The sequence below is a fragment of the Seriola dumerili genome, unplaced genomic scaffold (genome assembly GCF_002260705.1).
Source record: "Seriola dumerili isolate Sdu_G_001 unplaced genomic scaffold, Sdu_1.0 BDQW01000035.1, whole genome shotgun sequence".
NCBI lineage: Eukaryota > Metazoa > Chordata > Actinopteri > Carangiformes > Carangidae > Seriola > Seriola dumerili.
This window is the reverse complement of record NW_019174290.1, coordinates 5,206,694-5,334,609: the sequence shown is the minus strand read 5'-3', so window position 1 is coordinate 5,334,609 and position 127,916 is coordinate 5,206,694. Positions and strand designations below refer to the sequence as shown.

General features: G+C 40.7%; 2 protein-coding genes across 2 annotated transcripts; one reads left to right on the top strand and one right to left on the bottom strand.

Moving 5' to 3' along the window:
• Positions 1–6,491: 6,491 nt before the first annotated feature.
• Positions 6,492–71,354, bottom strand: znf827 (zinc finger protein 827). The gene is made up of 14 exons (XM_022738331.1): positions 71,092–71,354; positions 50,067–51,344; positions 47,773–47,945; positions 46,978–47,473; positions 38,847–39,125; positions 28,897–29,139; positions 25,913–25,967; positions 25,620–25,720; positions 20,396–20,533; positions 18,908–19,079; positions 17,849–18,015; positions 14,625–14,834; positions 13,472–13,649; positions 6,492–10,705 (listed from the first exon to the last, which is right to left on the bottom strand). The coding sequence occupies exons 1-14, from the start codon at positions 71,132–71,134 to the stop codon at positions 9,679–9,681; spliced, it is 4,560 nt and encodes a 1,519-aa protein (XP_022594052.1). The 5' UTR covers positions 71,135–71,354; the 3' UTR covers positions 6,492–9,678.
• A 13,826-nt stretch (positions 71,355–85,180) lies between these two features.
• On the top strand, positions 85,181–88,372 carry lsm6 (LSM6 homolog, U6 small nuclear RNA and mRNA degradation associated). Its single transcript, XM_022738280.1, has 4 exons — positions 85,181–85,223; positions 85,666–85,771; positions 85,849–85,962; positions 88,151–88,372. The coding sequence occupies exons 1-4, from the start codon at positions 85,188–85,190 to the stop codon at positions 88,183–88,185; spliced, it is 291 nt and encodes a 96-aa protein (XP_022594001.1). The 5' UTR covers positions 85,181–85,187; the 3' UTR covers positions 88,186–88,372.
• The last annotated feature ends 39,544 nt before the right edge of the window (positions 88,373–127,916 follow it).

Here is a 127,916-nt window from a genome sequence, read left to right as displayed (position 1 = left end):
CTGGGACAAGACATCAGTATAGTAAGCGCATAAAAAAGTCAGTAGCTATTACGTAACGGCATTAAATCAAAAGTCGATAAAATCGTCCATAGTATAGTAGGCATTAAAAAGCTCAATTTAAAAACGTCATAAGTATAGTAATGCCATAAAAAGTCATAAAAAACGTCCATAGTATAGTAAGCATAAAATTCATAGGTATAGCCTAAGGCCATCATATTAAGTCATTACAATATCTACCATAGTATAGTAAACGGTCACTATAACTGAAGGCGATAACTACTTAGTTCAATCGGGTATAAAAAACGTCATAAAAAAGCGTACATATAGTATTAGTAAGGGAATAAAAAGTCTAAACAATGACATTAACTTAATAGTAAGGCATAAAATACGTCATAGTATTGCCATGACGTAACGGCACATAACGAATGGTAGCATAAAACTAAACGTCACTAGTACACCAGAGAGGCCATAAAGATAGTGCTCCAAATAATTCCTGTCAGGTTCATATTAAAGCATAAAAAAGTCATAGTATTAGTAAGGTATTTAAAAAGTCTTAACAAACCTTACATAGTATAATAAGCATAAAAAAGTCGGCAAAGTATAGTTCTGCTTACAACTAGCATCAGAGATCAAGATCCGTATCGTTCCATCTTCTGCAGAAAACCACATTAGTCTATTAGCAACAGTTTCCTATCGAAAATAGTCTCCCATGTAGCAACATATAGTAAAGCGGTCGACATAAAAAGTATAAAGAACATTCATAGTAGAGCTCAATCGGTAATAAAAGTCTTAAAAACGACATAGTATAGTAAGCATAAAAAATCATAGTAGTATTAACAGCAGGTAAAAAGCCATATAAACCGCCAAACGATATAATAAGGCACATTAAAAATTCTTAACAAAACAAAGTCACTAAGTCATAGTAACCATAAAAAAGTCCCATAGGTATAGTAAGGCAAAAAGTCAATAAAAACGTCCATAGCTTTATAGTAACGCAATAAAAAGCTAACAATGACATAAATCATAGTAAGGCATAAAACAAGTCATAGATATACGTCAAGCATAAAATGTGATTAAAAAAGGCATTAAACAAGTCATAGTATAGTTCTAACTGGCATAAATTGTCAATAAAAACATCATCTGCGATACAGTAAGGCATAAGAAAGTCTGATAAACACACATAGAATCCGTTATGAGTAACGCATTAAAACGACAACGTCTTAACAACACGTCCCACTGAGCTTTATAGCTAAGGCATTTAAACTCTAGTCATAAAACTTAGTTGATAGTATAGTCAAGCCATAAAAAGTCAATACAAGCGTCCCCATTACGCAGTATCAGTAAGCATTAAGAATAGTCACAAAAACGTCATATTAGCTATTATCACGGCCAATAAAAAGTCAGTGTACTCAGTCAAGGATAAAAAGTCACTTAAACAAACGCGACCAAAGTATAATAAAGGCATAAACAAAGGTGCAATCAGATATAGTTAAGGCATAAAAAGCTCTTAAAAACGACATAGTATAGTAAGGCATAACAAAGTCAAAGTACGTAGGTTAATCAGTTAGTAAGGCATAAAAAGCTCTTATAAAATACTATGCAGCATAAAGCATAGTCATAGTAACTAGTAAGGCATAAAACAGCCTTAAAGTACCATAAGTAAGCTAAGGCACTAACGAGAAGTCAAAAAATGACATAGTATAGTAATGGCATAAAACAAGTCATAGTCATAGTAACGGCCATTACAAAAAGGTCACCCGTAGAGGCATAAAAGCCATAGACACCCAACGTCAGTATAGGAAAGGCAAAAAGTCATGTATCTGTATAGTACAGGCATAAACATTCTGTAAAAACACATAGACCATACAAAGCAAAGTATAGTAAGGCCATAAAAGCAAAGATGACATGAGGTATAGTAAAAGTTCGACATAAACGCAGATAGTCATAAAGTCATCAGAAGGTCATAATATGGAGTAGCATAAAAGTCATTAAATGACATAGTATAGTAAGCGCATAAAATATAAAACATTAGTTAGTCTGAAGTTAGTATAGAGGCCATTAAAAAAGTCATAAAATCGTTCATAGTCTAATACGTAGAGGGCATTAAAGTCAATAAAAACGTCATACGTTATAGTAAGGCAATAAAACGTAAATATAAAACGTCATTAGTATACGTAAACCGACCGCCATAAAATAAGTCATAAGCTTACATATTGTAAGTGCGCATAAAAAGTTATCAAAATGTCATTATGTTATACGGTAAGGCATAAAAAGTCTTAAAACCCACGACATAGTATAGCTACAGCTATCATTAGGAAAAAGTCCATGGTTTATACGTAAAGGGCATAAAGTAAGTCAATAAACAACGTCATAGTATCAGTAAGGCATGAGAAAGGTCTTTAAAAAAAGACATAGTTATAGTAAGCGCATAAAAAAGTCCATAGTACTAGTGCTAAGCGCATAAAAGTTCATTAAAAATTCGACAATTCAGTGCGATAACTAAGCGCATAGAAAGTCATTAGAAACTGATATCAGTCATACGTAAGGGCATAAAAGTTCATTCTAAAAAGAATAGGCTATAGTAACCATAATAATACAGACATTCTATAGTAAGGCATAAAAAGTCAATAAAAAATCGCATATATACGTAAGGCATAAGAAAAGTCACATAACGTCATAGTATTAGTAAGGCATAAAAAGTCTAATTCATAGTATAAGTAAACGCATAAAAAGTCTTAAAAACCGACAATAGTATAGTAAGCGCATAAAAAAGTCAAAAACGGTTATTATATGTAAAGGCATTAAAAGTCTAATACAAAGTAATGTAGCATTAGAAGTATAAAGACATAGTATATGTCAGAAAAAAGTCATAGTATAAGTAAGGAAAAGTCATAAAAAGTCATTATAAGAAAGCATAAAAAGCTTAACGCATAGTATATAGTAAGGCATAAAAAGTCATAAAAGTCTAGTAGTAGGCATAAAAAGTCATTAAAAATGATCATATATAGTAAGGCATTAAAAAAGTCATCGTGACTAGCTAAGGCACTTAAAACGTCTGACAAACCATGCACATAAGGTATTAGTAAGGATAACAAAGTCATATAAAAACGTCATAGTATAGTAAGGCATAAAAAGTCTTAAAAACGACATAGTATAGTAAGGCATAAAAAGTCATAGTATAGTAAGGCATAAAAAGTCATAAAAACGTCATAGTATAGTAAGGCATGAAAAGTCATAGTATAGTAAGGCTTAAAAAGTCATAAAAATGACATAGTATAGTAAGGCTTAAAAAGTCATAGTATAGTAAAGCATAAAAAGTTTTAAAAACAAAAGTCATAAAATCGTCATAGTATAGTAAGGCATATAAAGTCATACTATAGTAAGGTATAAAAAGTCATAAAAACGTCATAGTATAGTAAGGAATAAAAAGTCTAAACAATGACATAATATAGTAAGGCATAAAAAGTCATAGTATAGTAAGGCATAAAATGTCATAAAAACGTCATAGTAAAGTAAGGCATAAAAAGTCTCAAAAATGTCAGTATATTAAAGCATAAAAAGTCATAGTATAGTAAGGTATAAAAAGTCTTAAAAATTACATAGTATAATAAGGCATAAAAAGTCAGTATAGTAAAGCATAAAAAGTCATAAAAACCACATAGTATAGCAAGGCATAAAAAGTCATAGTATAGTAAGGCATAAAAAGTCATAAAAACATCATAGTAGAGCAAGGTATAAAAAGTCTTAAAAACGACATAGTATAGTAAGGCATAAAAAAATCATAGTATAGTAAAGCATAAAAAGTCATAAAAACGCCAAAGTATAATAAGGCATAAAAAGTCTTAAAAACAACATAGCATAGTAAGGCATAAAAAGTCATAGTATAGTAAGGCATAAAATGTCATAAAAACGTCATAGTATAGTAAGGAATAAAAAGTCTAAACAATGACATAATATAGTAAGGCATAAAAAGTCATAGTATAGTAAGGCATAAAATGTGATAAAGGCATAAAAAGTCATAGTATAGTAAGGCATAAAAAGTCATAAAAACATCATCTTATAGTAAGGCATAAAAAGTCTTATAAACAACATAGTATAGTAAGGCATAAAAAGTCTTACAAACGTCATAGTATAGTAAGGCATAAAATGTCATAAAAAAGTGATAGTATAGTCAGGCATAAAAAGTCATAAAAGCGTCATAGTATAGTAAGGCATAAAAAGTCACAAAAACGTCATAGTATATCACGGCATAAAAAGTCAGTATAGTAAGGTATAAAAAGTCTTAAAAACGACAAAGTATAGTAAGGCATAAAAAGTCATAGTATAGTAAGATATAAAAAGTCATAAAAACGTCATAGTATAGTAAGGAATAAAAAGTCATAGTATAGTAAGGCATAAAAAGTCATAAAAACATCATAGTATAGTAAGGCATAAAAACTCATAAAAACTTCATATTATAGTAAGGTATAAAAAGTCATAAAAATGACAGTATAAGGTATAAAAAGTCATAAAAACGTCATAGTATAGAAGGGCATAAAAAGTTATAGTATAGTAAGGCATAAAAAGTCATAAATACGTCATAGTATAGAAGGGCATAAAAAGTGATATTATAGTAAGGCATAAAAAGTCATAGTATAGTAAGGCATAAAATGTCATAAAAACGTCATAGTATAGTAAGGTATAAAAAGTCATAGTATAGTAAGTCAGTAAAACGCCATTGTATAGCAAGGCACAAAAACTTCATAGTATAGTTAGTCAGTAAAACTTCATTGTATAACAAGGCATAAAAAGTCATCAAAATGTCTACGTATAGAAAGGCATAAAGAGTCATAAAAACGTTATAGTATGGTGTAGCATAAAAATTCATCAAAATGTCATAGTATAGTAAGGAATAAAAAGTCACAAAATCACCATAGTATAGTATGGCATAAAAAATTTCATAAAAACATCATAGTATAGTTGGGAATAAGAACCATCATTGTATAAATTGTCATAAAAATGTATCAGTATAGTAAGGCATAAAAAGTAATATAAAAATGTCCTAATATAGTAAGAAATAAAAAATTTAATGTAAACGTTATAGTATATTACGGCGTAAAAAATGTCATAACAATGTCATAATATAGTAAGGCATAAAAACCACCATAGTATAATAAGGCAGAAAAACATCATAGCATAGTAAGGCTTAAAAAACTTAACCAAAACATAATAGCATAGTAAGACATAAAAAATGTCATAAAAATGTAATAGTATAGTAAAGTACAAAATATGTCATAACGATGTCATAGTATTGTAAGACATAAAAAATGTCATAAAAACATCACAATATAGTTAGACATAAAAACGTTGTCATAGTACAGCACGACATATAAAATGTAACTAAAACGTCATAGGATAGTAAGTCATAAAAAATGTCACAAAAACATCAGTATAGTAGGGAATTAAAACCGTCATAGTATAGAATGTCATAAAAACGTCATAGTGCAGTAATGTGCAAAAAATGTCAGAAAAGCTTCATAGTATAGTAAGGCATAAAAAGGTCTTAAAATGTCATAGTGTAGCAAGGCATAAAAAGTCACAGTTAAGTAAGGCACAAAAAGTCAGTATAGCAAGGCATAAAAAAAATTATCAACTGTACATCCATATCCACATTGATACATATATGTTTATTTATGTAAATGTGAAGAATACTGAGCAAACAGTAGTGGCTTATGAAGACTGTGAGATGTGGTTGAAAGCTCAGAAAAATACAAGTAAACTGGACCTTGAGATATGCTGATATCATCACAATTTGACAAATTGTGATCAAGGAGTTACATCAAACTAAAACCTTCTTGTGTGAAACAAAAATATAACTGATGTCACAGTTTTCCGTAATGGACTGAATGTTTTGCTAAACTTGTCTTCTCAAGGTCAAGAATGAAGTTGCTATACTAAATCTTCTATTATCTTTTAGTTAGGGTTGCTAATTATTATCATCTTAACTGATCAATTGCTATGTCTTTGAAATGTCCAAAAACAGTTAGAAATGCCTGCAGGTTTGTCTGATGACATCTTTTTGACAGCCGAAGTTGACATCTTGAAATCTTGTTCACATCTTGTTTTGTCAGGCCCATAGTCCAAAACCCAAAAGATATTATTAAGATATAAGATATAAAATAATATCATTTGCACTTTCTAATTGTAGAGAAGCAATAAATGTTCATATGTGAGAGGCTGGAACAGTTGCCATTTTGCTTCATTAAACAGCTGTTACAATTAATGATTATCAAAACTAATGATAATTAATTTAGTCAGTGTATAACAATTAATCAACTAATTGTTTCATATTAGGTTTTTGTTAATCTTAAATATCTGAGACATTGAGCATCCTGGTTGATACGGCCAACTGAGAAAATAAATGAAACTGAGGCTTAAAGTGATGCTGAATGATGCTGTTTAAAGTAATTGAAAAACAGAGAAAAGACAGACAAGTGACATAATATCTGATGTAAGCTTTACTTTCAAATCCTGTTACATTTAGATCTGGCAAGTTGAACATAAAATAATGCCAAACAAAGGAAACAAATACAAAACCAAAAAAGTACAAATGATCTATTTACCAGTTATCGTCACAACCCTGTACAGCCTTAACAATGGAGTAATAAAAAAAAGCTTTGTACAGCACATACCAATCTTTACCGAGTGCCAAAAGATAAGATAGTTGAGCCTTTTCTAATCATAAAATACAGCCAAACTTAAAGCTAACTGATTGTAGGACAGTGCAGGGTGATGCTAACTAAACGCAACCAAGGGAGTTAGTTTTAAACACAATTAAGTGCTAAAGAACTAGAGCGAGGGCAATGTCATGCATACTCTGAAGTGCTGAAAAGGTAGTCAAGCTTTAAAAAAAGTCACTGTGCTGCTTACAATTGGGGGAAATAAACAGAATAAGTGCTTAAGAATACTGTTTTTCAAAAGGATAGAGCCCTGTTGCCTTTTTAAATGTTACACTCAAACTAAGGGGACATAAAGAAGTGCAGCCATTCATGATTATGTTGTATTAAAAGGCAGACATTTTAAAAAGGTGTCAAGAGGAGACACATTCTTTTTTTTATCTTTTCATCTTTTTTCTTTTGGACCCTGACAATTAGTTTGACTTATTCTCAGAAGTCTCAGGTGGTTTCCTTCCACCAAGTGGCACTAGAGTATAAAAGATAACATAGACAGTACAAGGAGAGTGTGTGTCTGTGTGTGTCTGTGTGTGTGTTAGAGGGATGCTCCTTTCACTCCAGAGACAGCATGCCAGACATTGACAGAGCAAAAAGGAACAAACAAACAGCAGTGTAAAAGGTGGGGGACAATTGAGGCATTGCTCCAGAGCAGGATGTGACGGATTCAATCCTAACATCACATCCTGCTGCGAGTTACATTTTGGTCTTGACAATTCATGTTCTCTGTCCAATCAACATTTTTTTTGATAAGATTTAAGTAGAAAAATAAAAAAGCAACAATGATTCATTAAAATAAAATGCATGAGTAAAACAGACAAAAGGAAACGATAAAGAAAATTAAAAAAAAACAATCCCTTTACAAATAAGGGATATTGGCTTGAAGACCACTTAGGAACACAAGCACTATTAATAACGGGTAAAGCTTTTTCAAAATAAAATGCTTGTACTATGCTGCCCCATCTCGCAAAACATACTTCTTTTTGAGCATTTTACGGATAAATACATATTCTCATAATCAAAAAGTGCAGCACTGTGCAAAATTGGCTATCACAATTTAGCCTGGGACCTTTAGTTCCCAGGGAGAGCTTAACCTCTACTGTCTAATTCATGCAATTTGTATTTACTTTCTCCAATTTCACAGAGGCAGACCCTTTTGCACCACTAGAAATGCCTACACGTGAAACTGAGGGATGTTGATTGAGTAATTTCCAGCAACTATTGTCTACTTCACATTATAGTGACATGGTGGATCTAAGTTTGCACTTTAAAACAAAAAGGAAAACGAAAGGTTTAAGTGCTTTTGGCTTGAAGTGTAACTACATTAAGTGCAATTTAAACTCAAAAGGTTGACAGGGGGGAGGGTAGGGTAAAAAGCAGTACCATGTCAGCCGGCCTAACAGAAGCCAGTGCCATTGAACACAATGCTGTACAAGTGAATGGCTTTGCTTCATCATTGCACCTACAGGAGCTTTTTCTCTCAATGGGTGCTCTATGAATGTTAGTAGAAAATGTTTTATTATGATGTAAAAGGCTCAGTAAAAAAAGTAAAAATAAAAAAAACAAAAAAAAACAAAACAAAAATGAAACAAAAGAAAAAGACACAGAAGGCCACCAAACACACTAACTTTCCTGCCTTTACCAGCACAGAAGACGTCCCTATTCACACTTCTGTATCGCTTCTTTTTCATGTACATAAACAAAAATACATTCATTCAAGTCATTTTGGAACAGTTTTTTTCTTTTTTTTTTGTACACAAAAATTACAAAAAGCTCCAAAAAGCACCATTGAATCGGCCTGTGGTGACCCTGGCTGTGGGTAGCTCGCTAACCCAGAGCTAGTCACCTCCACAAAACAGTTATCTCATATATCTCTTCTAAGTATAGGTGCGTGATACATAGTTCTGCATATGAAGCTGCGCCGATATCCACCTGGTCTCAGAAATAATGAATTAATATTTCAGTCTAGTCACGCGTTAGTTGTCTGTAGGATTTCACTGCTTATTTACCTGTGAGTGCAAATGCATTGGCAACATTTTACATTTATATTCAAATCAAATTGTTAGAAATAAATGTATGTTTCTTGTCATGGAAGGTCAGATTGAATATTTTTCAATTTACATATTTGAATATTTACATCATCACAGCTTATTTCCTGTATTATGAGCTTACAAAAAACAATCAAAATTAGTTAGTGACCCATTTAAATTACATTTATTCTGAGACAGAGGTGTCATCAGGCAGCAGCTATGCATAATATGGTTTCACCATTATACAAAAAAACCAACAAAAATCAAAAAGATGGGAGGGGGAAGGGCTACAAAACTATGTACAAGATTGATAAATAAGTAAGTGCGTGGTTTGAGGCGTTGCTTTGGAAACGTGCCTTTTTCAATGAAAAGCATGCCGTTTCATTGGTTCTGTCGCACCGCTAACACTTCAGGATATCTCGAATTTAGCTTCCTAATGACGTCAAAGCTAGTTGAAACACAGAAACAGGCATGCTATTTCGATGCATAATAGCAATAGACAAAAATGCACTAAAATATAGCACTTGCAAGTTTTGTTTCGTCTTTTTCAACTTTTTATCTCGTCAAATGACTAAAGAAAAATATCTATAAAACTGAGATACGTTAGTTTCCTCAGATAATGCAACTGGGTCCAGGTCATTCAGACGTTTAAAAACAGAAAATAAAAGGTAATAGAGAGTAGTAGTTGAAGTAGTAATAATTCAATTGATAGAACTGATAAGAAAAGCAGCTTTTTGATATAAATGCATTTTTAGCATGTACAGCCTTTTTCTCTTATAAATGTTTTTTTCTTTTCTTCAATATGTTTGTCTGGTCCAGCTTATTCTGCTGGTCTGATTGGAAAAGATGTTGCTCCCACTGCAGTGGTCAAGTGTCATTCACACCACTGTCCAAGGAGTGAGGGAAAGAGCGAGGAGAGGAGGAGGAGGTGGGCGAGGTCAAACAGTTTTGGCCCTCTCCATCAGTCCCAGGTAGGCCAGGAAGGAGTGTTTGTGGGAGGTGGGTGAGGGGGGAGAGCGGGAGGGGGAGGCCGAGTTGGAGGAGAAGAGGAGAGGAGATGTGGCGGGCCGCCATCTGGAGTGGAGGTGCGAGTGGAATGTGAAGCGGCTGTTGTGGGTGAACAGGGTGGTGAGGGGGATCAGGTGCGCCCGATCGCAGTTCCTGTACTGCTCGAACACGTGGCGGGAGGAGGGGAGGAAGAGGGAGGGGCTGCCGCTGCTCAGACCACCGGGGTTTCTGGTGGCGTCGTTGCCATTAGTGCTGACCAAGCAGTGCAGAGGGCCTTTGGGGTCCAGCTGGTGGGACTTGCCCAGCGTGAGTGACAGGGCAACAGACTGGAGCGCCTGGGACGCTGTTAGACTCATGAGAGGGCTGTTACTCCCACTCCCTCCACTGCTCCCTCCTCCTCCACTGAACAGGAACTTCTCCTGGCTCTTCTGCAGTGACGAGCCCCCTGGCGATGTTCCCTCGAGAGACAGCTCCTCCTCTCCTGCCTCCTCATCTTCCTCCTCTTCTTCCCCTCCTCCTCCTAAGCCTCCGTCCAGTCCCCCCACTCCTCCACTCTGGTGTTTCTTGAGGTGGCGGCTGAAGACAAAGGGGTGTGTGGTGGTGAAAGGGCACTCTTGGCAGCCAAAAGTCTGGCGCGGCGCATGCTTCAGCTTCTTGTGCAGGTTGAGGTTGTCCTTGCGCTTGCAGCTATAAGAGCAGCGGTCGCAGTGGAAGGGCCGCTCGCCCGTGTGCACACGCACATGCTCGATCAGCTTATTGGCCGTCTTGGACAAGTAGCCACACTGCTCACACTTGTAGTGGTTGCCCAGGCGGTGCCCGCGCATGTGGGCCTCCAATGAGGCCTGGTCGGGCCACAGTCCCTGGCAGATGCGGCAGCGGTACTCCATCTTACAGTGCGTCTTAAGGTGGCACTCCATGGCCGCTGGACGATTGGTGGAGTAGATGCAGAAAGGGCACCTGGGTAATGTAACAAAAAGGAAGCAGGGAGGGAGGACACAACACACAAAAAGCAAAGGACAGTTGTAGGCGAAGTGTACTTTCAAAAGCACCTAACACAACTTGAAATTTAATAACACAAAATGATGAAGAGGAGAAGGACAGATAAAGGAAAAGTGTGTGTCATGTACAGTTCTGTGTGCTCATGGTGGTATGTGTGGCAGTTTAATGATGGGAAAATTGAGGTGATCAGGTATGTGTGTGTGTGTGTGGGAGGGAGGGGGGTTGACAGGCTGGAGAAAAGATTGGAGCAGTAGGACATGAAGGGAAATGAAGGAATGGAGTGGCACTTACATTTAAATAGCACCTTTCATCTGCTCTGGGCCCCAAAGCGCTTCACAAACCCTGCAGAACAGAATCACCTCAGAAAAACCTCGAAATGGTCAAGGCCCTCTCTCCCTTTCTACACACTCCTACATATATAAAAAACACTTCACATTGCTCAAGTGTATACACGTGTACACACTGGACTGGGGAAAAAAAATCTTGGACTTGGGGTCAGAAAATGTCGGCAATTTGCCCTTAATGTCCGTTAACTTTTTCTACTCATGTTTGGCAAAATCCTGCCTGCTTTTGTTTGTAAATATAAATGTGGTTTACATAAATTAAGAGACTGTGTAAACCTTGAAAAATTGAAAATATAACCAACATGTGCAGATATAAACAGTACAGCAAAGAAGTTTAGTTAAAGCAGATTTAGTAAAGTTAAATATATTAAAAAAATACCAGAAGAGCTCAGTTCTTCCACCTCTTTTTCCTTCATTGAATGAAAAGAATCTAAAATAGAAACTACCTATTTCTTTCCCTATTGAATGGTGGCTTACATAAATCAATCTGGCTTTAAAAACATTCACACCAGACAGAAGAAACATTTAAAACTTTTACAAAAAAAATCTTTTACATTTATTCACTGAAACACTATAGCTAGCAGGAGGTCCTCAAGTTAATGACTAAAAGATGCTGTGTGGATATCTTTAAGGTATGGAGGGGGCTTATTGTGTGTTATTATCCACAGGATTTGTATAAAATAGTAGTCAGTGTAACTTTGTTGGCAACTGCCTGGTTTACATTCAGTGAAATGCTAGCATTTCCAGACATTTAACAATGTTGAGAACATCCTAACTCCACTGATGGCTGCACAGAAAAAAGATGTAGAACACAGATCTTTGTTTATGACAAGATGAGGCGATCGTCATAATGACACTCAATGGTTCTGCACATGCACAGACTGGAGTTATGAGAACAACTCAAAAACAAAAAAAAAATGGTTTGTGTTACTTGAAATGAACCATAACCCATGAAGACCAGATGTGACATATGCGTGTTTAACAAAATGTCCTACTTTTGTGATTTCTTTCTTAAAAGTTTAGGGAAATGTTTTCATGTGTAGAAGCTTTTTCATCCCTGTGCCACCCTGAAACTGTGCGTTTATACATTACTGTGACAAGACTAAAGCGTCATCAGTGTGTGTTGTGGATGTTGAGGTCAACAGATGGACTTTACGTTAGCTTGACAGGCCTGAAATGGGACATAAACGTGTCACAGTACAACAAAGGCTCCTGTGGGACTGGAGTATGGAGATGGAGAGGGAAGCATGTTAGGAGACTAAAGCTAAAAAAAAACAGTCAATATTTGAAAAAGGCTGCCTTGAGCTACAGCAGATAACTGTGTCCAATATGCAGATGCATGTGTATTTGTCCATATATTTGTATATGTAGGGGTCTGAAGTGGTTGGGATGCAAACTATAGTGTGAGCTTTTCATTAGGGTCATGATTTTGAAATAATGCATGCTGTGCATTATTTGTGTGAATGTGCAAGCTTGAAAGCGTGCGTTAGCTTTGTTGTACATACATTTGGACTGACTTGTCAGTTTCCAGTCTATGATGTTACAGATGTAGCTGATCTGACATTTGAGCTTATGGCGTGCATTTGCTTCTAAATGATTATTTTCTAGGAGTGTGCCAACAAATTTTATATAATACACATGGGTTTCTGGAATGCAGGTTTCATCAAAAAAAAAATTTCTTTGGCATGGCTGTTAGCTGTGGGCAGTGGAACAACAGACCCTTAGGGGAAGCCCATTTCCGTTCTACTCTTCCTTATGTTCAGAGCAGCCACTGCAGACCCACAGACCACTATCTAATAAGTTCTACTTGCCAAGAGAGACTGTCCAGAAAAACTACAGCTTGTATCATTTCATTTGCTGGCTGCAGATGAATGTTTAAGTGAGGTTAACTGATTCAGGACACCCAGTTATAATAATCTTCAAATAGACCATGTATCTGTGTATCCTTGTTATAAATGAAAGTTTAGGGGTGTCATCTGTATGACTGTTACAGTCAGCTCCTAATAAAAACGGACCAGAATAATGTCAGCCAGTTTTACGCATATGAAATTATGCATCTTTATGTCCCCTAAAGTTATTTTACATGCATTATTGAACGTATATAAAATAAGTTAAACTGTGCATGTAAGATAATAACTGAAACCATTGTGAGATCCCTGAAACTCATAAGTGGCTCAACATTAATATTAGTAGTTTTTACCATTATTGGACTGAAGCCAAATTCAAATCTTCTGTAACCAGCACACCTCTAGCATTGGTCTATGAATGTGTATAAACTGTATGTGTGTGTTTTTGTGTGCAGTGAGTTGAAAGGGTGAGGGGTGAGGGAGGGGAAGGACGGGCGGAGTTAGGAACCTCTGTCTGTACTTGCTTTCCTTACTTGAGCCCTCCGGAGGGGACGGTGTGGCACTTCTTGTGCTCCAGCAGCTGCTCAGGCGTCTTGAGGAACTTGTGGCAGACGTCACACTCAAACATTCGCGTGATGAGGTGGATCTGGAGGTGCCGCTCGTACATGCTACGCGTCTTGCACACAAAATTGCAGAAGACACACTCGAAGCCTGGAGAGAGAGGATGAGAGGGTTGGTTAAGAGTCTGTCTGTCTGTCTGTCTGTTTTTTTTTTTTTTTTATAAATATGGTGATTTTGTTTGGCAGTCTGGTTGTACTCTTAAGACTCAGCAAGACCGTTACACATTTGTAGTCTTCACGCGCAACCCTAGACAACCTCTATGACATTATCAGGGTTATTTCAGACTTCAGAAAACTCCTCCACAGCAACACAAGTCACTGTACAACTGTTTTAACAGCCTGAGAAGTACTCCGCATCACTAGTAAATGGACCTTCACGTGTAAAATTGGTGGAGCGCCCCTTTAAGTTGCTTAATGGAAGAAGAAAAATCATTCACTACAGCCTGGATTAGGCCACATATGTATACAATTAAGTGAATGAAGTCAGCATGTAATGTCGTCACTTCAGACTCTTTTGCAATGTTCTGCAACTCCTCTGGATTTATGGGTATATTTTTGAATGACAGGATTTGTAGTGAGTGATCCCTTGTGTCCTTACTTGACGCCCATCTTTGTTTTTTTCACCCTGTTCCAACAGCTTTCTGACCAAAGAGCACGTGTTTAGTCTTAGTGCAGCTCCAAAACACGAGGGGAATTATACTTTGGACAGGAGACCCTAAAAACTGAAAACTGTTTCTTATTATGAGGGATGGGACCCTACATGGACACACTGTGTTTAGTTTAGAAAACATTTTAGTTATTTCACATAAGAGAAGTCTGGTTTAACGCTGACGGGGCCAGTTAGGAAAAGTCGATTTTACTATATGTACAAAATTTGAATTGAAGGGGTTGTTCAATCACTTTTAATCAAATCTGATCTCAGTCTTGATGAAGCAGATTATGAGTGGAAAGTGTGAAACGTTACCTAAATGATATGAATATTTAATCTTGTAGAGAAATACTTGAAATTAGAATTTAAGTTTTAGAAGTATTTAAAATGATAAAGTGTAATTGGCTGGTTTCTTGCCTTTGTCAGACTTGTCCTCAGTTCCTGATCCTGAGTGGCTTCCGGAGCTGGACTGGCTGCCTGCGGAGGAGGGCGGGGCGAGCAGGCTCTTGAGTTCTTCGTTACTGTGGGTGAGGTCTCCACCCTCTGAGCTGTTGAGTGAATCGCTGAGGGCCGACAGGGATGAGGAGGTGCTCTTGGTCTCGCTGAGGGGACTTCTTGAGTTCAGACCTGGACACATGAGGACAGAAAATAAGAAATCTTTATCATTACAATTGAAAAACAATGTTGGGGAAAAACTATTAGCTCCAAATCTAAAGAAAAACCCTGGACAAAGATATTAAAAAAAAACAAAAAAAAAAACAAAAAAAAAAAACCTGCAGAAATCTGTCGCAAGATCCTCATCATTATGTGCATCACACACTGACATACACACAAACAGAATACAAGCAGGCAGCCTCGATAGTCCTGTGCTCTGACTGACGCCCGGCTGCCAGTCCAATCAAGATGCAGTGTGCTTTTATTGATCCCCTTCTCTAAGTCTGCAATTCACTGAGAAGAGAGAGGGAAATAGTAGGGGAGGGGGCGAGAGCGAGGGGTGAGGAGCGCAGGTCATGGCCGAAGGAGCTAAGATGGCGGGAGCATCTCAGGGCACAGCTCAACAAAGGGCATTCACTCAGGAGGGAGTGAAAGGAGGGAGAAAAGGCTGCACGGATCCTGAAATGGTTGACTTTTTAATACAGGCACACACTCACACACACGAGACTGAGACAAAACATACAGGAATGTACACATGCTGTGCACATAATATTTCATAGAAGAAATTATACAGTAATAGAAGACATGATTAACTGCCTTCAGTCATATCTAAATATACCAGGGTCATTCGCAGCACAGTCTTAGCTACAGTCTGAATATAGTATTGAACCATCTTGAGGAAGCTTTTATCTCCTGTGCTGCAGTATTTAACATCTACTTGCCTTCTCTTACAATATCCAAAAGGTTAATGCCACAGAAAGTAAGCAAAAGGAGAAAAAAAAAAAAAGGAAAAAAAAAAGACGCTGCTGTGAGCCAGTGGGCCTCGACCTTGAAATATACCTCAACTAAAAAACCTTCCAACTTCTCTTTTTCCAAAGAGCTTCATCTGTTACCGTACAGCAACATTCATGATTTAGGAACAAAAATAAAGAAACAGTCAGTCTTCCAGAGAATTCAGGGGCAGATATCAAGGAATACAGTCACATAATTCACCACCTTCCTCCCCCTGCTGAGAAGGGCACCCAACCAACCCTCTTCCCTGTGCAGAGTCCAGGCTTCACAGGGGGTCAGCTTGAACTATAACACCTGCTGAGTTCAGCCATCTCTTGCCTGGGCGTGTCCACACAGTTGACCAGATAACTAGGCTTTTACAGTGCTTTATCCACCCGACCCTCTGAAGTTTAGACACTTTAACAAACAGGGCTGGACCATGACAAATTATTTAAATCCCCACACATGGATGGTAAGATGTGTGTTTATAAAGTTTAAGCTGACAATGAGCCACACATTTGTGTGTTTGGTGGTGGTGGTGGCCATCTTGTGCGAGACTGAGATAAATGCCAAGCCTGGCTGAGAGACTTAAAAGATGGCCACAGTGGCATCGTAAACCCAGCTCGTCTCCAAAGGACCCAAGGCCTATTGATTTTTTTCCCCTCAGGCACGATAAGGGCCAACCTTCTCAGATAAACAAGGCCACTGTGGCCTCTGAAAGACCCCTCAGCTGTCTGGGCCGGACAATCCCACCCACCCACACATACACACAAGAAGCAAACACGCACAGACACATGCACATTGAGGAACAGTGGAAGAACAAAACGTCAGCAATAAACTGGACAAAGCTGTTTTAGACAAAAACACTCATATCGACCACCAGGGGTTCAGACCGGCAGCTTTAAAAGTCCAAAGGAGGGCGACTGGAGGAGGCTTGTTTGTGAAACCCAATTCTACTGCTTGTCTTTCCCTGTGTCCTCTGAACTGATCCTGAACTGTGTTTTTATGAAGTGTAAATTACTGTTACATTATGATGTTGTGACTTCAAACAGTCTTTGCTGATTCCCTTTCATATAATGTATTTGGAGAGTGACACATTTTTTGTTGTGTTGGTTTTGTACTCCAGAAGTACACTGGATTGAAACCAGGAAGTTACTTAACTAGCAATGATAAAGATACATTTTATTATACAAATCACTGATACCAGCCCGTCTAATGTGATTTTTCGCTGCCTTCTTAGCCGCTATAATAGTGAACTGAATATCTTTAGGTTTTTGTCTGTTGGTTAGAAAAAACAAGCAGAGCATATAATTTTTAAGCATAAATAACAAGGGTGGTGTGATGGGCATTTTTCACTATTTTCTTTCATTTTATAGACCAAAATGATTAATCAGTTAATATAGAAAACATTCAGTAGGTGATGAAATTAATCAATAGCTGCAGTTCTAAATGGATAAACAACAGGTTTTCGTCCTACTGTGCTGTTCGAAAGTTGAGCCGAATAGGTATAAAAGCTGCTGTGAAACTTAAAACCCTTAAAGCTGAAAGTCAGCTCTTTAACCTCAGCCATTGTTTAAATTTAAACCCTGTGAGTTTGAGTACAGAGCCAAAACAATAGAAAAAGTGTCACTGTACAAATACTGCACTGTATTTCTATTCTGAGCTGTGAACAAGAGCCACAATGTGTAAGCTACCACCCACTCTAACATGTGAGAGTAATTTTGAAAATAACTCACAATAAATCATTTTTCTAGGGGTTGAATCATGTACTTTTGCTACTATCCAGCAGTACATGTTTGGGAACCCTGCAAGAACAGCAGGAAGCAAGAACATTACACCAGAGCTGAAATTTAGCAGTTGATTAATCGATTAGTCAACTGACAGGAAAGTCTAAATCAGCAACTCTTTTGATAATTAATTATTCAATTAAGATATTTTAAAGTAAAAAAAGCCTCAGCATAGAATAAACAGCATATATTAGGTTGTGAAATGCTGGTTGGAAAAAAAACGACACCTTGGGCTTTAAGAAATTGTCACAAGCACTTTTCTAACATTTTATAGACAAAATTGATTACCTGAAAAAATAATATGCAGAATAATTGATAATGTTCATTTCAACCCTACATTCCACCGACACATATCAGAGAGGATTGATCGATCATTGATGCTGTCACTCAGAATCAGTGAGCCGCCAATAAATATGGAAGAATCTGTACCTGCATGTCCGGTACTAATGTGGTTCTTCATGTCATTCTCTTCCATGCAGACGTAGTCACAGACACTGCAGCAGAGTGAGAACATCCACTGCTCCTTGTCCACATGGAGCGACATGTGGCTGACAAACTGGGCGTTCAGCTCTGTCTGGAAACCACACACATGGCAGCTGGACAGACAACAGAGTGGAAAAGGAAGGAGGATGGTGAGAATGAGAGGGGGGGGGCACTCAGCTTTAGTGTCACATTATGTTTGCATTAATTGTTATATGGTATAAAGTGGATACATTTATTTTACTCTGATAAAGATTACTAAAAAAAGCCCATTAGTTCTGCAATGGGGAAATGGCGAGAATTAACTCTTACACATATAAGTATTAAAGTAATAGCATGACACTTTTGGGAAATACACTTATTCGCTTTCTTGCCAAGAGTTAGATGAGAAGATCAATACCACTCTAATGCCTGTACAGTAAATATGAAGCTACAGCCGGAAGACTGTTAGCTTGGTTTATCATAAAAAACTGGAGGCAGGGAGAAACAGCTAGGCTGGGTCAGTCTCAAATTCAAAATTCATCCATCAACACATCTAAAACTAAATAATGCGTCTTGTCATCACTGTGAGGAGATGTTATTTTTGGGAGGCAGATTTTTTTATATATATATTTGGACTGAGCCAGGCTAACTGTTTCCCTCACTTTCAATCATTATGCTAAGCTAAGCTAATTATCTCCTTACTGTGGCTTTAAATTTAAAGAAAAGATAAAGAGTGTGATATTGACTTTCACATCCAACTCTAGGCAAGAACACAAATAAGCACATTTCCCAAAATATCCAACTACTCCTTTAAGGCCAAATAACTGACTCACAAAAACAGAAAATAGAAAACTGACTAATAAAACACAGCAGTTCTGGGGAAATTAAATAAAAATATATATCAATATTCAATTGGACGTTAAGCAGCATCAAAAATGCTGTGATCAGGTTCAGTCCTGATCTGTGATCCTGGCTTGATAATCCCTAAACAGAGGCTGGTGTGGTGTTTTGGTCTGTTATTACTACCTGTAGTAGTAAGGGCAGTTCTTGCGCTCAGCAGAGTCGGCTGTAATAGCGCTGACGATCTGCTCAGCGTCCGTGTTGACCAGCTTGACAGAGTGGATGGTCAGGTGCTGATTGAGGTTAGCCCTGCACTTGGCTGCGTAAGGACACAGGTGACACTTGTACTTCCTCTCTTCTGCAACACAATACACACAGACATAAGACCCCGGGTTACTGTAAATTACCTCCAATGATATTTCATTAAGTTGTGCTCAGCCACTGAGCCTTTAGAGAAAGCTTAAACCTAATTACTTAATGCCTAACCCCACCTCACCTTCACCTGACCCAGCTGTAACTCTGATCCCGAGTAGAGGAAGAAATGTCTGATAAAATCAACTTTTCCGGGTACCATCTGGATGTCACAAGATGGTAATAATTTGAGACGTGTATGAACATAATTTCACCTCATTTTTGTGCAATAAAACATCAAATAAAAAAAATAAAAAAAATAAAATGCAAAAACACAATCTTCCCTTTTATCCCAAAACAAATCAACATAACAACACATCATCTCCCTCTAGCTCCCCCCTCAAACACACACACACACACACACACACACACACACACACACACACACACACACACACACACACACACACACACCATTTGCCCCAAGGACATGGAGCCAGGCAACCTTTATGTCGCCGGGGAAACCAAAAAGACCATCACACTGACATATGCCCCTGCTTCTGCTCTCTGTGGTGTGGCCAAGCTGTTCACAGCCAACACTCTCAGATGGTGTGTGTATGTGTGTGTGTGTTGTGTAGTGTGTGCATGCAAAACGCGAGACCATGTCCAATTGTGTGGGGGCATTTCATACACGAGTCTCCATTTGTGCAGTGAGTGATTTGGTCCACTATCCCAAGTAGGTTGTATTAATTTCTAATGCATCGTTAATTTGCTTTAAATAAAACTGTATTCATTCATTTTTTTTCTGAGAGAGGGATTATGGAAGACAGCGATGGGGTAGAATGGATCAATTTGGAGCAAAGAACGGGCAAGTTTAACAAAAATGCAGTGTAATCAGGAGAGTGAAGAGTTTACAGCTTCATCCTGAGGAAGTCTCCAATGTCTGTGAGTGTGAGAGAGAAAGTGAAAAAGGGAACCAATCGGAGCTGCATCAGAATTACTGGTGTGTGTGTGTGTGTGTGTGTGTGTGTGTGTGTGTGTGTGTGTTTGTAGATACTCCGTGAGGCATCCTTCTAGCTGGGTAATTAGACGGGCTGTTTTCCCAGTGAGACTAATCATGGTAGTAATCTCTTTAAAGGAAGGGTAATCTAGTCTAGTCAACCTTATTTACTTACTGTGAGCAGCAAAAACACATGCACATGTGCACAAACACAACCGCTAACATCTATACACTAACAAAGAAATGCAAATGTAGAAGCCAGTGTGCGCCAGTGGAGTGCACATACACTAACAATATGGTTGTGTATGTGTGTGTTTATTTACCTGTGTGTAGTGACAGATGTCTAGAAAGAGTCTGCTGTCTACCAAACACCTTGCCACAGACCGGACAGGGGAAGAGCTGTTCATTTAGTCTCCACTGGGCAATCCCGTTTCCTGGCTCCCCATCATCCTTTTCTGAGTCTGGAACACACACACACACACACACACACACACACACACACACACACACACACACAGGCACAGGAAACCATACTCATCATTTACTGCTGATACAGTCATCCACAAAAGCATCTGCAGATAAACCAAAGGCTGTGAAGTCAAGCTCCCATAAATCAAACAAAGTAACTTAAATTCAATATGTATTGATATCGAAACCGTAACACACTGCTGTGGTATGTGCTCATGTCCTGATGGACATTTTCTCTGAATTAACATGTAAATTTGGTCTTATTTATTTTATTTAAGGGGACGGAGGAGGCGAGTAAATGCAATAAAGGTCAGAACCAGACTGGGGAAAGTTGTGATCACATGTATGCGTCTTAAACACTAGGCCACAAGGATTCGCCCATTTCATCCATCTTTAATGAGATTTATCACCAGTAAAACAGCTTCAACAACACAATACAGGACATGTCTTGTCTTCTCCATTCATATCTCCTTAAACGAATAAAGGAATAATTCAACATACCCCCCACCAAACGACAAAGTGTTGTTTTTATACTTTGTATGTGTTACTTAGAGAATTTAAAGGTATTGGTAGGTCAATCCATTCTGTTATCTGGAGCATGAGTAGTTGGCACACATGCTATGCGTACAGTCTGCGTGATCACAAATTTTGGGTTGCACATGAATGTCCTTCACACAGACGTGTAAAGGATAAATTGGCCTTTAATGTCAACAACAAGCACTTGTCCCTCGCTCTAAAGCCTCCTTTCCTTCGCTGCCCCATAGGCTAAGAAATAAAAAGACTGAGTGTGAATGTTTTCGGACGCTGTGAGAGACTCTGAAGAATAGACGTTGCTGTTAAACCTCACGATATGAATATATCATAGAGCAATTCACAAGGAAAACATATGTAATACTATTTTCATTGTGCTGTACAACTTGTTAAGAAAGAGGGAAGATTTTTACTTGTTATCTAAACTGTTGCGAGAATATGCTACACAGACTGACCTTAGCCAAAACTTCTGTATATGCAAGGCATAAAAAAACACAGTAAAAAGACTGTAAGTCTGAGTTTTATTTTTAATCTTCATAAGTGTTGGAAAAACTCTGCTGCTGTTTTGGTTGTTTGCAGATGGATCATATAAGTTTGACAGTTCTGACTTTACAAAAGAGACAAGATGAAAAAAAGCAATGTAATCTACAGTTTATATTCAACAACAACTTATGGTAGCTTCATGCAATCACATTTTACCATTGAAAGGGCTTTTCTTTTTTAAAGTTGCCCTATAAAATACAGTGTAGCCGATTGACGAGGTATTAGTTGGGATTTGAATACCACAATGAGGAAAAGCAAAGGATGTTTTCTGGTATTTTAGGACAGGTTTTATGGCAAACGTTTAAGAAGGTGTTGTGAAAGGACATTTTACTGTTGTTGCTCTGACTCACAAACCCTTGAGCACTTTTTTCTGTATCTACTTCACATATTTGATCCTATCTTTGCCTTCTGCATGCAAACCAGTGAATTTATGTTGTGTAACTTAATTTCCTTTTAGTTGTGTCACACCATCCCTCACAGATATTTTCATAACTGTCAAAGCAAAACACACCTCATTCAGTGTGATTCAAGCACAAATTATGATTATTTTGAATTTGAATTTTGAATTTAAATTATTCTTTTAAATAAAGATGAGTGGCTACTATATAATAAAATATATAAAGTACCTTTTATTTATGCTCTGAAAGAGGGAGAGAAGAATAAGGGCACGATGCATGTGGATGAGCAATAGGTATCTTATTTTGTAATTTAGGTAAGGTATGTACCACAGCAGATCTATAATTAATCAAACACAAAATCAGATAGTTGTCTAAGAAATACTAAATTTGTTCTGAGGGGAATAACCCAGCTATCATAACTTGTAGTTCTGAAATAATATATTTTTAAGAACTCAACTCTCAGGAGATGCACCAAGTTCAAACTACATTTGAATTTGTAATGATTACACAATAATTTCAGAATGTTCTTTCTGAAAAATTTAGTTTCCAAGACACAAGAAATGGACGCAGAAATCTGCTGGTGCACATCAGTTTCACCTGAGGCTGAAACGAAAAGTCAGTTAATCAGTTGACAAACTAAAATATTTTGATTAATTAATCATTTAAATTGATTTTCAAGCAAAAATCCAACATTCATTGGTCATTTGGTTTACGTTCAGGTAGGACAAAACATGATGTCTCCTTGGCATCAAAATAGTGACCTGTTTTTTTTTCCCCTACTATTTGTAATGTTTTATGTACAATGCAACTAAACAATTAAAAATAAATCATCAGATTAATCAATACTGGAAATAAATGTTAGTTGCAGTTTTAACCGTCCTGTTGCCATCCTCATGTGAGTCCTGTCTGCTGTAGGTCTGTGACCCACCACTGTAACAAGGGTGAGTGAGGGCATGTGTGTGATGGTAAAGGCATGCAAGTTGAGCAGTGTAAAGCAGCACTTGCCTTTAAACTAAGTAAGTAATCAGTCGACCTGCAGGTCATGAACTCCCTGATCCTGTGCATCAGCTGGAATCTGCCTCTCACCATGACGGCAGTCTTGATATCTGACCATGACGGCTATTCACACTGTTTATCTCTAAACTTGTTGTCACTACACGGCTTATTCTGAGAATCCAAGACCTTCTTATGGGGCTTGTAGGTAAAGCTTAGCACATAAAAGCATTAACTGGTCCTGACTCACATAAGTGAGACTAGGGGATGGCCTGGTCACACAAGGTGAAGAGAAGCTGAGCAGCAGGGACTTGAGGCCATGACCCAGCAAACACACTTATTATTAGGCCAATTAGGGTGTGGTGTGGGCTTGGAAGTGGTTAATGGTTTAATTAGTGCTTTTAGATCTAGAGAGAAAGGGACACAAACAAGAAATGAAGGATTGTGCTACACCCCAGACTGGACGGGTTCTATGAATATAGGTAGATACATACTGTACATTACAATTTCTGCAGTAATCTAACAGTCTAGACAATCATATACAGAAGTCATTTGTCACTCATTACTAACAGGTCATTTTACACCCAGTCAATCATATCTACTGATATGTGAATTCCAAAATAAATGTAGCTAAACCTCATGATGCTAGGTCCAAAAAGTTTGAAGGCTGGGGTAGCTGGTTATGTGGGATGAACTGAAGTGCACCTTTACACTGAAAATCACTTCAATTGAAGGTCTGCTGCAACTAGAAATGCTTACCAATATTTGGAACATTGACGTGATTAAAAAGGGTGAAAAAAAGGACAGAGACACACTGAAGAAAAAGAACAGGTGTGGATGGACACATATGAAGGGGAGAAAAGAGTAAAACAGTACAACAGGAAAAGAGAAAGCAGCAGAGGCTGGATCTGAAGCTTAAACACACAAGGGAAAGGGGAGGTGGGCTGGGCGAATTAACTTTCAGGACACTCTTGACACCCAGAAGCCAATCAGATTTTCATTAACTGGCAGAGGGACAGGCAAAGCTGGCACAAGCTAATTAACCTCTGGATCTCTCACTGCCAAAGGAACATGGAGGAAGTTCTGGGATGGCACGGAAGAGGGGAGGAGAGGGAGGCAGGGGGATGCCCTGGGCAGAGGCCTTCAGGTTGGGGAAATGCGTGAGAGTGCAGAAAAGCCGGATGGAGCTCTAAATATGAAAGGAGAAGAGGGGGTTTACCAGAGAGGAGGGTGAGACCATGTAAAATAGGAGGTGGTTGGTTATGACTATGTACTCAGGTACAACGGCGTCTTTATGTGTAGTTAGATGCTGAGATGTTCACCAGGCTACAAAGCTTCTGTGTGAGCGTGTGAAAGTATGTGTTTTGTGTGTGAACAGCGGGGGTGTCTGTAAATGCATGCACACGTGTGTATGTGTATAATGAGCATCTCTGCATAATCAATTATTTCTCCGAGCTACAGTGAGATTAACAGACAACAGATACCTTTGAAGATACTTTGGTATGAATGATGCAGCGGCACCCACTGTTAGCAGTTAATTACTTCCTGGTCTTGGTCAGCTGCAGTTGACTTTTGTCTCTTTTTCTTTGGAATGGTGATACAACAGAAACAAATACACCGCGGCTTCTACTAATTGTCAGCTAATTTCATTATTGGTTCATCTATTTTCTCAATTAATCTTTCAGTCACTTATTTTACTCTTAAATCCTTTTATATTGTCCTGCGTTTCTTTTCTTAATGCCCTTATTGACTTATGTAACACACAACGTTTTTGTTAAACGATATTCAACGTGTTGTCATATACAGTACTGTGCAATGCAAACTTTAGATGTTTCAGTTCTGATCGAACCGAATTTATTCTGCAGAATGACAACAACCTCAAACGTACAGCCAGAGTCATAAAGAACTATCTTCAGAGACAAGAAGAACAAGGGAGTCCTGAAACAGATGGTCTGGCTCCCACAGAGCCCTGATCTCAACATCATGGAGTCAGACTGGGATTACAGGAAGAGACAGAAGACACTGAGACAGAAGAACTGTGGCAAGTTCTCCAAGATGAATTAGAACAACCTACCTGCCAAGTACCTTGAAAAACTGTGCAAGAGTACTGAAGAGAAGTGGTGCTGTTTTAAAAGCAAAGGTTGGTCACACCAAATATTGATTTGATTTGGGCTTTTTCTATTTACTGTGCTTTGTATGAAGTAAGTACCATTCATGGCTTCAATTTTGAAAGCATCTTCATTTTACTTTAAGTGCCTAAAACTTTTGCACGATGCCGTATGTGGAAGAAAAACAGCAGATATTCACATCTAAGAAGCTGGAAATGAAAAATTACCATAACACGTAATCAGTTAACAAAATAGTTTCTGTCGACCAGCTAATAGATTTATCAACTAACTGTTGCAGTTCTAAAAGACACGAGTAAAATAATGCCCATCCATCTCTTGCCTGTCTGCAACTTTACCTCTGCTACTACTCTGATCATGTTTCCCTAGTGTGTGTCTGTGTGTGTGTGTCTCTGTGTGTCTGTCTGTCTGTGTGTGTATGTGTGTGTGTGTGTGTGTCTCTGTGTGTATGTGTGTGTATGTGTGTGTGTATATTGCATGTGTCTTACCGTGGAATGCTGCCCTGGTAGAGGAGCTGGCCTCTGCGGGGGAAGAGCTCTTAGAGCGCGAGTTAAAGGGTGATTGTCTGAAGCACTCGTCCAGGAATGGACTGAAACACAGAGACATGATAAATAATACCAACACTTACATAGCCACTACATCAAACTGATGTAGTGCCTGATTTGAAGTTTACTTGGAAAGCATAGTTTAGTTATCGATCATGAATGTGACAATTAATACAAAAAAAGTATTATGTGAAATTGAGAAGAAAGACATTTCACAGCTACACACTCTGACTCACCTGTTTATTCCCACCATATTACTGTCCTTGTGGTTGTTGGCTTTGCTGACTTTTTCTGAAAAAAAAAAAAAGACGACACAAAACTATTTATCCATTGTATTATCTATTGAAACAACCCCAAAGACGATCTATTATTGCATGACTGAAATTGAATGATGACAACTCAACCATCTCCATGACAAGGAGAAGCCTTTGTTCGCTGCCAAAGACAGTAAGATGTGGTCGGGGGTGTCAGAAAAAGTTAGCAAGTTAAGATTTCTTCTGTCAAACTACTATTTCCAAGTTCAAGAATAAATTTTCATGCTCAATTTATAATAAGCCCAAAGTCTGCTGTTGACAACAGATATCTAGACGTGAGTAGCTGCCAATTTAAGTTCAGTGTCAGTTGTTAAGTCTCCTAAAACTTCCCTGCATATAGGCCATTGTCTGACACAAATACCGAGACTATGTATGCGCCTGGTTGCTGAATCCCTTTAAGTTAAATTTGGCTGGTAACACACAGGTTTGCCACGCCAGCAGGGGTGCACTGGCCATCTGGAGTAGTGGGAGTCTCTACAGTGGGTCTGCCGACCTGTGGGCTGAAAGTTAGCCCAACAACATTTTATGAACATTTTTAAAAAAAACAAAAAAAACAATGTGCATAGCTGGCCAGAACCAGACCTGCATTAGACTCCCCAGATGGCATGTGTGTGTTTTTGTGTGTGTGTACAGTCATGCTCTTGTATGTAAGTGGGGAAACAAATTACCAACACCTTTCAATATTATGGAATCCAATACAACAAGACCATTACTCTTACACTGACTCTGGTCTCTAAAACTGCTGCAGACTTGTATTAACATATGTGATAAAATGTCAACAAAAAGTGAAGATTTTAAGATTGAAAAGGGATTTATTGCATATTTTACTGGGGAGGATTATATTGCACAGGTGTACCCAGTAGACCAGCAGTCAGTGTAAAATACTACTTACAAAGTTTTTGAACGCACAGGAAAAGCTTGTTTAAGCTATGTATCACAATAAAATGTGTTCAAATATTTCATGATATATATTCGTGATGATTAAACTAACTTCTGCCTGGCCTCCTACTTTTGGAGTTATTCTTACCCATCAGCACCTGATTGTAACTGGCTGGGCTCATTATTGCTGCTATTCCCCACTTTTCTTTTTTCCAGACATTGCAACGTGCTGTTAAGATTAATTACATCAACGTGAACATACAATGTGATCGATCAATCACCTGCTGAGCTGAATCACACCAATCCTGATGCTTAAAAAGCCTAATAACATTTGATAAAAATGTAATAATTTCTCCCAGCATTAGTGGAATTCTTTCATTCAGGTAAGGCGGGGAGCCTCCACCAGAAAATGCTGCAGTAGATCCAGCACATACACATTAATACAAAAACATGAGTATATGGAGTCAAAAGCGTCAGTGATTGCTTGTGTTTTCCAAAAAGACTTGATGTCTTAGAGGTTCTCGCAGCTTTACACTATGGGCAGTGTTCACACCTGTCTTTCTGGCACCTGAGATCACACCTGTTTTAAGGTCACAACCACACCTCTGTATGCCAGAGATCCCCAGTAAAGCCGACTCGCATCAAAAACAGCATGCTTTTACATGCTAGCAATTTCTGGTTGTTCACAGAGTGGTTGAGTCTTTAACAAAAATAATAAAAAAAAGATTTTAAGAGGTTCCTAAGTGGTAAGTAAAGTGAGAACTGTAAAATCAACTACTACCACTACCTGGCCAACTAATGTTAGTACAGACCATTGGATTTCAGTATTCAGCCGTAAAGAGCACTATACAAAATGCCTGAGAATGGAGCCATGTGTGAGTTTCAAGGCGATGTAATGAAGTGAATTTCAAAGCTGCAACCATCTCAGTGTTCAGAGCGACCTTGCTACTGATGTGTCTCTGAGGTCCTACTGCTCTGGGTAATTCATATTGATTGCTCATTGTGTGACAGCAGCCCACTCCGTTCCAGTCCCCCTCACATTCAAACCCAGTTCTAAGCGGGCAGTTGTCGCTGTTGCCAGGCTAGCGATGCCCTGGCCTCCCTGGGTGGGCATACTGTGTATCCCCGCTGCCCTCTCTACCCTTCTTATCCTGTGCCCCCCTGTTACAACCCACCACCCCACTCCACTCCCCCCCCTCCACCCTAAACACCCCACTCCGTCACACTGCTCGCCAAGGACAGAGGTCTCTTTCCACGTTGCCATGGAGATGCCGCACGGGAGAAATGTAAAGGGAGGAGGGAGGGGAAGTGCAGGGGGAGAGCGTGTGCAGCCAAGTGTGCTTGAGCCGGCATGTCTGAAAACGAGTCAAGGGAGAGAGAGAGAGAGAGGGAGAGAGAATGAGAGAAAGGAGGAGAGGGAGGAGGGAAGAGGGGGGCATTTGTGCAGACACCACTCCCCAAGGGGCCTTGTGTGAGTGTGTAAGAGTGTGTGGGAAAGAAAGACTGTCAATGTGTGAATTTGTGAATATGTGCGAGAGCAAGAATAGAAAAAAAGAGATTTTACACGAGCTTGTTTCTCTATATGGCATTTAAGCGAAGCAATCAGAGGCTGGGTGGAGCTGGGGTCACAGCCCAGGACTGCAAGTCTGACCCCTCACACACTCATTCCTACACACACATCTGCGCATTTTCTCTGGGGGCCGATGGAAACACCTCAAAGCTCTGTCTTAATCTAGCAATACAAACAGCTGTCTGCTGCTTCAATGTCACTTTCATGGCCGTACAGGTAAAAAGCAGGATGTCATTACATGTCATATATCCTTGGCTTTACTACAGAGCCTCCAGAGGATGGAAATGGAAACATGTAGGTTTTATAGTTGAAAATCACAAACTGTCCAAGGTTTACAACGCGATGCTGCAGGGAAAAAGATGACATGTTGCTGTGCATGAATGTGTGTGTTGTGTACCTACTGTTGCTCAGAGAACAGCGTGTGCCTGACATTGATATGTGTCTTGTAGAGACATACCTGACAATTTGAACAGTAGTTCTGAGGCCATTTTGACCGATATGTCCTGGGAGAAGAGATCTTTCTGGGGGCGGGCCAACGTCTCGGGGAGGTTACTCATTGGCTCACTCTTCTCACTCGCCCCTAAAGTGCTGAAGGCCAGCAGGTGAGAGGCAGGTGGGGTGAGTTCTGCAGGGGGTGGGTCCACCTCCATGGGCTCTGCCTTTACTTTCACCTTCTGGTACTGGGCATCTTTGTTGTTCTCTGCGGAGGATGTTTGAACAAGAGGACAATCACTGATTAGACTCAAAGAGATTCAACTAATACACAATATCAAAGTAGAGATCTAGAGTTAGAATAGAGGTTCCTGTGAGTCGTACGTACACTGAGTACCCAGAAACAGGAACTTGTAGCTATATTGCAATGCATCAGTGCTGTGATAAATATCTTACTAAAAACATTCAGTTTTCGTTGACTACTACTACCACTTCAGTTTGTGTGGACGGTGCTTTATATTGCTGTTGTACTTGACTGTATTATACTGAACTGTTTTTCTACTGTGCATTTTCAAGTTTTACATTACACTTTACTTTCACCTGTACAGAGGAACAAAAAATGGTATAATTTAAGAATTTAAGAATTAACAAAAAGGTAGCACTGTGTATAGTACTGTATTGAATTGTATGACGGTGTAACTACAGTAGGTTTCTGTTTTTCTGGTCACTCAATATATATACATTAAAGGATAATCCCAAAACAAAATATAAATGTAATCTGTTTTGTTGCTGGAAGACTGGAAGCATGTTAATGTCATATTCTGAATAATAAGAATCTTTAGCGTGTAAACCTATGGCTGAGCTCATCTCGGCATCCCATGTAACCCTGACAGAGGATGGTTTGGACACAGATGACTGCGTTGTACCTGCGTCACAAATACAGGCTTAATTTGATGTGTTTTCCTGTCAAATTGCCTGCCAGATGTGCTAATCCTGTACAAGTCAAGTCAATTTTATTTCTATAGCCCAAATTCACAAATCACACATTTATCTCAGAGGGCTTTAAAATCTGTAAAGCATACAACACGCTCTATCCTTTGATCCTTGATCTGGATGAGGAAAAAACAACAGAGGGATTTCTCTTTCAGGGAGGACGGACATGAAAAAGATTGACTTAGACGATAAATTATCTTGTTCCTTCAATTGATGTATTCAGATAATTAATATATTCTATTGGTCTGGTTGAATAATCTAAGCAAAAAACAAAAAATTATCATACAAATGGACATAAATGAATTAAGCATCCAGTACACATGTTGTATGGAAGATGTTGTATGAATGGAATTAAATCTAAAATAGGGAAATCCAAAATGAGTGTTGCCTCTAAAGCTGAGCTGAGCCAGTTAACATCTAGCTGTGTAATTATTAGGGCAAGAGGGCACCGGGAGGTCACACTGTTGCTCGGGGAAGGCTCCAGCAGCTCGTGTAGTTCACTGAAGCAAACAAGACAGATGCTAACGAAAACACTTTAAATGTTAACTGAGCACACTTCAATCTATGTTTATGGTAAGAAGGTGTTTGATGTAACAGTGTTCGATTCCAGATAGTTTTTTTTTTTTTTTTTTTTTTTTTCAGCACATAAACAATGGTCTGAAAGGGTTGAAAACAGCCGTTGACTCACTTCTCATACAAGTTCAAAAGGTGAGGCCAAGTGAGCAGGCTAAAAATAGCTGAGAGGGAGATGGCATCTGTTAGGAATGTCCCGAGCTGATCTGCAGAATCAAACACTGACTCTCCTCTCTCTACGGATATTAAACAAAAGACTACAGGCCACCATGAAAAACACTGGAAAGTATTAAAAGGAAACTGTGATGCAGGCTTTATTTTCTTAATGTGGAGCTACTGAGCTGTCAGATATTGCTTCTCTAATGGTCTCTAATAACTAAATTTAGAAGATTAAAAGTAGCGCTACTTTAGGCTACAGTAAGTCCACACTGTGAAGCTCGGTAATGTAGAAAAAAAATCGGATTGGAGGAAAAAAAAAAAACCTTGGTTGGGACATCCTTTAGCATCTGTATATCCAAGGTAGCTGATCTTTGACTGGAGTGATGGCAGGAGGTAGTGTCTCAGTGTGGTGACAAGCAGGAGCAAGACAAAGCAGCACAGTTGATACAGTGCTGCTGACATGGCGACTCAGCACGATTATGGGATATATGAATTTGGCAGGGCATCAGGAGCAGTAGGAGGGGCAGGGGGAGGTTAGAGGAGCTGGAGGAACGGGGGGGGAGGGAGGGAGATATGAGACAGTAACCCTGCACTAACCCTGCCACCCCTCCCCTCACATTCTCCACTCCTCTGCTGAAGGAGGCCAGTGTGAAACACCAAGACTGAACTTACAGTACACTGTGCACACGTGTGAACATGCAAGGGTATCTACTTCAAGCTGAACAAGTGCGAGTGTACTATACTGTTTATGTGGATGCATTAAAGTGTAAACTCCCCCAAGCCTCCTCCCCTAGGTCCAGGTGTCTGGTTTATTGGTAGTAGCCAGCATGTGGGGGACACTGACAACCATCAGCCCCACTAATCCCTTAATCAGGTGGCCAGAGTTGGCCAAGAGTAACCTAGGGGAGGCTGATGGAGGGGCAGAGCAGAGGAGGAGAGGAGAGTGAGAGAGGAGGGCGGAGGGGTAGGGGGCACTGCGCTGTAAGGGTCAACTAAGGGACACGCGAGCTTCTATCACTGGATCACCACCCTATCGACAGAGGCTGAGTGGACTGCTGAGCTGCAAAAACACACAGTCACACGCAAAAACACACGCACGCAGTGCTGGGATAAACATGCTCACGTCCCAGAGAACCTTTACGGAGAGATCACATGACACAGAGAGAAAAAATTTAAATCGCAAACACAGTGACACCATATTGAAAGCATCGCATCACAGCGGGCCAAGTCTACCTGTCACAAAATAAAAAATGAAAATATGGCCTCACTCCCACACCGATAATAGCTATGGCTTTTTGGTCGAGGTCATGACCTAATGTTCTGAAGCCATAAAAAGCAGCCCTCAGTCTGTCTGAATCCAGCTTGTGTATGTGTGTGTGTGTGTGTGTGTATGTGTGTGTGTGTGTGTGTGTGTGTGTGTGTTGTATGAGAGAGTGAGTGCGTGTGTCATTTCCTCTGGTGCAGAAGCCTCCTCTACGATGCACCAGCTGCCATTAGGCCACAGAATCAGGTCTGGAGGAATGTGTGTCTATGTGTGTACAAGAGTGCCTGTGCCCTTTCCCAATAAATATCATAGCTTCTCTTTAGTGTCAGTGTTGTTCCAATTCCTTTTAATATTCCTTCAAAGTATGCCAGTAAAACTCAACAAATATAAATACAACATAAAAGTATTTTCAAGATTTATGACAAATAGAAGAGGTTAAACTGCAGGCTATTAAGTTTTGTTGTTTGTGTGTGTGTGTGTGTGTGTGTGTGTGTGTGTGTGTGTGTGTGTGTGTGTGTGTATGAATTTATATTACAGTTGTACCACTCAAAAATTAAAACGGGTATTTGGTGGTTTATATTGTGATTCTTTAAAAACGGACAGGAGTCGTGCACATGGGAGCACACATTTCTGTGATAATATTTGGGAAATATTAAATACCAGAGACAAACACTGACATTTTGAGTATTATTTCATTAAATACAATATAATGTAGTTTATTAAATTTTTAACAATGTGGCCTAGATTTAGTAGAATATTAATCTTGCAACAAAATGTACAAAGTCCTCAGCAGAGTTTAGACAAGGAGCAACCTAGTCCACTTTAACTAGCAGAAGTATTACTCATCTATCTAACATCATTTTCAGTTTCAACGTCCATATATCAAGAGGGCGCAGGGCCTCACAAAAATACTAGATTCCTTTGACACGTTTTGTTCTATTTAAATCCAAATTCCTATGAGCTTTCCTTATTTTCCCAAAGGTTTCAACAATGAATTGCTTAAAGCTTTTGTTAATTTAAGAGCAGGTGTAACAATTAAGTACATTTGACACGGCTTTGTTCTACTGGCTGTTGTATGTTTGTTAAATAAGTGGTGAACTTTCACTTTATTGCTTAAGCTTCATATCGGGGCTTACACACACAGTATGGGCATCAGCAATAATGACAAAGCGTTAGATCTGTCTGGATTAAGTAGGTTAAAGCCTTTGACCAAGCGTGACCCTTAACCAAGTGAACATGGAAGCTTCTTTGAGCTCCATAAGGTATGTTATGGCAAGTCGCAGTCTTTTACAGTATTAGTGTATATGTGCTGTATGGCAAGTTGCTCCAAATGCACTATACATACCTTGTTCCCTCTGACGCAGCACTACTCAAGTTTTGAGTCAGAATGAAAGTGACTGGGGTTCGTGTAATGTTCTGTTTTTAGTGATCAACTTTGACCTCAGGTGTCTACTTGAATCTGTGTGGACATGACAGCCCGTTTTGCTGAGAATATACAGTATGTAGGTACAGACCCAGCATAGATTTGTAACTACAGTACACTAGACAGAAAAAAAACACATACCAGTAGTGACTTAATGCATGCAAAGTCAATTTATTGCACCGCTTTGATGCATCGACAGCATAGGAACAAAAACTTGGACAGACAGGCAGTGAGGGAGAAAGACGGAGGGAGAGGCAAAGAGGAAGGGTAAAGAAAAGAAAAAAAATTGTCAAACAGTGCCAGAAAAAGAAGACCCGAGGGTAAGAGAGGAAAGAAGAAATGGGATGAGAGAGAAGAGCTGGGGGAGGACAGAAGGATGAGGAATGGCTAGAGCCTAAATGACAACCTCTCCACCTCTCCCCCTCCCGTTATCCTAGTCTACCCTTCTCCCAGCTCTGTTATTCCACATCTCTCTATCCCTGCCCCCATCCCTCTCTCTCTCAATCTCTCTATTCTCCTGCTCTCTAGTCGACCTGCTCAGACAGGGGTGAAGAGTTCAGGCGCTTCAAAGGCTGCAGTGTGGAGACTGCATGTCATGTGGGAGCCACAGCAGCCTTGCCTGCAGACTTCACAGACAGCTGCTGCTACAATTGATCCTCGACCAGTTAGTTCTCAGTAGTTCAGCCTTCCAACAGTTGCAAACTGCAGCTACATCTGACTCTAGAGCAGTGTGCTTGATAAACAGCCCATAAGGAGCCAGATACGGCCCTTATAAAGCAGCCCTAAACAAAAACATTTGGCACAAGCCAGAGCAGATCCAAGGCTACCAAAATTTTATCATATAAGGTCAAGACAAAAGACGGCAAGTGATTGTCTCAGTAATTCTGTCAATCATGTCTCACATTTACACAGGGCACCCAGGAAAAAAACATATATAGTAAGGTTCAAAAGGACTTGGCTCTCCATTTCTGTAGACAGAACTATAGGCAGTGATGAGGAGCCATTGAGACAGAATATGGAGGTAGGGAGGGTGGGAGTAAGAGAGGTCAGCGAGCGGCCACACTGAGGGGGCATGGTGAGGACACTGTCAGAGCAGTGTTGAGCTTAACATAAAGTAAGACTGTACAGTAATGCCAGTGTTGTGAATTAGAATGATGAACTGCCTGGACAGTATGCTGTGATAATCCATACTGAGTAAATAGTGAATACTTTTATGTGAGGGTAAAGATAAATTATGAGCATTACATACAGTTACTAACTAAATGGGGAAAGGCTATATTTATTATTGTCATCATTATAATTGCAGTTTGCTTAAAGTTTGGTTCATTCCTAAACCTGATTGATGTTACACTTCCCACATTTCTCAAACTACACAGATACTTGTCATTTTAATAGAGATTAAATCATTATCTTTGTCACATAACAGTTACTGTAAAATACAACAGGACCAATTTTCTTAACCTTCAACTGTGCATTACCGTTCATGGCGCAAAGGCAGGAGGGGTGTAAGCTCAGGCTGGTGTATGGCAAGGTGCTGGTGTTTTAGTGATAATTGGCTGTTTGAAATTGCGCTGAAAAAAGCTGAAAATTTTGTTTTCAATGCACCATCATTGCAATGGAAATGTGTGGTGGAAATATGCAGCAATTACACACAGTATAAATACTGAGTGAGGAAAATAAACACATTCTACAACAAGTAGAAGCTTTAAGATAAAACATAATGTAATTTAAGCAAGAATGTCAATGTCAATAAGGCTGTCTGCATCACTCATCCTAAACTGCTTTCTAACTTTAGAAAATCCTTGATTAAATCCTTACTGTGACCTGAAGGCAGAAGGCGGTGTACACTGTATAATCTACCTGTAGCTAGTAAGCTCAGAGCCATTATGAACTATGATTCACTGTGGTTAGCTTCAGGAAATCACAGCCAACCAGGCTGCCGCTGCTGCCGCTGCTTCTGCTGCTGTTGCTGCAAAAAAAAAAAAAATCCACAAAAACCCAGCTGCTGCATACTGTAGCTGTATGTTCCACCACTTCATCTGTTGCATTTTAATGAATGCATTTTAAGCAACATGGAGTGGTACAGCAGAATTACAACAATGAATGTTCGAGTTGAATTTAAAAGTGGTAAGTCAGAAGTTTTCTTTTAAGGGATAAAAAAAAATATAATCTCACAACTCTCTCTGGCGCATCATGCGAAGTGTGTAAGTGTCAGTTTATCTAGTTGACAATGACAATATCCACACTTCAGACCAACACTGTCATCAGCCTATAATCATATGAAATCATTAAAAAAAAACATGGGCTTCAACTATCACTAGAGTTGGTGAACCGAACCACCAGTTAATAATAAACCTATATTTGAATGGTAACCCTGCTCCAAAGGGAAGCCCATGTTGCTCTTTTTCTGTGTAGGTAGGTTGCTTTCTGTAATATCAACAAAAAGAACCTCATAAGCTAAAGATTGTTGCTGTTTCGAGGTCTTTTTGCTCCTTAGTGGTCAAAATAGTTTAATGCAACTTTTATTAGCTAGGTAACAAGCACTGTGGAGGGGAGAGGGCCTGTAAAAATGTCCTCAGAGATGGAAGGCCTGTTCCTAAGGAATGAGGAATGAGTTAAGCGAGTACAAAGTGTGATTTCACACCTATAGTGAGGGTGGCTGGATGGTGAGTGGGTGGCGCGGCTGTTACCCACACGATGCCAGTCTGCCAGGGCACCACCTAGGGCCCTGCACCTCCCCTCCCCTCTCCCTTCCTGTGACGCCATGTTCCCCTTGCCCTGCAACACCAGTGCCCATCTGCTAGGACACGTTAGCCGCTGGCGCCAGGGACTATTTAGCCTGGCATAATTAGCCCCCAGACACCAGCAGCCTGGTTTTAAACAGATGTGGGGGAGGTAGCGTTAGCAAGGCGACTCAACACGACCAACCAATGTTTGATAAGGAAGAGAAGAGAGAGGGGGAAGAAGAGAAGAAGAAGTGACCTAGTTAAAGGGATGATGCAACTCATGTTACAGCACAATGGGCAGTAATGATGACAACCCCACTTGCTCTGACTGTCCAATGCCATGGTCGAGGAGGGAAGAGCAGCAGAATTTAATTAGGTTGTGTCCATTTGCTGTACTGACAAGCAAGAATGAGGAAATAAGCAGTTTTTAACAGACTACGAGTGATGTTTTAACAAAGAAAATGCTTAGCCTGCACTCTCCAATGTGATTTCCCTATTAAAGTATCTGTACTAGTTATTGTATTCTGGGGCTGACCCTTACCAGGGGACAGAGAGAGGTTACAGTGTAGATGCCCTTGAACCTCATGGCTGTAATCACACGTGACTGTAACGGCATTGACCTTTCCCTGGCTCTCTTCTTTCCACCTCACCATCTTTTTCTCCTTCCCTTCCCCCCAGGGTCATTTGAGGGTCCAGACTCTTGTCAAGGCTGTCACTCTAGACAGCCCTCTCCATCTACCGCCCCCGCTGTTGCCATGGCAATGGACGGCACTGCGCTCCAAGGACTGTGTGAGGGGGCAGAGGGAGCCAGCGGACGGATGAACGCTGCAGCATCTTTCCCTAACCTAGGTCAACCTTGCAGAGCTAGTGTAAGTGATGGGAGGGGATAAATGCTGGCCATGCTGCTTGAGGACCAAATAAACTGGCAGGATAATGTCAGTGCAAGGATTGAAACGGCAAAAAAAGGTAGGAGACAGAGGGATAACAGTGATGAAACAAAGAACATAGGTGGAGGCAGTACGGTGGAAGAATTATATACTACCCACATCATTCTCTCAATTTCTCTATTTTACACACAAAGGCCGGCGTCTTGTATTTGTTTTTTTTTTGTGTTGTTTTAAAGAAGTAATCATGTCAGTTTTGTCTTCCTCAAATGCACACACACAAAAGCACATGCACACACACAGGGAAACGTGACCTGGGGGCAGGCAGTGGAGCAGCACACGTGTAGTACCACTGAGCTCCCAGCCAGCATGAGTCACTCTGAACACCAGTCGACCCGGAGAGAACAATGGCAACCGGTGTGTGAGGTGTCTGTAAAGCACGCACACACTGGCACTGGATGAAGAGCCACGGATAGAGCAACGCCCCACTGCGCCACCATCAGACTGCTATTTGTGCTTTGTGGTTTTTAATACAGTGGATGCATATTTGCACAAGTGTGTAACATTGTAAATTTTATGGCTGCACAGTTCCAGGGCACTAGTCATTGCAATGTTGATATCAGTGTGCATTTTTTTCCCCCAAAATAAAAGTAGTCCATGAGGTCAGCTAAGTTTTGGATGAACTAAAATTTGAAAAGTATTTGTTAATTCAGAATAATGTGTACAGCATGCATGCATTGCGGATAATTGAATATTTCTGTGCATATAACATAGCTAGAAAAGCCAGCTCTGTTGCTGCATACTGATACGTACTTCAACAAATTTCATTTTTGATAGCCTGAGAGATACACTCCAGCAGCCCACAGTGGACAAACACCTGTCCATAACACACTTGAACTAGACCTAGCATTCAATAGTGATTTCTGATGTAGGCTAAAATAAGCAGTGGCCTTAAACTTTATTTAGCAGTGACACAAACTGTTAGAAAAGAAATTGAAAAGCAACAGTTACCTTTTACATACCGCCAAGTACAGCATGCGTAATGTGCTACAAAATTAAGAACCAAGCAGGAATCCCTGTCTGCGGACTTGTTACCGACATTCTTGCTGAGTTCAAACCGCAAGCTGTAAAAGGCTAAATCATGCTGCACTGGTTGATGTCAGAGCGGTCCACACAGGTCCAGACATGGTCATGGAACAAAGGGCAAGTCAGGGACGAGTTTTAAGTTCAATAACGTAAGCAGATACTATACTTTATCTTCCAGTTGTCTGTCTTATTTTGTAGAGGAACTTTAACGACTACGAAAAGTAAAAAGGCCCTTTGCTCCACAAAAGTTGGAATAACCTGATGCAGAGAAGGGCAGAAAGAAAATAAAGGGTCGAGACAAGCGACCCGAGTATCATCACAGAAGATACATAGTCTTTGCAGCCACCATCTAGAGCAGAGGCTTCAGAAAAACAAAGTCTATTCCACCATATTTGCTTTTCCCCCAAAGGTACACTTTGTTCACCTCTGAGAAGCCCCCAATTTGAGCTTGGTTAGGTGTGCCATGGTAGAAAACAATAGAACCCTATTATGGCCGTCAGTGACATAACCTTTGGCCTACAGCTAACTTCCTGAGCTGGTCCTGGCTGATCTGAAACTCACAACCAGCCGGCCAACACCACAGTTATCAATAACAAAGGGCATGCATGTTGTTATGCTTTTTTTTTTGTTGTTGACATATTCAAATGTTTGCATACAGTTTTACACAAAGTCATTAAATATACTGTACGCATCTCATGCATACACAATTTCAAGACCACTTGAAATTATTGTTCTGCTTAGATTTATTAGAACTACAGAATTGTGTGGACTGTTGCATAGGTCAACCTGAGAACTACAAAGCTCATTTGCATTTCCCCCCTTATCGCAAACACATCACATAAATTCACAGCTAAGTACACACCCTACCTGAAAGCTTAATCAGCAACTCAGAGGCCACCTTCATGTTGATATCCTGGCTCAGCAGGCTGTTCTTAGCCATGGGACTTCCTTCCCTTGGTTTCAGTGGCCCCGGGCGCTCTGTGGCTGCCGCAGCCCCTTTTGGTCCGTCCTGGCAGAAAGTCACAGGGAAACTTGACTGGACCTGGCTCTGGGACTGGGAGGATGGTCTGGGGCTCAGCGCTTCCTCTACTTTGGGCTCTTCCTTCAAGTGGAATGGAGACTTGAGCGTCTCCCTCTGGTTGGCCGCTGCAGCATAGAAGACAGAGAAGACAGAAAGAATGAGAAGAAATGAAGAGGAGAAACTGGGGTGAGGGCAGGAGAAGGAAACAACTAATACTACTTGTGCCTAAATTTGAAAAAGGTGCATGTTGATCTGAAAGGTGTATGATAAGTTTAAGTATATGACAGGTTCTACAACTAACTATAATAACAATAAATAACAAATTTATTATGGTGCTAACTGAATAAAAAACAATAACACCTGAGGTTCAATGTAATACGCCATGAGGACATTTCACTTTCAAGCTTCATGTGAGTGAAGAGGACTGTGTGTGTGTGTGTGTGTATACACACACACACACACACACACACACACACACACAACGTATGATACATGAAAATTCAAATTAAACGGAACATGATCCATTTTCATAGTCTTATCGCTGCAACAGTTGCCACAGTTGCATGCTGTGGGCCAACATGGAGGGTACAACCTTATGGCCGCCCTTCTCTCTAAGTCTTTAGGGCATCTGCAACAATATTCCCAAGTCCTCTCCTTCTTCCTTTGTCCTTCATACTACTACTTTCCCCCCATCCCATTCATTCGTGTGCACTTTGTTCGTAGCACCATTCCACATTAAGTCTGGTCTTCCTAATTCCGTCTTGCCTATGACATCGTCTAAATCCTCTTCAGACATAAGGACATGAAATAATTCCTGTACTTGTGTGGAACGCGATTGCAATCAAATGAAGCCTTATCTGCCATCTCTGCAGTGTGTAGCCTAGGTTAGGGAGTGAACTGTCACATGGATCCCTCTGCACTACAGTCATCTTCAAGAGAAACTGGGCCACATCTAATCCGCCTTAGATGAATAATTAATAATTAGACATGGAGCAACTTCCGATAGCCGCCAAGAAAAGAACAGCGGGGCAAGCACGTCTCTTTGTGTCTCCCAGCACGTTCCACTACACTCTGTGCTAAAACGAAGGTTTACACAAGCTGTAAAATGAAATTTAAAATGGCTATAGAACACTGAGAGACACTGTGTGTTTATATATTTAAAGACGTGTGTGTGTGTGTGTGTGTGTGTGTGTGTGTGTGTGTGTGTGTGTGTGTGTCTCTGTGTGTGTGTGTGTGTGTGCGTTTGCATGTGTGTGTAAAAGAATGTAAAGTTTTTTGATATTCAGACCTATTGATGATGATCTCCTGCTGCAGGAGGAAGTGGGGAAGCAGGGTTTATTTGAGCAAACATAAAACTTGTAGGGAGTACATGTTAGACTGCCTTGTTTTTGTTTGTAAAGTAAGAATTAATTAGCCGATGTGGATGCAACAATATCTGTGACTGTTCTCACACGTGAGTCAGGAAGCAGAACCATATTGCTATTGCGAAATTTCACAGGAAGGCAATCACATATGATACTGATAACCAACTGTGGTTGCATTCAGTATTTTCTGTAATTGTCTGTGTTAATTGTAAAAATACCTGCACCTCAGAGTCATTTCTCCTTAAAGCAGAATAAATTTCTAATATCATGTCACTGTAAAAGTACTTGTCATGCAATCTGAAATAAAAAAATTCACTTGCTGACACCACAGGTGCCTTCAACTTCAGAAGAACTGTGTGGATATTACTAGTTCATCTTTATTTGTTTAAAGTAAAAAAAATTCAAAATAATAATTTTAAGTTTAATTTTTTTTTCAATCTGAAAGCTAACATAATTTGACTGTGGCAAGTGTGACATCACACACATCTCCTGACTCAACCCTTGACACTTCAAACACACTGTACACCCCAGCATGTACACTATCTGTCTCTCTCACAGACACACACACACACACACACACAGACACACACACACACACGCAGACACACACACACACACACACACACACACACACAGGGAATGGATATAAGAGAGGCTATCACTCTTGGCAGACTGCTGTCCAGTCTCCTCTGGCCCCAGCAGAGATCTGCTCCGCTCCTCACCCTACCGTCTCACCTAACATCTCTAACCGCCACAGGCCTGCCGCCCCCTGCTCGCATCATCAATCTGTGCCGGCTCCGGCCTCTCTGATTAATGATGATCTATGCCGGAGGGATAGAGGGCTCAGGGACAGGGGATACAGGGCAGGAAAAGGGAACAGGTGCTGGTGTTTTGACCACCCATGCAGTGCCACGATGCCACAGTGCCACACCATGGCAGGCCGGGGCTGTAGTTCAAGAGGGGGAGAAGGAAGAGGTTGAGCGGTGGGTGGGGGGGGTGGAGGGGGCCGGTGACCTTCAAGTTCAGGGGCAGTGGCGCAGGGTCGCACGCAGCACCAGCTGGAAATGTCACACCGTCAGATGTCAGCGGGCAGGCTAAGTATAACCTGGTCAGCACCTGGAAGGACGTCCTCTAATTAGAAGCGTGTTGGGCCATGTCGGATCAGACAGGGACAGCACACTTGGTCACTGTCTTACAAACACACATAAAAAATACACTATCGCCTTTACCTGCACAGACACATACTTATCCATATCTTAGGAAAACTCCTTACTTTGTGTTGCCACGTACAACAGTGCTCATGCTGCTTTCAAACCATACGCAAATGCTGGGATGCACATGAGCCACTGACAAATACAGACTCAACACAAACTTAGATTCTCAAATTCTTCTCCTCTGTGGCCTCATGAGAACAAAAACAACCCCAGGCCGTGCACTCACACACAAAGTCACACCACTCCAGTGACCTTTTGGATTGTCGCTATAAATAGAGTGTATTTCCACTCAGAATCTATGTTACAGAGCCCAATGAATTATTTAGTAGCCTAATCCAATGGGCAAGTTTTTTTATTTCTTCAAGCTGATGGCTCAATAACAAAAAGCCAGAGCAGCCTACAATGCTCAGCTTACACTTTTGCCTTTTGTCTGTCAGAGTTTCACAATCACAACAGCATCATGAGCATTCAGTCTCTGGCAGATCATCTTGTGAAGTGAACACACATCTGAGGACGAGATGGGCATCTCTGGGTGACTGGGCTTCTCTTCTGTGAGCTTCCTGGCTGTGTGAGTACATACCCAGGCCAATGTCAGCTCCCTGTGCATGATACTGTAAGGCTGCTTCTAGCTCAGGGTTGACGATGCTATCAGTTTGTCTCCATGTTATCACACCCCTCTGACACCTGCCACCAACACTACCTCCATAGCCGCTCTCTTCCCTGTTTCTCTCCCCTTTGCCACGCTTCTCTCTCGCGCCTCATCCGTCTCGCTGCCAGGCGCTTGTCCACTCCGCCTCACCTCTCGCTCCGTGGCCAGGGCTGCCGTCAAATAACTTCATTAGCTTTCCACCTCTGTCACGCTGGCCTGCTCCCCCTCTGACAATTGGCTGCTGTTTTCTCCCGGAGAAAAAAAGAAGCAAAGGCCTACGTGGGGCAGGTTGAGAACCCAACAATAGCTGACAGTGTGCTAGACATTGGACAGTGATACTGATGGCTGCAGTGGGGATGTATGGACCAGAGGTCACACACAAAAGGCCTGCCTCTGTCTGCTCATGCAGAGCTGGAAAGCAAGGGACATGCAGATTAAATCTAGATGTTCACAAAGAGGCAAAACTTAAGACAAGACATTTCAGTATCCAAAATATTAAGTGTCAACTAAGAGATGGTGCAACAAAATCCAAGTATTTCTACACTTGAATATACAAAAGATGCCCCTATTGTGTTTTCAAAAACAGAAATGACAAAATCTAGATTCTCAAAAAAAAAAAAAAAGAAAAAAAAAAAGCCTTAAAATACTTCAGGTTATCCATGTACAGTTTTGAAATTCTGCTTGTGCGTCATCTCACTGTAGCAAAGCACTGCATGCAAGATATTCTCCTAGGACAAAGATAAATAAGACAACTGCAGAAGCATCATGACAGATGCAACACCTCCCACAACCCCCTGCATGCCAATTATTCACACCCAGCCAGGGTCAAGCTCGTTGTGCCTGTGTCACCGCAGCGGGGGGCGGGGGGTGGTGTTTGGAGGGTGTGCAGTGCCCACTGTCATTATTAACTCAGGGTCCACTGGGCACAGGGTAGGGCTGTGCATTTCAAAGTGCCTCGGTGGCTTTCATCTCTGAATCAAAATGTGGATCACACTGGATAGCTAACGGTTGTGTCAGCGTGCAAGGATAAAAATCAAAGGGTATCAGTATAACACTCAATGGAAAGCAGGGCAGCCCAAAAAATGATATGCTTATTATGTCAGAGGTCAGGAAGAGTTCAGTGGCTTTTTATGCCTGGGGAACTCAATGCAACTCCCTCTTTACCTCTTTCTCCCTCTCCCTCCCTTACTGTCACTTTATCTGTCTCTTTTTTTTTTTTTATCTTTTTCTCTCTAGCTTTTTATACACCACCACCACCACCACCACCACCACCACTACCCCCCTCTCCCTCCTCCCTCCTCCCTCATAGGCCTTGTGGGATTGAATTGAGGCACTGAGACAGTAGTGTAAAAGCAGGAGGGATGAGCTGCTCGTGTACACACTCAATCTGGGTTGGCAGGGAGGTCAAAAGAAATAGAGTCTACAGGTCCCAGGAGGAACTTCCTCACCTCTCCCTCTCTGGCTGCTCCGTGGCATGGGTAACTCTCACTGAGATCTGAGCCCAGTTCTTCTCAGTTTCATAACCCTGTATCTTTAACTCCGCCCCCCAACAAAGGGAGAACTTTGTGATCAAAGAAGCAGCATTCATTAAAACCCATTATCATGCATTCAAGTTCAACATCCTCTCGTCCTGTCTTTTTATATCCTCCCTCATTCTCCTTGAATGATGCCCTGAGTAAGATGTCCGCCACTTGACACTGGACTGACATTGCGAGGAGCCATCTTGGCTCCTCTGGGAGTTGCCTGAGCTTGATTGTGCAGTCTGGGAGTGAAGTGCAACTGGCACCCAGGGGGCAACCATGTGGCGCCGGGGCGTGCGAGATCGAGGGGGAGTTAACTAAGCCGGCCCAGTCCCTGTGCATTCTGGCGGGGTCACAGGATGGCGCTGAGGGCGCTAATCATTTCAAATTATGAATTCCTTTTTAATTATGAATTATGCATAAATTTTTAATTAATCTAATGTTCCCAGGGTTTTTTCCTCCCATCCTCACTCAAGATCTCAATCTAATTACACAGCATTAAGTGGAAGAGTGGCAGGCGTAGCCTCGACCCCGGCGCTGAACCTCGGTCAACCTTTTTCCATCAATCTTGCCTTTGTCTCCCGGCTCATCCTTTGATATTTTGCAACACGGTGAAATGCATCTAAACACGGCCTGAGCCTGGTATACCTTGGAGCAGCATGTTTGTCAAGTTTGTTTGGTTAAAATGCTGTATCATTATGTTATAGAGCAATACACAGCAACTTCACCAGTGGAAAATACTGCTTCTTGAACAGGAACGGCCAGGTACACACCATCAGCTGCATCAACTGTTTCAGTAAAACAAATACCATTAAGGGTGGGGAAAGGAAGACTTCTCAGTGTATTAGACAAGGTCTTTCACCAGAGTACAGCAGCCCTGTGTTAACAGCACTTAATGCAGGGTTTCAGATCACCTCATTCCATTTGTGGATCGTGACATTTTCAGTCTATCCCCTCAACACATATACAGTGAAATCTTCCACCATTTTGTCAGTAATACTAACACAAAGAAAGACAGAATTGTTAGCAGGAGGAAGGTGCCTAGAGGTTATAGAAGTTCAGCTACCCTGTCAACTTACAAGATGTGTGTGAAGAAAATTAGTCCCACAACAACTATTGTTGAGATGCCAATCATTAAGTTCCCAACTACTTAAGTAGAGCTAATCAGAGGCCAACAGCAGAGGACTGCGGATTTTTTTTAAACTAAAAAGACCCTGGAAATACCCTTGATAAGTGATTATTTTATGGTAGAAAAATGTACCAATTGTGTATTTTGAAGCCTAGGAAGCAAATAAAATATAATTCAACAGAGCATTTATTCACAGGATTAGAGATGAACATAGTGTACATGCTCTGATTTAGGTCATGACTTTAGTGCTGCGCCACGGTACTTAAACTGATTTTTATGTGCACGTTCTACTCTGCTGCTACCAATCATGGTGGTGCACACAATTTCTGCTTGAGGTGCAATTTAACTGATGAATACCAAAAAAAAAATCTAGCCCCATTGACCATTAGTAAAGCAATGTTTAGAGGCACAAAGCCTTGGTTCTGAAAAGTAAAAAAAAAAAAAAACAGCTCAACATCAGAACCTTCGCAGTGTTTTTACTCCTTCATGGCAAGCTTAGAATCTGTTATTATTATGCCAAGAGTGTCTCCTCTTTTTGACTTATTCCAACACACACCTTAATTGTACACAGAAGTGACATGACACAAGGGTGACAATAACTGAGTCAGATGTGCTTGGCTTAACAGCATTAACAATTTGTACATGGACTGGTTCCTGATCATTGAGATGCGTCATCTTTTAAATATATATTTGCAAAATCAGATCTCACAGGGGACAGCTTTCCTGCGTCCATCCCAGTAATACATCAGCTGGGCAGGTTTTTCAGGGATGTTACAAGAATATTTCAAGCCTTTACTATCTGTAACTGTCTATTGTGAAAATACAGTGGACAGTCAGTGAAAATATTGTGTGTGTATGTGTGTGTGTGTGTGTGTGTGTGTGTGTGTGTGTGTGTGTGTGTGTGTGTGTGTGTGTGTCTACTGTACACAAAGGACAATCACAGTGCATATTTATACCTACATTTTCTACATATAAGGCAAAATCCCTGTGTCTGTGCAAAGTTTCACTGCTGTAATTAAGAGACACATCTATCTAAATATAATGTTATTGTTTTAAAGACTACTTACAGGAAAAATAAAATATAATGTATTTAGTCATATATACAGTATTTTGTCTCCTTCAAATCAGTGCCATAAGGATAAGTTTTGAATGCTTGGGGGTGTTGTCCTAACCATTTTAAAGGCATATGGTACTTCCAAGGCAAAGAGTGTGTCCATGGCCAACTATTCTATCGTGCTTGTGGAAAATACACTGAAACTAAGTTTGTGAATAAACCTCTGTGCAGGTGAAGACTTGCATCAATATGCACAGTAATAATTAAATGTTGAAGAGCAGCTCAAACACGCATCTTTGTCTGAATCTACCTAAGACCCATGCAGTGTGACCTGGCACATACTGTGTTGGATTCAATTCACTGTTTAAACAGTAACGTCAGTGTGACTTTACATTTTTTCTTTTGTTAATGCCCATTAAAAGTAAAAAAAAACAATGTATTTGCCACTATCAAGAGCTAAAGCCGTTTGTTCACTACAGTTTTGAACTAACTCCCAGACATTTTAGGCTCCCATTGTTTTAAAATCCATTAAAAACAGCTCACAGAGACAAACTGCAGCCTTGACCTGGAACGATAAACATAAAACTGTTTACACTTCTTACGAATGTTATTTCTGGTGACAGTGAAGAATCAAAACAAAACGTAAGGCAAAGGCGAGACAACGTCAGATCACCACGGATGCCTTCACATTCAAGTCTCAAAGAAGTGAAATACTTATGATAAAAGTGCAACTGCAATGACTGCAGAGTTACAAAGTCAAACTGAGAAAATGGTACAATAAACAAAACAATTGTGGATTACAGGAGTCAAGCTATTAGTCTGTGTGTGCAAGCTGTTTTATGTTTCTTAAAACCATATAACCGACTGCGGGTCACACAAAACGAACCATTTCCAGACGTCATCATGGGCATTTTTTTTGCTCTTTGCTGATATTCTATAGGCCAAAGGATTAACAGATTATTAAAAAATAAGAAGATTAATCAATGATGAAAATAACTGTTAGTTGGAACCATTTCATCTAATAGTTATTATAAAATGAATGCTAACCTGATAACTTCATAAGCAGATCAGTGGCCGTCTTGGTAGTGATGTCAGGGCTGAAGAGGGAGGCTGTGGTTGGACCACTCGGACTGGATCTGACCCCGACTCCAACCCCAACTCCAGGTAGGTCCAGGGAGTTGGCACTGCTGCTGGGACGTTCCCTGCAAATGCTAAAGGGGGAGAGCACAGACAGGTCTCTCTCCTGTGGCTCCTCCTTGATGTGGACATGATTGGAGGAAGCCTCGACCGGAGGGGACGTCTGCTGCTGAGTGTCTGAGTGCAGCGGGGACACCTCCGTCCCTCTCAGGTCCGCGGAGCCGCTGTCACCCATCAGGGAGCCCTCGCCCTCCGTGTCGGTGGTGAGCTCCTCTTTCACCTTGACGTCTGTGCGGGGGAAGTGCTGGTGGCAGCGCATGTGAAGCTTCAGGCTGAAGTGACGGGAAGAGGTGAAGGGGCAAAGTTCACACTGAAACGTCTCACCCCGGTCCTGGTGCTGATGTACCTGGAAAAGGAGGACAGGTTTAAGTGTCAAAGCACTTTTTCTCTCCAACACTACAGCACACAAGAAGAAAGACAGGATTCGTAGCTTTATTTCAGTTACATTTAACAGTGAGATTCTGCTACAAACAATCGTGTTTCATTATGGCATGTAGAAGATTAAAAGTTTAACTAAAGCATGCATATCCTTTGATGTTAACAATTATATTTCAAGAGCCATAATCAGCGCTGACTGAAGATGATGTGGGTGGGGATGACAAGGGTTGCAGGGTGACAAGAGAAAGAATATCCATATGATCTCACCTTCATGTGGGACTTGAGATTGTCTTTGCGAGCACAGCGGAAGGGACACAGGGGACACTGGTGGCTTTTTAAGCCTGTGTGGATGACCATGTGTCTCTTCCAGTAGCTCTTGCGTTTGATGACCAGTCCACACACAGGACACTGGAATGGTTTGCCGCCATCCTCAGGAGAGCCTTGAGGGGACCACAGGTCATTGTTACCGTTTACAGAGAACATTTAATACATTTCAGAATCTATTCATCAGTCTTATGGAGCGTGTAAAAATGTATTATGTTGCTGGAATATACCTCCATTACTGAAAGGAAATAAAAATCACTCTATCCAAATGCAGACTACAGTATTCACAGATCTGCAAGAGACAACTCCTGCACACCTAATGGTGAAACTATCAAGGGAAAAGCCAGCTGGAAGCAATGGAACAATGGAAGTAAAAACTCAAGCATGTTTTAGTATCTCGATTATTGTTGTTGGCTTCATATCCGGCATCCATTACTGTTTAATTGGTCTTATTAGAAAGAGGCATGATTGCATTACAAATTCTACAAGGGCCTGTCAGGATGGCTTCATAAGTATTCCAGCGCCGTTCCTTGAAAAACATCTGGTAATCAGTGTTTGGTGAAATTACTGTGCTCAGCCATTCATTGACCTGAGGTGTAAAACCTCGAGACTGCCTATTTGCAACAATAAACTGCCATCTGCGGCCCAACCTCTCTAAGCACAGCAGAGATCACAATGCAAAAACGACTTCTGCTTACACTAAGTTGAGGCATGTGAAGCAGAAACAAAGCAGGAGAGTGAAAATGTGTGTGAGTTTGGTACCTCTATCTTAGCACTTAACGTGTCTGTTTCCTCAGTAATCGCAACCATCTTTTGGAAAAAGGGAATAAGCTTTCCCTGTATATGCAAAGTGCAGAACATAACAGAGCAATACAATTTTATAGTGGAATTGGCAAGGGACAACAATAAAACACGACATGACAGTCAATAATCAAGGTCACATTTTTCAGTCTGGCGACCAAACAACTACCTGCATTTTTACAGCGCTGCTCGACCTTGACGGCTCACGGGTTAGAGCAGACCCCCTTTTTAGCATGCAGATCACAGAATATTACATCAACGGCCTCATCTGTCTGAAGTCAATTTGATCCAGCCATTTTAGATTTGGCGGGGTTGCGACACAATCCCTCAAAAGTGCCCATCCATCTCTCTGAAAACATTCTGTGCTCCCTAAAGACTACTTAGTTAGAGCCTGCACTTTGAAGCTTTCTCTCTCCCACTGCAAGAGTGAGATCTTTGTGTGCACCCTTGTTTGGGTTATATGTCTGCATCTGAGTACACACTTATACTGCATGACCATTTGTGAGTTACGGAGAGAGAGAGAGCATAAGAGGGAGAGAGAGAGTGTGCACGCATCTGTATCCAGTCAGTGGAAAGTATGATGTGTTTGGCCTTAAGTCTGCTGTGCTGATCAGTGCAGAGGGCTCTGGTTAGTGGGGGTTGAAGCCAGGAGGAGGCTGCCGAGATGGATATGGACTCCAGGGCTCCCCACTGTGCCGAGCACACACTGACGGCCCCCTTTTGGCAGCACGCACATCCGAGCACAAACGAGCTGGTCTGGGACGGCAGTGAGGTCTCAGTCGGAACCCCCCGTTGAGCCCACAGACCATTTCCCAGACTAGAAGGCCAGCCAGGGCTGTTTTCTCTCGGCTATGCTCTCTGCTCGGCTGACAGTTAAGCTGAGGCTACACTACTCACTACATCAGCGGCAGTGAGGTGAGAACAAAACCATTACAAAACTAGGGAAAACACAGAAGTTCAGCATTGTGCTTTCTGGTGGTATCCTGGTGACAAGTAAACCTGCTACCCTCCCACACTATTTGGAGTTGAGCTTCAATTGCAATATTAGTTTTAATTTATTAGTACTAACAGTTTTAATGTGCATTTAATGGCATCAGCTGAATGGGAAGATGTGTAATGATGGGGGAAATATTTATCTTGAACTTCAGGTAAATTTGTACAATTACTTCTTGAAAGCAAGGGCATAGTGAAAGAGGATGAAAACGTTCCATGAATGAAGTGCAGCTGAAATGATCTTGAACCTTCAGTTTAGCAAGCTTTTTTGGAGCCTGATTCTGTGTCACAAGGCAACAATGTACCTAACACAAGCTGAGCTCTACTCTTGTCCGTATTAGTGACCACTATACCATTATTTACATAAATATATATAATATTAGTGTGTGTATAGTGATTTCTATACAGACATTATTATCTCTTTTATTGTCTAATTTGATTACCTGATTGGCTGCTTGGTTTGCCTCTGCCCTTTGGAGTAGAGGGCAACAGCAACTCTAGGCTCTGGGTAGGTGTTGAGGGCGTGGGGGCCTTCTGGTTCTTGTCCAGCAGGGGCTTCACATCCTCTTGGAGGACCCCAGGAGTCGCCAAGGGGGAACCTTCCTTTTTCTCTGCCAGCAGGTTTCCTGCTGCCCTGGCTGCCACCTCTTTGAGCAAGGCAGCAGAGGAGGTCATTGACACAAGTGAGAGAAAGGAACTTGCTGAGGCTTGGTGGTCAGTAGCAGCACTTGCCGTTGACGAAGCTTGGCTCCGCTCACTGACCTTCTTGGAAAGTGCAGCGAGGGTGGAGCTAGCTGACTGTGGGCTAAACGGAGAGTTGAAGGCATCAAAGCGCACGACTTCGTCTCCTCGGCCTGCCCCTCCGAGGGCGGGCACTGCAGATGAGGCCGAGGTGGACGAGGAGGAAGAAGTTGTTGAGGAGGCGGCCACGGCATTCTTGTCTTGAAGCACAGCATTTGCTGCTGCTTTCAACTTCTGGATTGCAGAGTCCGGGGACAGGCTGGAGCCGCAGGGTGTGGAGCAGCTGGCCGGTGGCCACTTATCTGCAACACCTGCCCATACAAACCCACTGCCGTTGCTAGGGGTGACAGAGTTAAAGGGGTCATGGGGCTCTTGCTTAATGTTGGTGCATGAGGGTGCCAAGGAGGCTGGTGAGGCTGAGCCGCTGTTGTTGTTGTTATTAGCCAGTTTTCGGGCAAGAGCACTTAACTGGTGGGCATGGTGGGAAGACGGGGAGAGGGTCAAGGGTGGGGCTAGACCGATTGGAGGAGACTCCCCTCCAGCACCCCCCCTGGATGACCGACCCAGGAGCTCCCCAGTGTCAAGTTTCAGCGACCCAGCCTCTAGGAGGCGTCGTAGGTTACTGCTGAGGGGTTTTCCCAGGGCTCGAGATGCTGCCTCGCCATACAGTGATGATACCACAGAGGAGAGTGTGTCCTGGGCCGAGAATGCACCTCCATCCAGTCCAAGAAGTTCCAAAGAGGCACGATGGACAGGTGTGGGGCAACCCAGTGAGCTCTCACCTCCACAGGTATCGTGGTCCCCAGACCCACTGCTGACTCCAGGTCGTTCATCAGGCGAGGAGCCCCTGGGCAGGAGGAGCTCATCCTGGGTGTCTCCATAAGACGACGACTCTGATCGTGTGTCAGAAGCATTCCCAAACCAGGCCTCCTCCTCCACAGCACCGCCATCAGGCGCCCCTTCCTCATTGCTGTCCACATCTGGAAGCAGAGTGAAAACATACAAGTTACCTCAAGGGAACAGAAATAAATGCTGTGTAAGTACTGTAACAAAGATACCACCATGTTGCTCTCGTGGACAGTTAGACTAGGCATAATCTTTGAGCTAAAAACTTGACAAAGAGTTGTTAACATCAAACACTTATTACTAAGAGTTAAGTAGAGGGCATAGTCATAGCCTCTGGCTGACTGCAGACGGCTTTCAACACTGGAAATTAGTATTTACTATTCACTTTTATTATTTCCCATGTTTGCTTGTCTGATCTTTCAGAGCAATTAGTGATCTGTACCATGTGGAACCCTAACTGGGACTACAATTTTCAACATTCATAACACAATTACCTGCCCAAACCCAAATCAAATAGCCATTTAAAGTGCAAAAATACACTTCAGTGCTCAGCAAGGACACGACTAAAATGACTTCCACCACAAATTCAACCTCTTTCTTATATAATGGCAGCTTTCCACATGGCGCATCCAGGATGTTTGAGTAATTTAGATTTTTCTGTCCTTTTTTAACAATATTTTTCCCACCCTTGGTCTAAAAGAGTCTAGTAAAGGGGTTACCATGACAACAGGTCCTTCTGGGAGGCTAGACAGCAAAGATTAGGGTAATGGAGGTTACAGAACTAGATTAATATTCATGAGCCTGCAGATACCACCGGGGAGCCAATAAGGATAGGGTTAAGGTCACCAAGGGTCATTAATATACACTTCATGTATCAATATTCATAAGCAAAACATTACAGCTTGCCAGACAAGGGCGAACAAAGAAAAGTGAATATTCCTGATACATATTAACAAACCTCCATAAGAATATGTCAAAAGCACCAGGCCTGGGCAAAACAAAATGTCAAAACTGACTTTTTTCTTTTCTCCTCTTTGGGTTACTGTACACAGCCTCACAAAACATCTGATAAAAAGGAATTGGCTGAGATTTCGGAGAAAACTAGGCACTCGTACAGTGGCAAAAACATGAAGCTATGAAAGAATTATTTAAAATGTCTCACACACCAACATACGTCTTCACCCTCACGACCCTGACAGAGGCCTAGTGGGTCTGCTCCGTGTTTACAGGCAAAGGCAAAACGGTTGCCAGGCAACCCAGCCCAGCAACCTGTTGGGATCATTAGAGTTGGCTGACATCTGGCCAGCGCAGCTCACCGTGGTCCACAAAGGTGACCACAATCACAACACACTATGACCGCTACTCTTCTGCTGCAACAGATATCAAACAGGGCTTACACACTTCCCAATATCCTCTCATCTCTCAACACATACACACTTCCATCTAACGTATTACAGAAACACACTAACACTGACAGAAAATGCCAGGTGCTCAAAACCAATGCAACAGATTATGTCATAATATTGGCCCTAGGGCTTTCAAAACTAGCCCATGTATAATACACTTCACATAAACAAACAAGATTCAAGAGACTAATACACAGCATGCATGACCCTTCTCATTTTTAATACTTTTCTAAAGGTGAATGAAAACACCAAAATGTGAAGATTGTGAACCCAATTTCCCATGCTCCTTGAAGCCATTTTGCCACCTGAGTAGGGTTAACAGGAATGAAAGAGAGGGAGAGGGAGAAAGCGCCAATGAGTCATGCAGGGCAGGGCTTGACCCATTTCCATGTGACATGCGAAAAGCAGCAAGAACCACTAATGGCTATAATGTGGTTAGAGGGAAATCGCTAGATTGCTGACCCAAGGTCTCAGCTTTGAGGCTGAACTCTCATGCTTCCTAGGTTCAATCTTAAACCTCAGGGTTAGATGTAGCAGAATGCAACACTACACCATAAGGCTTCTGCCAGTGCTACATTGCACTGATGCACTCCACTACCATGGCTTTGTGTGTCACAGACGAACCACCCCTGTGGGCGGAATGACATTTCCCAAGGTCATGGTCTCCGGCCCGAGCTCTAAGGGGGCTTCATCTGAGCTCTGTCCTCACGACTGCTGCTGTATGCCTACCACACGCGTGGCGACAAACATATGCATGTGCATACATGTTTAAACTACAAACACACAGCCAAGAATATAATTAATGCTTAAGTCTTCCCCCACTGCAATTTTTTTCTGACACACATTCTACTGCTTTGCCTCCGGTACAGTGGCTGGCTCAGCGACAGTAACTATAACCCCCCCCAAGTGATGGAGGCACGAAGATCCAGGCCGAGGCGGCAAGCGTCTGCCACTGAAAGGGAACCATTTAGCGGTGTAATGGCGGGGATGACTTGCATGTTGAGACAAACAGCTGCGGGGTGCTCAGCAGTCTGGATCTGTTATCACTCACACACGAGTGATTCAGTGGTGCAGCGGCAGGGGATTTTCTCTCCGGGCCACAGAGATGTATAGCGCCACCACATTATAGACAAAGAGGGAGCCATAACAAGTTAAAGTGCAGGCTGAGGCTGCATAGAGAGAGGACCAAAAGACTGGCTAGAATAAACTGTCCTGAGCTTGACCAGAGATGTACACTGAGCAGCTAAAACTATTTTGATGTTGCACCTCTGCAACTTACAGTCTTTGGACATCTATTTGTTGGTGTAACCTGTCACAAAAAAAACAGACAGTGAGCTCACAGCCTGTAACTACAGCTGAAAACAGTTGGATATTTCAGGTAGTAGACTTGTTCATTGTTTCACCATGCAGTGCTGTCAACAATCTCCATTTGTGAACTTGGCAGGATTATTTTGGCCATGGTTTTTCTAGGTCAGCGAGGGGTACACGTGTGTGTGCGTGCATGCACATACAAGTACAGTACAGGAGTCAGCGAGACTTCACCTAACCTTGTCACACAGAATGATTGCTGGTAAAGGGAATAGTGCGAATTAGAGAAGGGAGAGAAGAGCAAGGGACTGGAGTAAAGGTAGGTCAGGAGGTCACCCACCACATGACTTGTGTGAGGCTGCTGACTAACATATTCCCTCTCTCTCTCTCTCACTGTCTCTCTCACACACACACACAGACACACACAGACACACACACACACACACACACACACACACACACACACACACACACAAAGCTACTCTGTGACTTAGCCAGGCATGAAAATTGGCCTCGCTGACCCCAGGCCTGAACAGGGTAGGGGGAGAGGAGACGGGAGGGTGAAGGAAAGAAGGGAGAGATAGAGGGATGGTTAAGGGAGGGGCTGATTTGGCTGGGCAGGAAAGAAGAGGAGGCCATTAGCCGATTAAGGCTGGACGGGGGTGCATCAATACTGTGCCGATGTCAAAAGGAGAGTCATGCCCATGAGCTAATATAGCAATGAGAGAGAGGGAGCGGGAGATAGAGAGAGAGGTAGTGCAGGTCAGGGAATCACTAAAATCGCAAAGATTACTGACCGCAAAGCCATAAAAAAAATGAGATAACATAAAAGACTGCCACAACATACCAAGACTAAAGCCATCACATTTACATCACCAAAATGATTAGCCTCACATCTTTCCTGCCATGACTAGGAGCGTGTGATGGTACTGTGTGTCCATGTGTGTGTGTTTCGGGCTGGGTTAAGGAGGCAGAGCAGGGGTGAGGACATAGGAAGGAAGGCAGTGAGTATAGATGTGGTGAAGAAGGAGCCGCGGCGGTAATTAAGTGTCCGGCTGGGCCCTGGCGGGGGTTGCCACGGCCGCGGGCTATGCTAATGAGCACGCCCGGCAGTCAGGGCTGCCTTATTAGTGCTTGCTGGACAATATGGTGGGAGAGACGCTCTACTGGCGGGCTCACGTCTCTGCAAATGACTAACAGTCCTCCCGAGGAGGAAGGTAATTCCGTTAATTGGGACACACTGGATCAGGATCGCTTCCCTTCCTTTTTCCATAATCTCTCATTTGCTTGATCTCTTTCACACCAGCGTGCTCTCTTTTCTTCTTGTACATGTTCCCCTTCATCCCATCCCCTCTTTCTCCCATCTCCATAACGAGGAGGACAAATATCAAAAATAAAGAAATAATTAAAACACAGATGCTCTAAATAAATCCAGCTGGATGTGTGGGAGCTAGCATACATATATCACACCCCCCTTCAAATGAATTTATGCACCATCAATCTGTTAAATGCTGCTGTTCTTTTGCAGTAGCAACATGATAATTGCTCCAAAGTTTATCCATCACAATCACGTTATTTCCCAAAGGAAGTTGATGAAACATGACAACCAACAAGGGAATGGATAAGACGTGATCACTGAGGCAAAGTGTCATACAATGGAGCACCTAACTTGTACCCTATGTTGGGCAGTAACACCACTTTCTTTTATATTAACCCAGTCATTTGAAGTGTTCATTAGATCAACGGTACTCTTAATAGGAGTACTTATCATATACAGACATATATGTAGTCAGTTATAAAGAGGCGATCAAGGCCTTTACTTTCAGTGACTTGAAAAACTGACACCTATTTTTCTTCCACGCAAGAGTAAGCTAAACCATTAAACATCTGTCTAGCGATTAATTATGTTGACACAATGTCAAGATCCAGGGGGGAAAAAAATCCTCCGCGTATTGATCAAGGTTCATGTTAGATATTCAAACATTATAGAAACTCAGAATCGACTCCTCCATTTCATCTTCAGCTCTCTCTGTTATCCTGTCCAACTGGAAGTCTGTGACAAAGACATAAAGAGCCCATCTTTTAGTTGGAATCTGAGGTGAGGTGATACTCTCAGTGAGGATCAAGGTTCAGGCAGCAGGGCTATATATAATGGCGGCTGAGTCGTATTGAAATGTAGTGCAAATTACCATCTGTGTATTTTCGGCCTTGGCCTCCGTGGTTTGTGGGTACTTTGGGCGGCATGCCAGAGGTGAAACAGGAAGGAGAAGTGTTCTTGGAAGAGAATGAGACGACTGAGAGCCCCAGACCTCTGAAATTCCTCATTGCAGATGAAGTGCACTTTACCCCCTGGTTTATTTTTCCCTTCCATTTTTAGCATCTCATGTTAAAAAAAAAAAAATCTTGCTCATAACCTCAGATGTGTCATCAAAGCTATGGACCTAAACTGCTGGAGGGAGAGAAGTGGTATGTCTATTGCATCTTTGCAGCATAAACTGACACATTACTGACTAAATGTTAGTCACTTTATTGTCCTACCCTGGAGTAATTCAACCTGGACTTGAAGTTAGTGTGCCACTGAACATGCTTCGGACAGACCGTGTCATGTTGTACATGTGTTATGGTAATGTTTGTATTAGTTACGTGTAATTTACTGTGCGCCTGTACTGTTTCACAGTATGTGACAGCTGAACATGGGTTTAACATATATTACTGTATTGAAAATGAGTGTAAAAGTTGGTGGAAATTGTCTGGGGGGGGGGCTTCTTCTCAGGAATGCGCTGAGGATGTCTGAACAGCAAGCATGTGGCATTTTTAGAGTAATACAGTTACAAAGGCATACAGAGCAGCAGAAACACATACTAAGTGAATACATGATAAACATTCATGCTTCATGCTAATTTACTGTCATAGGGTTAAAAAAAAGTTAGATTTATTTGTTGCCAAGTAGCACAGAATATGAATTTAGTTCAATTGCACTGACCTGTGATTAATTTTTAAATTTTGCCAAATTCCTGAACAGATAAAGTCAATTACCTATTCCATAGGCAACATCATGCTGCAAATGTGTGCATGTGTTGTGAGACCATTACAGCAACGGTTATCTGAGTAAGTAAACAACCAGAAATAAAAATACTATATTGTATATTGAAACTTTTTCATCTCACTTAAGAACATCATCTGTAGTTAAACCCATAGAGCATCTCACTAAATGTTTAGGATTATCATTGTAGCAGTAATTTGCAGCTCAGGCTTGAAATCAAACTGCATTACGTGGCTAATGACACTAATTGGTGAGTGAAAACAGGCCAACGCGCTCTGTCACTGTCCCAAAAACAGCATCAGAACGTTTGAAACATCCATTACACATGAGACTGTCAAATCCCATCTCAGTCTACCAGTCCCCAATTCAACTCAGTGGACAAAAGGGCAGGCACTTTCTAGTCATTGCACCATACTATCAGAGACTGTCAAGGTAATGTTTGTGTATTTAGTTCTAGTATTTCTTGAAAAGTCTACAAAGAAATGCCAGGCCCGCTGCAATGGTGCTTTCACGAGCCATCATACAGAAAGGATAACGTGACTTCCCTCATTAGAAATTAGGCTGTGAAGGTGTTGCTGTTGCTTGATGGTAGAGAACCACTGCCACCGATTCTCAACTTAGGGAAAACCATTCTCTCAAACAGTGTGTAGATCATACATATTAACATCAAAACTATGAAGGTGGGGTGACTATGGGGTGGTCAGAAGACACTGACATCCTGCCAGCCTGATCAAGTTTAAAAAAAAACTTCAATGTATATTCTGGTTCTTTGTAGAGAGGTTTGTAAAAATGTTTAATTTCTATTCTATGTTTCATTCAGAAAATACAGCCCCTGCAAAGGCATAGTTACGCATTTCAACTCTTCCTTAGCCTTTGGCAGTCTCTTATACAGGCCTGAAATCTTTCTTAACCTGTCTGTGCAGTTGCATTCAGTTATGAATATAAGATGAAAAATGCTGACCGTCACTCAGGGGGGAGTGACTGTGAGAGTTTGTGGTAAGTGAACATTAAGGAGCCTTCAGCAGTCCGTGATAATTTCCCTGAATTCTTTCTTTTATATACAGTTGATTTCAGTTGTGAATATAAGATGCAAAGACTGACTGTTAATCACGGAGGTGACTGTGGCAGCCTCTGTGCGTGGTGGCATCAAGGACATCATAATGATAAGCCCAAACATAGCCAACTGTTATCAAAACTGTCAGTGGCAGCTATCAGTCAATCAACAAATTATTAATGCATAAAATAACCAGACAGGAGTGTCAGTCTTTGGTTTACCCAATGATTAATATTTTGCCTCATTTTGATGCAACAGAACTCAAGATATATACATCATCATATCACCCACTCCTACATGATGATTTTTCTGAGCTCCTGAAAAAAACAGGACTATCATCAAATCAACATAAGAAAGTGCAGAAATATCATGGGTTAATTTGCTGCCAGTGTCGGTCATGGATATCAGGTGCCTCTGTGGTAAGTGAAGGCACTTAAAGTCCGTGTGACTGACAAATGTATGATAGTCATGATAGAAATCCCAACACTGATGCATTCATGACATGAGCCAGTCTAAACAGCTCTCCAAACTACTGGATCGCTGACCAGCTCTGAAGTGGCATTGATTCTGACTGGGTAAATAAAACACAACATAAAGGAGGGTGGGCCAGTAGCACAGCAGAAAGGTGAGGATTAACTGGCTAATTACAGTGTATGAAATACTTGCAGCAAACTGGTATTCCTATGACTCTAGTTTGGCCAATAAACTGACCTGGGTCAACTGCTTACTTGCCCTGGGCCGCTGAATAATTTGTACTGTCAGACTCTATTCCAAAATTCTTAGCTTATTGTGAATGACTTATTCACTGCTTCCAGTGTTTTAGGTAATGAGTCACTTTTTTTCTTTTAAATATGCTTCACAGCACTAGTAAATAATCTTAAGCATGGAAAATAAGAACTCATGTCCAACAAGGTTGTACACACCTCTTATCTCTTAGAGCAATTCTATGTAAGGCTCATTATTGAATGAATAAGAAAATCCGAGATAATTTGACTGACAATAAAAGCTGCAGTGGCAATGTATCAAATGTCAAAGGTCAAATGTACACTCACTGCCACTGGATGTAATTTATTGGTTTGTTGATAAATGCTTATATTGGTATAATTTCCCAAATAACAAATTCTTAAATAAAAAATTTAAAATGTTTGGGGGCAACAAGTTTTCATCCAAGTAGAGTAAGGAAATAACCCCCAAAACAGCAAGGTGTCAGTAAAAGGTTATTACTCCAGCAGCATAAATCTAATCCCAGCTTTTAAAACTGCTGACTAAAAGATTTTGGTTATGGAAGGAGCCACATTTACGTTTCATTATACCATTTTATTAATCCTAATTTTCATTGTTTAACTACTTTAAGTATTCCTTAGGTGGTTTTAGGCTTTTATGCTCTTTTATTGTATTATTGTACCATTGCTATGAGCTAAAGACACAATACAATATTGCTTTAATTTCAATACAAACATTGTCTATCCAGAATTTGTAATCATGAGTCATATTATAACACTCCAATGATTTTGGAAAGCCAGATAAAAGCCAGATGCCAAGTCTGTCTGTAACCAGCCAAAAAAAACAATCCTTTCATTTCTGAAAAAGCAGTAGGCAATTCAGAAGGACGCTGTTGAGATGGCATGTTCCTTTACACAAATTAAGATTAACTGACCTAAAGTAATTACTGAAAAGCAATACTAACTAAGTGTTTACATTGTCTTTTCACTGACAGATTTACACCATAGACTTAGGAACTCATGTATATCTACAGCTGAGTCGATCATCTATCAGTTATTATGGCAAACATTTTCATATGTAAATGTGAGTAAATAATACCTGTGAAATTTAAAGTAAATGCCTTAAAGTTAGGGGACCAATTCATTCATGGGCTCATTGATAAATGCTGCTGATTGCCAGTTTTGTGTCTAAACACCTTACATCAAAGACCAATCTCTTGATTCTGTGAGAAAGAGCTGATCATATTCATAAAGACTTCACCCGTTCTGTCTCATAGGGATAGGCATATGTGGGTGGCATCCTACTTTGTGAAACCAAATAAAGGCAAACAAACACATGCAGCACCCTTAAAAAGACCACATATGGTAGGAAATAAAACTTAAACTGCTGCATGCACATGTATGAAAACTGTGCCTCTGACATATTTGTGCTCACAACAGCACTAATGTTTTTACGTTTGTTATTCAAACATGTTATTCCTATAAATGTTCATGCTAGTTTGCTTGCTTTACATGTAATTGGTAGTATTACATTTGATTGACACTAACCAGATCAATTTGCTGTGCTGCAGTAGTTGATTTACTAGGAATCATGTACACCGTGTCTCCTACACACTGACATAGTAAGATACAAAAGATAGCACAATATACAGCAGTTTGTTATAGCTACTATGGAAACATAACTAATATTTTCCAGTGCTCATTTACTTTTCACAATTTCATCGTTTCAAACACTGAGTAATTAGCATGTCCCCTCTTCAACGAACATAACTCCCTGGTGTATTTGCTTTATATCAGGAAAAATTGTCATGAATACAGCTCAGATAACCATTTAATGTGGTTCTGAAAACTACTAATTATAAGCCACTTGACATACAAGTGAGATCAATTTTTCTTCCAGTTGACAAAGTAACCTCATTCAACCGAGACGTGGACGTCGCGCTAGCATTCTCAAGAAGACAGGGTACATTCTTTGAAACAAGTGCGAAAAGAACAGGCCATCACCCTGCTGCGTAGTTTTCTGGCATACCGAAGCTCCTCACAGAGGTGATTGTGTGGCTGTGGAAGAGAAGTGAGAGAGAGTAGGAGGGTGGAAGGTGGGAGTGTGTACAGCGTCCATGTATTGTTTGTAAATCACCCTACTGGCAAAAGGGACACTCGGTTCTATAGCAGCCAGTCCACCCAGGGATACAAAGCAAGGTCCGGTGGGAGGTGGGGGGAGAATGAGAGGTAATTCTATATGTGCATGTATGTATGTAAGGGGACAGTGTGTTAGAGCGATGGAGGCAGTGTCTGTTAGAGACACTCAGAAAGGACGGCAGGGGAGAATGAGCAGAGGAGCGAGGAAGACGAATGGGGGGGAGGGGGGGATCTTGAGAATTGAGGGGGAGGAGGGGGTGGGGGCTTTTTTTATGGTGGTATTGGTTTGACGGCTGTTTGGCAGAGGCGCCCAAGGCAGTGCCTGCTTGGATTTTAGCCTGTCACTTAGGACAGGGACACTAATCAGGATTGGTCCCGGTCCCTACCCCAGGAAAGGGGGAGCACTTTCAGGCCATTATCAAAAAAAGGAAAAAGAGGGAGCAAGAGAGGGAGAAGAATTGCTGTGGCACAGCAGGAAATGCTAACCGCTAACCTCATTTACATGCAGGTCCAGGGAGAATGGGGGGGGGAGCTTATTCCATTTCCAATCTCCATGTTAAATGCTGGCCAGGGCAGCTGATGGGAATGAGAGGCATTGTTCGCCCCATGCTGCTCTTTCCCTCTCTGTTATACCAATACCTGCCTCGCTTTCTTCAAGGTTTAAAAAGAGACATTGCCTCGGTAATTTCAATCTTAACCTGAAATCTATATGAACCTGACATACAATGTATGCGGCTGTTTACTTTGTGCAGACAGTGTACTGCAACCAACCCTCATAGGTCTATTTGTTCTGTCATAACCAGGTTGTGACCTGAGGCTGCCGCATTCAAAGCCATCCTTCACCCACTGAGTCTGTTCTGTGGCATAATGATTGCTATGACAACCATCACTTAAAGCCACGGGTAGGTGGAGGAGAGATGTCAGCTTCTCGTCTACTCTTCTGATGATCTCATTTCTGGCTGGCAGGTACAACAAGGTCAAACCACTGAAACTGGAAAAGTGGCTGCTTGCTACATGCAAATGACAGAACCCAGTTTCCAAACAATTACACTGCCCTGTCCAAATCGACATGGGGCTCTCTCTGAGAACCACAAGGTGGGGGATAAAAAAAAAAAAATCAGGGGAGTCAGAGAGAATGAGATGTAGAGGGAGGGATGGCTGTCTTTGGCCAGCTATGAGCACAAAGTCTGGCTGTGCGTGCCAAATGAGGTTTTTAAACGGTTTTTCTGGGAGGATTTGTGCTAATCTAGAAAACCTTCTGGAGGAAGTGCAAATACATCTGCCGCTGACCACTCCCCTGTAGAGTACGAGGGATTAATGACATGGCAATCTGAACCAACATGGCCCCCATTCAAAACACTCGTGGGGAGTGGGAACATACAGGCAATCACGAGCTGAGGCATCTGATTCAGTTCTTTTACAGAATAGCTCGCTACCTACGTCCATTCATTCATTATGTTACTCTGCTAATTTGTCCAGCTTCATTTGTTTCTACTTATGGTTATGGCTCTTACAGGTAACATAAGATACAAGGCTCCTCGCACAGAATGAAATACCCAGTGATTAGCTAATCTCATTAGCATCACAAGGGCAAAATCAAGTGACAGAATTACCAATTACCCTTGGTAAACAATGAAAGGATGAAACTTGAGTCATATCATTCTTTTAGTGTTATGACTACATTGTGCAAATGGGGAAGCCTCCTCTACAACACTGAATTAGTCAAGATGCTCACCTGCATTTTCATAATCATAAATAACCTCATACTGCACTGACAATGGCTTTTTCAGAGATGACATCACATCAATGATTTTAACTTCTCAGGATTTTTGTCCCGCAGCCAAACACTTCCACTCTCCTTTTAGAGGTGATATATTGTTTCCCTAGAGAGCTGTCACTGCCTTATGGTCCTACTATCCTGTGTCTGTAACAGCCCCCCTCCTTCTCTTTACTTTTAATCTCCCTATAAAACTGATCCTACGTCCCAGAAAGCTGCAGACGCACAGCTGTTAGCCTGGCTAGTTAAAGACATTAGCCTGTCCCTTGCTCTTGACTGCCTAAATGTGCAATGTGGAAACACGTCCAAACCAAGAGGAGAGAGGGGTTAGGCTGGCTTGTGCACTAAAGGCTAACTAGAGCCAGGCTGTGCTTGAGAGAGAACGTCTATGTGCATGTGTAAGAGGCCTCCTGCCCTCCTCTACCCACACAGGAAGTGAGGTCATCTCATAGCACTGTGCTGTGCTGACTGCATTCAGCGAGGGCGACAAAGATCAACGTGTTGGCCAGAAGCCATTTTAAGCCCCCTAGCAAAATATACATATGCTGATGACCTAATCTGAATTACTTGGTTTCAAAGAGCAGCTTTATGGAAAATCAATGTATAATATTCTAAGTTTATAGGGAAAGTCAAAAAGCAATAACCAAAGCAGAATCCATAGCCAAAAAACTAAAATCAGATGACACCTTATGCCAAAGAAATTTCCCATTTTCATGAACTAGTTAAAGATGTACCACATGCTCCAAAATTTCTTCACAGCCCACAGGCGATTGTCTTTCTTCTAAGACAATTGAGGAAGTTCTTTATCTCTCTACAATGTAATTTTAGTGTCTTTCTAGGAGTGAAACGTGAGATAGAGTCCAGCAATAAATCACATCCCTGTTTAGAGCGGGCGTCTGGCACGACTGGCCGGCTTCAGCTCCCCAGACCACTACCACCTCCTCCACCGCCGCCGCCGCCTCCTCCTCCTCCTCCTCCTCCTCTCCTCTCCTCTCATGCTCTCCATCCCTCATGCCTGTTAAAGGCTTGTCCTGCAGGGCCTGGATGCACTTGTGTGGTACAACAACAGAGAAACCGCCCAAAGCTCTTAACAGCTCTTCCTCTCCACTTCCTCCCTCCCTCCATCTCCACTGCTACCACCACCAGCTCCTCTCTCCCTCTCCACACTGCTCTGTCTTTCCCAGCTGCACCGGCGAGCTGTTCCGTATGAACTGCTGCCAGCTGAAAGCCTGCTACTCCTGTGAGATTGCTATTACTCAGTGCAAGCAGGGCTCTGCGTAGCCAAAGGGCTGCTCTCCGAGCTGTAGATCTCCATGTTGTGACTTGTCAACACGGGAAAAATCGTTACCAAGGCTGAGGCACTTCCATTCCACACAGAGGGGGTTCTGATTGAGACCAGGCAGACAGGCAGGTACTGTACTGGAGGTACTAGGACAACGACGGTTATCTGACTCTGTGCTGAAGAGGACTTGCTGGTTGGAGAAGGCACTATGAAATTATTCAATACAGTAACACATATCTGGAAAAAAAAAAAAAATTTGTTCACAATTGATACTGAATCAAGCTATTTGTAATCAGACACTGAACATGACTAAACAGATGTTTTCATCTCTGATTCAACATTTTAAAAACTGACCATTTCAGTTTTTTAAGGGTTTTTTTTGTTACAATTTGAACTAGCCTGAGGTGTAGAGTATCAGACTGTATTTTTAAAGAACAGACAACTAATAAGTCAAAAACTGGAAAGAGCAAGTATTTTCATGTTTGTTGGTTTGTTTTTGTTTTTTATCATCACTGGTAAATGCAGGACTGTGTGAAAGTTTTTGCTGGCATACTATACTAGAGTATACATACATATATTGGCTTCTTTATTATTTATTAAATAGCCTACACTTAATAGTACCACTGTTTACAGCTGTACAGCTTCATGAAAACAATCTGACTGAGCATTGAGTCGTAACTTTTGTTTGATCGTCTTTGATAACTGATGCCACAGTCACATTTCAGCCGCTTTTCAGGAAGTATTCAAATTCAATACCCGGCCCAGATAAATGACACCCTGTGAATGTCAAACTCCCACTGTACATACATCTTATTATGTACCACAATACTGTACAACAATCACATACCTATATTAAAATTGGTCAAAGCTTAAAGACTACTACTACTTTTAATAAAGAGTCTTTGTCACTTTTTTTGTTGTTATGCCATTAAATGAGTGATCAGCTTAAAAACTTTGGGTAAGCTACTTTAGACTTCTGAGACACAACTTGTCTCTTGCATGCTCATATAAACACTTTGCTATGCTGAAAACGTAATTGTTTTACTAAATTATTAAATTATCTCCTAAATTATCTCCTTCCAGTGACCTCAAACATTTTCTAATAAAGAAAATTTCTTGTTTATTGGATAAGACAAGAGCGACCGTTTAGGGAGCAATGGTATGCAAAATTCAGAGTTTAATATGTACCACAGTTTTCAGGTCAAGGTTAAGCATGTTTTCAGTACAGAGAGAAAACAAAGACATGGGCTGTAATTCATACTTAGGAGGCATCACTGTTTTTTTTTTTAATCCAGAAATGTATTTGTGTGTATTTTGAACAAATAAAAGGACACGGGAAATGGGTGAAATTGTGGACTTTCTGCTCTGTAACAGATACAACAAATAATCAGCCTTACTCTCATTGTTAAAATTAAGTTAGACAAGGATTTACATATTGTCAGTAGGAAGGAAATATGTCAGTATTTCTCTGACTTAATTACAATACCATGCACATGTGAAGGGACATGGAATTTGTTTGAATCCTATGTTCCTTATGACTGATAATCGTCCCATATTCACATTTAATAATATTGTTATGGCCATGCCCGAATGTGCAGCAGTGTAGGTGGCTTAAACACCACAGGGAGAAGGAATTGTACCTGAGTCAATCACAAATCAATTAGTATGTTGGATATAGCTATTTGCAGAGACATAACTTACACTGACTTGGGTTGAACAATGTAGACACACAGGATTTGTCTGACTCTCTACTTTTTGCCCTGGGATGCGAAAACTTACTATGAATTCACAATGCTTCTAAACAGTGGATCTAAATAATACGTGAGGTTCTTTAAGCTCATGTTCAATATTACACTAGCTAGAGTAGGGCTAAACTGGCAAGCATTTTTTAGTTAACAGTCAACAATCAAAAATCTTAACAGTGCTTTCCTCGTGGAATTTGGACTTTTGAATTGATGTTTTGCATGCACCAAGATGAAAAGTGCACTTATTCACTTCTCAGAACATCCTGTACAAAACGATATTGTAAAAATACAAGTACCGTTATTAACCCTACCTACCAAAACTGAAACCAGCACAGCTTTGCATCTTCGCTGTCACTGTCCTGACATTTGCAAACATCTCACTTTGCTAATCAGTCATAATTTTTGAGCTGAGAGTTTGCAAAAGTTAAGATATTTGTAAGCACCAATGACATCTCTTGAAGGGGCCTTCAGGAAATATCTGGATAGGACAATGATGAGACATAAAGCTTGTCAGTGAAGGGAATTTCCTAAGTCAATGCTCTATTCTCTATGCTAGTTAAGGACTAATGAGGAGTCCTTGTAATCAGGTCTCTGAATGGGCGTTGAAAATCTGGACAGAGTGAAAAAATCTGAGTCTCCTCCATCAACAGCGACTGTCAATGTGATGTTGAACAAGGCACTTCACCCACAGTGTTATAATATAGTTTTCTATTATATGGCTGTACTCAGCAGGTCCAGAATGATAAATTCAACCAAAAATTACCAAAATTAAATGTGGCACCCTTTGAAACCTGCCACCATACAAGGATCTGCACTGAAATTCGGTCAATTAATAATTTCAGGCATTAGCTCAGTTCCATAGAGACACCAAAATGTTCTATCTAAAACAAATGGGCACACAAATTTAAATGAATTATTCAATGGCAATGTGAAATAAGTTTTTTTGTGAACACTCTTTAGGTGTAGGTAGGTAGCATACAGCCTCACAAAGTAGTATAAAGCCAGAAACTTATCGCTGACATTATAATAAACCACCTGGCTGCCTACTTGCCTTGCCAATCGTCTAAAGTAGAAAATAAGGTTAACATTTGTGTATGAGTATTGATCCACACCCTGAGGCTTTGCTACTTCTTTGAAACCAGGCCCATTAAACCTTGCCCAACTAACTGTTTACTCACATCAGTCTCAGTGTTTTCTGTTGCCATCAAGTAAAACACAAAAAGCAGAGTCTAGTTTGTCCACTGAATATGACTATTCACTGAAAGCTGGTTTCCATGCTCTCTATGACAGTGTACTGTGAGCGAGGTGTCCACCACCTTTCCCCTGCCCTTTAATTCATTTCTAAGTTAAAGCCTGTGTATCATTATTCGCTTGAGCTCCACTCGCCCGACACTGCCAGAGCACCCAAGCCCCATCAACTTGAGGGGGGGGACGTGGCGGTGGTGGTGAGGTGGGGGATTCTTGGCAGAAATTCCCCACAAATTTTATGCCAAGAGCGAAATGGAAACCTCCTCTCATTTTCCTTTCCCCTTAATCCAATGTTTTCAAGCCCCAGCCCCACCAAGGTCATTATAATCATAGCAAGTGGAAGGGAGCCAGTGACCCGCCATTACGGTAAGGTAGAGAGCCACCCAGTCAGTCGGCTATTGGCTGACGGAGAGGAGCAGAATTCTGTCTAGAAATGTTTCAAATCTCTCCATTTCAAATGTAGATAGCCAGGGGAGGAGGGAGCAGGATACAAGTGCTCCTCCCAATACACTTTAGTTTGTGCTCTTCATGATGTGGACTCTCACTCAGTATTTATTTTTAACATACTCACTCACTTACATTAAAAGGATTTGAGACACGGATGACGACTGGTTGAGAAATGTTAAGGGGACTTGTTTGATCCAACAGTTTATAATATGTACATTCTGGCAGAGAATGTGCCAAAACAATATTGAATATTTAGGCCTATCCTGACTGACTTGCTATCATTTTTGAAATCACAAAGTCACATACACAAAATATTTGAACTTATAAGCATTTTTAACCAACCCTAACTTTAAAGAGTCAGTAATAAGGCAGCAAAATTACAAACAATAACTCACTGCAAGGTCATAAAGAATGGCAGTTTTCATTGTGGCACCAAAGGTCATGTTTACTTGTCAGAGTGAAGGCGCCATACTGTACTGTGACCTCCATAGCCGGCTTATGTACCCACAGACACACACACAAACACAAACACACACACACACACACACAGAGAGAGAAGGGTTGCGTGTTCACTTTCACATGTGCGTGCCGTGCACACACACTTAAAGAATAGTCTCCTCTCACAAGCTGTGCCACAGACAATAGGACAGTACACACTGGGCTACACAACCCATATATCTGGGTCTGTGCTAAGATAAAGCACCTCCAGCATTAAAGCCAGTGTATTAGCTTGCCCTTTTTCACCACAGATGAAGAGATTTGAAGCTCGATATTGTGCTTGTTGGCTGGCACACCACCAGGGTGTTGTTGGCTGAATAATGAAAACACACAGACTGACAGCGAATGGCATGAGGTGACACTTCCATTCTTGAGTGGGAAGATCCAAAACAAAGCACAAAAAGCTTCTGACAAATTCATACTTTTCTTTGACAGTTTGTTGACTGAGGAGGGAAACAACTCCTAAATCAGAAAAGGCTTTCATTTAAACCCAGGAACACAGGCACAGCAGTGCTTCAGTACAGTGCCTACACAGGAATACATGATTTCAGATACGTGGGTGAAGAGTATTTTTGTTACAGACCAATTACGAAGCGGCTTAATTGAAAGGTTGACATGGGCTTACTTTGATTTCATGTCCAAAAGACGGAAAATATTGGACTTCATGTTTGACTGATCCAGACTGCACAATAATGACGCTGTGCCAAACACAGCCCCCCCCCCTCAAATGTGTATTTTTTGAAACACAAGTTGTCCAAAATCAGGAAGCTTTAGCAAACATAAACTCAAGCATTTTCATAGTCAGATCTTACATTTATTCAGTCCACCACTTTTCTAATAATTAAAAAAAAAAAAAAACATCGAAGTATGCCCTTAAATATTTTAGCCATTATAATGCAGAGCTTGTTTCTCAAAAGAAAATCCTTGTTGGGCAAATTCATCTCCAGGGTACATTTGGATGTTGTAATGGGCAATCAATTGTTATTACTGTTGGTGGGCAACTATGTGCTAAAAACATATTTTTTATGTCAGCTACACAAAAAAAATCAGTTTGAAATTTAGTGACACATATCACAAAAATATAAAAAATCTATTAATATACATGTGTTCCTGTTAACATGGTGACATGTCATAAAATCAAACACAATGAGCCACTTCAATTGCCCAAAACTATTTATCTACCTTTATCTTATTTCCATGAAAAAAGACAACTTATGAAAAGTATCAGCGGGCAATATTACACTTCATATTGTATTCATAATTTAATTCTATACAAGTGTACAAACATGCTGGGTACAGTTTTAAAGAGTACATCTCAAACAGAGAAGATGTATGTCATTGATGAAGAAAGGAAATTCAGTAGATCACACAATGTTTCTGGTACTGAAATAAAAGGCTACAGCTCAGATTTCATGAATTCACTGTACACTAAATACACTTCTTAATACACTGATTTTGGTAAAATACATTCAGTGGACAAGCGCCCAAACAGAAGCTTCAATATGCAGAGTGTTTGTAAAAGGGCTGCAATGAGTTATAATCAGATTTACATCATGACCCTGCTCTGTATAGTCCAACCATGTGGCTTACATATTCCTTATGCAGCATATCAGTGAGGGCTCACTGTCCAAATATCTTCCTGTCACTCAGTCACACATACACACAGAGATACACTCGCAGTCACTCACTGCACCCACTGTCACCCAGTCTCCACCTCTATACCTCCCAGCCAACCGCTGCAATTTCCCAAGTTCAACCCTAGGTCAAACACCTGAGCAGTAAATAAGCAAATATTAACACTAAAAAGATAAAAAATAAAAAAAGCAGCATTTGTGCATATTGTGTGAAGCTGCAGAAATTACTCCATGATGTTCATTTGTTTTAATGTGTCAGAAGTGTTAGATTGGTGACAAGTGTAAGAGCTCATTCATTCCTCAAACCACTGGACATCAAAGGAAAACTAAATGTCTGTGAATTGAGTAAAAGAAGCCACTTAAAGTATCTTTCGATCATGGCTGGTAATTCTGAAACAGGTGGCATGGTCTGACATTTAAGAAATGAAGAAGATAGTGTCATAAGATAAATGTACCAAGCCATCATTGATTTAAAGATGAATCACTCCATTATTCATTACATTTGCATACCCATGTGACTAAGTGAGTTGTTTGCTTACGCATGTATGGAGCAGAAATGATCAAGAGCAAAAAATGTCACCCTCGGACAATTCCTTTAATAATCGTTGTCATTGCCCACTACCATCTAAGCAATCCTCTAGTGGCCAAAGTGGGGTACTGCGGCTTTTCATTATCTGGACTGATAAAGGCACAATACGAACATCCAAGATACGGTGGGTCAAATGTACAAAAGTAAACCAACCTCCTACCAAAATCAACAACAAGGGAATTGTAGTAGGTTTCTGCTGCGGTGCAACGTTATTCTAAGCAACGTACTAGAGCATAACTGTCGTTTCCCTTTTCTAACCGCGTTATTGATCGTAGTCTGTCTGCAATGAATGGCTGCAAAAGGACGGGGGGAAAAACCCTGAACTTCAGGTGACCGACCATGGCTCTGACACAGCCTGCATACAGACTGGGAGGGGTAGAAAAAATACATCGGCTTGAGGGGGGAAAAAAAACTCTCCACACTTTTAAAAGTCGACGACAAACAAGCGCGAACGAATTCGGTTCCGTGATTTGGAGCAGCAAAACTATGAGGTGAAAGTTGGACGTTTATTGCCGAGGAAATGAAGTTTACCGAGCGTTGCTAGATAGCGCTATTGCTAACTAGGAACACTAGGGTATGGGTAGCCAGACTCTGGCTTGTCTGATCCGACTGACCCTTCATTTTATTGCGGCCAGACTCCCAGATCCTCCCCTTTCTACCCGAAAAGCGACCAAGCAGAGGCGAACCCCTAACCGAAAACGCTCGGCCGTTATTCCTCACACACAACCGACACATATGCCAACTGACCGCAACCTTTAGCGGAACCGGACCTTTATCGATTTTACTCTTAATAAAGCCACGTATCATTTATCCACTCACTGCCTTGCTAACGTTACCCATCGCCAACAACATGGCTGCCTCGCTCGGACCTAAAAAGGCAGAAATAACCTACGCCGAGTCTTTTGTCTGTTTCACCTCTTTAACCCTAAACTACTGCGCAAAACACACGGAGAGCCGTTAAAATTGCACAAATCGAGTGAACGACTTACGTGAAGGCAGGCGCTTGGGTTGCTCCTGCTTCCTCCTTGGCATTTTCCCCCGTTTTTAATCACATTCTCGTCCTTGTTTAGGGATAAGAAGAAAAAAGGTTTTTCCCATTGAGACTGGAGGCGCCAGTGATGGCAGGGACTTGGTCGTGCACCTGGCTTTGCTCGGTTTAAAGTGTATTGTTGGGGAATGGGAACACAGGCGGAGGAGGTGCCGCTGTTGTTGTTGCCGTGTCTTGACTATGGCTGCTCTCGGTGCAAGTGTGTCTCCGAGCCCCTAACTAACACTAATGCAGGGATCAAAGGGCAGCAACAGCAGAGCAGACACACACGCGCACGCACGCACACACACACATACACACACACTCATTCACACACATTCACACGCTCTCACACACTCACGCACACACTCAAACACACTATTGCGTGCACGCACACATTCGAGGAGCTCGCCCCCGAGAGCAGCGTACGGACAAGGTGCCCCCAAGCTTTCAGGGTGTATTGCTGAAAAGAAAATGTATTTGAAAAAAGCAAAGCGGGCATAATTCAGCGGAGAGACCATATTGATGGAGTCGAATTACATTAACGGAATCCATTTAATTTCCTTCAAACATAATAATAAAATAGTGAGTGACGATAATAATTTATGCGAATGATGCACACATGAATGTACATCTCAGTTTTGGCCGTTGTGAAATATAAAGCAGAGGAATGTAAAACATGAATTTAGCTTGATTTAGCAAAAGAGAGATTTTACCACCATAACCTCGTCTTTATTATAATTAAAAATAATGAATCAAGATAAATTTTCTAAGCTGATAATAAATATTAGCGGGTTAATATTGACTAAGTGACTTGGTTGGGACAGAGATTTTGCTAATGTATACATTCAACATATGCTGCTGTACTTTGATTAATTTTCCATACATAGTACACATTTATATACCATTCAGAGAGGAAGACATTTAAAGTCTTGGCTTTTTGTAAAGTTTTTACTGGCTTACCAATTCATAATGATTTATTAACTGTATAAAAGTTGCATGAAGACAAGCTATAACAAAAAGCTAATTTGAAATAGTCGATTGTCACACTATCAAACATTATACATCTGAATTTGGTTGATTTTCATCACCATTTCCCCCTACCCCCTTTTTTTCACACACAGACTCCATACATGTCAAGGCACTAATTTAAAAACTGCCTGCTGTGTTATACCTAGAATCTGTCTATTAAAGAATAGTTTGGGTTTTTTTTTTTTTAAAAAAAAGGTACATTGTGTGGGAACCAGTATTGAATCAGGTGGGGGCAATAACAGGTGTCAGTGTCAGAAAAATGTCCAGCAAATATCCATCCCAATGTAGTCATCTCCTCATCAAAGTTGAGAGACCAAAACTGGCCAGAGCTGAATCCTCCTCCCTCTCAGCTGGGTGTTGGGGCTTTTTCACAGCGCAGGCTGTCCCCCACTCCCTGCTGTTGGACTCCTCCAGGCTGCGTTCTGTTGGCCTGCCGCGTTCTTTCACACCTCGGCCGTGTGCGAGGAGAGCTGTGTCTTCATCCCTCCATCCTTCCATCCTCCAGTCCTCCTCCTGCCATGCCTTCCACCCACCCCCAGCGGAGGCGCAGGAGGCTCGTTACCGTGGCAATTAGTGAAAAGCCCAAATTAGCCCTCTTGGCTGTCCACAGGTGACAAAGACACTTTGCATTTCTGCTAATTAGGAAACAGAACAACATGATTAAATGGGGCCTATCAGGAGGAGAGTGGACAAACATGTTCCACAAATAGAAAAGCGTTATATATTATTGAATCTCCTGCATGAAGACATCCCATTAGCTTTTCCATTTGAGGAGAGGATAATGTTGGCTTGTGAATATTACAGTGGTTTACATTACAATTTTTAATAGACTTGTGTGAGTGTGTTCATGTGTTTATGTTTGTGTAGACAGCTGTGTTTCTCACCTGCACCTGCAGATGGACTGTCCGTGGACAGATGCTCTGACTAGAGAGTGGATGAGCTGTGGCAAGAAAAAGGTTAAAATCCTTTAGCTTTCTGTGTTTTGCAGATTGTGTGTTTTTGTACAGCACAACATATGCATATGGCAAGACCTCTATTGACTTCTTGAACTACATCAGGGAAAAAGTTCTCAATTAAAGCATTCATATCTAATTATTCATTCCTATCCGATATACTATAGTTTATAACTCTGAGAGAGTTATACCTTTCAGAGTATGTCCTACATATACAGTGCATGTTTGTGATTTTAAAAGACATAAAAGGCAACTTGAAGAGCATGGATAGACAGTTATGGCTCACATCAGTTATCATGTCTATAAAATGCAATGCAGTGCAAACAGTTCTTTTATAATTCCACTAAATCAGTGTAATGCGGCAGTTCTGGTTTGTACAGCTTGATGAAATTACAGATAAATGTCTTTGTTCTGTAGGTTTCTGGGTTTGTTAAGAAGATGTTTATACTTACAAATTTTGAGTTAACAACCCCAGTGCAGCTGGAATTCTCCTTTAAGCTTTTTTTTATGCTGGATGGTTTAATCAGTGTTAAATCTTCCTCTGTGTATTCACCCTTTGCTTTTTACACCACATCAGTGGTAATTAATGACAGAAAACCTAATGTAACATCAAACTCAATTTAACTGGCTGCCTTATTCCAGACATAAATCATCAGAAATTTAAACTTCTAGGCTACATCCCATACCATGATTGCCCCTAAACATGTACAGTAACAGCAAATTAGTTATACTAGACTACTAGTGTTTCTCTTGGTGGTGTTTTTATTCCCCATTGAGTTTGATCACCATGGGGAGGTCACAGACTGTTCCCTGACCCCGACAATGCCAGGCAGCTGAGGTAATGCTGGCAACAGGACAGTCTGCTGATAGTAGCCATGACAACATTGACATGACCTCACTCAGGGTTGAACCTAAAGGTCATTCTTCATTGCTCCAGGGATGAGTTCTCCAGCTATATTACTAGCAACAGCTCTCAAATTTCCCGGGTAGAACACACACTATACACGCACATACACTAATGCCCTGAATAGCCTTTAAATAACGCCACAATAAGAGCTGTGCGTTTATGACTGTTTATCTAACTAAGTGAAGAAGTAGAATACTGTATACTCAAGGTCAATTAGAATTGTTTTGTTTCACTTCCCAATAACTGGTGCAGGATCCCTGCTTTGAAAACAGCTCATATTGTCAGTCGGCATTATTACTACTTATTAAAATGGTTCCCTATAGTGGCACAACAGTTAGTGGGGGCTAAATGAGTTTCAGGTGCTTCAGTGGAGACTGGAGCAGACTGGAGAGAAATGAGCTAACTTGCTTATGTGCCTTGGGGGCAAACTGAACATCCTCCAGTTTCTCCTCCTTTTCTCTGTCTCTTTTTCTCCTTCCTCCTCTATCCTCTCAGGCCCTGTCCTGTGCGGGCTAGGCTGGTTGGGCTAATGTTAGGCTCGGCCAGTCAGATGTTGCCCTGGGGTAAACAGAAACATCTGTCCCCTGCCCAGCCGTGACTGTCGCTGAGTGATAAATCCTGGGGTGGCTTGTGCCAGCGCTGTCCGGCGTGCCACCTGTCCCCCTCCTACACAATATCCCCAACCCAACCCCTACACGTACACACACACACTTCACCCTATTTGCACCCGTCCGCCTTCATCCTGACAGTGTGACAGAAGCAGGTGGTTCACTCCCTTTTTGCCCTCTGGCCTTCTATGCTCTCGTCCTCGGTTGGCACATTTATGCAGGGAGCGGGAAGGGTTGTCGCCTCTAGCAAATACCAATGGAGAGATCCCTGTACCAGGTTATTCAGCGATGGTCCTAGGGAACTCAGAAGCTTATAGCAGTCGTTTCCTTTAATCAGGCATAAAGTCTGCAGATCAGATAAACTAAGTTTCGCAAAGGTCAACAAAATGCCCAGTGAAAAAAAAAACATCAGAAAGAGCAGGAGATTTTAGAGTATGTGACTAAAATGACAATAGCTTTTACTTATTTAAGGATTTCCCTGACCCTCTAGTAAATTCAGCTGTCAGAGAAAAGCATGCACACACACTTATTCACTCATTCTTTCTTTCTGTCTTACTCTCCTGCTACTGCTTCCTGTCTCTGCTCTACTACTTTTACTAGTGTGACAGAGGCAGGTGGCCAACTTCCTGCCCTCTGACCTTCAACAGTTTCCCTGCAGTAAGGAGACAGTGCAAACACACACACACAACGACCCACACACACACACATACACAGAGGAGGAGCCTAGGTTGCCCTGGGTGAACTGGGGCAGAGGTCTTGCAAAAGGCCCTGGAGGGAAGTGAAGGTCCTTAGACTCGGGGACAAGAGTTATTTTAGCTTGCAGTGCCAAACCTGACAGGCTGAATGATCATCCCAGCAGTGCCAACACCTCAGTGAATATGCACATCAGAAAGAAAGAGCCATGCACACTATAAAACACAGCCCTGTCTGACTAAAAACTGAAGGGAATCAGTGAGCTGATCATTGACACACCCCTTCCAAACACAGTTCTGAAAACAGTGTGCTCTTTTATCATTTCAAGTAGTTTGCATACTGCATTACAGAACATTTTTCATAAAATGTCACAAAGCACTAGGACAGTAACACTGCCACCTGCCTTTAAATCACTATTTTATTCCCACAAGTTGGGCGAGCAAAAATAATTACAAAAAGTATTATGAACGGCTATTCAGTTGTCTACCTCTCTGCCCTTGGTTGCTTGACTATCTTTTTTCTTTACAATATGTTTGAATTCATCAAGCATAAGGCCAGAGATAAATTCTTTTTACCATTTAAAATAATATCAGCTGCTGAAAGAGCACCTCGACACTTGAATCTGTTTTAATTTGAGCTGTACTTTGGGCTTGTGTATGTCTGTGTGTATGATTTGCATGTTTGTTTTATGCCTGTGTGTGTGTGCAAGAGGACCCCTGCTGATTAATGTCACTTCATATTGTAATGGAGCGTGCTGAACATGTTCTGATATCTGTAATGTGTTACCAGTCTCAGCTTGATTTTATTGCCATGGTCTAATAGGATATTGCCACTATCACAATTTGGATTAACTTCCATATCACTGCTGTTAAACCAAGTGAGGTTTGTATGTGTGTGTGCACACAAATGACAGAGAAGTGGGGATGTCTATCAGGGTGGGCTGCTCTGGTCGATTAATTTCACATTCAGCACCTCTTTCATAATGCATCTCTTCTATTTGGCACCACAATAGTTTTCATTATGAGCAGTTACAGCTGCTGTTTTTCCTCTCATTGATGCTGTGTTGAGGGGAAAAGCATTATTGACCCTGTGTAAAATAAGACTCTGCTGTCTGTGTTTTTTAAGGAGGATACTGCACTGGCAAATGCTTTCGCTCTCTGACCGGTCTTATATGATTGGCTTGCCTCTGACGTGCAGACACCAACACACACATACACTCACACACACACACACACAGGTATAACGAACCCACATAAAGAGGTTTGACATGCTTTTGTATGAACATTTTTTTGTCAGCAGGGAGCAGGGAACTGTACTCGTATACAGAGGAGGCTGCCCTTGCTCTGTGAGTCCTTTGTCTCCCTACATCCCCAAGCTCCACCTCTCTCTCAGCCAGCCCTCCAATGGGAGAGCCTTCAGGTGTTGACCTTATCGGGTGGAGGTCAAAGCCAGGTCAGGGATCTGTTGCTAGGCTACCATCAGATAAGTGGCTAGGGTAGGCAGCAGTGGGTATCTCTGTCATTCAGGGCTTGTCATGTAATCTTGTTCATTTGCAGACAATTGTCTGGACGTCAGAAAGGGTATCTGGCCCATACTGTTGTAATGAAACACATTAAAATATTAAAACCAGCCATGCTGAGAATTGGCAGCTCCACTTGGCACATGCCTTTTTTTTACAGTCATGCCAACTGTCACGCAGTAACATGAACCCCTTAAATACGCTTGTGTGATTGGCTGTGTAGAAACTTCAGAGTTGTAGAGGAAAGGGTTGTATTCATTTGGGTTTTTATTTTGTCCTGAATCATTTGATAGTTTCTGATTTACAAAATAAAGATATTTTAATATGCCCAGATAACCACACTGTGATTCAACAGACATGCATAGTCATAATCTAACTGTACAGCAATGTAACAGGAGGATAATATCATCTGTCTGTGTGCATTTTTCTAAGTCATTACTGCATTATATGATATAAACATAAACTTAATTCCGATTTCTATATGCGATACAGTTGTGTAAACTATTAACATAATGTTAATAGTAATATTAACAAAATTTTGTGGTAAACAGTAAATCATTTATAAATCAATGATTACAACATGATATCTTGATGGGGAAAGAACAACTCTATGCTCCTGGTCATCTGTGTATACATGTATGTATTTTTCCTGCAAATACTGTACATAAATAAATGGACGAATTCATTCATGGCTCATGACTCATTTAGGGGTACAGGTGGGAAGGCATCTTGTTGTTTGCTAACCTACAACCTTTAAATAGAGTACAAAGAGTGCTACAGCAGTCTGAAGACGGAGGGAGGGAGGGAGGGAGGCAGGGAGGGAATGAGTGAGAAAGAAAAAAAAAGAGAGATAGTTGTTGCATCTTCACACAAACATGGTCTGTTCTCCCACTCTGCCATTCCACCACCTGGACCGAGCTATGTGGGAGACTGCGCCACACAGTGAAGAACGACACCAAACAGGACAATTTCTGTTCACACTGTGGGTCATATGGAGGAAGACAGGTTGACACAGCATCTGTGTCATATCACAGCTTCCTCTTTGGTGACACCTGCATTTTGTCAATGTCATCCACTCAGCCGTTTAGGTTAACCGCCAGGTCTAGGAGGAAGTGGCCTTCGGAGGCCGTGTGAGGAGCAAGACCTCAGACAGTTAGACATAAAGAGACCTAGATAAGGCACGTGGCAATTTATCCATGCCAGTCCTTGTACTGTAGCTCCAACATGGGATCTCGTCTGTTAGATTGGCGCATTGTGAAAAGAGGTTCTCAGTGTCTGGGCGCTTGCCAGCTGACATTCCATGGAGACAAATTGAGAGAGAGGCTCCGGCAGATTTATCGGGCCATTGGCTCGCCTCAGGAATTCTCTTGTAACATGGCACTCCTGTGAAAGGGATAAAGAAATTAGTGTAAAACAGCCCCCCACGCCCCCTCTCTCACAGCACCCGTTTGGATATCTAGTGCTAGCTTGCAACCCCCCTCTAACACACCCATACACACTTCCTTTTTTTAATATAAATGTGGATGGATACAAGATGGATGGGTCTGAGCTTCAGTCCTCTTATTTCTATGAATATTCAAGAGGGTGGGCAAGAGAACGTTGCTGTATTCTGGCTGTTGAGTCACAGGTCCTCCGTGGCAGGAAGCACTGCTGGTCAAATGACAGAAAGAGAGAGTGAGAGAGAGACATGGAGGGGAGAGAGAGATATGCGTGTGTGTGGGATTTGAAAGGAACTGCTCCTGGCTGTCTTGGATATTTATTCCTTTCTAAAGCAATGAGGTGTTTGGAGAAAGAGGCCAGCTATGTTCTTAATGCTACAGTGAGAACAGGGAGCATTCTTCCGCACTTGCCTTACTATGTTCTGTCAATGTGAGAGCATGTCCTCACCTCTGACCTGTTGTTGATCAATAGGGAAATTTGATTGACTCTTTCCAAACTGTCTGAAAAACAAGATTATGAAAATACAGTAACCTTCTTTTTAAATATTCATATAACCATTTATCATATACATCATAAAATAATAAGGATTAATTATTAATTACTTGTATATGCATCAGTGTTGGAAAATTGCATCCTGCTTTTGCATACAATAGAGCCCTAATGCCATCCCCCATATCATCTGTCAGCATCTAGAGGTTATCTGCCAAGTTGATGAACAGAGAGATTGGCTATGAAACACAAGGTGTGACAGTATGGCAATATGTTATAGTATGCAGGCAGAGCTCATCAGGAAAGAGAGGACGAGCGGCTTTGTTCCAAATGTCACGATGCATATTTATGGGCACACTGGAGTGGCTCCTTGTATAAGCACCATTCACCATCTATCAAGCAAAACCACTACAGTGTCTCTTTGACAACTTGGTAGGATAGTGTCGTGTGACAAAACTGTGTAATTTGCTCCTGGCTTGAGCCAAATTTTCTTGTGAAATTGACATCTAGACAATAAAGAATGTTGAGGTTAAGAAACTGTAATTATTAGTTATGTGCACGTAATTATTTTCATGACAGGGTGTTTCTAGGGAAACCTATCCACACAAGCTTCTCAAATTGTTGTTAATAATTTATTTTAGGGTATTGTACATTGCTCTTTTTTTCCCTTAAAGTGAGAAAAGGGAACACTGAATGTGGAGATTTCAGATTGAGATATTAAAGGGAAGTGGTAGAGGATAAGGTGGCATGGGAGGGTGTCAGACAGAAAGATAGACAGACAGCCAGATACAAGCAGAGCCCTCAGCATAAGCTCCACTGAACTCTCTTTCCACTAAGGAGGATCTCAGGAGAGTTGTGTGCTGGCTGGGTGCGCCTGGGCCATTCAGCACAGGATGGGCAGTCTGACTGTCTGTCTGCAGTGCATCTCCTTAGGGAAAGAACATGGCTCCAGGGCTGTAGCTGATTTGAGATGGTCCCAGTACTAACCCCTGGGGGACACCAACCAGGCAGAATTGGTTCTCTGAACCTCTCTTTTCAGGCTTTTGCAAGCTGTGGAGAGACAGAACATGAGGAGGGCTTTCATCTTGACTGTGAGCAGTTCAGTGGATTTCCTCTAAATTACAGGGAGTGATTACATCCCACCTCGTCTGAATCGCGCCACCCCCTTCTCTCAGCATGGGGGCCCCAGGCCAGCCAACCGCTGTCAACTGTCAGTGCTCACAACTGAGTCATTAAGTGGAAGTTTTCATTGGCACGGAAATAATAAGGAGCAAAACCCAAAGCACAGGGACACTCGTCGCGCTCCCCTTGTGGATAATTCACCACAGCTTATAAATTTTCATTCTTTATTGTTCAGTTACAGTTTATGACAAAGGGATTCAGAATGCATATATGGGATATATAGTGGATGTGAAGACATGACCACCTGTTTTGGTAAGCACCTTTGCTGCTGCACAGTTAAATGAACAGAGGGCAGTCATGGAAAGAGTCACAAGAGCTTTGAACAAGTCAGCCATCTAAAACAACCCTCTGTGCTACAAAGGCAACAGATCCAAACATCAAGCCAGGCAGCTAAGGTTTCCTGGCCCCTTTTTGATGGAAGAAAGGTTTCCCATCACTTCCAAGCTATTACCTCCATACAGTTAGGGATTACATAGAAGCAAGACCGGGGATACTCTGTCTACCAATCTGTTTTTTTATTTGAAAACTCCCCCAAGCTTTCCATTATCTTCTCCATATCAAGCTTGACCTGAAGAGAAAACCTGGCTTCAGAAGGGTCAATGCAGTCTAGACTTTCTCCTCATCCTGCACTGCCAGCCCCCACCTCCACCCCCATCCTGCATATTGCTTTTGGATACAAGAGGGACGCACCCCCCACCTTCTTATTCCCATTCACCTTGAGCCCCTACCTCCTTTGGTCCAGTCCCCCATTTCCCACCTACAATAGCATCTCCCGTCACCATAATCTTTCTATTTCACTAGCCCGCCCCTTGGGGTTAAGGGGACTGGAGATGGAGACGGGATTTGTCTCTCAATTGACAGCACTACTGTTGTGCTTTCTGGCTGACCATTCTTGTACTGGACGGTCAGAGCATTTTTGAGGGAGAGTCACTCACTGTTTGTCCAGACATCCATATGTTTTAGATGTTTTTTGAACGTAGTTTGAGAAATTTGGCCTCATGGTGCTTACATGTGGAAGAGCCACACTGAAATGAGAGAAATACAATTACAAATACATACAAAAAAGTGATTGATGATATAGATCATTTGTGTGCAATAAAATAGATAGAATAACTACTGATTATAATGATGCTGCTAGTAATTAATGAAGCTATTGCTGCTGCTTCTACTATTTATCAAAACTATCACTTCTACTACTACTGCTAACAAAAATATAACTGATTATTATAGGAACCACATTTCCTATTTTTTGGTCACTTGTGGAAACAAGCTGTAAACACATAACCTTTTTTTTATTTTAGTTTAATTTAGTTCAGTTCAACACTGACATAATATCACCTTTTATATAAGTTGATATGTTGTACCTTGTCTGCAACAGTACACATCCAGCAGACAGATAGCATCCTTATTGTTTGTTTATCATATTTCTGGCCACCTGATGAATTTAAGTCCAATAGTTGTAACTCTCCTTTTATCTCTGTTTTGGTCTCCACCAATTCCCAAGGAAGATATTTGTCTCTTTAGCTATTAAATGCTCCTTTCTATTCACAAGCTAGTCACTTACTGTGAATGTCTGCTTCTTGGTGCTGGGCACTGTGTGTACAGTGAATTTTTTAGAATTTTTTTTTTCCTGAAAACAGTTGCCTGCTGTAACTAGAAACAATGAGCACTGAGCTGCTCCATAGAGCTGATGAGAACTGCAGAGTGGGATAATAGTTCTCTGTGGGTTTGTCAGTATGAGTGACGAGTGATAGTCATTTGATCCATTGTTAATATAAACACCTAAATAAGTAAAAACAATTAAAGTAAAACCTCACAAAAAAGAACAACATGACAAATAATAAATAATATGTAACTAATATAAAATTAAAATACATTAAGACAGAAAAAATACCTAAAGCAACAGGACACAAAACAGGTTTTGGAAGTTTACTGTTAAATAATATTTAAAATTGGTTTGAAACTAAAAGTAAAGACAAAGCCTACTAATGCTCAAGTATCTAACTGCTGTTACAGGGAATGCAAAGAAAGCTTGGCATTTTAGAGATCTACTCCTACACACTTTAATTCTAACTAATGTATAGGCAGCAGAATGAGTGGCCATCACTGACATGTAATCCATGGTAAAATGGGATGTCATGTTGACAATGATTTAAGACCACAGTGTCAATGTTTACAATTAACCCCCATTTCAGCTGAATTATTATCTGTGGTCAGTGAATTTTCTGCAGGTTACAAGCAAAACACACTTATCTCAGGGCCCCTGGATACCACGTCTGTGATCAGTCAGTTCACGCATATTTTCTTTTTGCCTGCCTAGTTACCAGCTGCATATTAGAGCTTCTACATCAAATGCCAGCGAGGATATAACCTTGGTCGTAAGTTTAAATTTCATTTTAACCACAAACTTTTATGACTTTATTATCACATTATTATTACATTATTGATTTTATTGTATTACGCAATTAAATAATGGGTAGTTACATTTGGTGTAGTTGGGGACAGAGCTGCATAATTAGCACGTCGCATTTCAAATAGCAAAAAGACCCTTTCTATTACGACTAAGGCCATGTATTATGATAACAAAGGACAAGTAAATGTAAGTGTACAGAGGTCATTTTTGAAGGCCACAGAGATAAACTGTTTTTTTTCTTTCCAAAAATTTCTTTCAAAGCAAGCAACAACGAAGGCAACAGGGGACAAAGGGAAAAAAAATCTTCATTGAATATTCATTAACCGGTGCCTAGGTGTATACATGGCTCTTAACCACTCTTGTTTATGACTTAAGGACTTGTAGTACTGACCTTAGTTTAACACAGCAGCAGATACCAAATTAACCTCTAGCCTCCACAGGGCTAGCCATGCCCTGCTAACAAGCAACCTGTCTAGACACACAAGAAGTACTTTATGATTCCACCTCTCACAATCCCTCTTTCTCCCACTGTCTCTCTCCCTCTCTGTTTCTGTTAACACGTACTGGCACATCCTCCCTCCCTCTATCCTCTTCTATCTTTCACCTCACCATTTCATCCCTATTTCCCCCCTACATCATTTTTCATGTACCTCCCAAGCTGTGCAGTGTTTGGGTCATGCACCCAGCAACCAGAGTTTTATCAGATGGTAGACTTTCTCTTATCCTTCACAACACAGCACAGCGAAAGTGGAATAAAATAGAGAAAAAGATCTGAAACCTCCAGGACGCTTAAATTCAGTCACACTATTAAAAAAAAAAAAAAAAATCATAATGTGTTTTAAAAATTATATTCATTTCAAAGCACATGTCCCTTTAAGAAATCTTATAAGATGATGTATATAATCTTAAATGTAATAAGGTCACATGGTATATGCAACATTGCTATAGCAGTATTATAATGATTTATGTTTAACAAATTAAAGTAAGCAAACAATCCTATAAATGAGAATTATTAGGCATCTCTCAATTAAAGGTGGACTTCATAGTTGAGGAAATTAAAATGCAATGCAATGCAATGTTATTTATACTGTGGCCTATTTATATTTATTTATTTATATATATTTATGTAACAGTTATGCTGGTATTATCCATTTCTTCCCTAAGAACAAGGTAGTGTTTTAGTTTAGTTTGAATGTTTTGTTTAAAAATGTCAGAAAATAGTGAAAAATGCTTGTTATAATTCCTCCTACGCAAAGTGATGTATTCATATTGTTTGTTTTATTCAACCAAGTGTCCGAACCCACTAAATATTCAGTTCACTATCATAAATATTAAAGAAAAGCATCAAATCATCAAATCACATTTGAGAAGCTGGAACCAGTAAATATTTAGAATTCAAAGATTCATCAATCATCAAAACAGTTGCCAATTCATTTTCTGTCAATCAACTAATTGATGAATGGGCTAATAGTTGCAGCTCTACTGTACTTACAGTTTGGCTTAAGATCCAGACATTGCTCTCCTCCTTGTACATCTGGTGCCCAGCTAAGAGTCCGCTGCCCAGCAGCAGCCAGTTTCCATCTCGGCTGTGAAAGTTTGTACAGGTTCGTGGAGGCTGTACTGTAAAAACTCAACATAGCACAGGAACGCAGGGACAAAATCCTCCCTCAGATTATGTGACACATATGTAGATCTGTGAAAGTGAGTGCATTCCAGGAATTGCTTTGATGAAGGTAAAACAAGGTCTGGGAAAATTCAGTGTTAGTTTTTATCAATTCCCCACATAGATGTTTTGTACCAAAGGTGTAAAATTGACATAGAGTTCATATGTCAGTTTAGTTACATTTAATTCAACTCTGTTACACCATAAGATCATAAATTATTTTCAAATGGGGATTAATGGGGATGAAAACAAAACATTTGTGTAAATAAGATTAACATAACTTTTTTCCCTCAAGATAATGCTGTGTCAGTTTTTGTGTATTTATACTTTATTTTGTTTTTTGTTTTTTGTTTGTTTTTAGTTGAAGTGACCTTTACTGCTTGTTTGAGGTTGTAATTTTGTATGTTTTTAAGTCTGATTTTAAACATCCAGAAGCTAAAAATATCTTGCTGTGGTCATGATCTCATTAGATGACTGGTTATATTAGGGAAAAATCTGAAATACAAAACACACACTTCAAAATTACCAAATACCAAGAGGAAAAGTCTGTCATACTAGAGTTTCATCAATCAACAATCAACAGAATGTAGATTACAGTGCATGTTTACTGTAATCTACATTCATCAAACACATCAAATAGACTGGCAGACATTTTCAGTGTAACTCTAAAATCATGATAAAATGGAAAGTAGAACATAAAATGGATTTCATTCTCTACCTCATCCAAATCACACAGATGACACTCTGTCCTCCTCTGGGACTGAGTGGAAGCGTCCAGTTTGCACAGCCAGAGGCAGAACACCAGATCTTAACTTAACACAAATAGATTTCTGGTCTCTGTTTTGCATAATATTTCTTCTGACTATTTTTCTGGTTAATTTTCAAATAGCAGATATATAAAATACAACAAACAGGACAAGGGAACCTATTTCTAAACATATCTACTGTTAACCAACTTTGCAGCATGTCACGCTATTGCCTTTGTATTTTAGAAGACTTGATAAGGATAAGGCTGACGATAATCTATATTTTCATTACTGTCGACAAATTTCATGAAAAGACCAAAAAAAAAGAAAGAAAAAAAAAGAAATGTACCACCGCGCAGTTTACAATTCGGTCCCCGCGCGGCTTCCGTAGAGTACACGCCGTTCATTGGTCTATGTCAAATACAAAACGTTTGGAGAACGTCAACCGGGTAAGTGAAATGCGATTACACATGCAGCTGCTGCAAATAACTACAAAAAAACAGACATTTCCCTGTGCTGTTCGGTCAGCTTCGTCTCCACTAAACGTATATAAAGTACTTACAAGTATAATGATCCTCCTACATCCTTAAATACCAGCATAATCATTAAAGAGTTGGCAGTTAGCGGGTTAGCTAATTAGCTAGCGGCTAACGCTACCTAGCCACATAGTATTATTGTATATCACATTCGCGTTTGGTGAAATAGATAAATAACTACACACATTGCTCATCGCAAACAAAACCCCACCGTTTGATTAAACGAATGAACACCTTCGAGCAATTGTCATGTTGTTGGTTTAATGCTCGTTTGCTTGTATGTTGCCAATGTAGCAAGTTGAAATAAACTGCGACTAAGACGTGAACATCTACTTGTCATTGTCAACCCTTTCAGATCACAGTCAAGATGAGTTTGAGAAAGCAGACCCCGAGTGACTTCCTGAAGCAGATCATTGGGAGACCTGTGGTCGTCAAACTAAACTCTGGTGTCGATTACAGAGGTAACGTCACAGCCTATCCAGTTGTTTACGCATCCTCATAAAAAACATGCATACACACACTCACTGTCTATCTGCAGGTGTCCTGGCCTGCCTGGATGGCTACATGAACATTGCCATTGAGCAGACAGAGGAGTATGTCAATGGGCAGCTCAAGAACAAGTATGGAGATGCTTTTCTAAGAGGAAACAATGGTAAGATGATTCAATTTATATTTATGTTTCACAGTACCAGTCAAGGTTTTGGAGACACTTATGGGACAGTGTGTCCAAACTTACGTACTGTAAACTTTGGCTCTTCAAGACTTGAGGCAATGGTGAATGTCAGAAATGCATGATTGTTTTCTTACTTTGTCATCTATGCACATGTATTATGATCACAGCACATGTGCTCACACAATGTAACATGTCTTATTTGAGCTTTATTCCTTTTCATAAGTAAGCAGTTTCTGGGTTTATGTGCAAAACAGACAAACAAAAAACTTATTTAGGACTTAATTAGGACTATAATGATATGTGTTTTTCTCATTTTCAAATAGCGATACACCTCATATTTATGATTCCACTTTCTTCACTTATTACCTCACGTGAGCAGCTTATTCATTAGTGATGAAGATAATGTTAAAATTAATTACTACTCTAGTGATATTTTGACCAAATTATGACATAAACCAGTGCTCTGATTACCAAAATTGCCAAGCAGGTAATTTTAGAGTAACCTGCTTGGTGAGGTCTAAGGTCATACTCTCTCTGAGGAAAGTTTGTAGACATAGACATCCAATTTAGTGTAAATGGTGATAGTGCATTGCCTGAATATTCCCTGGTATTTTATTTTGTCTATGAACAATGTTGAACTAAAAGGAGCTGTTGTTTGACTATTTCTATTCTATTATTATGAGCATTTCCAATAGGGTTGTTTATGGTGACGTCCCCTACAAGTCTGCCATAGTTTACACATCAAGTTTCTAGCATGCCTTTTTCACAGCAGATGTTTTGGCTTCATGGTGTAAAAAGAACAGGTGTCACTAATAATATTAGGTGTGAACATGTTGGTTTGGTTCTATTCAAATATCCCAGTAAACCATGACAGCGAGCCAGCATGCTTATTACCAGGACCCTGAAACTTCAGCTGACATCCACACTATTGGTTCTATCAAATCTACCAAATTTGAAAAAAATCTTATCCTGAATGGAAAATTAATTTTTTTAATTGCCTTTTAAATATGAGTATGTCAATTGCAGTGTTATTGATGCATGTCCATCACCTCTGTGTAATGATCTTTTTGGCATAGAAAAGGTGCTGGTTCACAAAATGTTTTGGGTAACAACCCAACAAACAAAATAGTTCTGTCACAGAAAGACCTGATGCACTAACATAGTTTTCTGATGTGGGTGCTCAAACATGTTTTTTGTCTGTTAACTGGCCTCATTTACATATTATTTAAAAAAAAAGTCTGAACTGTCTCTTTAAATCCATGAAACAGGCCTTGCCCTGGAATATTGATAATGTGGGAAGCTCAAAGCAACCGACATTAGGAGGTCTCCTATATTTTTTTTTTTCTTGAACATTGGCCAGCTATCCCTCTTTGATGAATTAATGATTTCACTACAGTCAGAACTTTTACTTTAAGAATCAAGTTCATATTTTAATCCATCTGTCTAGATTTTCCTGACTCCAGCCATGTATTGGATCTGTTGTATGAATCCCTCCTGAATATGAGTCATGCTGGCCAGCAGAGTGCTCATTGTGATAACAAGAACAAAAGCCATAGATAAAATAAAAACTAACAATCACTTAACCCAGCTGCTGCTTAATAAAGTCGACAGCCTTACACCTCTACCGAGAATCCCATAATAACTAACCAGTACAAAACATTTCAGAACTCTATGTATAGGAAGAGAAATGTGACTTTCACAATGAGATCGGCTTCAGTGGGTCAGGGTTTCCCCACAGAGAATTTATTTGGGGTCAGCCATGGGAAGTAGAAGGTGGGGTGACTGCAGACAGCACTGAGCATCAAGTCAGCAGTAAAGAACATCAGTTTCACATCCAACTACCAGTTCCATATGAATGCACCACTGTAGCAGGCTTTTCAATAAATATGCATTTTCATATGCATCTCCATAAAAAACAAAAATACGCATTTGACACCAAATTCCCTCAGCGTCTTATAACTTAGATTTTAGATCTTGATATTCTCAACCATTTGTTACTGAGATTACAATATGCTTTGCCCCTGGAAAGACATTTTCATTTGGTGCATGATCACGAGTTGACCATAAAACAAGAAATTATGTGTCAGGAAGTTTCAGAGTAGTTTCATTATGTTGCACTGTAAAACTGTAAATTTCAATACCTTTTCTTCTTTTCCTCTCTTCACAGTTCTGTACATCAGCACCCAGAAGAGGAAAGTTTAGTGAAGCTCCTTTTGTGTTTGTGTTTATTTGATGCGTCAGTGGACAATTGTCCTGTGTTTTTGGTTTTGTATAGCCTGAAGTCTTGAAGAATGTTTGTTTTTGTAAAAGTGGAATACATTAATAAATCCTGAGTTTTCATCTTTGTTTGATTTGGTGAACATTATTTACACAAGGGAAACTATAGAAACTATTTTTTTCTGTTCTCAACTTTCTAAAACACACTATACAACACTATAATTCCAAAAAGCCTAATCCTGAAAAAGACTTTCATTCTTGTGAAGAGTTCACACTGTAATATCTTGTGATTTAATTCTTGAATGTCTATCAGGCTTCTTCAGTGCCAGTGGGACTGTAGCAGTGGGATAAAGGTGGACTTTTTTTTCTTCTTTCACTAAATCACTCAAAGTTTATCCCTGGAGCAGGCAAAGACGCCCAAATCTACCACTGTTTTACCACAAGGCTTCAAAAGGATTAGAACATATTATTGTAATTTGTTAGAACTAATGTGCTAATTTTGTAATTGATCTTGATACGACTGGCCTGCAGAAACCCATTACTGAACAGCCCCTATAAAAATGTACTCATCATTACAAGTCATCTGATGATCAAATAAATCAAATAAAATGTTAATTCTAAATAAAACTTTGTTCGAGTAATGTTTCACGTGTAAACAGAATTTTTAAAATGAAAGCTTTTTGATTCTTATTTGGCTTTTCTCTCTCGTTTTCAAATTGAACATGAGTAATGTCACTAAAAGTATTCCTACAGCTCTGTATGATGACCCCACTTGATAGTTTTGTGATGATGTGTGAGTGTTTGCTTCAGTCTGGTAATGTACTTGCATCTGGACATTGCCGGTATCCACTAAAGTAAATCGTAGAGCATATGACTGCATGATACATATGAAAGTAATGTGTTGCTTGTTTTAATGGTGCATTATGAACAGACTTATGCACAAAAATCTTTCACTTGCTGGCCATTCAAATATCCATTACTGAATGACACACAAAGAGTATGACTGCAGGACTAATCTATAAATGGTGCCACCTGCAGGTTATGTCAGACTGCATTTACATGTAAACAGATCTATCAGATCAACTCCCACTGCCCTCTGCAGCAGTCCTCCATGTTTTAGTGCTTTTGAATGTCTCAGAACACACAGCTTACCTTTTGTCATCTGTGACTGCACACAGGTGCTCTTTGTTCCTAAGTCAGGTTGGGATTGGCTCTGCCGTCTCCGTTGACGTTGCCCTGTGAAAAGGAACACAGCAGCATATGCATGGAATTGGAAGTTTATTCCATTTTAGTGTGGCCTGTGATAATTTAGTAAATGAGTTCAAAAGTGGCATCACCTCATTACGCTAAGATAAGAACGCTATAAATATATGATTCATTAGGCTCTTAATGAGAAAGCTGTAGTGTGGAGGCAGTGGGGGGAATTCTTTTCCTTCCAAGGGTGGATTTTTGAGAGCCTTGTTTTCCAACCTGTACATGCGCACTCTGGCCCCTGGAAAGAGACAAAAGGCTGCCAAGGTCAGGCCCGACTTGAGAATGAAGGACACGTTATTGATCAAACTCTGCCGAGCTGCAGCTATAGAGAGGGAATGTTGGGGGGGATTGAGCTGCAACACAGACAAACACACACACAGGCAGACATAGGCACTGAGTGATGTGTACACAGAAACGCATTGTACACAGTGCAACACACAAAGAATCATTATGGCACCTAGTGAGGGTTAGTACAGGCAAATATTTACCCACTGGAATCATAACTGAGCCGCTGGCTGTGTGGCCTCGCAGGGAACCCAATTAATACCATTCACACAAATGACCTAGTGGCAGACATCATGGTATTGAACCATGTGCTTTTTTAAAAAAAAATGCTGAACTGATGTAGCCACTTTTTCATTTTGCATGTCCATGTGCATGTCAACATCTGAGTATTGATTTTAGCCTCACCAACCCCTTCCCAAACCCAGATTTTTTTTCTCTTTTGGATCATTGAAATAAGGAGGCTGATGAATGTGAAAAATCCAGCCTTTTTCCCTTGTTTGGCTTAGTTTGTGTAGGGCACTGGTCCCCACTCACCCCCATCAAAGCAGACTGGCTCAGGGTCTCGCAGAGGATGCTGCAGTGGCTCAGCGTTGATGTATGGAGGTGAGTGATGGAGGGGAGAGGACAAAGGAGGATAGGTGACAGCCTTGTTATGTAGAAGAAAAAGCAAGGGAAGACTTAAGTCTTACAGCACCACCAGCTGCCAGAGCGACAAAACTACAGTAGGAGACAACAGGAGCAAGGGAGGGAGGAGGGAAAGTGGAGAATGACTTTGACCCTGACTGATCACTGCAGCATGACTGTCTAGCCTTTTCACAAGGGATCAAAGGATGACAAGGACAACCTGAAAATCAGTGGGGTTTTTTTTGTTTTTTTTAAATGTTTGGCTGTACCATGTTCTCATTTGGAGGACATGTTTCTGTCTTCTATGCAAATGTATTCACTGTGTATCTTTTCATGTGAATGGTTTTGCCAGGGTTGATGGAGAGTCTACTACAAATCATTAATATTCAAGTTATCTTTTTCTCCCTTGTTGCAGTACAGAATCACCACATGGTAAATGAATGCATCATGTGCATGCACAAATAAAATAGTGTGGTAAATGCACAGGGTTGGACAAAACATCACAAACATCCGGCAATATAATGCAGCACAAAACCACAAATTACAGCTTAAAAAAATGGCCATTTGGTCATTTGGTAACCAACACCTCTCTGACTCAGGTTAAAAGTTAAACACAGATCATGTTTCTTGCATCACATTATACTGTCACTGTATCCTCTGCCTGTATGTATCGATGTAAGTAACACATACTTGTTTTTGCATGTGTAAAGAGGGGTGTATTGGGATCTGTGCTGCACTGTCCTGTGTGAACTTGACCAGCTTTAACCTCTGCCTGACAGCCTGTCATGTGCTTAGGATGTAAATGATGGCAGTGACCTCCCACACTGTGTGTCCGCTCTCACATTCCACTGGCTGGGTCAGAGGTCCTGCTAGGTTAGCACAGAATAAACAAACACCTTCGACACCGCGTAACAATGGCAGGCTAATGGTGAAAACAGCTGCTACTGATTAATAAACTGTACCCTGCCTGTTTGTCTAATAATCCATAAGTCAGTTAAGGCTAGAACCCTCATAATAAAGGGTGAAGTGTGTGTTACTGTGCATTGCTGATGTTTTTCAGAAGGCTCCCTGCTCTACTTTGTTGTCTTTCAGTAACCTAAATCCAAGTTCAAGTTTGATGGTTGTTTTGATCCTAATTGAGTATGAGGGCCTGTGCTGGCCTGTGCCGCTCTACAACCCTTAGGCTCTTTATTTAGCCCTGAGGACAGCCAACCTTGGCCAGAAATGTGACCCTTGACCTTCTTATCTGGAAGAAGCTATTCCCAGCATGGACAGGGGCTTCCGTGATTTATCTTGGCTCCAAATGGCAGCATGATGTAGATGGTAAGGTCAGGGGAGTGTAAGTAGGTACCCTTCAGGAGGCCAGAGAGCAGTACTGTTGCATTCGCGGAACATTTACTATGAGCGTGTTGCACAGGATCCAGGGCTGTGGACAGTAACAGACTTAAACACACCAGGCAGGAAAACTCTTGCGTGGTACAATAACATGATCCACGTGAGTCCTTGAACCCTGACCCCAAAAGGCTCTCCAGCTGTCCCACAACAGCAGGTTCTATTTTGGAAACACATTCACTTGAAATCTTACTACATGTTAACCATATTGTATTACTGACCGTGACCTGACCCACTTACACCACAATTAGATGGATGGATGGGAATACAAAGCACATCACCACTATTCTTCTCGACACGGTAAAACTTGTTCTGTTGTTTGTATGTTTTGCGTCACTAGTCTGTCTTCATCGTCACCGTCTTTGTCAGCAAAAATAAGTGAGGCTTCAGGGTCGGGGTAAAGTGTGGCATCTTCAATCGATGTCTCTATTCTGAAATGTAAAAAGAAACGCAGCTTTCTCTGAAGGTTTATTTAAGATTATTTCCTTCACATGTTTGATCTGGTGGAAAAAGCTCTAAGACACAAATGATACTTACGGGCTATCACACACTTGAGACTGAGACTGAACTCAGACTCAGGTTTCAAAAATGAAGATTTGAGACTTGACTTGATGAGGATCATGCTACGTGACTGAAATCTCCAGTACATCTACTAAATGGACCTTGAGGTGAGACTGTTTTGTCAATTGCACGTTCTGGTGTTAAAAAGGTGACATACTGTGGGTTTTGGAAAGACACGGCAGTGCCGGGCCGCCCCCGCATTGTCAAACAGATTAACTATTTAATTATTAGGCCCATTAATTGAAAGGACAATCTCTCAACTTTGAGAAAGACTGTCTTTATACAGCTTTGAAAGGAAAAGGCTCAAATGTCATATCATTTGAATAGTTAGTATTCAGAGACCGAAAAGACTTGAAATGAATTTGCAGATCTACTTAATGTCCTAACATTCAATCCAAAATATATTTGACCTGAACTTTCCTCTTTGATACATGAAGGGATTATTTTGTTTCAGAGTAAACCCCAAACAAATCATATCTGGGGGGAAAAATCCTGTTACAAACACTTTAAATAGTACATTCAAGAGTGAGGTCATCAGTGCTTGTGAGCAATAATTAGTGACTATGAGGCTTTTTGCTTCAGAATGGCTATTACTTGTCCTGTTTGTCAGCCAAGTCTCACTACTATGCACATGAGGTTTGCATGAAATACAAACTAGCCCTGCACTCAGGCAATTAGCCTCCATTACGCTGGCGTTCCGATTGCCAATTTGTCTGCCATGCAAGGTAATCCGGAGTGTTGCTGGCAAGCACCCAAAATGGTAATAATGGTATTGCAAGAGCCTTTTGTTGTTGTTTCCTCTCAGACTAACGGCCACAGGCGGCTGGTGTGTCAGTAGATGAAATGTTGAGGAAGTGGAAATGTTTGCACGGCAGTCAGGAGTCAAGACATGAACCTTTGCCCTCGAATGCTACAGTGCAAAAGCTTTTTAGTCTGGTCTAATTCTGTCCTGACTCTGCATCAGCTGGTGCTGCTGGATGTTCACAACACATCTGCTTACAACAACTTTGCTACATGAACGTAAAAGATGATGTTGTACAGTGTTGTGTTGACAGATTTCCTTTCCTCTGCCTCAGGTGGCCAAAAATTTGGTCCTTGCAGGTTGAAAGGATAATTTTGGTTTATTACAAGTTGAAAGTGATTTTTCTAATTTTGACCATCATTTCTAGTGGTTAGGATAACATTGTAGTCAACAAGTTAACTGCTGAAATCTGGCTAAAGACAGGTCATCCAAACTTACTTAGAAGAGAAAACAGAAAACAGAAAATAAAAAATATAAAAAGGTAAATAATTAAAAAAATTAACCTAAACCTAAAGTTGTAAATATCCATTATGGTTTACAGAGGCCAAAGTTGTGAAAGTGTTTCTGTGCAATGAGGAATTATTACTGATCTTTTGGGATGCCTTTAATTTTAGCTTAAACTGCCCAACGTGGTTTTTTTCTTCTTTTTTTTGGGTGTGATTTTCTGAACACTCATGTTTCTTGCCCCGTAAATCTTTACTGCAGTGATTCTATATCATTACCTGTTTGCAGTGATTTCTTTAGTGAGTGCAACAGTACCATAACCAATAGAGATGATAATGATCAAAAATATGAAAGTAGGATCCATGTTGCTATAAACTGCAATTATCCTCTAATGGAACTTGTTTGCTCTCACTTGTGTTGAAGACTGTGGGGATGTCTGACTGTGCATGCTGAACTGAAAATGCCTTTGTATGTGTGTTGGTGTCAGTTTGTGCATCCATGGTTATGGAGAGAAGTGCAGTGGTTTGACTCACTGCACTCAGAGTGCCTGTGATATTGCTCAAGGGTAAAGCCAGACAGAAGAGTTATGACTTGAGCCCATCTCTGGCCATCAGGGAGGTCATAAGGAGGCTACAGACTCAGCCGCACACACATTTACCTAACACTCAGGAACACACAGAAAGCTACCTAATCTATCACAAACACACACATACACGAACACGTGTGCGCACACACACACACACACACACACACACACACTTGCATACTGGACAAGGGCCAGTACTAGAGTCAGGGCTCAGTCATAAACACAATTACAGCCTTTCAGTCTTGGGCCTGAGCTAGGTCTCCCCTCTGACTGTATGCGTGTGTGTGTGTGTGTGTGTGTGTGAGAGAGAGAGAGAGAGAGAGAGAGACAGAGAGACAGAGAGAGAAAGAGACAAAGAGAAAGAGAGAGAGAGAGAGGGAGAGAGAGACAGATAAAGAGAATGTATGTGAACATTTGCGTGACAACACATGATGAGGCAGACGAGTGAGAGCACCTTTCACATCAAGATATGATTTCCCGCACAGAACAGTGCAGGAACAAGAGGCCATTAAATTCAATGTGACACTCTCCAGGTTAGCCACTGATGCTTTTTACGTGAGTGTGTCACTTTGAGAGTTTTTAACGACCGTCATGGAAAGTGGTGAGGAAATACTCTCTGACACACACACACACACACACACACCACGGACAGAAGGCACTGGTAGGATTGGAGGAGCAGCTTTTATATGGAAGACCTAGAAGAGGAGACATCTCACAGACTTTTATGAAGTGCAAAAAAGTGAAGGGCCACTGCTTTTAAGTGAGCCTACAAATTACAACTTGAAACATATTCTTACATCATATTTTTTGTTTATTGTGATCATTGACGCAACATCCTCCTTAGGAAAACCCTGTTTAACCTTCAAATTAAATGCGTAAGGTTATGCCGCATGTCATCTTGACCTGTCACCAGTCCCAGTACTGTACGGCTCAGTGTTTAGACGCTGCATGTTTAGGCCCCTTGTGCCCTCTGGTGGCAGATATCGGTGGTGATTTCACTCACTGCCAGCCACTCAGCCCTCTCGTTCCCTATTTTAATTGACCTGGATTTGTTCCTTTGCTTTTCTGTAATGAAAAAGCGAGAGGTGCCTCGAGACTGAAAATCCTGTCAGCTTCGCCCTGCAGCAATTCCCACACCCCAAAACTGGGTCCCCTTTACAAGATCTACTGTTTGAAGCTGAGCAGAAATAAAAAATTTAAAAGACCTGGGTGCCTCAATGCCTTGCGATGAATAATTAAGAAATATGCATTTCCAGATAATGGAGAAAGGAATTTTAATACATTTGGATGTAAATCCATTGAAGAAACACTTTGGCATATATTTGTGTGGGGCTCGTACATGAGTTTGTCTTGTATCCGTATTTCTCTGTGTAAAGAGACAGTAAAATATTCATCCAGCATTTCACACTGAGTTTGTGGCTATGTTTAACATAGAGAATGAGCAGGATCACTTTTAAAAAAAAAAACAGAAACCTGTACAAATAGGACATGTGCTCATTTGGGTCCTGCACTCAAAGGATATGAACAGAGATACTATTACTAGTCTGATACATATACATATTAATGTCGTCTGTCGGCTTCTTGATGCGCTGCTGAGAGGCTCATATTGTCAATACAAGGCAATCAATAGTCTACATCATGAACAAGGTCATTCAATCAACATTCAATTAAACATTATAAAGAGATTAATTAGTTTCAGACAGAAATAAAAATCAAACTTTGTAATTAATAGATCAGGCAGTGATTTCACAGATAACAGTCTCTGTATGAATATATAAAATACTATATAAATATACAACATATTGCCTATTTGTGTGATTAAACACAATCATCCCTTCAGTAAAAAGATCAACAGAGGTTCCCATTTTTATTAACGGAAATCCTGCTGTTCAATTAAAATAAAATCACAGTTTCTCATCTGTTACTATGTAAAAAAGGACATATACAAAATGCATAAATCATCAACAATTTAGTCAGTCATACCTGTCACCGTATCCATCTGACAGTGTTATACCAGACCACTTTAAAGGCATATTTGAGAATGAATTTTCCCCTGCTGCTCTTTGGGGTTTTTTTTTTTTTCCCTCTTGTCATTACAGAGACTAGCTCACAACTCCCTGTACAGTTATGAATCATTGACCATGGGCCTGTTTGATTTTACATTTGATGACTCATCAGAGATTTAACTCTTCACATTAAAGCCTGGTGACAATTTTATAGCCTCCATACTGGAAGAAGACTGAACATGTTGTGCCGTGCTACAACAGAAACCCCTCTGTCTTCATAACTCATCTCCTGTGATGGCAGAGCTGGATTGAATCATCTTTGCTAGAGGCTGGTAGCAGAAAAAATCCTGGCAAGTCTGGGGCTGAGGTGTGCATGTGTGTGTGTGTGTGTGTGTGTGTGTGTGTGTGTGTGTGGGTGTGTGTGGGTGTGTGCGTGGCATTTGTTGTGTTTTTGTGTGTGTGCTTCAATGAATGTTCGTCCTAATTAAGCATCAGCAGCTTCTTGGACCAGGGGGAGGCAAGACTTCACAGCCATTAAATCAGGACAATGCTTTTTGTGTCACTGGTGCTGGCATAAGTTGCCCTGCTTCCCCTCCTTCTCCTTGCATCTCTTCTCTCCTTACCCTCCCACCTCCTCACCCTCCGTCAGTCTCACAGCTGCCATGCAGCCTAGGGCTCCAAAAATAAATGATGGCTTCCCAAGTGCATGGTCAAGGCCAGGCAAGTTGGCAGGGCTGGGCCTCCTTCGAGAGCTGTCTCTCAGTGACTTCTCACCGGTGTGCCCTCTACTGGTAGAGTGTGTGAACTACTATTACACTTCAGGAGGCACATAGGTAAAGTCGCAGGGGGTGGACAAAATAACAGAAACACTGTTGAATATGATGGAATATTTCTAAAAGCTATATACTTCTTCATTACTGACAATTTTATGATTTTGTTCATTACCATTTAAACACCTCCTTCCCTTGCTCCAGACTATTCTTTCAAAAATCTTTTTAGTAATCTTACTTAATTTGGGTAATTTGGTTTGCATGTGTGTATTTATATGTGTATGTAGGTTGGTATATGTATAAGTTTAATACATATGTAACATGTACACTCACTGAGCACTTTATTAAGAACACTCCATTAACCCTTTGCTCTCAAAACAGCCTCAGATCTTTGTGGCTTGGATTCCATAAGATGTTGAAACTTTCCTCTGAGACTCTGCTCCATGTTGAAATGATTGCATCACATCATTTTCTGCAGATTTGTCAGCTGCACAATCATATTGCCAATCTCCTGTTCTACCACATCTCAAAGGTGCTCTGTTGGATCAGATCTGATGACTGGGGAAGCTGGTTTGAGACTACTGCTGTGATATGGTGCATTATCATGCTGCATACACGTGGTCAGCAGCAATACTCAGACAGGCTGTGGCATTCAAACCATGATTGATTGGTATTAAGGGGCCCAAAAAAGTACCAACAAAACATTCCTCACACCATTACACTACCACCACCAGCCAGACTGTTGACACAAGGCAAGTTGGGAACATGGATTCATGCTGTTGATGCCAAATTCTGACCCTATCATCTCTGTGCCTCAGCAGAAATTAAGATTCAAGATTTTCCAGTCTTCAACTGTCCAGTCGTGGTGAGCCTGTGTCTGGTGCAGCCTCAGGTTTCTGTTCTTGGCTGACAAGAGTGGAACCTGAAATGGTTTTCTGCTGTTGTAGCCCATCCACCCCAAGGTTGGACATGTTGTGCACACTGATGCTTTTCTACCACAGTTGTAAGGAGTTAGGACGGTTATCTGAGTTACCCTAGCCTTTCTGTCAGCTCCAACCAGTCTGCCCATTCTCCTCTGACCTCTTTCATCAACAAGGTGTTTGTGTGTGCAGAACTGCAAGTTTTTTGTTTTGGCACGTCTCTGACTAAAAGCTCTAGATCAGTAGTTTCAGAAAACCAGCCCGTCTGGCACCAACAATCACGGCACAGTCAAAGTCACTGAGATCAAATTTTATCCCCACGCTGATGTTTGATGTGATCATTAACTGAAGCTCCTGACCTGTATCTGCATGATCTTATGCATTCCACTGCTACCACGTGACTGGTTGACTGGACAATTGGGTGCACAGGTGTTCCTAATAAAGTGCTCAGTAAGTGTATATTTACATGTATGAATGGATTAAAGTTTTTACAGTTTACTTCTCTCACACATGTGAACAACAGCACATGATTTGTTATGTGTGATGTTTCTTCTTTTTTCCTTCCTTGTTTTTTCCACTCGAATCTCTGGTTTTGATGAGAAGAATATAAATAAACCTAAAAACGTCAATGTTAAAAGCTTCACTATGAGGGCTGTTGTATTGGATTCCATTGCACAGGTGTTATTGTGCTATTGTGTCCACTTGATTTCGCAAATGGACACTCAACCTTTCTTTAACAAGTCCTTGGGGATAAATAATTGATCAGTGAACAATATAAGGGCTTTCATCTCCAGGTTTACAAACCATATCTCACATCCTGGCAGATGACAAACACAATAATCTGACTCTTTCTCATCAGACTTGGAAGCTGGAGTTTAGCACCTGTAAAACACCAATCTTGTTTCTTAATGAAAGCAAACTTCAGCAGACAAGCTGTGAGGACTGTTCCCGTCTCCTCTCCTCATGCAAAATCTCACTGGATGACAGGGAAGTTGAAGTGAGGGCGCTGAAAAGTCAAAGTGGGTCAGTGTAGAGTATTCCCAGAACTGGCGTAAGCGCATGCTTTTCAGCTCTCTCAGGAAAAACTAAGGTCAGCAAAGGACCAGTGTGTGTGAGAGATAAAGATAGAGAAAGAATATTTAAATCATTTGTACAATCAGACACATCCATAACATACTTAACTTTAGATAAGGACTGGATTAATTATTGAATTAAGTGGTTTGTTAATCGACAGAAAATGAATCTAGAACTGTTTCACTGATTGAAGAATTTTTGATATACATATATGTACATTATATACAGCATAAATTGAAAATTGAATGTCTCCTGGTTGTGATTTGTTGGTTGGACAAAACCAAATGATCAACTGATTAATCATGAAACTAATCATTACATTAATCAACAAGGAAAATAATTAGTTGCAGCCCTACTTTAAATAGTCACTCCTACTTTTACCTACTGTAACAAGCATCTTGAAATTACTGAGCACATAAAAGCAAAAAATGCATTTAAGGTCTTAACCTCCTTTTTATTTCATGGCATGAGTCTATTGTTCACGTGTTTATATTATTCTGTCCATAAGCTGCAAGGTTATTACCGTTGGTACGCAGCCTCTCCATCGGACGCACAGACAATATAATACTCCGGCTTACACGAGATGACATGCAGATGAATGCACATGAAGATAAAATATACAAAAGAAAGATGTCACTCTTGCGTCAGAATAAGAATGAATCCACAGGAACAGATGCATGTGCATACGTACACATTCACACACACAAACACACACAGCCTCATCTGCTCTCCATCAAACCTCAGAACAGTGCAGCGGCTCAGCTCTGTAGAGTGGATGAAGTGGCTTAGAGGCAAGTCCTTTGGTCTGGTATTAATTTTACATACACTGAGGAGTCCATATATATCTTTTATCCATTTAATTAGTTCTGCTGTCTCTAAGTTGGTCAGATCCATTTCACCCTTGACGATATGGGCTGGTCCAGTCAGTCATGGAATTCATCAAATATATGCATTGCATCTCCGAGGACTATTCAGGCTTTAATACATATTCAATGTCTGCGTTATTGTTGTCAAAGGCAGACGCACTGAACTGCAGTTCAGAGAATTGAGAGCAATTTATCTCACATTTCTGAACAGGCTGTTATTGAAACTGGCATCAAACATTATGAATAATGGCTTACTTACATACAAATAAATGTTCATAGACACAGACCAGTGCTGAGGGCCTAAGGCGTTTTAGCTTGAATACTTCCTACAAAACAATTCAGGACATGTGTTCCTTGTGAAATGCAATCAAAACATCTCAATAGATGATTTATTCATTTTAACAAAATTTATACAAGTTTTATAGATGTTTTCCTTTTACTGTTTTCTGTGTGATACTTCTATAAACGGGAGAGTGGTGCACCGGTGGGTGGACTGGGTGTCCACTAGGGGTCAGGATGACACAAAACATTCAGCACCTGCTGCGTGGGGTGAAATAACTCCACACATGCTTAGATGTTTCAGCATTGTAAAATAATGTAAAGCCAGATCATCACAGAAAATTATCCACATTGTTGATAAGAAAAGTGTTAATTTTGATTAAAAAAACACTACACTATTTAACTGAAATAAAAAGCTGTTTATAAACATGAGATTATTATATATTTTTTAAACATATTATTAAAACCTTTTCCAGGACATTGTAGCAATAAATGCTACATAAAGAGAAAGACTATAAGGACCTGGGGACAGAAGAAATGTTTGATTTCAATATATATGTTTAACGTCAACATAAAATGAAAAGTACACTGTGGTAAAAATTATTTTACACTATGATGATTCCTCATCTATAAACTGATCATATCTTAAATACAGACTGTCCGTTCACCTCAGGTCCTGTGTCATTACCATCAGAAATGACTATATATATATATATATATATATTTTGCCCAATGTTACACACTATGCCCTCTTTGTAACACCCCTCATGGATTAGATCACATATTAAGCCATGTAGCAAAATTTAATTATTAGGACAAATATATTCAGAAATGTGTCAGTCAATGTTATAAAAGTTTAGAACTAGAATTTTTAGAAAGATGTAACTTAGAGGTGAAGATGAAATAAGCTGAAACTGAAACACACTTAATCAAAATAGTAATCAATAACAGAAGAACATCAAATATCATCATCTAAAACCTTCTTTGTGTTTGTGTGTTCCAAACATTAAATCCATAATTCAATTAACCTTCGCCTCCTGATTCAAACTGTCCCATTAATTTGAATTAATGTCTGTTTTTTAATCTCTATGTTTTTCTGTTATATCCTATAGGTAAAGAAAAGAAACAAAGCACAAGCCTAAAAAAACAAGAGGAAATATGTTTTGAATGGTAAAATGTCACAGTTTGGATTTTGGTGATCCAGTGTGTTTCAGTTGTAATGAGTTGTAATGAGCACTCAGCATGTATGATTCTATCCTGGCCCAAATTTTTTTGCATGTAAACTGAAAAATTATTGATATTTACAATCAGTTTGCATTTAAATTTTTTTGTTTTTTTCCCTTGCATCTGTAATTATTCACTATTACTATTGTTTAATGAAGGCAAGCACTGCTAGAATTTTGTCCATCATTATATCATTATATTACAGATACCCTCTTCACAACAGGATATTTCTTATGGGTTAATAAAGTAAACTAATCCAACACATCAAAAGATAAAACAGGAACAAATACTAGGGTATATAAAGAAAAACGGGGAACAAACGGGAAGATCATTAAAAGCAGAAGTGACAGCAACTTTGTTTATGAGGATGGGTGAGTTTACTCAGTCAACAAAACTGCATGAATTTCAGCCGCGGTCCACTTACAACTGTACAAACTCATGTGTTAACAAACAAGAATATGTGTTTCTGTGAGAGTTTACAGTGTGTGTGTGTGTGTGTGTGTGTGTGTGTGTGTGTGTGTGTCGTGTCAATATGTGTAGTGTATTGCAGGGTGCTAATACACAACACAGTGGGAGCTGCTCCAACATGGTGGAGTCTTTAACAAGCTGTCAGGGGCCATAACATTGTTCTCCTCCAACAGTTAACACAGCACACTGAGCTGCTCCAGGTAGTGACACCCTCAGTGCACTGCAGAGCACCTTTGTGGTCCTGACACACACGCACGCACGCACATGCACACACATGCACGCACACGCACGCACATGCACACACACGCACATATAAAACTGTATCTGCACAGACTCCTGCTCACATTCTCACTTCTGGCCCCATACACACCAAAGCAGCTAATAGGCGGCAGTGCTCTAGCTTAATGGAAGTGCAGAGAGAGTTCTGCTGTTGAGGTAGATAGGGCCCTCTGGGCAAAAACACATTAACCTATTTGGAGGGCGTGAATTCTAGATGGTGTTATTAGCAGAGAGTCTGAGCACCTTGAGCTGAGCTGCTCCAATACTCAGTGTGAGTTTGTGTTTGTGTGTCAGAGAGAGGGAAAGGAGGTGAGAGGAAGAGAGAGAAAATTCTTGTTTTAGTTGACTGTCTCAGACCAGAGTGAAGGTCTTTGCACAATCCATCTCCTCTGTGAGAATCAGCAGGTTGAAGGAAAAGCCTAACTGCCTTCACTGAGGGTGTTATTAGCCTTTTGGCTGCAGCACAACGGGCAACACATGGCTGAAAAGCTGAGGAACAAAACTGGCCGGGACAACCACTCATTTGAGTTTGACAGAAAAAATAGACAAAAAAAAGTTCAGTCATCGTGGCAACAGGTTATGTTGTCACACACTTTCAAAAAGCAATAAAAAATGACTTGACTGTCATTGCCACAGCTACATACTCAATTTTGCCCTAAATGCTTTGAAAAAAAGGGGCAATTACGCTTATGCCATCCACCAATTCTATCCAATTAGCCAATTAAGGCTAATTACAGTTTTAGCTTTGGCACAAGGATTTTCATAATTAACCATTTATCAAATCTCCACCCTCTTTCTCTCCAGAAGACACCCAGGCGGCAGTAGTGGAGTTGAGAAGGCGTTTACCCCTTTCTGCCTCTTGATCCTCCAGACTCCCTGGTCCACCTTTCCCCAGGGGAGTGGAGCTTGGCTCCAGCTTACACCACATTCCCTTGATTACCTTTTTAGGGTTGTAAATATGTTTTGATTTGGCCTCTTTCAACAAGATATGTTAATTAAGCTTTAATGAATAATTATTTTATACACCTTGGCTATAGAATATACTGTAAAGTGTGACCCTGACCATACACTGTCACCTGCACACTATGAATTTATTGAGGTGACCAGAGGGTCAGCAGGACCTCTAACCTGTAGGGTTCCTCTCTGCCACACACAACACTCTAACCCCTATTGTACTACTGCATTATCTACTTTTAGTTAGATTCTCCAGTTTCACAGTGTAAGTGAATTTCGTCGAGTTGTACATTATTTAAAGGCAGAAATTATTTATCTAATATTCATTATTTATATTTATACAAGGAGCTTGTCCGCAGGGAGCAGGTCTCATTTTCAGCCTCATATTTTGTAAACAGGCAGTCACAGAAGCGACAGTTCCTCTGATTTAAAGAGACAGGCCTGCTTATGGAGAGTGATGCCTACCTTGAATTCAAATGGAAAGGTGATAAATTTTTTATTTTTTTTTTTTCATGCAGCATTTGCATTGACTCACTCTCAGATTCTGCCGCTGCTTCCCCTTTCAAATGGACAATGGGGACAGACAGGTGAGTTTGAGGTGGAAAAAGGAAAGAGAAAAGCCATCTGTGCTGCAGCCTCCTGGAAACTGGACGACACCAACTCAGGCAGAAAAAAGGATTTATTCAGCCTTTGCTTTAGAAAATAGATGCTAGAAAGAGAGCACCCTTTGCCCCATGCTGACCCTCTTGCTACTTGAAGGAATTATTCATACTAGATTGGATTATTTCATCCTGATGACAAACAGTATTAATTATTCAGTTTCATGGTTTCTTTACTTCCGTTTAAAACTGAACCTGAGATTTTGTGGAAAGCCACAGCCCACTTTTAGAGAAGTGTCCACAAATACCCCCAAAAAACCAACAGCCTCAGTCACAAACTCAAATTCTGGCTCAGTAGAGTTCTAGTGAGAGTTCTACTGAGCGCCGGAGGCCTGTGCATTAAAAAGAAAAACAGTGTTCAGTTGGTCTTGTGGGTTGTAACATTCGTTATGCATCTTTCTATGTTAACACCACAGATAAGACAGACAGGAGGGAAGGCAAGGCCAGACAAGCAAGTGTGTGTTTGTTAGCCAGAGTGTGTGTGCCCGCACCTCCACACGCGGCGCGTCTGAGTACCTTTAAGTATGAACAAATTCGCTTTTCAAAGGGAATAATGTAGAACAACATCATGTCAACTTTACGATATATTTATATATTTCTTTGGCCCGACATTAAATTTAAAGCAGCATTTTAAAGTTAAGGAAAAGGGAATGCTACGCTCAAACCGAGACGAAACAAGAGACATGGGGAGCAGTTATGCAAATGAATGAAATAAATGTCAAAATGGCAGTGAAGAATTGATGAGGACAGAGAGCGCTTGTCTTGGTTGCGAGGGAAGTGGATGACTGAGAGGACAAGCGACGTTCATTTTCAAAGGAAAGTTTCACGCCGCTATCATGGCAGCCATTGTGACTTGCAGATAAATTTTAATGCCCCACTCTGACGATTCTGTGTCACTCTCCCTCTTTCTTTTTCTTTCTTTTTTTTCAGAGTACCCATTGCTATCTCCTCTCCCTATCTTGCTGCGATGACATCCGAACAGACACATGTGCATGTGGTGCGCCAGGACCCAGAAAGCCTGTGCACATGGAAAAGAAAGATGGGGAAAAAGTCTTTATAAAAGATTCATCACAAATGTCTCTAATCCACTACTGCATTGTCAAGGAGATGTTATAAAGCACACATTGTAAATGGATTCTTCCCTCACTGACTAAAGTCATTTCTGCAGAGGGATGGGGGAGTGGAGTCGGGGCGACAGGGGGCATCCTTGTGTGGCACCAGACAAGTACATAGTGTGAGCAGATGAGCAGCACTCTCTGGGACTGCATTACTACCTGTCCCCAGTGCTGTGCTGCCTGTGAGCTCGACTCTAATGTACAAGCCGGCCACATTCCCCTTGTCAAGGCCTTGACGTGCACGTCAAAAATTACCCAACCTAAAGTGACAGTCCCCTTTCTTCCCTTCTCTCCCCTCTCTGCAGCCGGGCCCGCTCTCCAACCTGCTAGAAGAGTGCTTTGAAAGCCAAGACTGCCAATGCCACTCCACAGCGGCAGGCACTTTATTTATTCCTCACCGCAGGCAACGGGAGGTAAAACAATATGGATGGCACTGTGGAAGCTCATAATATTAGCTTTGGCTGTGGGCACTCGGCCATAAATATCGCACTGCCTCATGGAGAATATGATTGGAGCCACTTGAAGTATCAAGATTTTGAGCAAAGGTCTGAAAAAAATGGGATGGGGGTGGGGAGTAGGGGGGGTCACTACCTTTCTTTCATCTCTTATCAAATCACCCTTCAGCTCCTCCATCCTCCCTGTGCAAAGTGACATAAGTCTCTCATGCTTTTAGTGGCACTTTGAAAAATAAGACCTCAGTGAAGCAAAAATAATCACTGTTTTCAACACTTCACTTCATCTGGCGACGCTCTTCACTCCTCCATTTCAGAGCCCCTTCAATCACATATGATGATATTAAGTATTACTTATTTATTTTCCGTTGGAAAGGTGCAGAGCTTGAAAAAAAGGGGAGGCGACCGAAAGTCGAAACAGGAGCCCTGTCCCGCCACAAACACACATACACATACATACATACATACACACACACACACACACACACACACACACACACACACACACACACACAAACTGACACATTTTGTAAGTCTTTGATCTCTTCCACTGTTTGACTTTTACATTAGTAAAAAACGTGACATGTTATGATCTGACGGTAATTTGTGTGTGTGTGTCAGGAAGAGAGAGAGAGAGAGAGAGAGAGAGAGAGAGAGAGAGAGAGAGAGAGAGAGAGAGAGGAAGTGGGTGAGACGGGGAGAAAAGGAAAGAGATGTTTTGGTGTCGCATGTGTTTTACTACATGTTTCTCTTGAGGACAGACGACTTTTTGATTTATAATACAGTTAAACAGAAGCTGCTGAGAGGTGTATTGACATGTTTTAACACACAAACATGCATGTGTGCGCACACACACACACACACACACACACATTTATTTGTGTCACTTTTGGGAAAATTAAACAGACTTGCATTCATAACACGACTTTTGTCCCTAATTGGACAAGCTGTCCTCAATTAACTGGTCTTAAGTCTGAAATTTGTCCCCAAAAGTCAATCTCTCTCTTTGTCTCTCTCTCTCTCTCACACACACACACACACACACACACCCACACACACACACACACACACACACCCACACACACACACACACACACACACCCACACACACACACACACACACACACACACACACGTCCCTATTAAGATAAGAAAACAGAGTGGAGTAAGGACAGGGATATGGACACCTCAGCCTGATATCTGGAGCAAAAACAACAGTTTCTCTGCTCAATAATCTCTGATTGTCTCTTTTTTGTCTGTTCTACACAACTCCAGACTGACACTATTCTTTCTGTGCTGTAGCTCTATTAAGCACAAAGGGGCAGAGGAAAACAACGCAAAACAAAACCTTACCAAATGCACACTATACGAGGAAAAGCAGGGCAACAACCAATAAATTAAAGTTGTAGTTCTGCATGACCTCCACAAGTGTTTAAGAAGTTCTGTACTTTTCCAGTTAAGTGAATGTAACTTATAAGTTGCAAAGGTTGTAAGTGTATATGTAGCTGCTGTTATGGGGTCATTCGCCAAGACGCCAAATATTGCAATCTGGGCACTTGCATCAGCTGTGCAAAAATATCCGATAACGTAATGAAACCAAAGTCCCAGAAGTGGGGGATTTAGTACAGCACCGAGAGAGAAAGAATTTTAAATGTGTAATATTTCATTTTATGGGTCCCTAGACCGATGACTTTTAGGAAATGAACTTAATCAATCTTTCAGTTTTATGAATAAGACTTATTTGTGTTACGTTCTATTCACAGTTTATTTTATTTAATTTTCTGACTTAGCAAGTGCCAGTTCCATGCTAGATTAAATCTGTGTTTTTTGTTTGACACATGCATATTGTTTATGACTAAATCAAATCAAATCAACTCATATGGGACTGTACATTTTTATAGAAGGATCCTGCTTGTTACTTACTCAGGGAAAGTGGGGACAGTGTTAAATTGGTTCTCCTCCAATGACATAGAGAGTTCATACCAGGTCGGCTGAACGTTTTAAAATCAGAAATCGCTCTTTCTATATAGTTCTAAATTACAGACAATAATATGGTGAATGAAGTTTCCTAAATTAAATGAATATTTATGTGGTAAGGATCTGTCAGTTCCTTCAAGGAAAAATGACACAACTCAACATGACTGACAAAAATGACAGAAATAATTTGTATCAAGCTTCCAAAGAAAGGAAGTGAAGGTTACCTTTAAATACATCAGAGGGTTTTTTAATATAGCGAAGGCACAGGACAGAATCGCACTATTACCATACTCCTATATGGTGTACAAACTTACTAAAGGAAAAATCGTATCTTCAGTTCATCTTTTATATCTAGAACTGTACCAACTGTTATGTCAATGCAATCTGCATAATTATGACTTCCTTCCACACAAGTTTGTTTTGTGGGAACTTTCAAAAAGTACAAGTACCAGATTCAGACATAGCACTAGTTTGACTTGAGTTTAAAGTTGAAGCGAACTAGAGAATGAGTATCAGCCCTTTCTCTCCTCCTGTTCTCTTGTATCCACATCAACGCACAGACAACGCTCACATCTGAGCCGGGTCACTTAGGACCTCTGCCTCATCACTTTAACTAAGTTACACAATCTTCTGCTCTGCTGTCTTTTCATCCCCACTTTCCCTCCTCTCATCTCACCCTTCTGTACTCGCATCTGTGTGCATCTGCGTCCCCAACTGCTGCGCAATTAAAGAGAGATGAGCAGTGCTGTTAGTTTATTAAAAAAGGAGTGAAAAAACATAATGTAGTTTGTGTGTCACCATCAATTTACTGCATGCTGAAACTTTAAAAGAGACGATGAATAATTCGAGAGGAGTGCAAAGGGGAAGAAGGGTGGCGGCGGCGGCGGCGTCAGTGGGGCGGGTGGTAAAAGGAATAGATGGAATGTAGAAAAGAAGACAACAGGAGAAGGAGGAGGGAGAAGGTAGAGAAAATGACATTGTTATTCATCTGACTCTTTGTCACAAGTTGAGAGTGAAAGATGCAAAACTTCAAGCACACAGTCTCCCGTGGGTGAGATACTGCAGTTCAAACAAAGTAAACAACTGTTTTACTCTGATGCACACTTTAGTCTTGCTGGAGGCTAAGTTGCCTTCCTGCTGCAGCTGGTATTGTGGCACACTTTGCCGGCAGGGGAGAGCGCGAAAATTGTTGCAAAGATCTCACAGTATTCTCACCAAGTGTGGCAGGCAGGAGACTCAGCCTTGTTGTTATTTACATAAAACGAGCAGGTTGGCTTTCATGTAGAGGGAGCTGCTGGAGGAGAAGAGCATCACGAACACAGTATGACATAGTAGTGCAGACGCTGTGCGCTCATATAGAAGGAACTTTTACTGTCAGGGACGAGAATGTACATTTGGGAAGAACACAGGCAAAAGTTTTCCCATTTTTATTCCCTCCGAGTTTAAGGCAATTACATAAGCAACCACTGACATTTCCCAAACCCCTTTTTTTATCTACCAAAAGAAGATGGTTTTAAATTTTGTCTGAATACAAGCAGCCATAGGGTTGAAGAACTGGAGGAAAATATCTTATTCTGATTTTTTGTCAAATATTATGATTGTTTTGTCTGAATTTTCTGCTTTTATTTGTGGTCAACATCGTCTTGAACTTTGAAATTTACTGACGACTGTTTATATCATGGTAAGAAAACTCAGCAGTTGTGATCTGAAGTTTGCATCCTTTTAAATCCTCATTTTGATATAAAAAAAAAAATTAATCCTTTATCACTAAACTGACTATGTCAAATGTGATTTAAATCAGAAACTGTCTGAATAAAGATTAAGTGAATAAGACTTAAAATCTGCGCCACAGACACATTTCAGTTGGTCCAAAAAATGTTCTGATGCTTGATCTCGTAGCAACTAAAAAAAATAAATATATATATATATTTCAGAGGGAATTAGTTTTTATGAAAAATACAACCAAGCTTTCAACATGGGTACTGTATATGTCTTGCATTGTTCTTTAAAAAAGAGTGCAAAACAATATTGTTGAAAACACACAAATATGGAACATCATGCATAAAACGAGTGCAGGGAAAAAGGAGAAAACTGCCCTGGGTGAGCTACAGCTGTTTAGTGAAAAGAAGCGGTTTTAATGTTTTACCTGGTCCAGGAGAGAATCCCCCACAAGAACATGAATCAAAGCTCCTGATACAACTAGAAGATTACACAGAAAACATGTGAGAGTTTGTGAGGCATGCAGGTTGTTTATCTGATTCATATCATTAAGTCTAAAGTCTGGAGGCGTAACCACCATTTACACCTCTCTCAAATGTGGGATTTGAGCTTTACTTTAAAAAAAAAAAAAAAGAAGAAGAAGAAAAAAGAAAAACAAAGTATGCCCTCAGCCTTTCTACTGTAATTTAACTTCTAACAAAAAGACACACAGGTTGGATGTGCGATCCATGTAGAACAGCAAGACAAACAAGGATTAAAGCTTAGTGTATTTTAGAGATTTACAGAAGCTGCCTTCTATAGTGGATGAGAGATGAAACAGATGGACAGAGAAGGGAAACAAGAGAGGACATGAACATCAGAGAAACAGCCAGGTATACAGAGAGAGACTTTACACAACTGTAGCATGAGAGTAGCTGCATGTTAACACTGAGACAATCACAGCTGTAATACAACTGTCCTTAACACTGTCAACATACAGCCGCGTGCAACTTCAGTCATGTGACGTGTGCCAACAAGATGCAGTTGAAAGCTTCCAAAGCTAGAGCGCTAGTGAGTGGGACTTTTGAGTTTAGCTAATTTTGTTACATATACATTTAGCATGTTCCAGATGAAAGCAGAGAGTTAAAATAAAAGTTAATTATACCCCACTATGTACTTTTGTTTGAATAAAAGCAGATCAATAATGGTGAGGATTCATATGTTCACAGCGACAAAGGGAAATGTCTGTTGTTTGCATTCAAGCGCGGACACCTCATGTCCATTGTTTTGTTTTGTTTTTTTAAAAAAGGAGTTTAGGTTTTCATTGTTTTACTAATCATTTTTATATTCATCCAAGCAAGATGACAGACGCAGTATGCTTCTAATATTTGTGTTCAAGCTACACACACAGCGCATACATGAATATACACACATGGAGCGCATGGATCAGCTGCATTTCTTCAGACATGTAATAACAGCATGTGTACAATTCTCACTTAAAATAAAAATTCCTCACAAACAGACAAATGTTACCACACACAACAAACCGCTGCATTGCTTTCTGTTCAAATGTACATACTAAATAAGATATGGAGGAAAATGAACCCATTTCCCCTCTTGTTACTTTTAAATGCAAATTGGGTCCTTCATTAAAATGTGTGGCTAAACTTCATTAGCGGCAGATATTGATTTTCAGGCTGCGACGATCTGATAGGCCCTATAGGCAAGTGAAGGTACAAAGGTTTGTCTAAATGCTAACTGGTAGTATGTGGCTCGGGGCTAGTTGGAGTTCTGGCTCTGAGAGCTATAGAACATCTGGAGAGGTAACATTTACATAAGCTTCTCTTTGTACATGGGAACCTTCATTAACATCACGCTGCTTTGAACTCAGGATGAGATGGTAATACAGACGAAACTGAAGTTAAGGAGAGAGGCGCTGTGTTGGATTGTTGCAGCAGCATGCTGTTTTCTCTGATGGCGTTTCCTGTTTTTGCACAATGTTTCAGGAAAGCGCAGGAGCTTCTGGGTAATCCCTTTCCTCCATTTACAGCCCAAAAATGTCTAGAAATTTCTCAATATCTAAAGTTTACACATCAAACTGTGTAAAGCCTTCACAAAATCCAAGGCAAGCTCGTACCTGGGACTTTGAGGAATACATGCAGACACTGTTTGTTATCATGGCCCACTGATTGGTAACTGTAAGTGGAATCTCCTCCACTCACCTTCCTGGATGATGATGGATGAGAGAGATTTGTGCAAGCTTCAGACCTAAATGTATTGTTGCTGATGATGAAAATGGGGGTCAGTTTCTTCGCTGTAAAATCTCGTAGCTGATTATTGATAAAATAATGTTCATTTTCGTTAGTTTAATGTCAAGACAACTTAAAGATAATTGAGCTTCAACAACCATATACTGAAACATTTCAACAATTTATAATTATGATCAAGTGATTGAAAATTCTGATTTGAGTAAATTGAACATTCACTAACCTCATCAAATTAAGGTTGTGAAGAAATGTTGTTTGCTAATTTATAGGGTTGTAATGGTACATGCACGGATGTTCGTATCGTGTTTTGAATATAATCTAGCTTTAACCATGCAGGTCACGCGCATAACGTTTTGTGTTCTGGTGAATGTGTCTTGTGTTATTGGCCGTGGCCCTTCGTTGTATGTCATCCTCTCTCTCTTTCCTGTCTCTCTCTCTCACTGTGGCTATCAGAATGAAGGCAAAAAAAAAGATCTGCCCTTTTCTGCAGACAATGTGGATACATTGATCTTTCTGAAAAAAAAAAACAAAACATGAGAATAGAGGGAATTTATCAATAATTTTCTACATGCTGTACTTCAATGGATCTTTATCTTACTATTATATTATTTATCTCTCATTTATTTATTTATTTTTAAGACGTGTGTGCCTTTATGTGATTTCTTGTGTTCAAGAAACAAAAAGTCCCCCAATTTGAAATTATGGCCAGTTTGCCACCGGGTTGCAAATTTACAATTACACATTTATGTTTACAAGTTAAATTCATAATAAATTAAAAGAAATGTAATTTTTTTCATGTGTATTTTTTCACTGTACCGAAAACATACCGAACTGTTAATTAAAAATCGAGGTATATACCAAAGTTATGAGTTTTGTAGCGTTACACCCATATTTTACATACTTTCCATGATGCACTGCATTCATGTTAAAACAGTAACTCATCCCAACATTCATTTACTGGTTTGGGTTTATCAAACACACTTAAATTCTCTCCACAGTAGTTCAGCAGCCTGGTCAAATATATTTCTTAGCTGATATAACTTAACTATTTTACAGCATATCATACTCTGTAAAACACTTGATTATAGTGGATAAAACATATGGTGGGAATATTTCAAGACAATAACTAGGCATGGAAGGACTCACCTCACCTGCTTTCATACAGCTGCTTCTCACTGTCCTACCTCTGCCGCTTCGACTCACTTTAATTATTCCACCACCCTTCTTCTCTCTGATACCCAGGTCTCTGCCATAGACTCGCTGTTAATTCAATCTCATTATTTTTCCAAACATGGTCATACTCTGTGGTTCCCCCTCAATCACCGGCCGGCCTAACCCCCTGATCTCTGGCAAATGGGGGCCCAGTCGCATGCCACAACTCTCACCATACGGAGCACACAAAAGGCCACGACCCAAATTGCGGAGGATTTAGGCCCTAATCTGTCTTCACTCTGCGGAAAAATGGATGGCTTGGATAGAGACCAGAGGAAAAGAAAGGAGGAGGAGGCGGAGAGGAAGGGGGGAGGGTTTTTATAGGATGGTAGGTATAGAAGCATTAGGAGTATGCCCCCAGTTGGGAAAACATCTGCTCTTTATCATCTGGGTGCTTGTCTCGTCCAAAGCCAAGTTATGTTTGTGTGTGTGTGTGTGTGTGAGTGGAGGTTGTGGTCGGTGGGCAGGGACTAACATGGCCTGCTTTACATTTTTAAAAAGCAACACATGAGGCGTCTCCTACAATCACCCAGAGTGTAAATTATTGAAATTATCCCCAGTGTCAGTGGTCTAAGACAGCACAACATAATACACAGAGACATGATGTGGCTCTACCTGTCAGGCCCCCTAACACACTTGTAAACAACTGTAATTCTCTGCTAAGCAAGCTCAAGTAGAGTATGTCTGTGTGTAATTTATTTATCATTTATTTATTTGCCTCCCAACAGGCGGTTGGAGGTGAGAGATACTGTGTATTTACCCCTCCACAAACATATACACTCAGGCCACATTTGCACCCCGGAGCACGCACGCACGCATGCACACACGCACGCACACACGCACGCGCACACACACACACACACACACACACACGTGCGCACACACACACACACACACACACAAGATTGCCAGAGTCAATCTTTCTTGAATCATAGCCTGTTTTTAAAGAGGAAAATGTGAATGGAGGTAATGGAAGGCTGAAGGTTAGAGAAGCAGGGTGAACAGTTCTGGCAGGATTTTGCCTTTTTCAGAGATTATTTTTTTTGGCAATTTTGCCTTACTGCAACTTGGGTGTTATTTTCGTAGTTGTGACCATCTCTTGCAGGATTACGATAACATTGTATTCATTAAAAGTCATTGCTAAGATCTGGTACTGTATGTGAGTTACTGAAGAGCTCCTGATGAGCTTCGCTGTGTTACTAGTGATTTATTTTTATTTAGACAATTTATTTCTAATGACAAAGTTATTACTACTCATAGGAATTTTGGCCAAAACCACGACAATATGTTCCCAGTTGTGATAGAACAGAATTTTACTTGAACAGGAGATGCTCCCCTTTTCCTGATCAGCTACTGAGATATTGTCCAGGTTTAGCTTAGAGAATAGAGCTGCTTTCAGAGGTGCAATATGAATATGAAGTGAAGAAAAAAAGTGATGTTTTAAATACAGGTGAAAATCAGATACTGTTCATATGTGGAAGGTTTTATGTAACACTATACACTGGATGCTACACTGTCCTGTCCGAGAGGAAGAGTCTTGCTTAACCAGCCCCGAGGAGCGGGATTATGAAGCACAACCGTCTGATTTCTTCCTCCTCCTCCGACCCTCTGCCTTTCCCCAAAACCTCCCATCTCATCACCACCTCTCACTCACCCCAGCCTCCTCTCGCGCTCGTATGATTAAGGGTCAAGCGTGCCACCTCGTCTCCAGGCCATCATTAAAAGGGCGACAGAAAAGAGAAAGAGAGAGAGAGAGGGAGAAAGACACCCTGGCACACGGGGCTAATGAAAGCCATGAATCACAGTGTGGTCTTTAAAGAACATATTAGTGGCATCATTAACTCTGCACAAAGGCCAGAGCTGGGGTGAACAGACAGGTCGCTCCAACCAGCAAACCTCCTGCCCCACCCCCTGCCACCCGCCCCTACCGCTATGCCTTTCATATCCCCTAGAGCTGCCTCTCATTAGGGAGGCACCCATACTTCCACATACGGTACAGCTCTCAGTCCTTGACTATTTCCCCTGAGAGATGTGAGTAAGATCTAAGGTGTTACATGAAATAACCAGTAGAACGAGGCAGCAACAACTGGCTCACTGTGTTTAAATATCGGAAATACCTTAACAAAGGAGGGATCAATACACGAATCAGTGGCGAATCAGAGTACCCTGGAACAAACTCCGAAAACAAAAGCTCCTACTTCTGTACGAGCAAACAGCAGACATAGTTTTGATGGACACGCTCCTCTTAACCTGCCACTTCCCATTTGACCAAAAACAACTCTCCCTCCAGACGCCCTGCAGCAGGGGCCTGTGGGTACTCCTCACGGGCAGTGACCTTTTCACACAGCCTCGGGACAAAGTGGGTCTCCCAACTCACCCTGGAGCAACACCCACCCCAACTGTCCCTCCTCGCCCCTGCAAATACCAAGGACCTGGCGTTGTTGCTGGTAGAGGCTGGAGCCTCTTAGTACCCTCCATCAGAGGTGTGTTTGGAGCCCCTGTGCTCAGGGAGTCAGCCCAGGCCTCATTAGGAGCTCCATGATGAAATGAGCTGAAAGGCCCCAGCCTTATCCAGCACCAGCAAGCAATCACAGCAGCCTGAACTGGTGAGGCTCATCTCACGTTCCCACAGGCGTTAAATCATGGATAACCTTCTCGTTTTTCTCGCTATCTAACTATCCGCACCCCTTAACTTAGTCTCTGTCTCACTCAGGCTATGTATGGCTGGCTTCTTCTCTCTCTTACCTCTACAATGCCCCGTATCCCCCCCACTGCCACCCCCAACCTCACCCCATCTCTCCCCCTTTGTCTGCCTGGACAGGTTCACTCTCTATTACTGCTACTCACAGACCACACTGTACTTTACTGCCTCACTCACTCGAGGCATCAAAGTTTAACACCTACAACGTACAGCTCTCAGTCACAGCTCATCTCTCACTTTCTATATTTCCATGTTTCACCGAGCTTTTCATCATGCGTTGTAACAGTAATTTTTTTTTTTTTTACTTTTTACTCCACTTCTGTCCTTCTTCGACCTCTGTCTTCGACTCTTTTCTTCAACTTTTTCTTTCCACTCTATCAGTGAAAGAAGTATTCAAATATTTTATTACAGTAAAATAAAAGTATTAACCACTTTTCCAAATTTTTAGAATGGCCACTGTTGCATTGCTTTGTTTACATGCAAGCCATATGGAGCTAATTTATATTTTATTAGCTATTTAAATCTTTAACAATGCATCACATCTTTATAGTTATCAAAGTTACTTTGCAAAACCTACACAATTTTAATGTATGGAGTGGGGTAAAAAGTACAATATTTCCCTGTGGTATGTAGATGTTTAAAAGTAACATAAAAAGGTAACACTTGGACAAGTAATACAATACAGAATGATATGAAAATAGTCTGTTACAAGAAAAAGCACGTTATCAACAAAATGCACTTAGAGTGTGAAAAACCACCTGCATTATGTGGGCAGAATGTCCCATGTATTATTATAGTGATGCATTAATAAATAAGCAGCATTTTAAATGTTGTAACTTGGTGAAGTAGAAATAATTTTATATAATTATAATACTTATATGATAGTTTATCCTATACTATTACATTACATTATATTCCTTTGGAAGATACTTTTATCCTGAGCAACTTACAATAAGTCTGTTCAAACTGAACAGGAATCAAGAGTCAAATGTCTTTAGAAAGTGTTGAATTTTATCAATTTTACTAGTTTTGAATATAAAATCAAGAATAATCAAGTAAAGCACAAGTACTGTAGCATAGTAGTTTATAAGTACTGGACTTAAATTTCTGTCTGTCTGTTTGCCTGTCTGTCTGTCTGGCCGTTGACACTGATGATTCTGTTCCTGCTTTAAAAACATAACCATAATTCCCTCAGATGAACTTCACTAGTGACATGCAGGTGTAAGTGCCTGCAGGTACACAGCTATAAAGCACAGTCTGCTCTGCCTGCACCGCTGGAAGAATCAAAGCAGCGGGTCTCTGGAAACCTGAGTGTTTGAGCAGTTATCACTGTAAAGGTGAATGATGTTAGAAGACTAAAAAGGACAGTGAAGACACCAGTGACAGAGATGTTAGTGCCTCATTCTCCATCCACAGAGCTGTTAAAGTGAAAAATCTAAACATTTTAGTGAGCTATGACTCAGTTCTGAGCAGCGAGGCATCAACTGCAATCCAAAACAGAGGAGAGGAACGCCAAGAGCAGGTGATAGGGAGCATTATACAGCCTTTCTTGAATATATGTTTAAATAATTGAAAGCCACTTAGTCCCATTTGAATGGCTGAGTGTTGTGGATCAGGATCAACTACACCTATGGAGGCACGGGGTCAGTATGGCTTGCAGGGACAGGCATTTATGCTACAGCTTTTAATATATTCATGAAATGTGAGTGTATGAATTTTTCTGAAGTCCTCACGTCACAACACACGGAGCCATGGATAATTAAGGATTGTTGCAATGTTTTATTTCTGCAGGCAAAATACCACCAACCCCCCTCCCTCAACTCCACACCTTGTATTAAAAGCATAATTCTATGATAAAGCTAGTTTAGGGAAACCTAATGTTATATTAAAGCAGAGTTAATCAATGCAGGGGGAACCTTCTTACCATACATTATTATGCGCTACAGAATGCTTTAATGTGCAAAAAAAGACCTTTTTTGTTGGCCAGGAGTAGACATTATATTACTACAGGTTAATAAAACTTTGGGTTTCTTAATTTTTCATAGTGGTTAGTGCATATGTAAATATTTAATGAGGTCTTTATGCTCCAGATATTTCAACAAAAAGGTTAATAAGCTCTAAGATGGAGGATAGGGTATATAATCGCTGGTCTGTCCTACAGAGAGAGGAAGAATGGTGGAGCATAAGAAAAAAAAAATCCCAAAAAAGGAAGTGAGGAAGAAGAGGAAAGACACTTTAACTGCATTATGAAATATACAAATACTTGATATAAATACGTAAACAAATGTTAGCTGTAATGTTCCAGTCTTTTATAAAAGTGTGCTTGTTGTAAAGACCATTTTCATTATTAAGTAATCTGTTGATTGGGTTAGGGTCAGTTTAGTTAGTAGGTTGGTTTTTCTGTTTAGCTGATTAATCATTTAGACTATTAAAATCGTATTATTGAAAAATAGCTCATCACACTCTCCGTTTTTTTTGGTTTCCCTTTAAACATTAAGCCAGGGACAACCGTTTGGCTAACTCAGGTTTGTTTACAGTTTTATTCTGTTGCTCAGTGAGAAGTGGCTCTGTCAAATAAACTAAGAAAATCTGTGAAACAAACAAACAAAAAAACCCCCAAAAAAACAAAGCAAAACAACAACAATAACAACAACAAAAAAAACTACACTGGATACATTGGAAATGGACGTTAACATCAGTTGTTAATGATCTCCTTTTCAGTGGTGCACGTCATTTTTTCCTCACTTTTCTGACCTAAAAACACCTTATAAAATAAAATCTACATATTGACATCACACTGGAGCTGGGAAGCCCAAGTGTCACTTCCATTTAACTCATCTTCCACCATTATGGCACGCTGAAAGCCTTGTCCCATCTAAAGCATATAGCTCTTTCCTTAATTAACACACACACTGTGGTGTGTTGCAATATCAAATTAATATTTCAGTGCCTGCTTCATTTTATGGACGCTACCATTTGAATAGGCTTAATAGAGTGACAAGACATTCCCACCGACCACTGTCCCATGAAAAATGCACAAGCCACTTAAAACCAATGGCCAGTCACAAGAAGACACTTGGCCCCTCAAGACAAACCATGACTTCTTTCTTGATGAAGGGAAAGCAGGCATATTTTCAGCGCCTGCTGTGGAAACTAATGCCCTCCCCTGCACACACATCTGTTATGAAGATTGGATGAAATGGTTTGATAGTGAAACATTAGCTTCTTTTAAATCTCACGCCTGGTGAGTATTCTTCAAATGTAACGCAGTGTTAATAATTAAAGTGCCCCATTCGCCACAGTATTAATCGTCAGAGCCATCTGATAGTTCTCTTTCCAAAAAAAAAGAAAAAAAAAAAAGAAAAAAAAGAAAAAAAAAAGAAGGTCTTTGACTCAGAGGTTGCTTTGGCATATTTGAACTGAACATTTGGTTGCAGATGAGCTCATGATACATGGAAATACAATATGGAAAAGACACGGCTGAAATGTCTGTACTGAGAGGGTTTTCATAGTGATGTTGGGAGGTTAAAATAATCAATAGATCTAAAAGAATACAGGGTGAAAAGATCAAAAGACTTCATTTGGGGTAGCTGGAGGTCATGTTATTCACTTAGTCAAGTAGGCTGAAAACTCGAATGTTGTTGACCTCACTGAGTTGAATGTGTCATAACAGTTAAAGTTCCCAAGACACTGTTTCAATCAGCTTTTTAAACTTGTGACTCTGACTTGTGAATTTTTACCTCTCTTTGACCTTTTGTTTCTCCATGTATTTCTAATAGAACTGTATCAGGCAGTTTGTGTATCTAAATAAAGCGTCATTTTTAAGCGCTATTGCAAGACATCAGTAAATACAACAGTGTTTACAGGGGCGTAACATTATTAAGGCATGCAGCAGATCCTCCCTTCTAGCTGTGATAACTGCTGAAACACTAAAGCAAATAAGAGTCAAATAACATCTGGGGAGGACTGGAGAGACAGAAACAGAGGCACGGGAGGAGCGACAGAGTGAGGTTATTGACTGTTCTCGACTGAACAGGTAAGAGCACCTGCCAGTATTCAGAAATATAAAATTTTCCCTTTGTACACTGTTCTTGACTAGAATTACCTGCTCATGGTTGCATGCCTCCGCCAACATTCACCAGGTTTATTCTATTGTGCCCATTAATGGGAGTTGTTCCTTATTTGAGTTGAGGGTCGGAGGATAGAGGAAGCCGTTTGCTGTTCAGACTGTGAAGCCCCTTCAGGCAAATTTTTTGATTTGTGATATGGGGATATATATAACAAATTGAAATACAGACTACATACAAACTTCTCTGGTTCTGGTTCCTCTTTGCAACAGTGTTACTGTATTTGAAATGACTTATTCTATCTTGGGTTCTTACGGATTAAAGACACAGCAAAAGGCCTTTTGTGTTAAAAGTCATGAAACTAAAGTCACTGTAAGGGCAAATAAAATTGAAATATGCAAAATACAGAAAATAACCTACATGACCTAATGAAAGGCTGCTTGAAAGAAGATCAAGTACCTGCTAATTATCTTTTTTGAATTGGAATTTTATTCAGTGAAAGATTTGCACCTTCCCGTCTCTGTCTGAGAGAACTGAACTAACTGCTCCCCGGGTAAAAGATATTTATTGTAACCTTATTTAAGAAATCTACAAGAACTGCAATTCAAACAATATGATGAAACTTTCATTTTAATATTGATCAAAAAAAAAGAAGAAAAAAATCAGATTCAAGAACAAAATTTAAATTGAACTTTCTGAGAGTATGGCGGGGAAAAGCACCTTCACTGGAGCTAGTCCTCATCAGTAGGCAGGAGATTATTTTGAATTATCTCAGAGTCTGAGTCTCACGGCTGAATGTGAATTTGAAGAACTTAAGTTCAAAGAATTTAGAAATGAATTTTGTAAAATTAGTTTGTCAGTTCAATTTTAAAACCATATATATAAAACTTGGGTTGTCTGCCTAGTCAGACTGCCCATACAAATTAGACAGTACTTATAGACAAATAAAAAGTTTCATTAGGTTTGGTTGTATTTTTATAGCCATGACACAAAGCCTGCACAAACTCTCTATGACAACACATCCGGCGCTAGTTAACTACTATACTATACTACTACCTCTATACTACATATACTCTTCTACTATTCTGATAAGTTAGAGCCCTGTCTTGAACCAAATGGTACATCTCTGGAAAGACCTGAGAGACCATGGCTGTCCACTGACAGTCCCCATCCAAACTGACAAAGCTTGAGAGAATCTGCAGAGAGGAGCGGCAGAAAATCCCCGAATCCAGGTGTGCAGAGCTTGTTGCGTCAAACCCAAGAAGGTTCTTCAACTGAGTTCTGAGTAAAGGGTCTGCATACTTGTTAATGTGATATTTCAGTCTCTCCTTTTTAATACATTTGTAAAAACTTCTAAAATTCTATTTCTGCTTTGTCATTCAGGGGTATCAAGTGTAGACTGATGAGGGAAAAATAAATCTAAATTATTTAATGTGAGGTTGCAACATAACAAAATGTAAAAAGGTGAGAGGGTCTGAATACTTTCTGAATGCTCTGTATCAGTCTCCCAGGATTTTTGTACAGACCAACACTGTACATCTCTGTTTCATTTCATATCATTTTATAACCATTCACCATAAAACTGTGCAGCAGATCCCTGATATAAAGGAGACTGTAAGTGAGAAATTTTTCTCTGAGAATAACTGATGATGATGATTGAGGGATTGCGGGAGGAACAGAGGGGGAGATGAAAGGAATTTGGGATGACAGGACGAGACAAGAGAAGAACAGGACCCCACACGATGGGGTGCCTGAGAGGCCGTCTGCAGCACTGCCTGATTGACATGCAATTGCAGAGCTACTGCCAGGGCCCCTCCCAGACTTTGGAGAAACAGAGCACAATATGCACCCACTGTGAGCAGACAAATACACCTGTTCAGACACACAAAATGACGGGTAGAAATACACAGAAAGACAGAAACACACACAGGCTTTCAGTGAGGAAGAAAAGTAAGGTATTCCATGGCTGTCATGTGAGAGCTATTTCTGAGTCAAAGACAGGTGAGGTATGTATCTACCGTCTGTTTCTATCCATCTGCTGCAAGAGAGAGGAGCTAAAGCTAACAGATAACAGATAACGCATAAAGGAATAAATAACCGTCTGGAAGATTAAAGTAGATGCTGGTTTATAATTAGCCGGCTGGCCCACAGCTAGGAATCACTAGTACATCTTTGCCACTGGTGATAGAGTGTGTGTGTCACAGGGTTGACTGGGGGAAGGATTGAGCAACCTGTCACCCATAATTCACACATAAACTGTACAGTGAGGCTGTGCATAGGCTGTACACACTCTAGCAGTCTCTATCTCAGTGTTCCTCTCACACACACTTGGCATATGCATGGCATGGCATGCACAATCACTTAAAGAGGGCAAAATATATGACGTCGCTTTTGGAGTAGCCACTGTTCCACTACATTCTGTAACTTAATGGAGTCTCTCATTGAGGGGTTTCTTTCATCAGTCTTGCTGAAAAAGTCAAGCCTCTTCTCTGGGTTTGCCATCCATATTCTATAAATGAGTGTCTGCTATATGACAGCACTTGCTATTATGATTTGAACACTTTAACAAAGTTGAAGGATAAAGTCGGCAATATTCTGTATTTTATTAATGTCAAGAAGTCCAATGAAAAAGATTAAAACCAAGAATGAATTGATCCAGCTAACAAGTATCTGTGTTGCTGAAGCCTGATTAATCTCATTATCTGTGCCAACGACGTCCAAAAATGAGCCACTTGTGTGAGGTTACATGTTCCTCCAGCACCATGAATGCAGGCACGCTGAGCCAATCCCACATGCTCCATCCTGCTGTTGCAATAGTCACTAGTGCAGCAAATGTGTGTTAATCTGCAGCTAAAAATATTCCCCAACAAATAATTTACTCAATTTTCTCCTGTCTGAGTGATGTTCACTGTGCCCAGCTGTTTTAGGAAACTTACTTAACCTTTTCACATTTGTGACCTGTTTTTACAGATTTATGTCTTCAGTGGGAATGAATGGGCTCGGAGCTGAGTGCTGCAGACAGGGCAGGGAAGATTTAGATTTTGAAGGATTTTTTTTGAATATCACCAGACTTGTTCTTTAAACAACAACTGATTTGTTAGCATTCAAAAAAACTACAGCTCCATAAAGTTTAACCAGTGCAAAAGCACACACATTATAGGTAAGTGCAACGGTCTGTTTCTTGTCTATAATACACACACACACACACACACACACACACACACACACACACACAAACACAGTTTGTTAGTTTTTCCTTTGCTCAAACGTTTATGTATATTTGTGTCTTATGCTGTAACAGTTTCCTACCTATGGATCAGTTAAGTATTATCTTATCTTAACTTAAAGGCTGTAAAACAGAAACAATAAAGACATTGTATCAGTTTTTTTAAAGATTTTTAAATTTAGAATCTCTGTCTTGACAAATAGAGTAAACCATATGACAAACTGTTGAGCAAGGTTATGTTGTGGGACTGAAATTTTTAAATAAATTGTGTTATTTCAATATGATTTTTAATGAGGTTTTCTATTACTCCTGCATAAGAACCCAGCTCTCTGTGTAACTACTGATAAATAAATTAAAAACATGAACAGAGTGACAAACACACATGCATCACCACAAGTCAACAGGTTGCATCTTTTGCATTCAGGAGACAAAAGGCGCTGGACCACAGGCCTGCACATGACACCCCACCCCCACACCCCACCCCCTGTTTTAATACAGTCAGTGGAGAAGCCTAATGTAATATTCTTTGAATCCAGACCTGATAATAAGCATCACCCCTCTCTCTTCTCATTCATATCAGGTCAGCTCTGTGTTCACACACTCACGCACACTGGCACCATTAAGATTCCCAGAGGTCCATGACGACTCCTTTGTCTCTAATGGAGGAGTCGACAAACAATCTGTGAGCGCGGGACTTCAGAAAACACTGACGGAAATGCAAGAAAGCGACGAGAGTGAGAAGAGAGAGAGAGAGAGAGAGAGAGAGAGAGAGAGAGAGAGAGAGAGAGAGGGGGAGACAGAAAGACAACAACTGACATCTCAGGGAATTTCACAGGGATGGCTAATCCAATGTGATCAGCGGAAGATTTTAATATTTAAATAGCCAGCAACGCACCAGAAGTTTCTAATTAAATTATAACTCATGCTTGAAAAGCAAAAGTGCATGTGTTGTGGGAGCTTAAATAATTCAGCCCGCCCTATATCTCGTCTTTCTGTTAACCCGGAGACAAATGGCACTTGCTAGGGCTTTTAGACAGGGGGCTGGCACTGTCAGAAGCATGAACAACATCAGCTTGTAAAGGGCCTCACCCATCAGGGCCCAAATCCAAACTGACTGGCCTCACTACTGAACAACGTTTCTAACCTAGGAATTAATTTGGTTAATTAATTCATTATTAATTACCTTAAAGGCCACACAACACTGGCACATTGTAAAAAGATGACAGGAAAAAAGCCTCTTCCTAATGAACAGGGGATGTTAATGAGGCACCAGACAACTATGTTCTGGCTCCTCTCACTATATCATCCTACCTGCTTGCTCTTATTACAAGTTTCCAGCGAAAAAAGTATCAGAAAAGAGTTTATTAATTAATACACCCTTGAAGGATATATGAGGCGCTCACAATATCCATGAGAAGCGTAAAATATTTAGGGTGGTAACATTCATATTAATGGCAAAATTACACATACATCTCAGAAATTAAATTAGAATTCGACCCAACATTGATGGCAGAGTCATGTCAAGCATATAAATGTACTTATGGCTCGAGGTTAGAATATCTTTTTTCATTCATTTTTTTTTTTTTTTCTCCACCAGGTATCTTCGCTTTTGGCTACTCAGCCCTTGCGGCGTAATTCCAGAAAAGAATTACATTTTTGATGGGAACTAATTAGCCGGGCCTTTACCTGAAATTCTTCCAGACTGTTGCGTGTTTCTGAGTTGGGATGATGGTGGTATAACTTATTGAGGGGCACCAACTGTTCTAACTTCTGCTCAGGAACAGAGGGAGAGTTGAGAGCGCAGAGGTCTGTTTCAGCGAGCTTGTACTTTGCAGAGGAGAACAGAAGAGACTCTTAAAAACAAACTCCAAAGAGACAGAAAGACAGAAAGTCAATCCCTCCACAAAGGCCGCTCACTCTTTTGACAAAAACTAAATCCTGGTGTCATAGTCTCTTGCTCTGCCCTGTGAGGGAAAGTCAGCCTTCACATACCACACATGAGACTGCCAGAGAATTACAATATGGATGCCAGGGACAATTTCTAAGAGAATAACATTCCCTGCTGTGATTACTGCACTTGATGGCGAGTACACCTCAGACATTTTGCTGAGCACCCTGTATTTTTCACTTTACCTGTTCCTTTTTTTTTTTCTTTATTTCCATGTCAGTGCGCACACAGACACAACTGGCAGAGGGTGGTAAAGTGGTAAAGAGAGTGTGGGTGAGGTAGGCAGTATCATGATCTGAGATGATGAAATAAAACAGTCTGGCTGCTCCCATCTCTTCTCGTGTTGGCAGTTGTAGAAAAGCCGCAGAGGATTTCAGGTAGGAGGCAGACGCAGACATGAGATATGTGTCAGCTCCAATACAGTTCAACACAAAGGAGACCAAACACCACAAACTACCAACACAAATTTGTGTCTTGTCCTCAACAACAAGAACAGAAATGGAGGACTGATTCCAGACTTGGCTGCACAAAGGGGGTGGGGGGGTGTGGGGGTGTGGGGGGGATGTGAGATAAACTTGGGGATGTTTATTTTACAACTTGGCGAGCACTTTGAGAACATGGAACAAAGACGCGCGGTTCTGTTCTTTTGTCCTCGCGTTCACACAGCCTTTGGCCTCAGTCTTCTCAAGTTCCCCGTCATGACTGATGTGAGCCAGTCAAGACATATAATTCAGATCGCAGCTACAAGAAAGCAGCAGAGTCCACCCCAGGGGTCTCTCTCTGCTTCTGACATACACATACATACTGTATATATGCATGCATGACTTTGTGAGCAGCCCTTTATGATTGCCGCTAAGTTTCTAATTGTTCTGATCATAAAGAAATACCTTTCAAGAAGCTTCTGTTTCAGACCCGGAGCCTGATTAAAGAATGCATGATACTTCAGTGACAAGACTGTATTATTAATTCATTGCAAACAGTGGAATTTGGGTGTGTTACTTTGAAAAATGTTCAAAACTGGCGGCCTGTAATAAAAGCACTGAGAGAAATTCCAACTCATTAACATTTAATCACAAAATTCTCTTTCATATGAAATACCCAATATAGGCTGTCAGAATCAATCAGGTGTCCAGAAAAAGGGAGATGACATGCCAAAAGGATGGGGAATATGTCAATTGTGGCACTCACTGTTTCTTCTGGCTGTCATATTGCCAGTGCTGCCTTTAAACCGACACTGTTAGGAAACGCGGCTCTGCAGTGCTGCTTTAAAACACTCGGGGAGATATGGAAGAAGAGGAAAAGGAAGAGAGGGAGAAAAAATGGCTTCTGTTGCAGAACCTTTGCCTGACAGGAGCCAGCACTAGAGGTTGTGTCATCTTTTGGTGTGGGAGAGGTGCTTCAAAGCCAAGGCTTCTGGGTAATGGGGTTCTTTGGGACAACGGGGGATATAGAGGAACTCTTCACTCATAATTTTATAATTGGCCTGCTGTCCCGGGGATCCATGCCAGTACTATTGCCTACACCTTCAACTCAACTCTTTGAAAGCCTGAGTTTGGCCCTTGTGTAAAGACTGGTTGCAGATATGCAGAACAAGGATCAGTGATGAAGATGATGACGGTTTAGGGGCAGGGAGGAGGCAGACTGCTACTAAGCAGCAGAAAGGCGCAAAGCTAAGCTCAGAGAAAAAAAGTTTAAAGTTTAGGGTGCACTGTTGAATTATGATGTTTTTTAAAAATGTATTTTGGCACTTGTTCGTTTTTTTTGTCTGTGTCATTTGGTGTATGTAAAATATCGGAAACACAGCAAAGTCTTCCAGAAGCAAAGCTAAAAGAAAGACAACAATCCAAGATTTTCTGCAACTAATATTTATGTACAAAATTTCATAGAAACTGGTCACCGTCCCTTTTGCTGCATCTCTAAAAGTTTTTTCTCATCACGTACTTGTGATGTTTTGTTTTGTTTTCTTAATGTAGAACCTGTAGTTAGTTTAGTGAGAATCTGTATATGACCAATTTTGTGGTGTACTCACGTCAGACTTTCAAAAACACATACAGCATGAACGCAGCACTGAAAACATTGTTTGTTGGGATGAATCATTTATTCCCAGCAGTGTTTCAGACCCAATGACCTCCATCTGGCTTCTAGCGGAATCACATAATATAAAAATGTCCCTCTGCAATTATCTAAATATGTTTGATTTCGTAGGTAAACAGTCATGTGTTTTTGCTTTTACACTAGCGGCAGATTGCTTCTCTCTTGCAGTACTCGATTGCAAAATGTCACAGGAATTAAATAAAGGGTTCACTTGTAATGATTGGATTTGGAATTAGGAATGCTTTGCAGTGTGCTGTCTTCTATCATTAACATCTCAGGATTAAACAGAAAACTCAGACATATCAAAAGCTTATGTTCAAAATCAAACAAATATCATGAATAACAATCGACTAATTTCTAATTGTAATCTCATCATCACCTCAGAAAAAGGAAAGTGACTATTAAAAGGTGTTAAAGGGAGCGTTGAGGGACATATTGTAAAATTGCTGCTGATATGCTACAAAGTGTTTTTTTTTCAGCAGGAAACACAAGGCATTTTCTAAATATAGTTAAAATTTGTATGTACATGAGCTTAATTTGTTTTTATTTTGTCTGCAAACGTAGAGCTGCACTGTGATTTGTCTTCTCAGGCGGAAACCTGGAATACAAGTTCATTAAACCAGGCGCCACTAGCTTCAACATTACAAGTACAGTGTGTAGCCTCAGCAGCATTTGTGCTTGTGTCATTACTTTTTCACTTTTCCACAGCATCTTGGAAATGTTGTGGCATGTTGGCCCAGATAATATTGTGAGAGACAGTGTAACACATAGTTTATATGTTTGTCCATACAGGGAAGTGATGAATAGTATAATAACTGGCTGCAAATTACAGGTATGTCCACGCAAAATTCAAGGAGAATTACAGTCCATCAGATTCTTACTACCCCACTGACCAAAATGATCATATCCCAATTACTGTTTATCTTAATAGGGCTGGTGATTAATAAAACTTCAGTGGTGGGATTCAGGCTTTCAAAACTTGCTTTGTGATGACTGAGTACATGCATTATAAAAATATCCACATTTGAAGGACAAAGCTACAGGCAAGTGTCCAGCGAGGCATTTAGAGCAGTACAGTCGCTGTACACATTTCTGTTGCTTTTCAGCTCTCGTTAGCAGGACTGCCGGTGGCTTTTGTGAAAATGCGATTCTAGTTTTTGAGTCAGTTACAGGCTCACATACTACAGAGGGACAGGTGAGGGTAGGGCTGCGCCAGTTTTGAATTTTAGCAAGTGGCCAATAGGAGCTGACAGAGGTCACACACCATTTAATAATTTGCATTTGATTGAAGATTTGTGAAAAAAAAAGTTGTAATTTTGCCAAATGATTCAAGCTTGCAGCAAATTTGATGACTGAATCGTGCTGCCTTCTGCTTTCTCCATCTGAGTCTATGTTTTGACTTCATTGCCTTTCGTGTCATTCTGACAGACACGTCACTGCCTCTGGAGAGCAGGGTAAGTACTGCGTCTGCGATGCTATCAAAATGGAAAAGTGAGATTCAAACTGGAGGGT

Excerpts from the sequence above, each read along its gene's own strand:
- lsm6 (XM_022738280.1), top strand. The coding sequence starts at position 85,188 with ATGTCAAATACAAAACGTTTGGAGAACGTCAACCGG. Across the intron at positions 85,224-85,665 it reads GTTTGGAGAACGTCAACCGG|ATCACAGTCAAGATGAGTTT; the intron begins GTAAGTGAAATG and ends CAACCCTTTCAG. Across the intron at positions 85,772-85,848 it reads CTCTGGTGTCGATTACAGAG|GTGTCCTGGCCTGCCTGGAT; the intron begins GTAACGTCACAG and ends GTCTATCTGCAG.
- znf827 (XM_022738331.1), bottom strand. The coding sequence starts at position 71,134 with ATGCCAAGGAGGAAGCAGGAGCAACCCAAGCGCCTGCCTTCAC. Across the intron at positions 51,345-71,091 it reads ACCCAAGCGCCTGCCTTCAC|ATGTGGACAGCAATGAGGAA; the intron begins GTAAGTCGTTCA and ends CTCTGCTTCCAG. Across the intron at positions 20,534-25,619 it reads TACCAGGGCAGCATTCCACG|ACTCAGAAAAGGATGATGGG; the intron begins GTAAGACACATG and ends TGTGTGTTCCAG.